The 134,964-nt window shown below is 35.3% G+C and overlaps 1 protein-coding gene across 6 annotated transcripts; it reads right to left on the bottom strand.

The window, feature by feature from the left end:
• Positions 1-14,135: 14,135 nt before the first annotated feature.
• On the bottom strand, positions 14,136-102,077 carry LOC144244695 (uncharacterized). 6 transcript variants are annotated; one of them, XR_013339024.1, is made up of 9 exons: positions 102,014-102,073; positions 95,145-95,287; positions 91,532-91,996; positions 87,711-87,770; positions 82,903-83,016; positions 82,670-82,741; positions 70,544-70,633; positions 45,941-46,004; positions 14,136-14,219 (listed from the first exon to the last, which is right to left on the bottom strand). XR_013339024.1 is itself a non-coding variant. In XM_077780054.1 (7 exons), exons 3-7 carry the CDS (start codon positions 91,695-91,697, stop codon positions 74,645-74,647), a joined length of 480 nt encoding a protein of 159 aa, XP_077636180.1. In that variant the 5' UTR covers positions 91,698-91,996; positions 95,145-95,287; positions 102,014-102,073; the 3' UTR covers positions 74,639-74,644. The 6 variants fall into 6 exon arrangements, 4 of the variants coding, with proteins under 4 accessions (XP_077636180.1, XP_077636181.1, XP_077636182.1 ...); XR_013339025.1 differs by lacking the exons at positions 14,136-14,219; positions 45,941-46,004 and adding an exon at positions 20,208-20,267; XM_077780054.1 differs by lacking the exons at positions 14,136-14,219; positions 45,941-46,004; positions 70,544-70,633 and adding an exon at positions 74,639-74,712.
• Positions 102,078-134,964: the final 32,887 nt, after the last annotated feature.

Here is a 134,964-nt window from a genome sequence, read left to right as displayed (position 1 = left end):
AAATCCAAGAGGCACAGAGAACTCCCCTCAGATGTAATTTGAATCCATCTTCTGCATGACGNAGGAAGCTGAGAAGAAGAGAGATAAACTGATCCAGGAACACAAAAGGAGAGTTCAAGAGCTCAGGGATACAATCACACAGAACAATATCTGTATCATAGGGATTCCAGAAGAGGAAGAGAGAGTGAAAGGTGCTGAAGGAGTCCTTGCAGAAATTATAGCAGAGAACTTCCCTAACCTCGGGAAGGAAACAGATGTTGAAATCCAAGAGGCACAGAGAACTCCCCTCAGATGTAATTTGAATCCATCTTCTGCATGACGTATCATAGTGAAACTGGCAAAATACAAGGACAAAGAGAGAATTTTGAAAGCAGCTAGGGAGAAAAGGGCCCTAACATACAAAGGGAAACCTATCAGAGTGGTAACAGACCTATGTACTGAAACTTGGCAGGCCAGAAAAGAATGGCAGGAAATCTTGTGTGTGATGAACCAAAAAAAATATGCAACCAAGAATCCTCTATCCAGCAAGCTTGTCATTCAGAATAGAAAGAGAGAGAAAAGTTTTTCCAAATAAACAGAAATTGAAAGAATTTGTCACCACTAAATCAGCCCTACAAGAAATCCTGAGGGGGCTCTCTGAGGGAAGTGTTGCAAGGAACGCAAGATACCAGAGACACCACCACCAGCATGAACCCCACAAAGGACACAATGACTCTAAACCCATATTTTTCAATAATAACACTGAATGTAAATGGGTTGAATGCTCCAATCAAAAGACATAGGGTAGCAGAATGGATAAAAAAACAAAATCCATCTATTTGCTGTCTACAAGAAACTCATTTTAGATTGGAAGACACCTTCAGATTGAAAGTAAGGGGATGGAGAAATGTCTATCATGCTACTGGAAGTCAAAAGAAAGCTGGAGTAGCTATACTTAGGTCAGACAAACTGAACTTTAAAGTAGACAGTAACAAGGGATGAAGAAGTGCATTATATAATCACAGGGTATCCATCAGGAAGAGCTAACAATTATAAATGTGTATGCACCAAATATGGAAGCACCTAAATATATAAAACAATCACAAACAGAAATAATCTTATGGCTAAGAATGTGCTAATAGCAGGGGACTTTAATATTCCACTTACAGCCATCGATAGATCAACTAGACAGAAAATCACTAAAGAAACAATGGACTTGAATGACACATTCAACCAGATGGATTTGACAGATATATTTAGAACTATACATCGTGAGGCCATGGAATTCACTTTCTTCTCAAGTGTGGATGGCACATTCTCCAAGATAGATCACATACTGGGACATAAAGCAGCCCTCAATAAATATAAAAAAATTGAGATCATACCTTGCACACTTTCAGATCACAATGCTATGAAGCATGGTTCTTTTTTCTGGAAGGTTTATGTTAGCATGGTTTTGCTGTATCTATTTGTTGTTTAAAACATGGCCGTTATGTTACTAGTTATTACTAATGGCCCACCGTCAATTGTCACAAGACAGGACATATTGCACTAGTGCATGTTTTGTATAAATAAGAACCTCACAAAAGTAGTTAACAAAGTACACTGAAAATAATAATCAATGTTAACAAGTTGTGTAGATATAATCATTTTCATAAACCAAAGCCCTAATTAGTCTGAATTCTTTCTTGAAGAAACATAAGAACTCTAGATTCTAACCTTTTAAATATCTTTAATTCACTGGAGCTCCTCTAGTGTTGATAATAGTCTCAGAAATCTGTCAGATGCAACTACTTTCCTTGGGAGATTAACATCTTTAATGCTTTCTCCGTACTGACAACAGTAAGCTTTCAATAGCCCTCTGTTGGATGGCTGCCATTTAATTCTGTACCGCATGTAAATTTTTGTCAGTGTATTTTTGATAGACAGCTCATTCATTCAAAAAATATAAATGCATACTATATGATATCTACTCACTAAGGATACAGCAGTTCCCCAAAATAGAATTCCTTATCTTCATGAAACTTACAAGACCAGATTAGATCAAATGTCAAAATGATTTTATCAAGTTGTTCAGTGACAATAATCTCCTTCATTTAATATTTGGAGTTCTGCAACTTGTCTTCATTATTAGTATATCAGTCATGGTAAGAAAAAAGAAAAACTTCTCTAAGTATTTAAGCAAAAATGAATTTAATACCTGTATATAAGTTCTTACAATATCATTGACATAAAAGAGGCTGCGAATGAGTGTTGGTTTCTAGATAATTACCAGCACAAGTTACAAAATGATATATATGTATATACCTCAATTACTACTTACTAAATATTATCATATTAAATAAGTTGATAATTGTTTACCTCCTCAGACTCCTTTCTGAAAGAATGTCTTTCTCATCAGAAACCTGGCAACATTGATAGCATCATATGACTTAGACATTCTGGACATTTGACCAGAGGTGAACCTACTTATGGGTTGGAATGAACTAATTTATATTTGATTCGTTCTTCCAGGGTTTGAATCATGACATATCATATCTTGAGTTATTTCAAGAGGGAATTCTTTATGAGCTACTGCTCTTGACAATTTCATTCACACACTTCATGACTTCTGTTTGTTCATTTTGTGTTTTTTTTATTCTTGACTTTTCCCCCCTTGTGTTCTAATATATATGTATAAATTTATGTATATATATATATTTGAACACAAGGGGGGATATATATATATTAGGAATATATATATAAATTTATATATNGACAAGGGGGCATATATATATTAGGTTAAATATATATATTAAGTTATATATATATATATAATCTTATAGGATCTCCCAACTCCCCCTTTCTCTGAACAAATTTAAATTTATTTCTCTTTCTTGAAACAAAATTGGTTCTGATTAATAAAAGAGGCCCTAAATTTGCATTTTTTCGGATTATGTGTTTTTAATTTTACAATCATTAAGTCTATTACTTAACATATTTCTCCATAGATGTGAATTCAGATATTTTAAGAAACTTTACTTGTTCAAATTTGTTCAAAATTTCAATAATTTTCATAATAAAATACATTTTTGTTTATACGAGACTAATACCTTCATTTGATATGCCTATCTAGATAGATATCTATCATTTACTGATCAAAATCCTCAAATAACTGGGTTAAAAAGATAGAAGCTGAGCGCCTGGGTGGCTCAGTTGGTTGGGCATCCCACTTTAGCTCTGGTCATGGTCTCACATTTCTTGAGTTCGAGCCCTGTGTCTGGCTCTGTGCTGACAGCTCAGCTTCTACAGCCTGCTTCAGATTCTGTGTCTCTCTGTCTTCCTCCCTTTCCCCGCTCATGTGTGTATGCATACCACTCTCTCAATAATCAATAAACATTAAACAACTAAAAAAAAGATATAAGCTAATTTATTACTCACTTAACAGAAGCAAGATGAAGGTGATCCTGAACTGGTGCACTGGCATGTGGCCAGACATGTAGGCATCTATCATCTTGCTGCTTCTCCATCATGGGCACGTGACTTCCGCTTGATTCTTTAAGATTGCTGCTTCAGCTCAGGTTTCACATCCACATCCCAGTAAGCAGGAAGAAGAGCCAAAAAGCACATAGGGGAGATTTCCTGTGGGTTCCCATACAATACAGTGATGTTTCTCTCATTGGCCAGAACTTTCATCACTGGACTATATCCCACAAGAGGGAACACGATAAAAAATGGTCTTAATTTTCAGCAGCTAAAAACACTCAAGTTCTGAAAAAAGGATAATTAATATTTGTGCAGGTTGCTGTCTCTGCTATACTTTACTTTTTTTTCTTAAAATTTTTTAATGTTTTATTTATTTCTGAGAGTGAGAGAGACACACGGCGTGAGCAGGGGAAGGTCAGAGAGAGAAGGAAACGCAGAATCAGAAGCAGGCTCCAGGCTTTGAGCTAGCCATCAGCACATAGCGGGGCTTGAACCCATCAACCATGTGATCATGACCTGAGCCAAAGTCAGATGCTTAACCGACTGAGCCACCCAGGCACCCCTCTGCTATACTCTACTTACACAACTCTTGAAAAAATATATATATAGATAGATATCCTATCCTAGGTGAGTGTTTTCTGGTGGCCATGTTAGGAAAATATAGAGTTAGAGAGTTAGAAGAACAGAATACAGAGTTATTTTAAAGAGATTCCCAAAATACAAAAATGAAAAAACAAGAAAACAAACAAACAAACACCTGGGCAAGAACACAGGAACAAGAAGGTGAGTCATTCTACCTCTGTAATTTATATATTTAAATATTCTATTCTTCTATTTAAATATTCTTCTTCTTATGATAAAATCATAGATTTTTAAATAAGAGAATATGTTAGATATAACCGATTTTTAACATCTTCAGAAAATTAAGGTCAAAAATAAATACACAGTTTTTTAGGAGCAAAAATAATAATGGCCAGTATTAATTGACTATTAGCACATATGAGGAAACCCTTTATATATGTCATTACATTTGATCCTCACAACACCCCTGGGATATTGATACTTATCTCTTTAAAGATGAGAAAACTGATGAGCATAGAGGTTAATTACATCACCCATGTTCACAAGACCATGAAGATGCTGCGATAGGTCTTCAATATTACAACAGGATTCAAAGCCCTCATTTCTGACCATTAAACATGCTTTCTCTCATTTGTTGGAACATAATGGCAGCCCTGGATTAAAGCTCAGAGTTGACCATTTTGTTTATTTGTTTGTTTATTTATGTATGTAATTATTTATTTATTATTTCTTAAATGTTTTATATATTTTTGAGAGAGCACAAGCTGGGGAGGGACAGAGAGAAAGGGAGACAGAGGATACCAGGTGGCTCTGTACTAACAGTAGTGAGCCCGATGTGGAGCTCAAACTCCCTAACTGTGAGATCATGACCTGAGCCAAAGTCCCACGCATAACAGAGTGTGGCATCCAGGTGCCCCCAGAGATGACCATTTTAAATTCTGTTTCTTCTCCTGTTGTCTAGTGTGACCTCATCAGGACATTTAGAGCTCTACCTGCTTGTCCCTCCAGCCTTTTCTCCTACTTTCAACATCACCCGCTGATAATTCCTAGAGCAGTTCACCTTTTCAGGCTGCTCTGTCACTCTTGACCCTGAAAGTACGTGTAAACAACATTTCTGAAAATGTTAGCTGTCATCTGCATTCCTCCCTTCTGCAAACTCCATTGCTTGTGTTTAAAACATCAGGCCACATGGGGCACCTGGGTGGCCAAGACAGTTGGGTGATTAAACATCAGTCCAACTCTTGGTTTCAGCTTAGGTCATGATTTCATGTTTCCTGAGTTCAAGCCCTGCATTGGGCTCTGTAAGGACAGTATGGGGCCTATATCAGATTGTCTCTCTCTGCCCCTCTTGTGCTCTCTTTCAAAATAAAGAAATAAGTTAAAAAAATAAAACAGGCTCCAAATGGAGTTACTTATGTTAAGTCCCATATTACCAAACCAGGACTTAATTATAGTTTCATCTCTCCCAGAAATGGAATCTTAAGCTCATCAGTCAGGAAGAGCTTGATCAGCACTAGTTGGGGAATCTGCTTGAGAAACTTCTGCCTTCTCCTAAAGGAAAGTAACCTTGCAAACACCAACCTACTTCCCTTTGACCAGCACACCTTTCTTGTTCCTGTTCCCTTCTGGCTATCGAAGTCTTTCATTTTATATGGCTCCTTGGAGCTCCTTTCTATCTGCTAGATTGGATGCTGCCCAATTTGAATCAATTCTGCTCAAATAAACTCTTAAAACTTCGAATATACTTCAATTTATCTTGTAACATCTGTCAGCTCAAAACTCCACTTTCCCAAACTTTTTCTAATTTCTTACCTTCAGGTTCTCACCACTGTGCTTCAGCATCCCCTCCTTATCCCCGTAGTGATTTGACCCCTGCCAACATCATCGGCATCAATCCTCCCTCTTTTTTCAACTTTAAGTTTGAGCCACCTTGGCCTTGCAGTTCTTAAAGCACAGTAGGATTCTGTCCCACCAGGGCCTTCACTCTTGCTATGGCCTCCGATGAAATATTCTTGGCTCCTTCTTATTTATCACTTAACTGCTGCGTCTCCTTCAGGTCTCAGTGCTTCATTCATCATTTCTCAGAGAAGTTATTCCTAATCTCCTGAGTTGGGTCACTTTGCCTCCCTTTTTGGTACCCAAAAGTCTTGTGCTACTCCAAGTGGGGTCTGCAGGCATCCTGCAGTGTTGGGATCACTTGGAAGTTTGTTAGGAATACAGAACCTCAGGCTTCTGCCCCAGGTTTATTTACTGAACCAGAATCTGAAGCTTTTAATAAGATTCCCAGGTCATTCAGATGCACATTAATGATAAGAAGCCCTGAACTTTCAGAGCACCTGTCACAATTGAATGGCATGACTGGAATCCATAGTTTAATACAGATCTACCCTTATAAAGATGAGCTCTGTGAGGGCCAGGGCCCAATCTGTCATTCTCACTGCTTTATTTGAAGTTCCTGGTACAGCGCCTTGCCGTCAATAAACACTCCAAATAATTATTGAATGATCAACAGATGTTTGTTTTGCATAGAGCAACACACTCATAAATTTAAATGATCAGAACAATCTAGCAAAGATGACCTATAGCAGTAAAACTTACATTTGCATTTCTACAAAGAATAAAATAGTGTAATTATTACAGCACCTTACATAGAGCATAATATTTTATACTATATTCAAGTCATGTAAAATATAAATCTAAACCCTGACATATATTAGTTTTAAGAATTCACAAAAATAGGGGCGCCTGGGTGGCTTAGTCGGTTGAGCGTCAGACTTTCGCTTAGGTCATGATCTCGCGGTTCGTGGGTTCGGGCCCCGCATCGGGCTCTGTGCTGACTGCCAGCTCAGAGCCTGGAGCCTGTTTCAGTCTGTGACTCCCTCTCTCTCTGACCCTCCCCTGTTCGCGCTGTCTCTCTCTCTCCAAGAAAAAAATAAAAAAATAAAAAAGAATTCACAAAAATATCCAAAAGATGTACCATCAAATGACTGTATTTAAAAAAAAAAAAAAAGACTGATACTGTTACGGAATCTGGTCTGGATCACCCGGCAGAAGAACCAAGCGGCACTCAGAGATCTTGAAAGGCAGGAGGTTTATTTTACACCAGTGGGCTCAGAGGAGATCATTCTCTAGAGGTTTGAGCCCAAAGGATAAGCAGAGGCAACAATTTACAGTCTGTTCTGTAACTGCAGAGTGGGAAAGAAAACAACAAGCAGAGTGGGAAAGAAAACCCAGAATGGGAGTCTTCAGGCAGGGACTGGAGTTCCTTTATCAGTCTTGTCAGCCATCTTATAACATATTTTTCCCTGTCAGTACTAGCTGGCATACAAAAAGTAATAGATCTTTCTTTATTAATTTTTTAATGTTTATTCATTTTTGAGAGAGAGAGAGAGAGAGAGAGCCAAAGGAAGACAAGAGTCTGAAGTAGGCTCCAGGCTCTAAGCTGTCAATACAGAGTCCTACACAGGGCTCTAACTCACAAACCTGTGAAATCATGACTTGAGCCTAAGTTGGACACTTAACAACTGAACCACCCAGACTCCTCAACTCCTCAATAGATCTTTCAGTATGCTTTGTTTTGTTAGCCATGATGATAATGTTGAAGTCAAAGTTTTGTTGTTAGGGTTTTTTTTGTTTTTCTTGCAATTAAAGGCAACACTATTTTCTTCTTTGTACCTCTGAAAATGCATTTATAGTGTAGGGGTAGAAAAGTTTCTGCTTGGGATAGTAAATTAGTGATGAAATAACAAGGTATTTTTTATAGTCTTCTCAGCCATAAATTTCTTACTTCCAGTGATATGAATGTCTCTTTTCCTCCTGGCACAGGGAATGTATCTTTCACATGGGAAATTCATTTCCTGCTTTCAGGGGGACAAAGAAGGGTCAGAGTGCCCTTTTGTTAATGGCTGTTTTGCAAGTAACTTTAACTCCAAATAGTCAATATGCCAAACTGGCATATTTTAGGTTGGCATATTTTGATGCCCTCCAATAAGATTGAGACTTTAATCTGTATTTGGGAGGCTGATGTTTTTTAAAAACACTATAAGGGAATAAAAGTTTATTTGTCTATCAATTATAAAGGAAACTACTTGTTCCTAATTGCTACCTCCACCATGAAGCATAAAATTAACTATATTGGATACTGTTAGAAGCCTATCTAGTGGACTAGAACAAGATGAATTTCCTCTCTGAGGTTATTGGCGCTATTAAATCAAAGCCTTTGAACAGTATGAAAGTTGGGGTTGGTATTTCATGCATGTTATCTCCAGCTGGGTGTGATATGGATTTTAAAATGTTCTGAGTCAGTGACACTTAACTATCCAATCAGCTTTTATGTAATAAGATACTGTCCTTGCATGAGTCCATAGTTTGTCTTTGATTTTATTTTTCTGAGCAAATCTCAGTGATTATATCTCTCGCCTTATACATATGTTTCAGATGACTGGGTGGTTCAGCCTCTGAGTCACTGGCCAGGAACTTGATTAGAAACCTGTCATTACCTGTTTGAATAAAAAGTCTTTCTCAATTTATAAAAGAAGCCCGGATATGAAAAGTTCTTAGTGAAACATGTTTAATAATTAGAATTTCTGACAGAGTTTGAAATTTGCTCCATCTTAAGCTTCTATAGGTTTCCTTCAGCTTATGGAGTTCCTGATTGAGCAGTGATGGAATTGTTTTAAATTTTTCCCCAGAAAAAATATGAGAGGCTGTGAGAGGCCCAGCTTATCATGGATACAGTGATTTCAATGGAAGTAAACACAAAGTTCTGGTCTCTCCTACTAGCTGGAAATTTTACTTTTCTTTTAAAAGTGGAATCTACTATTTCAGCATGTTTATGTCATCTTTATGCAAAAGCCTGAAGGGGATCATCACACAATATGCCTTTTCTGTCATTTTTATCTTATACTTCTCAGAATAATGTGAAACATACCTTACAAATACCAGAAGTCAGAGATTTCTGAGCCATTTCATATTTTGTCTTATTCTACTTTACATATTTTCCTCTCATGAACAGTCATTCTAATATACTAGTGAAATATTACCTCCATCTTTTTTTTAACTTGTCTGTTGCTTGAAACACTTAATTTGCCTTGATAATCTCTACAAAAACTTTGAAATATTGGGAAGAAATATGTTAGTAGATCTGAAGGATCAAGGAATAGATACAGAAGACAAATATACATAATTACATCAAAGGTATGACTCCCTCGTTTTAGCAAGCCCACTTGTTGGTGTCTTCCATGTGAACCTTGATCTGGTTAGTTGTTCGGTAATATATTTCATCTTTATGGCTTGGAAACTAGAAAAACATGGTTATGCCAACCATCAGACAGAGTAATTTCATTGACGTGAAATGATTATTATCTTGTTTGACATGTGCTGCTGTGTTGTATGGATGATTTCAATGATTTCCTGAAACTCAAGCTGCATGGCAGCGGAGCCCCACCTCACATTCCACCAACATGGTGGGTGGCTTCCATCAGTTGAGCTCTAGTATTGAAATACTCCTTTAAAAATGATCTAAGTAAGAACTGCATTTTAGTGGAAAAAGAAAGCATTTATTCTTACAAATAGGACACCTAAAGATGCATTGACTTTGGCGGCAATGCTGCGCTCAGGTGTAATAAAATTGATGAGCCCATATAATAAAATTTATGGAACCAGAGTGAATTCAATTTATTTGAATATGCTCAGTTATGTTTTTGTTTATTCCCATAGCAGATGTTTAATTTACAAACCAGGCAATTACGACAGCTCTTCCAAACAAATAAGAGCAGATTAGTCAAACGTTCACATCAATTTTTATGTTTATCATTAGTTTTATGAGGTGTCATGAATATTCAGTGGTAAGAAAAACTATCATTATGGTACCTGGAAAACCTCAAAATGATGTTTTGCATCTCTAAATGCTATTTCCCCCTTTTGATAAACCTATTAATGTGTGTTGTCTCTTATTACGAGTTGGGTTTACGGGCTGCAGAGGAAAAAGCACTCATTCTCTCTAGAGATCTTGCACAGTCTAATCAATGTGCTGATGGAATTTTTGTGGAAAGTGTGTGAAAATGTACAGGTGATCATATTTTGGTTGTTACTATGCAGATAAAGGCATCTTTTTATAGTCTAGAAAACTACCATGCAGATTTATAAAATTTATTTTTATTTAAAGATAGCTCACCATGCTTTTACTTCTAAGCTTAATTTGCTTCCTCTTTTTTGAAACATCTTTTGTTATACCTAGGGAAAGTTTTGCTTTTTCCAGACACAAGACCTGTTGTCACTCTTAATGTGAACCTGTAGAGAGGAAGACTTAATGTAAAGCCATTTATGAGGGAGGTTCTCACACAGCAGTTTTATTTTTCTTTTCGGTGCTTAAACTGTCAAAATAAAAAGGCTGTGTCTCCATTATGAATCAGTAAAACTACATGGCATCATCCATAAACAAGGAAGAGATATTTCCAGCCCGGCTGCTTTTGAATGGATGGTACTTTGACAAGCTCTGTTCTAAAAGCAGTGAAACGTCCTCAATAACCTAATCGGATTCCCACAATGCATTTTCCCCAATCCATTCTAATGGCAGGTTTCCTGTCATTAATCAGCATTCAGACTGAAAAGAAAATTAGGAGATCTATGTGTTGAAATAGCTCCAGAGGGAACAGCCTTAATAGAAATATTTTCAATGTAAGTCATACCAAATGTTGAAACAGAACTTGGTGGAAAACATGCTTTTGTTGTTAAAGATGCTTTGAACTGAACCTTAGTATATTTTTTTCATGTTCTTTTTGTTGTTGTTCTCAGTAATGTACTTTTTTTTGACAACAACCAAAATATCATCTGCTTCTTCATCTGCTTCTTTGTTATTAGTTACAATCAGTTACAGTAGAAATCTCCCTTGAGTGTAAACTTTTAAGAAAACTTCACTATATATATATATATATATAATATATATAATGTAGTATTATACTATATATAGTATACTAGTATATATACTATATAATATATATGTTATATTTTACTTAAAAAAATTATATATTTAATATATCATATTCCACATATGATCATTGTGTGTTTTGAAATTGAATGTAGGCCATGTCATAATATTATTAAGTGTACAGTCACCTCTTGGATTCTTACTGAAATTTCTTAAAGATTTAGTCATTTCATATTCAAAAATAAATCTCAATTTGGGTTTCATGTTCCTATGATGTCTATTTGCTAGGTGATTTTTAACACACACATATATTCTTGACTTGGCTTGTTTATTTAGATTATTCCATTTCCATCAATTGGGTGGAGGACCATAAACTAAAAGTTGACTTGTAAGGTATTTCTTTTTAATTTTGCTTTTTAGATCCACTAATAACAATGATACAAGTCGATGATGGGGTGAGAGTTTGTAGGGCACAAAAGAAACATGAGCCTTTCATAAGAAAGCACGCAGGAACAGACTGCTCATAGCTCTAGATGTCCTGTTCAGTAAAGGTAATGCCATTCTAAGGAAGTAATGAAATCCTCTTTAGGAAGAGGCTAAGTCACACAAGCACATAGAAAAGGCCACTGGAAAATAATTGCACACAAGTATATTGCTGGCCAGTAGTCTCTTGGGAATCCAGGAGATGCAGAAAATGGTTTGCTCCTGGTTCTCAGACTACAAAGTTCTTACAAGGTATGAAAAACTAGTGGGCTTTGCTTTATTCTTAACAGGAATCCATCCTTTTGAATTGAAGCCTGATAAGATTATCTAGTAATTTTGCATATCAGTCTGTTACAAAGAACATAATGGCCTCTGTAAATGATAGACTGAGATTCTTCACAAAAGTCAAACCAAGCAGTTCACATTTGCAGTTCCTATACTAATAATTCACTGCAGTTGTGTCTTGTCTTTCTTTAGCTTTCTGAATAGATTTCCTAGTTTGCCTCTAACTATGTTGGACCTTTATATTTTATTTCATCATTGTTCTACAATGGCAAATGTTATGTTTCTATTCTGAGACAAAATCTTGACTTCCATAAAAACATACAAAGAAAATTCCACATCTTTAAAGGTTTTCTGAAAAACTATAAGTCAAATTACTAACTGCACTTCAAAAGACGTCAATTTAGACTAATAAACACCAAAGGTCTTATAGATAGTGTGGGAAATTTGTTCTTCTAGTGCGTTGAACACAATTATTTCCAACTTACTTATATTTCCAATTGTTAGATTTATGATTGTTTCAAACCATTAAAATTATCTAGTTACAATTCACTTCCTTGTTTTAATACGGTAAGTATATATAAGTAAACTAAGATAAATATAAAAGAATATATATATAAAAACTTCAGCATACTGATACATGAATATCAATATTTTTGTGTTTTGCTAAATATTGAAGTGTTTTATGTGAAGCAGCTTTTGTTCTTTTTTAAATAAAATAATATTTTTAGTCTATCATCTTACATACATGTCATAAGAAAAAGATTTAGGGCGCATGGTTGGCTCAGTCGATTAAGCGTACGACTTCAACTCAGGTCACGATCTCATGGTTTATGAGTTGGAGACCCGTGTTGGGCTCTGTGCTGACAGTTCAGAGCCTGGAGCCTGCTTCAGATTCTGTGTTTTCCTCTCTCTCTGCCCCTTTCACTGCTCACCCTCTGTCTTTCTCTTTCAAAACTAAGCAAACATTAACAAAAAATTTTTTTAATAAAAAGATTGATATTATGTCTTTTTATTTTAATAACTTATAACATTTTATTCATTAATATATTTTAAGATTAAAACAGACCTGATTTTTATTTCTTATTGAAGTATAATTAACATACAGTGCTATATTAGTTTCAGGTGTACAATATAATGATTCACCAATTCTATTCATTACTCAGTACTCCTCATAATAAGTGTACTCTTAATGTCTTTGATCTATACTCCCCCCATCTCCCCTTTAGCAACCACTAGTTTGCTCTCTGTATTTATTTGTTTTTTTTTTCATTTTTAATGTTTTATTTATTTCTGAAAGAGAGAGAGACAGACAGACAGCATGAGCAGGGGAGTGTCAGAGAGAAAAGGAGATACAGAATCTGAAGCAAGCTCCAGGCTCTGAGCTAGCTGTCAGCACAGAGCCCGATGTGGGACTTGAACCCACGAACCGTGAGATCATGACCTGAGGCGAAGTCAGACGCTTAACCAACTTAGCCACCCAGATGCCCCTGTTTATTTGTTTTTAAATGTTTATTTTATTTTTGAGAGAGAGAAAGTGAGAGAGAGAACACAAGCACAAGTGGGAGAGGAGCAGAGAGAGAGGGAAACAGAAAATACCAACTAGGCTCTGTACCAGAACAGAACCTGACCCTGAGCTCAACCTCACCAACTGTGAGATCATGACATGAACGGAAATCAAGAGTCAGAAGTTTAGCCCACTAAGTCACCCAGACACTGCTGTTCTTTATATTTAGAAGTCTGTTTTTTTTTTGTCTCTTTTTCCTTTGTTCAATTGTTATGTTCTTAAATCCATATACAAATGTATCCTATGGTATTGTCTTAATTTGACTGATTTATACACTTATATATATATCACATATTCTTTATCCATTCATTTGTGGAAGGATATTTGGGTTGCTTCTATATGTTGACTATTGTAAATGATGTTGTTATAAACATAGGAGTGCATATATCTTTTTCATTGAGTGTTTTTGTTTTCTTTGGATTAATAACCAGTAGTAGAATTATTGGATCATATGGTAATTCTATTTTTAATTTTTTTGAGGAAACTCCAAACTGTCTTTTTCCACAGTGACTGTACCAGTTTGCAGTCATCAGTGCATGAGAGTTCCTTTTTTTCCACATCCTCATCAACATTTGTCATTTCTCGTCCTTTTTATTTCAGCCATTCTAGGTAGGTAAGGTGATACCACACTGTAGTTTTGATTTGTATTTCCCTGATGATGAGTGATATTGAGCATCTTTTCATGTATCTGTTGGCCATCTGAATGTATTCTTTGGAAAAAATGTCTATTCAGGTCCTTTTCCTATTTTTAATTAGGTTAGTTGGCTTTTTGATGTTGAGTTGTGTAAGTTCTTTATATATTTTGGATATTGCCTCTTATAGAATATATAATTTGTGAAATCTTCTCTCATTTAGTAGGTTGCCTTTTTGTTTTGTTGATGGTTTCCTTTGCTGGGCAAAAGATTTTTGAGCTTACTTTTCATTTTATTCATTCTGAAAACAGACAACAGAAACCACTTAGAAATACAAAATTGTATGTCAGAAGGAACACTGGACAGAAAATGTAAAATGTCAGTCAGGTTATGTAATTTCTCATTCTTTCATGCATTCATTTATTCAACATTAACTGAGTTGACACTTATTCAGTTAATTATCTACCACACACTATTTGCTCATTGAGAGGATGTAAATATAAATGCTCACCTTCCCTTTGCTAGATGATGTCAAAGTATAGTCTGAGAAAAGGATCCACCATGTGGAAATTGGGGCAACAGCTGCCTTGAGCCTTGTTTCATTAGATGTGGAGTAAGAGATGATACTGGCTGTCTCTAAAACATGTCTCAGATTTACATTCTTTAATTTTTCCACTTTGGTTATTTTTCAAAGTTAAAAAGATCAATAATCTAAGAATTAAACATCATGGTATTGCTATACGTTTAATCCATTTTGAATGTTATAAAATATATTTATAGCTCTCTCCTAATAATGTCTTCAGTGATCAAGCTTTATGGATTTGAGGGTTTCTTTTTATATTATGGAGATATAAGTAATATCTAAGATTAAATGAAACTAACACCTGAAACTAAGGTGTACAACATAATGATTCAATGTGTATATCGTGAAATAATAAACATAAGTCTAGTTAATATTTAAATATTAACTATTAACAAAAAGTTAATATTTTTCTTTTGATGAGAACTTCCAAGTTCTACTCTCATAGCAATGTTCAAATATCTAATACTGTATTATTAACTATAACTACCATTATGTACATTACATCCCCAGGAGTTATTTATTTTATAACTGGAAGTTAGTACCTTCTGACCACCTTCACCCATTTTGCTTTCCCCTGAACCCCCACCTCTAGCAACCACCAATCTCTTCTTTATTTATTTGAATGAATAAATAAATGAATAAATACGAGTTTATTTGATGTCACAAATTAACATTTTCATCTTCAATTTTTGAAATTTAAAATTGAAGAAGAAAACCACACAAGACCCAAAATGGAGTAATCAAAACAAGATGTTTCTACCTACATATATTTGTACTCAGTTAATGCATTCCTATAATGATATTTTGGACTACATGTGCTTCGTGGTAGAAAGCATTATGGTAAAAATAAAAGATGTATAACATGTTTGCTATCAACAATAGTTTTAACGTATGAAGTTGGTCTTTTTTATTTTTCATTTTCCTACTCTTTTAGTTTTATATCTACTTTTATTGACCTATTAACTATGAATTAGTTTCCTAAGCTGCCTTATTCAACCCTTGCTCCAGTTTCATGAAAATAAATAAGGTACATATTTTAAAAGAATTATTTAAACTAGTTTGTTAAAGTTGCTTTCCTCAGCTTGGCTCTTTAAAGGTCACTAGCCACATGACATTGAAGTTGTATGGGATTTCAGAGATCATCTGGAGTTACTGTCTTCTAAAATGTTACTGGCAGGAAGCAATTTCATTCCTTCTGAAATAATTTGGGTGAAAAAGAATTCAGCTTTTTCACTACTGGTCAGCTCTAATTGCTAGAAAATGTTTCTTTGGCTTTACGGAAGTCTGCTTGGGGAGAGAAAAAGACAATGAATTATATTCCCCTTCCTTGAAATGTTAAAATTAATGAGGGGCATATTTTTGCAAACACTTATCAACAGTAGCAGTCTGTGAGAAGAGCTACCTCAGACAGAATGTTGTAGGAGCCCTGAAGACAGAGGAATGGCCCCACAGGGCTTCTACCCGAGGGAAGGGAGGTCACCTGGGTAGGGTGTCACACCAAGACCTTGAAGAGAAGAGGCCGAATTTAGAAAAGATTCCAGTTATAGGGAATGAAGGAAATAAGGGTTAAATTACACAGTATTGTTGTTGTTGTTGTTTTAAAATAATGAGTGGATGGACTTTTGTGGGTGGGAGCAACAGAACACATGTGAAGGAAAATAACTTTAGAAAGGCAGATTTAAGCCTGGTCATAGATAATCATAAATGCTCATTAATAATTCTTGGTTCTTAGCTTTCCTCTTTCCCTCCCTACCCTATCACAACTTATGATCCCCAGATTCCAAGCTGGTATACTCTCAAAGACAGTGACCTTTAAGACCTTTAAGTTTGTAACTGCATAGTGTACTATAACCATCTTAATCATCTTAATCAACTAAAATATTATACCACAATGTATATTTATCTTTAGAAATTTTATACATGAGCTATGTAACAAAGATTCACCACTACTAACTTGAACTAGTTATTTAACCTTTTGGAGTACCAATATTTTCCTATTAAAATGGGTTATGATAAAAAGACTAACCCATAGGGTGCCTGGGGGGCTTAGTGGGTTAAGCATCTGACTTTGGCTCAAGTCATGATCTCATGGTTCGTGGTTTGGAACCCTGTGTTGGAATCTGTGCTGACAGCTCAAGGCCTGGAGCCTCTTCTCTTTCTGCCCATCTCCCACTCATGCTCTTTGTCTCTCTGTCTCTCAAAATTAAATAAATGTTAAAAAATGTTTAAAGAATAATATAAAATAAACCACTAACCCAATAGGGTTATTGGGGAGATTACACACACACNTGGTGTCTCCACACACACACACACACACACACACACACACACACAAACTGTGAGCTGTGACTGGCGATGATAAATACTATTTAAGCTTAGCCAGTAGTAATAGTATTACTTGAATTAGTTTTCCTTAAATTTATGATGCAAAATAAAATAGAAATTAAAAGACAATAAGTTAAAACGAAACAAATTCCTACTACTCTAGAAAACAGCAAAGTCATTGAAAATTTTGAGTAGAAGAATAATATTCCCTTCCCTGGTTTGTCTTTGGGATAAAAAAGAACATCTTATCTCTAAGATTTGCAATTTATAGCATAAGATTGACTGGCAATGTTACCTACCAACCCAATAGATTTTAGCAGTCTTTAAGCCCAAAGAAACAGTTTTGGCCATGTTCTATTTGATTTCCCAATAAACTGAGCCAGTTTTCCTCTATGTCAGCTCAAACAAAACGAGGTTACTTTATGAATGGCCTTGTGTAATGGACATACTGTTTTATTATCTGCTGTGAATTGAAAAGACCAACTCAAGGAAGTAGCTTACTTATAGGAATTAATTTTCTTTTTTGTAGAGAAATACCCTACTATCAAAGAAACACATGTAGGTTAATGTAAAATAAATCAAGTTGCAGTAATATAATGAGAATTATATTAGTTTCACACCTAAACTCCGTCTAATTCTAAATTGTAGCTGCACGCCTAGAAGTGTAATTCTTAGAGCAAGTTAGTCTCTGCATTTGTTCCTTCCTTGGTAACAGGGATGGAAACCTACCTATTTCATGGTGTTGTTTGAGGATCATTTCAGGTGATCCGTGCAAAGTGCTAATAACAGTAGCTAGCAAATACTGACAATTATTTTATTGTTAGTTAAAACTACATTGATATAAGCACTTCTAATTTCTAAAGTTACTTTAGTTGTTGTGTACATAATTTTTATACCTGGGATGTAGGCTGTATGCAGGGAAATATAATGAAACATTTAACAAACATAAGACATAATCACTCGGTTACAAATAGATTGATGACAGGTCCTCCAAAACCAACTCGGACCTGCAGCTTTTACAGGACACCTTCCTCTTGTGATTATGCTTTTACTGAACGAACATTTGTCATGTACCCGATGGGCTTAGACTGGGGATATGTGGTGAATAAGCCACAGAATCTAGTGGAATTGTGGTAATAGATGTCTTTATCCTTTCTGACCACACCTTAAGGACCTATTGTTATGGGGCACCTGATGGCTTAGTAGGTTAGGTTAGGCCTCTGACTCTTGATTTCAGCTCAGGTCATGATCTCAGGGTTCCTTGGACCCAGCCACATAACCCGCTGCTCTGGCAGTGTGGATCCAGCTTGGGCTTCACTCTCTCCCTCTTCATCTGTCCCTCCCCTACCAGTGCATGTGCTCACTCTCTCTCTCTCTCTCTCCCTCTCAAAATAAATAAATATTTTCAAAAAGGACCTATTGTAACAAAAGACAGAAAAATATTATACAAAACGGAGATTTTAAAAATTGCATACCTTTAATGGCTGTCAGAATAATCTACTTATAACAATGAAAGATTTTCTGCTATCCTCAGCCACTATACATGTCTGTCCTGTTCATAGATGTATACAAAGTATGTAGAACATAGCAGTGATTTGGTAAATGTTTGTTGGAAAAAATAATTTAAAAAACACTAAAATAGCCAGTGTTGTGCTGAAAATGCTTAACATCCAGTTCTCTGGGGAAGTGGCTGATTTATAGTATTTACTGGCTAATTCCTAATTTTTGTGGAATGAAATTCGCCATGGTCAATACCAACGTACCTATGTAACATCAATTGACTCACATTTCTGAAAATTTAAGAGTCTCATAAGCTGTTCTAGACCCGATCCAGCTAAAATATGTAAGAGAATACTCCTAGTGAAATATCAAAAACAAACAAGCAAACAAAAAAAAGTTATCTCATATAAATGTATATTTGTTTGTATATGAGTATATATATGTGTATATATATATATGCTGTGTGTGATTATATATCTATATATATAGTCTCAATTTCTAAATGTACAATATTTTTCCAGGTTTAAATACCATTTAAACAGTAAGTCTCAATGTAAAGTACCAAAATTATTCTAAAAATTTATACTCCATCCCCTTATCAAATCTCTGAGATACATTCAACAGTTTAACCTATTTCACAGATGAGGAAACTGAGACAGACAGTAGTAAGCAACTTGCTTTAGGTCATGGAGCTAGTAAATGGCAAAACTGGAATTCCATTCCTGGGAATTTGGCTCGAAAGCCTGAATTCATAATCATCATGTTACATTGCCTCTTGAACAAGAACAGAAAAATACATGTGTATGTTTCCTCTCAAATTTATATTCAATAGTAAGCATTTGATGATTGCTCAATTCCCTTGTTGCTTTAGCCCTTCTCTCTGGTTATTTATTTGTTTGTTTTGATGAGGTATCTTAATGGGCAGGAGATAAATAGAGCCAAGCAGAAACAAAAACAAGAACAAAAAACAAACAAACAAAAACAAAAAACAAAGATTATGAAATCTTTGAGATTCAGCTCTGAAATTGTTATTATAATAGTTATTTGTCTAGTGGAGAAGCTGGGTAAATATCTAACAGCCTGGTAAGATGGTATAAATTGCTTCTATATTCCAATGATTCAATTATATTACACAACAAATCATTCCTCTACTGTGTTTCACACTTCAGAAGGTTCACACTTATTAGGAAGGTCTTTACCTCTGTCCTTTAATATCTAAAGTAAAAAGAATTTATAATAAATACACTTCCTTTATTATTGAGAACTAAATTTTAAATTTCAAAATGTATTCTTTATAATGTACTTAATGTTTTCACCTTTTGCCTACAGTAGAAATTGTGGCTAATTTTTCCACACATTAAATCCATCTTGATTTGCTCTTCTGTACCAAATTTTTCTGATCTGCAAACAGTCCGAGAGAACTTATCATCCATGCATTTATAGACTGTTCTTCAAACAAGAGACCTTGGTACTTTGGGAAATACAGTAACTTGTGAAAAAACATGTACATTAGGCTGGTTTCCCCAAGGTCATTCACTGTCTAACAGTAAAGCAGAATTCTTACTGCTAAATATTATTTAACTACCTCAAATTAATCATTATAGAACCTGTTTTTCACATTGTAAGCAACTTTGTACCATGAAAGTTCTTTATATAGGATACCACAATTATTGAAACATCTTAATTAGAAGATCTGTAGTACTTTAGTTTTTATTATTATAGGAGCAACTAAAAACTTATAATAGAATCATGAAGTGAGAGGCATTCTCAAGATTTCAGTTGTAGCTAAAAACAAATCAAATTCCTTTCACGATAGTACATTGGAAAACATTTCTTACATCCTCACTATCTGATTCTTCTCCTTCAGAGAGGTGGGGTTCAGAAGGCAGCCATAGTCAGGCAATCTGTAGGTAATGATCCAAGGCACCTACAAATGCAATCCTGAAAGGGATGCCAGGGTTAGTTAAAAAAAAATTTTTTTTAATGTTTATTTATTTTTGAGAGAGAGAGAGAGAGAGACAGAGTTGTGAGTAGGGGAGGGGCTAAGAGGGAGGGAGATACAGAATCTAAAGCTGGCTCCAAGCTCTGAACTGTCAGCACAAAGCTCTGTAAGGGGCTCAGATTCACAGACCATGAGATCATGACCCAAGTCAAAGTCAGACACTTAACCAACTGAGCCACCTAGGTGCCCCAAGGGATGCCAAGATTAAATACAGTTTAGACACAAACTAAAACAAATATGCCAAAGGATGAGTTAGAGAAGGAGAGCCCAAAGAGAATGGAAATACCAGAAATGGAAAGAGAATAAGCACTCAAAAGCAGCCCAGCAGATGCCTGGGTATCTATGAGAACCTTCTCTGTGGGGTAGCACATACTCTTGAGGATGCATTAGATTCATGGAAAAAGGTCCTTACACAGCAGATACTATCCTCACCAGGAGTAAAGACTTGGAAGAGATGGAGGAGAATGGATATGGCTGAATATTTCATTCCTCCCTTTGGAAATTAAGAGGAGTATCTGAACTTGATTCTCATGCTGCTCAACCCACTATAGAAACTCAGGAATGATCCAGAAATCATACAGGTGGTAGCTGGGGTGAAATTGTCCATTTCCCTTAGGCTGTCTTTTTGACACAGTAGACCAAGTGACTGAACATTACAGGCACAAGGGTGTGCACCACAGACATGTTACCCATTTATTACTTTTTCTTGAATACCAGTGTATACCATAAAATTTGACACAGTTTTATTCTCTTTTGTATTTTTGTGTTATTTCATATATTAACAGTAAGTGAAAGTAATATTGTGTAGTCATTACATTAGACAGTGGTAAAGATTTTAAGTACAATCTCACATTTAATGAAAGAAACCTCCCTATTAAAAGAGGTAAAAACAAAACAAAACAGAATAAAACACCATCTGTAAGATTGTGCTCAAAATCGAGTCTACCCAGACAATGATACTTTGCCAGAACTCCTGTCACAATCATTCTGTCCCAAGAGTGAAATTTCCTTAAAAATAGTGATCATGCCTTTTAATGCATGATCTTATCAAGTTGAGGACATCAGGTGCTATTTACTCATAAATCTTTTAATTCCTAAAATGTTCACATGACCAAATTTCCCACCAGGTAAACACTTGAACCTGCAAAATGTCTTTTTACATGAGGACACAGAATTGCTTATATTAAGTTGCTCTCCTATAAGAATCCATTTCCATGTGTCTAGAATTGTTTAGATAAGGTCCTGGTAAAAGCCAAATGGAAGAGTTAAATGCTTCCGAAGGAATCATCCTATACAAAAACTTATGGAGAAAACACAATTTATGTGAAATCCACTGCCTTCTAAACATTACTGCCATTAAACCAGTGTTATCCAGTGTGTTCCTCAAACCTACGGGTCATTGCTATGCCTCCAGACTGAGTGTGTACCAGCAAAGGAACTTTCAATCCACAGGCAGTCTGGAGAGGCCCATCTAAAGACCATGCAGAGCCAGTACTTCCCCTTCCTCAGTACTGGATGCATCTGTTTTCTGTGAATCTTTCCTCTGGACACACAATCAGTGCCATAGTCCTGATTTGCTAATTCCTGCCTTCGTAGGTCCTGTCCCTGTGCCAAATGCTACTGATTCAGTGTCTTCTCTCCCAGGTCTCTCTTTGGTGTTTATTCTCCTTTGCTATAAGCACTGTTTAGCCAGCTGTCATTGAATTTATTTAAGTGTACCATGTGAGGCATAGAGGTTATATTACACCTGCATTAATCATTTAGTTCTAGTATCCTGAAACTTAATTGCATATAACTACTGTACTTGGCAGTTAGTATTTGGATATGATTCTTTCTGAGCATTGGCTAAAAAGGGGGGAGTTTGCGTTCCTATGAGATTTACATTTCTTTTTCAAGAGAAGAAATGCTGAAATTATTTATAGTATAGATTTTCTGCAATTTTGCATAAACCCTTTGAGAATTACATTTCTCACAAATCTGCTTTCTGCCTATGATTCCAAATATGATTGACACAGAATTTATATTTGTGCAGAAAGCACTGATTTCAAACTTCATTTTCCTGGGAACACTGAGATGAATACCAGCAAAATGCTATGTCCCTCACCAATTCAGATAATCATGAAGAGAGGTAATACTCATTAGACACTTAATATAAACCAAAACTTGTATTTAGTAATTTATATGCATTATCTTATTTAATATTAACAAACTTTGGTCGGGTAGCCTTACTCTCATTTTATGATGATAAAATAGACTTGATAAATTACTTTGCTTATCTAGGGAAACTCAGGTGGTAAGTATCAAAAGTTAGACTGGTATGCAGATCTTTCCACAAATGAATTATTTACTCATAGACATTACACTAGAGTTGTCTAATAATGCTTTCATGCTTTCTTTTCTAACAGTTTCCATAAGCATGTAATTTATTAGTCAGAGGGGTCACTGTTTAAAATCACTCCAGTTCAGGGAGCCTGGGTGGCTCAGTTGGCTAGGCTTCCGATGTCAGCTCAGGTCATGATCTCATGATTTGTGAGTCTTAGCCCCACATCAAGCTCTGTGCTGACAGCTCAGAGCCTGGACCCTGCTTCAAATTCTGTGTCTCCCTCTCTTTCTGTCTCTCCCTTGCTCGTGTTCTGTCTCTCTCTCTCTCTCTCGATAATAAATAAACATTAAAAAATTAAAAATAAATAAATAAAATCACTCCAGTTCAAGATCCAATATAGACATTGGTTTTACAATATGTCTAAAGAAAATTTATTAAAAAGCAGTAAAGTGAACATTTTTACACATGTGATATGGGTTTGCCAGTAAATTTGGGAAGCATAATGTTCTTAATCTTTTTTTCTCAGTTATCTAAAATCATTCATATAAATCTTGATTGGAGTTATTGTTTTAGCATTTCATTTAATTAGTGGAATATTTATTCATTTGTCTCTACTCTAGTTGAGAATAATAGCAACTGTGCCAAAAAGGGAAGAGAATAGAAGTGTTGATTTCCAAAATATAAGTTAAACTCTCATCCTAAAATAAATAAGATGGCATAAAATGAAATACTGGTTGTTGTATATAACACTATTTTAGTTTAAAAAAATAAAAAAGTTAGTCTAACTTTGCTAACGTGTATAACTGCTATAGATTTGTTTCCACAACATGTACATTTTAAATACCATAGTGGCATAAAAAATATTACGAAAGAAATTAATCTAAAAAAGAAGAAAAAGAAGGAAGAGGAGGAGAAAAATTGCTCAGGAGAAAAATAAGCATTGGCATTATATCCATAATGTCTTCAGACTCAAATTTCTAATAAAGGATGGATTAGGAAAGGTAACTTTGCATTAGATAATACCTAGAAAATACAGGTGCTAAGATCTAGATCAGTCAAGGGCTCCTGGATAGCTCAGTCAGGTTAAGCACCTGACTCTTTATTTCTGCTCAGGTTATGATCCCAGGTCTTGGGATAGAGCCCCGATCAGGCTCTGCACTGAGCATAGAGCCTGCTTATTCTCTCTCTTTCCCTCTGCCCCTCTCCCCTGCTCACACATTCTCTAAAATAAATAAAATAATGGGTGCCTGGGTGACTCAGTTGGTTAAGTGTCTGACTTTGGCTCCGATAATGATCTTGCAGTTCCTGAGTTCGAGCCCCATGTCGGGCTCTGTGCTGACAGCTCAGAGCCTAGAGCCTGCTTTGAGTTCTGTGTCACTCTCTCTACTCTTCCCCCACTCATCCTCTGTCTCTCAGTCTCTCTCTCACACAAAAATAAAAAGTAAACATTAAAAAATAACTTTTTAGAAAATAAATAAAATAAATAAATAAAAATGAAAAGAAAATTAAAAAAATATACCTTGATCACAGTCATTACACAATTACAATTTTGTTTTGTTTTTTTCGCCTAAATAGTACTGAGCAATGGAAATACCTTACCCTTGACACTTGTAATCCCTCTTTCCTATTTTGGTCTATTTGATCTTGTCCCTTATCATTTAATCACAGTAAGATGTACTATATATTTTATGTATGCATCTTATTATTGTTTGTCTCCCCACTAGAATGAGAATGGAGATCTATGATTGATTTCCTTATTATTAGACTACTAGTGCTTACAACAATGTCTGGCCCAAGGTAGGTGGCCAATTAGTACTAATTGAATGAATAAATTTGCTTAACTTATAGAGAACATATTCTGTCAGGAATAATAAAATCAGAAATATGTCTTTAATATTATATAAGAAGAAGTCAGAATAAAAGGGTATTGTCTGTGTGATTGGAGATCTAGTAAAATATGGACAATGAATTTGTAGAGATATACAAATAAAAACAAACACTCATTGATATAGCAGCACTTTGAGAGCAATTTGTATGTAAAAACTAAGCATTTAGCTGTCAGAATTCATGGGCAGTTCACATGGCTTTCCCCACGCATCACACTGTTCCCTCCCGAACCACAGGGGGCCCTAATATCAGCTGTTTTACTCAGCAAGTGTGAATCAACAGCTCTTTCCTGTAAGGCACGTTTAGCTGAGATGTTTTCTTTTTTAATTTAAGAAATCTAAATTTGATCTGCATGAGGTAAAATATAGCTGTGATGTTTACAAAATTCTAAATGCCAGGAGCCATCTCTCATTCTAATTATCATTATCATTGTTGTCATTGCAGCCTCTTCAAAGGAAAAAAAAAGTTTTAAACACGGTAAATGTCCTCACTTCTTAGAATGAGAAAGCAGAAGGAACATTTAGTTTTGGTTTTCCCTTCTAAGTTTTTTGCTAGACCTCTGTCTCAATTAAGGTCTAATCTAGTAGACCTTTAAATGCATATGAAGGTTAAGAGCATGGCTTTTGGAGGAAGAAAAAACTTTCCTTGAATTCCAGCTATGCCACTTACTTCCACACTGGGGAGCCATCCCTGGTGATTATTCCATTTGCCCCCTTCCCACCCTTCTCTGTGCTCCCGGAGCCTGAGCTCCAAGGTTTGCCACACCAGGCTGCCCTGCTCTCAGGTTGCTGGGTAGAGTTAGCCAATGAAAGGCATGAAATAGAGCCTGAGAATGAAAGAAGCAAAACTGTTGGGTATTTGTTTCCCCTCACAGCAATTCTGACAGTGGCTACTCCTCAATTGCGACACCTACTGGTATGGGTATGTCTTCTTAGGTTCTAGTACTCACTAGATTCAACCACATTCCCTCCCCTTCCCTTGTAGGTATAGGGTATGAGGACCTCCTGTTATTGCACCTGCCTGGTGTTGAATTCTCCCTAATTAGTTCCCCTCACCCTGCCCAATACTCTGTAAATAGTCCCTTCCATAAGGACTGACGGATATACCCATGGAAATATCAGTTTTTTATAATCTGTAATCTGGAGGCAAGGTCTACCTTTTGATTTGCTAGAAAGATAACATGATATTACATATTAAATGATCTATCACAATGCCTGGCATTTACTAGATTATCGTGGTGGTGACGAGGTTGGCAGGACTAGTGACTAGTGATGGCTGTTAGTTATTATCTAGCCAGAACAGTAATGATTTCCTTAGCCTTTGTGGCTATTGCATGCATTCCCAAGTACAGAACACAGATGAGCAAGATAAGTTTTCAAAAGGAAAGAAACCCAGCCTCTTTTATTACTGTTTTTATAATAACAGTTTCTGTGTCAGAGACAACAAGCACATCTTTACTCCTAAGAAGGATAATTCCACAGTTGTACATCCACGATGTCCCCAAAGTACACTTATAGTTTAATGATTGCACTGAGGTTTCTTGTGGTTAACCACAACCCCAACAAGAAGTTTTTTTCTTCTGAAACTCTATACCAATGTAACTTGTATCCCAAAACTGGAATGTCATTTTGGGCTTTGAGTGTCACTCTGGGTGTCATTATAGCAGAGGACTTCAGCCCAGAGGACACTGAAATGACTACTTTTCAACTCAAAATTCCTACACTGAAGCTAGGGTAGCCTATACAATAAGAAGCTGTATCATAGAGATACTTCCAAACTCTCCAGTTTTCATAATTTGAATAGGGACATTGACATATTTCCATCAGAATCACTATTAAAATGATACTTTATAATCTACAGCAGTTAGAAAACTCTTGGGTCCATGGACTCAAGCAAGAGTGAGAGAAATTGTTGAGTAAGACAATTATTAACTTAACGGTTTTATTTTCAAATTGGTATATGTTACCAAACCAATGAATTAAAATTTGAACATGTTTTATGGATAGAAAAAAAATTATTAACATCAAGTTTGTCATGTACTTGAATTTAGAATGGTGTACTCGTGAGAATTGGTGCATTTGACAAAAAACACAATTACATATACAACATTAATGCAATAGGTGAATGGATTCAAAGGAAAACAAATGAGCTCCAATGAAGGGCTCAGTCTCACAACTCTGAGATCATGACTTGAGCCAAAATCAAGAGTCAGACACTTAATCAGCTGTACCATTCGAGCACCCCTGAAATAATTTTAAATATCCCCACTTAAAAAAAATTAAATCATAGACCAAATTATGTAGAAAAAGATGAAATCGTGTTGGGTGCCGAGGATATAGTGTTACTTTTGCTGCTTTGGTATTCTACAGTAAAGTTATGCTGAAGGAAAAGTGTTTTTCCCCAATTCCTTCACACTTTTATTTTCAAATATACTTTTTTCTATAACCCAGTTTCTTTTATTCTTTTCTTTTTTCTTATTTTATAATTTATTTCAGTTTTCATTTACATCCAAGTTAGTTAGTATATGGTGCAACAATGATTTCAGGAGTACCTTTCTTAATGTCCTTTACCCATTTAGCCCATCCCTCTCCACAAGCCCTTCAGAAACCCTCTGTTTGTTCTTTATATTTAAGTCTCTTATGTTTTGTCACCCTCCCTGTTTTTATTTTATTTTTGCTACCCTTCCTTATGTTCATCTGTTTTGTATCTTAAATTTCTCATGAGTGAAGTCATATGATATTTGTCTTTCTCTGACTGACTAATTTTGCTTAGCATAATACTCTCCTGGTCCATCCAAGTAGATGCAAATGTGAAGGAAAAGTTCTTAATGAAGTCTGATTCCAAGCCCTTTTAGAACAGTTGCAATTACATTCACAGCTATCAGATCTAGTCTTGTTTGGTCATAGTTGTAGCTCAAATGTTTCCCTTGCTTTCATGTTCCATTTACTTGCTGCATTTAGAAGGGAAGAACAGCAGAAATGTCCTGTTTTCTTAAGTAAACAAATGAAGTACAACTAGCATTTTACTTATTGGTTGTTAAATGGTCATTCAACCTGAAAAAAAATCTATACATGTGGGCCCTTTATGTCTCATGGAAGTAAATCAAAGTTAAGAAGACTCTAAGTATGCTAATTTATTTTGTTGTGTGGTACAAAGTGATTTGTCCATGAAATTTTTTTTAAATGCTGTGAATGTTTTTCAGTGCATTACCTTCTATAGTAAATGGATTAAGCAGTATCAAATATCCATTCACGAGTAATAATGTGCTTCTTCAGGACACTAAATTTGAAGGACTTTTCTTGGTTCTATAGAATTTGCAATAGCATCTGACATGGAACTAAAACAAAGGTAACCTTTAAAGAACTATGTCACAAAATTACCAAAATTGATTTAGCTGCTTCCACAATTCTCTAAAATGAAATTTAAAAATTTTATAAGAATGCTTATTTTAAAAAATCGTAAGTCAGAGCAAGATTTTTCTAATCTTATTGACAAATGGGCATTTCAGTTGCTCCATTAATTTCAACTTGCAATTGCCAAATATGTTTCTTTTTACAAATATTATCAAGATGCAATATTTTTAAACAGCTACTAGGTTGGAGTATGATATTTTGCTTAATTTGGAAAAGCTATGCACCTGCATTTTTGAAAATCAGCAAAATCTCTCTTATACACATGGCATATGAAAAATATCAACAGGGGAAAATGTTGAAACTGTCATTTTTCTAATCCATTCCAATACTGTCTGCTTCTTGGAGGAAGTAGGTGGTTGGGGATAGGATTGGAGAGGGAGTTTTGACTGACTATGCTTATATGTCGTCTGAAATTTAAATTATGTGGAGACAGTATTGACTCAAACGTCAAATTAAAATTTTAGAAAAATGAGAGCATCATCACCCTTTAATCCAGTTGTTACTTGTTTTCATAGTTGTCTCTTTATTTTGTGAAGAAGCTATATCCTATCAATTTCCAATTAATAGGGATATAACTGAATGTTAACTGGAACATTCTGGGCACATTTCTATGTTTATATGTGGGCATAGAGAACTAGATAATGTTTAATGCTATGACAGTTGGATAAGAGTTCAGTGTTTTTCCTTCTTCCTGAGGAAGACAAATCTAATACAAATCACATACTCTTAGACCCAGGTAATACTTTTGGAAGGAATAATCTACCTTTAAGGTCAATTTGCTACCCTCCTGACTGTAGTTTTGGGCCCTCTACTATTTGAATTCAGAACAATATCATTTGCATGTTAGAAGACCCTTCCCTTAAGTGGTGACCTTGGTGTCAGAAGAAAGCTGAACTGACTAGTTGTCTGAATTTGAATTTCATACATCAGAGAGTGATGGAACTATAGTAAAATAATCCTTTTTCTAAGGAACACAAAATATCTTACATATTTTGTTATTTAGTTAGTCTTTGCAACATGTCTGTGCGGCAGGCTTAAGATTCTCCTCTTTACGGGAAAGAATAAGAAATAAATAAAGTTAATTGCAGGAGGAATTTACCATGGAAAGCCTATCCACTTCTCTGTTTCTGGATGATTTTATCAGACTGATGCAACATGCATGTAGAGTTACAACCAACAAAGCTCCTGGAATGACTGAGGCGGCAGAGGGAGTGGTGCTTGTTGGAGAAAGTGGCTGTAGCCCTTTCCCTTTATTGACAAGGGTAGCCTCATTTCTAGGCACTGAAACACTATTTTCCTCCATTGGCTACCCTCCCCATCTTAGTTCTCAGTTGGCAAAGTGTTTTTGAGATATTTTCTTTTGATTGGTAAATACTGACATTACTTTCTTCTCTGTATCTGCTGTTCTCAAAGTGTGTGGCTTGCAAGTGCCAGAGGGTCCTTGAGACCCTTTCAAGAAATCTAAGAGCTCAGGACTAATTTAATAATAATCCTAAAGCATCATTTACCGTTTTCACTGTGTTGGCATTTGGAATGATGGAGCAAAAGCAATGGTAGGTAAAAATACCAACACCATAGTGTCATGGTGCATGCACCTATACAAGTAATCAGGATATTCTTCCCAACTGGGCACTCACAAGAAAAACAAAATCCAGTTACACTAAAGCAAGTCCTTAGGGAAGTGGCAAAATTATTAATTTCATCAAATGTCTACCTTTAAATTTACTAATTGTCACAGCCTAGGGTCTGACGAAATGGGAGTACACAAGCTATGCCACTGCTGCTGCCAAAGCCCAGGGGTCGTCGCCAGGAAAAACGCTTGCATGATTGTCTCAGGTGGTGAACTGGTTGCTTTTCTCTTGGACCACTATTTTTATTTGAAAGAAAAATTCAAAAGCTATGGTTATTCAGATGTAGGTATTTGGCAGATGTTTTCTTAAAGGCGAACGAAGTCAACTGAAATTTCAAAGAAAATAACTGGCAATATTTATTGCCAAGATGAAATTTGAGATTTCAAGCGAAAATTAGACTTTTGGAAATTGTACCCCCTGGTATCATCTCAACAACTTGTCAATCTTGAAAGCCTTTTCTGATGAGATGGGTGTAGGTGCTGATGTTAACTCACAGATGATAATGTATAATGAGATGTGTTAAAACTTAGAAGATTGCATAAGTAAGTGAACCAATATTTTCCAAATGGCCAATGGATGATGTTATACAATCATGAATGGGTGAATGATCCTTTCAGAGTGCAAGAGGGATCAGTGGATTTCACTGTAATGGTATAAAATGCTCCACTAGGGGCGCCTGGGTGGCTTAGTCGGTTAAGCGTCCGACTTTTGCTTAGGTCATTATCTAGCGGTTCGTGGGTTTGAGCCCCACGTCGAGCTCTGTGCTGACTGCCAGCTCAGAGCCTGGAGCCTGTTTCAGTCTGTGACTCCCTCTCTCTCTCTGATCCTCCCCTGCTCACGCTGTCTCTCTCTCTCTCTCCTAGAAATAAATAAAACATTTTTTAAAAAAAGTTTAAAATGCTTCACTGGCATGGTTTCAGTTTTCACATCACTTGTCAAATTTTGGTATAGTGTCAATGAAAAAATATCCATAATTATCTGAAAACCTTATCAAAATCTCCTCCCTTTTCTACCTACATATCTTCATGAGACTGGATTGTTTTTGCATACAAGTAATGCAATGTTTCACGATGGGATGACTGCAAAAGCAGAAATGGGACTCAAGTTATTTTCTATAAAGTCAGACATTAAAGAGTATTTGAAAAATGTATATAAAGGCTCTTCTCACTATTGCTTTTGGGAAATATAACTTTTAATAAAATAATGTATTTATATTAATAGCAATAGCCTTACTTTAAATTTTAAATGAATTAATATTTTAATTATTTTAGTTGTAATGTCTACAGTGTGTTTATCAATTATAAATTAATATGGATATATATATCCAAAACTTTCTGAAGTTCTCATATATTTTAGGCACCTAAGGAATTCCAAAAAACAAAAAAAGTTGATAACTACTGTTCAGTTGAATACAGTGATGAGTAATCAAAACATTTATTTGAGACTATCATATTGAGGTTATCCTAATAATAATTCAATCATTGAACAGTGGCTGATAATGAGCAAGACATTTCTAAGTGTCAGTTTACTTAAACTAAATAGAATAATATATTGCTGATTTCTTTAAAAAGTTAAATAGACAACATAACACTAATATTAATTCAAGTTAGTTAAAAACAACTACCTTTCCAGATATCCCAAATGGTTTAACATTCCTTGGTGGTATTATTTACTATGTTACATTTCTAAGCTTTGTTGTTGTTTTGCTTGAGTGTTAGATGAAAACGAAATAGCCAATTTGCATGTTTGCATATATTTGCATATCATGCTTTAAAACTTTAATCTTCAGTATATAAACTACAAGAAAAAAGAATGAATTAGAACATTTACAGTGATTATATTCATGGCCAGTATTCTTGTAGAAAGTACTTAAACTCTTTTTAAATTAACTGGTGTGATAGAATTTGAAATTGAGAATAATAGACAAGTGTACAGATAGTGTAAAACATGTATAAAGAGCTCAATGTAAGATACAGATAATGTTGTGCAAGGTGATGATGACAGTATATGGTATATAAACACAAAGTAGAGAGATAACAAGACGTCCTTTATCTGCCCTAGCTCTACTGCTATACAACATATAAATATTGATGACTAAATATATTACTTATAGATACATGTGTGTGTATAATTTATATATTAATACTCTAAATATTCTATATTAATATATTATAGTTCAGTTAACAAACACTTAAGAGTTCTTATGGTGGTATTGACATCTTTGGTAGGTTGCCATGTCCGTTCATTCATAATGCAATATAAGTTACACAATTCATTTTATTATTTTATTTTATATTTTATTATTTTTAAAAAAATTTTAATGTTTATTTTAGAGAGATATCTAATGTCTGTCTCTAATGTCTAGAGAGAGAGAGACAGAGAATGAGCAGAAGAAGGGCAGAGAGAAAGGGAAACACAAAATCTGAAGCAGGCTCCAGGCTCAGAGTTGTCAGNACATTTTGCTCATATTATTTTATTAAAATTAATGGAAACCTTAAAAGTCTGTTAGCAGAAATATAACTGGGACAGAGGTACAAATCATTTTCCAAGTTAAAATCAATGGATAACCTTAAGTTTGCATTTGTCACCACTGTTGATCCAATGTTTAAACTACCTATAACTATTTGACATTCTTTCCTTTGAATCTAAATAATTTCCTCTAACTTATGCTTTCCTAACTACCTGTGATTTTCTTTCATAGTAAATGCCATGCTCTGCAAACGCTATACAGTGTTTATGTGTGAAAATACAGTATAATCTCTTTTTTCCACTTTGGAGAATGTTTAGATTTTATTCTCTGTTGTATTCTCAGAATCTTTCGCATAGATAACTCTCAATAATTTGTTGAATGAATTAAAAAAAATGAAAGTCAGTATTACAATCTATGCTTCATTTCTCGCTCAATAACTTCCGAGATGCCTAGCTCAGGGCCCTACGTAGTTACCATCATTCTTTTTTTCCCCACATGTCATGTTAGCTCTAATTACATACCTTGCAATATAATCTTCTGTCTTTTTTTTTTTTTTTAATATTTTTTTATTTATTTCCAGGAGAGAGAGAGAGAGAGAGACAGCGTGAGCAGGGGAGGGTCAGAGAGAGAGGGAGTCACAGACTGAAACAGGCTCCAGGCTCTGAGCTGGCAGTCAGCACAGAGCTCGACGTGGGGCTCAAACCCACGAACCGCTAGATAATGACCTAAGCTAAAGTCAGACGCTCAACCGACTAAGCCACGCAGGTGCCCCATAATCTTCTGTCTTTTGAGTTTAAAAATAAAAATGTTGCCTTGTATTTATGTGTCTGTGCTTTTTTTTTAAATAAAGGTTTATTTAGATACAATTATTGCATACAACTTATTTGAACTGTAGTTACAGATTTCTGCAACTATCACTATAACCTAATTTTGGAATATTTTCATCACTCTGAAAAGACACCTGGTACCATTAGCAGCTCCTACCCATGTTCCCTCCAGTAATAAGTAAACTATTGATCTACTTTCTGTCTCTATATATTTATTCTGGACATTTCGTATAACACAGTTCTTAACATACACACACACACACACACACACATAGAAATAGAGAGAGAGAGTGAGAGCGAGAGAGAGAGAGAGAGAGAGAGAGAGAGAGAGAAACAGAGAGAAAAAGAGATCTATGTATTGTTCACTGACTTACTGGTAAAACCGAATCTCTTACCCTTGGTTCCAGGGGAAAACACTCTCAGCATAAGGGTTTTCTCCTTAAGTATATGGACTATCATGAATATTAATGACTTTTCTTAGAGTCAACGGTTTTGACTTTAGTCTACTTTTTCTTTTTAGAAATGTTAGCAGAAAGGTGATTAAAATCTTAGTTTATCCAAATCTCAAGGATGTACACAGCCAAAGAAACTCCCTGTGACCTGTAAGAATCACGACTCATTTCCTACTGCTTCCCTAGATACCAGATGCAAAGCTTTCTGTTTTTGAATTTTTCACCACCAAAACAATAACAAAAACAGTAGGTTTCAGAGGCCGGCTCAGGCCGGGTCCAGGGGTCCCTGAAGGAAGGACGGTGTCGGCAAGGGAGGGGTGAGAGAGCCCCTAGAGTCTCTCTGGTCACCAGGCAGGCATCTCTGCTCTGACTGGGGCTCAACTTTATTTTATAATTAAGTGTTTGGGGGATGGCACAGAAGTGGCATTTGCCTTAGACAATGATTTCTGATGACAAACTTATTTGATATGTAAGAATTTCCCAGAACATAGATTTGTAGAGGACTCTACCTAACCTTTATCAATAGTGATTGAGGTAGGTAATTTAGATGCTTACCCAATGGGGAAGGAAGGTATCTTTAGCATACAGGACAATGTTTTTAGCATAAAAAGGGTAAAGTTACTTCTTTGTGAGCAGGGGTCAATAGCTTGTTTAAGGAATATTAAGAAAAACAGGTCTTTCAAAAACACCTTTGCTCCCATAATCACAAAAAAAGAAGTTCCTCAATAGGTCCCTTCACAGGGAGCAATCAGCATATTCAAAGCCAGAATAAGTCACTCACAAATGCCTTGGGGGGCCGGGGCTCCAAGCAGAAACAATTGGGTGGGGGTGGATATCTGTCCTTAAGTCTAAATTAGGCTCTTTGTCTCAGGGCCAGACTCCATTGTAACTCTTGTGTTCTTAGCCCCCTTTATTATGTAAGTTTGGGATCTGCAAGCCCCTTGGAAGACCCTTTTGACAATCATCCACAGTGCTTTCATCTGAAGAATCATTTGAAAAGGGAATATGCTTTTCCTTATGAGCAATCTGTGTGGGGAATATGGGTCTGATCTGGAATATTGTGAGGCTTGGTCAATACTAGCAGACTTATTTCCAACATTAGCCAGTAGTAGCAAAAAGAGATACCAGTTTTTTATTTCTCATGGCAGGAGCTGTGCAAACACTACCATTTCCTTACTGTGACTGCCATCCAGAGAGGCTGGTGTGGCTCCCAGCAAGTAGGCTTACTTTCTGTTGGCTTCCCAAATTCCTGGGGCCACATCATTATACATCACATCTAACAATTATTGATTCAACTGTTTTATTTTGATTGATGAGACAAATTTTAATGATTATAGGTATTACAACATTTCTTTTCTTTTTTTTATATATTTTTATTTATTTCTAGGAGAGAGAGAGACAGTGTGAGCAGGGGAGAGTCAGAGAGAGAGGGAGTCACAGACTGAAACAGGCTCCAGGTTCTGAGCTGGCAGGCAGCACAGAGCCCGACGCGGGGCTTGAACCCACGAACCGCGAGATCATGACCTAAGCGAAAGTCTGACGCTTAACTGACTAAACCACCCAGGCGCCCCTAGGTATTACAACATTTCTGTGACTACTGCAAGGTTATTGCTTTTGTTTCTTTTAAATCCCAAAATCTACTATGGCAAAACCACCTTGACATTTGCTGTGTTGATTTTCTCCACTGCACAAACAATGGAAACATAGATAGTACTTATGGATATTTCTTATACATTTCTCCTCAAACAAATGGATTATGAAATGAGTTCATTCAAAAAACTGTCTCAACTATAACTAGAATGCCTCTAGTGGATAACTGTATAACCAAATATTTTCAAGTAAAGTTACCTTATTTGAAGATTCCTGTCATACAAAGATTGTCATTGATGATTTTTGAAATTGAAATAAGTATGTGCATTGGGGTCTTAAAGGAAAAATATTACAAGAGTCTCATGACTTCTGACCCACCAAAATTATCCTTTGGATCATATTATTTCTATATCAGAAGTCAACCTTGTTAAACTGATGTTGACTATTTTTTAATGAAAAACAAAACAAAACAAAACTCAGCAAGACTATGTCTTAGTAAAATCCTTGTTTTTGCTCTTTAAAATTATACTCCAATGTCTCCATATATTATATATGAAACATTATCCTCACAGGGAACTTAAATGCTCTACTAATATTTTTATACCTATGCTTCATAAATATCAATCAATACCTATCAAAAGAAAAAAAATAAGAAAGTTTCAAGTTGACAAATGTGTTTAACTCACAAGAAGACATGGGACCACTGAATTTTTCCTATGAGAAGAGTGTCCTTTTTTAAACTTTAAAAGCATGGATCTCCTGGGCATATGACAAAATTGGTAAAAACTGCAACATTAGCTATTTTTATTGATAATTTGTTTTGATCATGCGAGTTAACTACTCTTTGTCTCAAACTAAATCTTACATAAATAGTTAATTTAACATAAATTGGTAAGGCATGAGGTTTTCTTTTCCTGGTTTTTAATTGTTACCAAATTATGCCCTTAATAAATAGCACCATTATTGTTTAGTTTACATTTTAATTGTTTTTCAGGATTTTGCAGTCCTTGGCAATACATGCTTCTAAAGTTTAGAAGAACATTATACTACTTGAAATGGTAGCTTCCCTGAAATCAAGATCAATCAATTAATTATATGTGCCATATCAGTTTTGGCACAAAACTAGCACACGTACAGTACATTTATCCATATATAGTCAAATTACTTGATCAATGGAAAAGTTGCATAAAATGACTGGAATGTATATCTGCTAAAGGAAAACCCATCTTAGTAAGCTGGAAAAGTGGAATATTTCTTAATCACTTTAGGAAAAATAGAACAAAAAGTCATATTCTATTGAATATTTCTTTCTATGGCCTTCCTTTGTCATTGTAGCTCTCGTATTGATAGTCTTTAATTATCTATCAGAAACTTTCCAAGAAAGATGTTTTGTCTTTAGTCCATTTGTAAATATACAGATAGTAGCCTCTCACCCCAAATATTCTAATTTACATTTATAAGCTTTGGAAGGAACAAAATATTCAGCCCATTACCTATCTATCATTTATCTAATTATTAACAGAAGATCATGTACATCTATGGAATCCATAATAAGGGAAAGATCCTTCTTTCTTTTGTCCAGTGTCCACTTGGTGTCTTCAGCTTCGTTGCTTTCTCCATTGGAGCTGGATTTTAAATGCCCAGTTTCTTCTAGGGGTATTAGAAGCAAGGACCACTGTTATGTTATAGGAAACTAAGGGCCATGGATGAGGTCAACAGGGCATGCATACTGTCACAGGCAGGGATTATATCAATATTGATAGACAGGGGGAAGACATAAAAGAAGATAAAATATGCTATATGCAGTACTGCCCTTGACATACAGAAAGAAAGTACTAATATTATTTGTTATTTTGATCTTCTATTGTGGAATTGTTAGAGTTAGATTAATTTAACTTCCCCTTCTTTACTCCTTTAGTTTCCTTAGCTACTTTGGTTCTGGTGTTGAGTGTCATACATATTTGGAGAAGATCAACACCATTACCTTTTTACTCAGAAGTATCTGCTGTGAGGTTAATACTATAACTTGACACTTTTTTTTACCAAAGAACAGCATGTTAGCTTTTTTGACAAATCAAGCAATACACATAAAAGAAAAAAAATCCACCAGTCTCAAACAAGAATCAAAGCAAAAGTCCATTTGCAGCAGAATGAATACATAAACATGCTATATTTATATAATATTACACTATTCAGCAAAAAGAATGAATGAAATATAGCTGCATACAATAACCATGATAAAATTCACAAACATAATGTTGAATGAAGGATGTCAACTACAGAATATTACACGATTTGTAATTGCACACTTCAAAATGTATGCAGTTATAAATTACCCAAATTGGCAATGCTAACCTATGTGAACATTGAGTAATGGTAGTGATTGGGAGAAGCCATGAAAGTGTATTCCTGAGTACTAGACTTGATCTATATCCTGACTTGTATAATGATTACAAAGGTATATTAATTGATTGAATATTCATTGCTTTTCTTTGTTCTTTTTAATGTATATTATGATGCAACACACACACGCACGTGCACACACACAAATTGACCATTAATATAAGACAAAACCTCTTCATCAAAACTCCCTTAGTCAAGATGTATATTAGGATCTAGAATGTTCATATTTTTTTATTATTATTATTTTGTGTTTATTTTTGAGAGAAAAAGAGAAAGCATGAGCAGGGGAGGGACAGAGAGAGAAGGAGACAGAAGATCTGAAGTGGCTCTGCATTGACAGCAGTGAGCCCGATCTGGGGCTCAAAGTCATCAGCCATGAGATAATAACCTGAGCCAAAGTCAAATGCTCAACCTATAAAGCCACTGAGGCACCCCAAGAATGTTCCTATTTTAGAAAATTAATATAGTATACATATATTATATTATATTAGTGGAGTTCAGGGTAGCATCCAGTAATTAACACATTAATATCTGTGCACCAAAAGTATGAATATTCAAACCAAGAGAGGTACATAAAGATTATGAATAGATTCACAGAAATTGGCCGTTTTCCGCTAAATAAGTAATTTCAGGTCTATTACTAGTTTTATCATGCACTATTAAATTTGATCAAATTATGTTTCAACAACTATTAAAATAATCTTAGAGATGTTCCTCTTTTTTATGATCAATATAGCTAAATCTGGCCTTAGATTTTTTTATGTTGAGGTACCTTTGTATCCCTAGAATGAACACTACTCAAGTGCAGCCATTAGTATTTGAAAATATTTATAAATTTCAATGGTTAATGTTTATTTGGGAGTTTTTAGTCTAATTTTTAAAATTGATATTTGGGGTTTGTGTTTATGTGTGTGTGCATAACTTGTAATATAACTTAATATCACTTCAAAGAATCAGTTATGTTTTTTAATATATGTAATTAATTTATTTTGTAACTTAATATTATTTTTCTAATTATAGTTTCCTGAGTTAAAGCCTTTGTCATTTTTAAATCCTTCTATTATTATTATAATTTTTAATAGTCCTTTAAGTTATGAATCTTTCACTGACTATACATTTGTTCTTATCCCCCAAATTTATTTACCTGTGCTTATTAAATAAGTTTATTTATTTTCAGTGAATTTTTTGTTTTAAATTGTTTTTGTCAAAGTCCTTGGAAAAAATATTGATTAAAATTGTCTCTATTAGTTTCTATCATTGATTCTCCATTCCTATACTACATCTTTCTCATTAAAGATATTCCCAAATTTAAGTCAAATTTGGGCAAGTACAATGCCAATGTTAGCATATCAAACTTGTTTTAATACCAATGTTTGCTTTTCAAAAATTATAGCAATTGTTACTTTACTACAAAAATTAGTTTGAGGAGTAATTAAAATGACCTTCTTTTCTAATTACAAAATACAACTTTAAAAGTGTACATTTTTCTTTCTTTTAATTTATTGAGAGAGAGAGAGAGAGAGAAGGAGTGGGGAGAGATAGAGCAAGGGGGAGAGGAATAATTTCAAGCAGCCTCCATGCTCAGTGCATAGCCCCACACAGATCTCAACCTCACTACTGTGAGATCATGACCTGAGCCAATATGAACAGTACCATGCTTAACCGACTAAGCAATCCAGGTGCCCAGAGAAAAATTAAATTTCTATTTACAAAATGCAACTTTACAAAAATCAACTCAGAATGGATTAGAAACTTGCATGTAATCGTCAACTACCTTTCAGTTAAAACTTGAAAATTCTTGACTATAACCCCTGAAACCATAAAACTTTTAGAAGAAACATAGACTTTTAAACATCAATCTTGACAGTGATTTTTTTTTATTTAATACCCCTCCCAAAAAAGGAACAAAAGCAAAAATAAACAAGTGGGACTACATCAAACTAAAACTTCTCTGCACAGTAAAGGAAATCAGCAACAAAATAAAAAGGCAAATTGCAGAATGGGAGAAAGTATTTGTAAACCGTATACTCAATAAAAGATTATTATTCATAAAATAAATAATTCATCCAATTGACAGAAAAACACAATTTGATTTAAAAAATGGATGGATGAACTAAAGAGACATTTTTCCAAAGATTGTATGCAGATGGCCAATAGATACATGAAAAGATCATTGACATCACTGACCATCAGAGACATGCAGAGCAAAACCACAATGATGTGGCTCCTCACACTTGTCAGAATAGTTTCATCAAAAGACTAGAGATAAGTGTTGGTGAGAATGTTGAGAAAAGGGAACCCCAGTGCACTGTTGGTGGGAATGTAAATTGGTGCAGCCAACATGGAAAATAGTATGGAGGTCCCTTAAAAGATTAAAAATAAAACTACCATATGGTCTAGCAATTACACTTCTTTGTATTTATTTAAAGGAAATGAAAATAGGATCTCAAAGAGATGTGTGAACTCCTATGTTCATTGCAATATTATTCACAATAGCCAAGATATGCAGACAATCTAAGTGTTTATCAGCAGATGACTAGATAAAGGTGTAGTATACATACACATTGGAATATTATTCATCCATGAAGAAAGAAGAAAGTTCTGACATTTAAGCTGAAATGGATGAACCTAAGGGGATAATGCTAAGTGAAATAAGACAGACCAAAAAAAAAAAAAAAAAAAAAAAAAAAAAGAAGAAGAAGAAGAAGAAGAAGACAAATGCTATAGTATCACTATATGTATAACATAAAGAATAAAAATAAATAAAAATTTAAAAAGTCACACTCATAGAAACCGAGTAGAAAAGTGATTGTGAGGGGAGGGATATGTGGTGGAAGAAATAGCGAGAAATTAGTGAAAAGGTATAAACTTTCAACTTAAAAAAAGAGACCTTGTTTTCTTTTAACAATTGAGGGGCAGGGAGAGAGACAGGGGATCCGAAGCAAAGTCCACATTGACAGCAGAGATCCCAGTGCAGGGCTTGAAGTCACCAACCGTGAGACATGATTTGAGCCGAAGTCAGACACTCAACCATCTCAGCCACCCAGTCACCCCTATCTTTTAACAATTCTATATTACATCCATTCACATCTGGTACCAGTTTTTCATATTAGTATTTCTAAAATAATGGACAGAATTCATTAGCTCCATATGGGTTCACGTTTGTACCATAATTTATTACATCTTTATAGCTTCTGTTTCCCTCACCCCTCAGTCTCTTCAGGCTTCAGTTGAAATATTTTTTCAATGAGGCCATCCCTGACTACACTTTCCAAAACTGCAAATATCCTACTTCCCACTACACTTACTGCTTAAAGTTTTTTCTTTATAACATTTGCATTACATTACAGCATCTGGTAGTTATATAACAATTATCCATGAATCTGTCCATTGTGTTTCTGCACATCTTGAAAGCAGAAAAAAATTATCATTTTTGTTCTGTACTACCTTTTCAATGATGCTTACATAGCAATCTTGGAAGACAGAGGTAGTCTGTCTTTGCACTCTGCAGCAAAGTCAGGCGTGCTTACTGCTCATTATAAAAGATTCTGATTTCCAAAGCTAAAGGTTCCTTTCTGGTAATCCAACACTTTGTGTATGTCAGTGCCCCGTCTTCATTTCTGTATGAAGAAAGCCCCATGTAAATGGGGCTCAGAGAACCAGCAAAAGAAAATGATGAGACCCTGGATGTTATTAGTGCTTTGGGTAATAAAGTCCTTTGGCCTCTGACCCAGGAGTCTCATGTTTTCCAGCAACATCCATAAAACCGCAGCAGGCTAATTTATTAGCTTACAAGTTGAATAAAATCTCATACACTTCACAATTCTTGACAGTGATAGAGTTTACATTTTACTAACTGATTTCTTATTTTCTGTCTCTCCACACCACATGGATTGTAAGTTCCCAGAAGACAGTAACTTTGGATATTGTGTTCTCGGCTTTATCTCATGTTGCTAACACATGCCTGGTACATAGTAGGTATGATAGATTATTACTGAGTTAACTAAGAACAGGCTTTTAAAGTTGTTTAATAGGAGGAGATGTCTGAAAAAGAGACTCTGTCTGAAATACCCTGCACTGTTAGCCGTGAACTATTTTGTGCAATTAATTCATATGTTAAATGGGGGTTTCTATCAGAAGTGATGAATACTTTTTAAAGAAGTAATTGCAATGTTTTATTTTTAGAAAATACTATTTCAAACATAAAGAAGTAAAAAAGGTGATATTACTGCTATGATAGGTCAATTTTCATGGCTAATATAATTAAAACTAACAGACGATGTGAGAACACACCTGGTTTGCAGATGTGGCCACAGCAGTTCCAGAATTCTCAGGCCTGGAGTGGAAGGTGTGTAGCTGCTGGCTCTGCCTCATTCTTACCTGGCCCTGAGGGGGGTCTCCCTTAGGTCTGCCTGGTGTGAATCCGCCAAATAGATCATGGGAAAATAGCAGAACTCTCAGAGAGCAGAAGAGTAGGAGGAACAGGACATCACAGAGATAGGCTTACCCAAATATCACTGCTGCAGTCACAGAAAATCTACTGTTGGCAAGAGAACTTAATGGCAATTCACAGACAATGCACAATTGAAGTTAACTCCTTCCATCAGAAGAAATTTACCTGTTATACATATTAAGATTCACTGTAATGACCTCTGTGAAGGAAAGAATCTGCAACGTGGGCTGTATTGCAGTATTGCATGGAACATTATGAGCAATTAACAGAAAATAATGGAGATGCTATTCAACTGTAATCTCAGTTGAATTTTGTAGATTCTACAAAATTCTACTACCTCTAAGAGGTAGTTACATGGGCAAAGCTCTGGAAAGGGGGCAGAGAAAGCCAAACATGACAACTTCCATGTACAAAAGAGTGACAGCTGAAGAGCAAACCTGGAGTTTGTCCTTTCCATCTTCACTGGTGTTAACAAAGAACAGAGCAACAACGACAAATTCAAATACCCCATGTCGTGATTCACTGTTGCAACTGAAAAATGCTGTTGAAGGAGATGCATGGTTTAATTATTTGACAGATTTTGAGGAGCATTACCGAGAGGATCCTATGGTGGAAATACTGGATTCAGAACTACAAATCAAGGAGACTCAAACAACTTGTATCAAGGCTTCTGAATAGAATGCTGGGTTAGAAGACTAAGAGAATTAGCTGAATAGCAGAGAGAGCTAAACAAGAAGTTGAGCAAGAATCAATGATGCTAAAATTGATCTTAAAAGTCTAAAATTGATCTAAAAGTCTAAATTTCTTTTTCGCTGAAAAGAAAACCAGAGGCAAAAATATCAAGTCAAAAATAGAAATAAAAACATCTTGTCCTTTGCTCATGCCAGGATTGTCCTGCATGACGATAATCCCAACCAGCCTGTTTCAAATCACTTAAAAACAAATATTATAATATATGAATTTTAAACCAAGTGCAATGATTCAAAGCCAGGAAAGCATTCAAGGCAGCCTGAAAAATGTGGCAAAGGACTTCTGGAGGATGGTACTGTAAGAGAGAAAGTAGGTGATTGTCATGACAATGAAAGTGAAGAGAGGAAAAGAGTAGATGTGCCAAGTACTGTCCTGAGAGGTATGCTCAAAAAATAGGTTGTCACACATTAGGAATGTCAAAGACAGTGCTGCTCATGATTATGTATCAAGAGAACTTTAACTTCCAGTTGAAACAAGCTCTACTCTAGAGAAATAAAGTTTCCGGCAATGCCACTTTTGGACGTAGCTGGTAAAGAGGGCCCAGTGAACCAATGGTGTGCTGGACTTTTTGGAAGTCATCCACCATAACCAAGATAGTATGATGGTCATGGAGACATGATGGTTCACTGATGGCTGGGATTAGCCAGACAAGAGTATGCATTGTGATTAACATCCTTAGTGACACCATCAGAAACAATGTTAACTGTGTGAAGAGCTTTCAGATAGCATGGTCTTGTTTTTCAGATAAGAAATAATCTCTAAACCAAATGTTATGTTATGTTGCTTGGAATTTTGTTTAAAATTGAAGAAGCAGCCTCAGTGTTGTCTATATTCTATAGATGATACAAAGAAATATTACCTACCAACAAGTTGTTTACCAGAAATTGCTTATCAAATGTACAGAACATTTAGGCTGTGCCTTCTTGAATAGCTTGTCAGTGTCACATTTTTATCACAGCAGATAGTTGCCCATTAGATAAGCTTATAAGCAGCCTAGTGTTGAATACATTGCTAAAGTAACGTTACTTCCTTAGCTAACTTGGTTTTTATCATTTTTCTTATGATTTTTTATATGTATATAATTTTGCTTGAGGTCCCTTTTGGCTTTCCTTAGTCCATCCTCTTTTTCATTTATCATAATCTCACAGAGATAGTACACATACTTGCTGACATCTAGCTCCAGATTAAAATATCTTGGGGGAGGGTTGGAAGTGGTAGAAAAGACAGGTGCTGCAGTTTAACTCTGCATTCAGATTCGTATTTAGGCATATATCTTAATCTTTGTGCAAGAGGCTACTGCAAGGGGTCTATTCCAGTCCCGTTAGAGGAAAAGTTCCTTTCTGACTTTCCCTTGTTGCAGAACTCTTGTTAATTGCAAGTACAATGATTGCATTTCTGTGGACTTCATTCTCATCACGAGGTCTACTGGGTAATGGCCATTTGAGGCCATCAGGATGTTTTTAAACACCTTTTTAAATTTTTTTAATGTTTTATTTATTTCTTAGAGAGAGTGAGAGACGGTGTGAGTAGGGGAGGGTCAGAGAGAGAGGGAGACACAGAATCTGAAGCAGGCTCCAGGCTCTGAGCTGGCAGTCAGCACAGAGCCTGACACAGGGCTCAAACCCACAAACCGATAGATCATGACCTGAGCCGAAATCGGATGCTTAACCAACTGAGCCACCCAGGCGCCCCTTTAAACACTTTTTACAAGTACATTCTTGTATGTTTTTATAGAAGAGGGAGTTGTCTCTCTTCCCACATCTCTGTCAAATACTAGTTTCTAAGCATCTGCAATATCTATGTTTAGTGCAGAAAATAACTTGGTTTGTAAATATTTTATTAGAACAATTCCTCCAGCTTAAAAATATCTAAAGATATTTTGCCATCCTTAAATAAAATTTGTGTTAGCTTTTTCACTAAAAAGAGCCATATTTATAATTACAGTGTACAAAATTGAAAAAACGATCAATGTTAAGATATTTATTTTTTAGAATATATCAATTGTGTAAAATAATCTTCCACACTGTGAAGAATTAATAAGTTCTTCCTCACGGTGAGTTAAGAGCTTTTGACATTTCAAGTAGTGCCCATTCGCCTATAAAGCGGTGATCTTTTCAACAACTATAGTACACACAAAACAAAATCTTTTTTCTTCTACATCAGTAACTCTATTTTATAAAAAATTTGCTAAACCTTAATATGTAATTGTTTCTAAATTTCTAAGATAGTTTTCTCTAGTGTTTTTCTTTTCTTGGAGAAAAATGCTACCAGCCATGGTATATCTTTAAAAAAAAATCTGTTCTTCCTGAAGTCACATTGAGATACATTAGCAGCTCTGTGCCCCGATTTTATTAGTTTATAAGATTATAATTGCAACTTTGCTTTAAAAAACATTGCACCAGCAAAAGCCCCTCTGGTTTGCATCAATTTATGCATTTAATTGCACCACCTGGTTTTACAGTAGCAAAACATTTCCACACAATTCACAAGCCCCATCAAGGGCGAACAGATTTGTGGAACCAGGCATAGAAGTCCCACTGTTTCTACCAACTTTATTTAAATGTATGATTTAAACGGAAGGATTGAAAGGAAAGGACTGTGGCAGCATTACAACAGGTAAACCGGGCCCCGATATTTGTTTTGTAAAGACTGAATGACTAATAAAATGTCATATTGATGAAAATATTTAGCCTCTTTGACAACTTTATTCAGCATCTTCACTTCTCGTCATATCACCCATCTGCTTGAAATATGGCATGTCTCCAAGCAAAAGATTATTTCAATAATTCTGTTGGCTGTTTGCATATTTTCTAAGTATGCTAACAGATTTTTAAGTTGGAATTTTAGATCAGGGTAGTTAGGTTATCAGTTATTATCATAAAACTACTTTGATTGCTCCTATTTTTATTTTATTTACCCTAGAATGATTGAAATGAAACGGACTGAAACATGTCACTGCCTGTACCAAAAAACAATCCCAATATCAGCTAACAAAGTCATCTCCCAAAATGTAGTAATAGGAGATATGCCAAACGGAAATATTGATCCTTTATATGTCTTTTGCTAGATATTGATTTGATAAGTATGCAAATATGAGAAATAAAATGTTTATATTTTACTTTCCCCCAACAATGATGAAAATTTACAAGTTTTTTGTAACCATTTTATCAATATTGTTCTTTTAAATGCAATTTTAAAAAAAAAACACATATTTTTAAAAAAATTTCTCCACTGTCTCCTTTTCTCATAGATGTGAGTCATTTTTTTTAGGGAAAAAGAAATGTTATATTCAAATGTAAAACAAGTCTTGGTACTGAAGATAAGAATCTAATGACACCTTACACTTACTCATCTTCCTTTCTAGAATGGAAAAGATAGTACAATTTCTACCAAAAAACTATAAAATAACAAACCTGAGATATATTCTCTTGAGGAAACAAAACAGGTGTTCCAAGGTTCTCCTGCTCAACACGATCTCTTTTTCAAAGAAGGAAAAGGAGAAATGAAGAAGGAGAAAGGGAAGGGGAAAGAGAAGAAAAAGAGGAAGAAGAAGAAAGATTACAATCTGGTTTACCTCAATAAGTAAAGGTTTCATTAAAACAATATCTTCACAATATTCACGGCAGGTTTCCCGCATCTTATAATAATTCCAAATCTGTGAGCTCTTTCTTGCTTTGAACGATGTAAGCCTGGATTCCTTCCTTGAGGCCACACATTGTCCAATTCTCAGTGGTATGTGTCAATGCAATTGCTATTCAATTTAGTAAATTCCTTTCCAATCAGGATGTTGTTGCACAGCATTCACTAGAGGCCTACCTTACAAGATACAAAAATATCTATCCAAATCACTCCAAAGTTTGATAAAATTTTGATTGTAGCAATGGGTAGGAAAAACTTTCAGGAGGCTAACTGACTTTTTTAAAATTTTTTTTGTATTTTATTTATTTTTGAGACCGAGAGACACAGTGTGAGCAGGGGAGGGTCAGAGAGAAGGAACACAGAATCTGAAGACAGGCTCTAGGCTCTGAGCTGTCAGCACAGAGCCCGATGCAGGCCTCGAACCCTGCGTGATCATGACCTGGGCCGAAGCCAGACGCTCAACCGACTTAGCCACCTACGCGCTCTGGCTAACTAACTTTTTTAGACTGTACCAGTTAGATTTGTTTTGCCCTTATGGTGATAATAAGTAATCAGGAGGTCCTGTGTAACAGGTGTGGCTGCATAGCCTAGGCTCTAAGAGAGGATAGTCCTTCCATGGAAAGAGCCATCATGACCACCATCAGGTCTCAAACCATTTACTCTAATGGGAGCCTGTTGCCTTATTACCTGTATCTATTGCCACCCCAATGGTCTTCATAGCCCAAACTAGAAGAAGCAAAAATAAAAATCATAGCTTCTCAAGAACTTAAGAACTTGAGGGTAACTACCACTGTATTGATGTAATTCACATAAAAATCTTACATCCATATTTAAAACAACCATCAGTGCTTCTATAGAACAGGAATCTGGAAGAAATGAAATATGTGCTTTTGGCTGGCTTGAAATAGTAAAATATCGCATTTTCTTTCATGCACTGCATTTTACTGCACTACATTTAGACTTTTAACAACAACTAAGAGTATTTAGAAGATCTCACTATTTCATTACATCATCAGAACAAAACTGAATTGACTGTTAAAAATCAGATAACCTATGCTCTTAGGTTGTATCTAATTTATACCATTTTTCATTGCCACTTTTCTAATGCTCTAGTATCAAAATATATAATTTTTCTTTGAACGGTTGAAGGAAATGTTTCACTTGTGTTCCCATAACATATATTGATGTAGTTTTTAAAATAGCTCTTCCTCATCCTTCTCATTTTGTTTCAATGGGAATATTTCTTACACATGAGTAAATGGAAATTGAATTAACCTGTGACCCACCAAGTTCAGTTTTAAACATCTTTATTCACTGAGTTGCACACATCAGAAAATGATTAAGTGTTTCATCAAAAAAGCAATGTCATAAAATGGGCTAAGTAACAAAGTTGGAATTTATTAATTTTCCCCTCTAGCCTTAAATTTAACCACATTCTGGACAAACACTGGCTTGAGTATAAAGTTCAGAAGCATTTGCATCCAACAAAACAAAGAATAAGCCTTTCCCATCTAGCCAAACCAGAAACGTTAGTAATCTCCTAATTTTATTTATTTTTTTTTTTGAGAAATAAAGAACATAGGTAATTAGAGGTGGGGGAGGGAATCTGAGTTATTTTATGGTTGTCGTCTACTCTCTCCTTTCAAGAAAGCATAATTTCCTCCTGGAAGGAAGCAGATTTCATGCCTCAGGCTGGGTATAAATCAAACAGAAATGCTATAGCATAGACTGTAATTTTATAAACTATCATGTTGTGGAAAATAGAGTTAAGCTGTAATCTATGATGCAGTTACCATCCCTCTAAGGAATAATTGAGTAATGGGCAAGCAGCTCTGAGAGGTTTGGGTGTTATGATCTTTTGGCACCTCTAGAAAATGGCTGGGCTCCTTCAGGTAAATGATTTGGGGAAGTTTTCAGAGTGTGTTTTATAACTACAAAGGTTGCTTAGGCACATTTCTGTGAAGCCATGGGCATCTCTTTGACAAAATGAGCAGATTTGTTTTAATATGAATAAATTGTTAAGCTATTTACAAACAGCATTTTTCTCCCAAATGCTATTTACTATTTACTTTAAGAGCTCTGAAAAACCATAAAGCATTTCTTATGTTTACACTGAGAAAGGGAGAAGAAAACTTTCATTTCAAGCTTCTAGAACAAAATTAATTTTAATGACATAGAGTATGTATGTAAAATTTGGTAGAGTTCCTGAATATCATAGTTTAAAATGATACAAATACAATAGGCTACTGTGAATCAGCTCTAGCAAAACTAATCAGCTGGGACAAACAGTGAGATATTAAATAGTGATTTTTAGCATTTATCTTGCATTTCCCGTATTCAAAGAATCATCAAGTCTCCACTGTCCAGTGTGCTAATGGCTTATAGCTTTTACTTTTTCGTCCATTCTCTCCAGCCTGCCTTCTGGGTATTTCACCAGTCATTAGGCATCTCCATCACAGACTAGCCAGAGAAAAAAGGAATGAGGAGACATTCAAATCAGTTTCATTGTTCATTCCCGGTACTTTTATTTTTTTTTTTAACAGACCAGTGGAGGATAGTTTGAAATCATTGTCTAAACCCAAATATTACATTAACTTCATCTGCTTCTTACCCATATTGTGTCACTTGAAATTACAAATATTATTCACTTTTGACAACTTGAGTACAGAAAGTAGATCCCTAAAGACATATTTTTTATGTTTTGTGCTGAGTATGCTATAGGAAAGGCTTGGCAAATTCTTGCCTGTTTGCTCTGTCTTAATCTCTGTCTGATNAATAAGGGATATTAACTTTTTCCCTATTCTTATTCTCCCAAATCACCAAATTTTATTCCCTAGAAGAAATTATAGTGAATGTACATTGACATATATCCTTCCAGATACTTTTTTCCCTTTTTCTTTTTTTAAATACTTAAATTTTTTTTAATATTTATTTTTGAGACAGAGAGAGGCAGAGTGTGAGTGGGGGAGGGGTAGGCAGAGAGGGATACATAGAATATGAAGCAGGCTCTAGGCTCTGAGCTGTCAGCACAGAGTCCGGCATGGAGCTCCAGCTCACAAACTGTGAAATCATGACCTGAGCTGAAGTCAGAGGCTCAACCGACTGAGCCACCCAGGCGCCTCTCCTTTTCTTTTTGTAAAGAGGTGCTATTCTGTATTCTGTTTTCAACTTGAGTAATTTTTAATTAAATAATAAGAATAGATATTTTCCATAGTGAGTTATATAGATCAATTAGGCATTATTATATTATTTACATATACAAAAATTCATTCAACCAATCTAAAATAGGAGAACACTTAGATCATATTTTTTCATGCTTATAAACCATGCCACATTAATGTCTGTATCTACATTATTCTATCTATCTATCTATCTATCTATCTATCTATCTATCATCTTTCTATTTCGCTCTGTATCTATCCATCCATTCATCTGTCAACAATGTGTGAGTATATCTGTTGGATAAATTCCCAAAAGTTAAAATACTGAATCAAATGTTAGAAATATTTAAAATTTGCATAGATATTGTCAAGCTATTCTTCAAATTGTTTATTTTTACATGTTACAAAATGTTCCCTATAGTTGTTTTAACAAAACATAATGAAGATAAGTGCTTTCTGGAAGGAGTAACTATGTAGTCAATGAATGCAAAAGTGAATGTTCAAGTAAATTAATTGCTATTTGTATCAATTCAACTCACCGGAATAAAAGCATTTTGGCACTATTAAGTTTTTCATACATACACTCAAGTGCTTCTCTCTGTTCTGTCTCTATATCTGTTTATATCTAATATCTAAATGCTCAAAGTTTCAAGACTTAATTTACCCACCTAGTATGTAGAAATGAATTATAATTTAAAAACATCTACCAAACAGTTTTGAGTCTATGGAAATGGACAACAACACTGTATACTCCTTAAATGGTTGAGAAAAGTTATAAGACGGTCCAAGTTTAATACATTGGCTGAGAAAAAATGAATAATCACAAATTCTCAATATTATACTAAAAGTTTAATATCACTACCAGTCACAATGCCTTTATTTCCCTATTTGTTCAAGCATTTAGTATCAGCCCGATATATGTTAGATTTTGTAAAATAATTCAAACCATACTTATCCTAAAAAGCACATATTTAAAAGAATTTATATGAATAAACTGCAGCAAATTTTATAATATCGAACATTAAAGCATGGCCATAGAGATTTGGGAGCCTGGAAGGGAAGAAAGCCAACAATTACCTTGGTTTGTTAAATATAGTAGCATTATTGATTTTTCAACATCCCAGACAGACCAAAACTAATGTATCCATCTTGTGGCTTGCTCTCCACCACAAGCTTCAGTATCACCTCTAAAGAATTTATGCCTTTCTTTTTACCTCTAACTACTTCTCAGCTTATTTTTCATTATACTACTGCAATCCTCTCCACTTTGTGGAGCTTAACCACTGTACGTTTAATCAACACCAGGCTGCTTCTTTAATGTACACACGTTTCATGAAGTTTCAATTATTCCTGCACCTTGAAAGTGCATCCCTATATCAACCTTCTGTGATTCTACTGTGCAGCAAGGACCGAATAAGGGCCACTTCCCTTATAAACTAAATGTAGTTGTTTCCATGCCCCTTGGCATTTTATCCATGCTTCTCTATATGGTTTTCATCAGAATCTGATATTTTATTTTATTAAAAAAATTTTTAACATTTATTTATTATTGAAAGACAGACAGAGACAGAGCACAAGCTGGAGAGGGGCAGAGAGAGGGGGAGACACAGAATCCGAAGCAGACTCCAGGCTCTGAGCTGTCAGCACAGACCCCAACGTGGGGCTCTGTCTCACAAACCGCAAGGTCATGACGTGAGCTGAAGTCAGATGCTTAACTGACTGAGCCACCCAGGTGCCCCTGATACTTTATTTTTAATAACAAACAAGTGTGCCCTAGGCTCAAGTTTTTGACTTGCAATTATGTATTCTTTACTTGTAATCTCTGTAAATGTTTTGTATATAACTACAGAGTAGATTTAAAATAGCAATGTAATATAAACTGTACTCTACAAGCCTTTCTTATGACATTGAATTTATAAAATTGACTCAACATAGCATTTGGTCTGTAGGAACTTACACTGATGGCTCTTCAGTTTTTCAAAATCTGTGAGGAGGCTAGAGCACAGTAAGCACTGAAGAAATAAAGTAATATTTCCATTGATCATCATCATCTAGTATATCCTCTGATGCAATTCTTCTCAACCTTATAACTCAAAGGAATACTCTTTTTTATATCATGAAATAAAGTGTATAGATATTACAACCAACCACATAAATATTGTACCCTTCCCCTAATAATCAATGTAATATTGATTATAATATAAAGTAGATGCATATCAATACATAAATATTCAGATATTTACTGCAGTAGAAAATAATTAAGTAGTTGGGTGTTTGCATTTATATGTATGAATACAATGACTATGATTACACACTGCTACAAGTTGTTTGGGCAGCTGAAATACCATCAGCAATATTGCTATTAGACCATTAGAAGTGGAAAATTCTTGATAATATGCTGAATTACACCAAGTACAATCTTTGATTCACACAGTAGTTATACTTCTCCCTTAAAAATATGTTTATAAATATGTTGTGTTTAAATACAAACTAGAGTTTAGCTGTAAACTAAAAAAGTTACATATTTTTTACACATATAAGAGCTGTCAGATGGAACACTTAGAAGATACACAGAATAAGGAACATATATAAATGTTCTTCCATGGATAGTATTTTTAGCTCTCTAGCTTACTAAATAGGCTCTCCCAATATTCTCCTTCACAAATTTCTAAAACACCCCAGCAGAGCAGTATTAACCCTTTTAAAAAATAATTTTTAAGAGCGTTTGGCTGGCTCAGTTAGTTAGGCATCTGATTTTGGCTCAGGTCATGATCTCACGGCTCAGCTCATGGGTTCGAGCCCCACATCAGGCTTTGTGCTGACAACGCAAAGCCTGGAGCCTGCTTCAGATCCTGTGTCTCCTTCTCTTTCTGCCCCTCCTCTGCTCAGGATCTCTCTCTCTCAAAAATAAATAAACATTAATAATAATAATAATAAATATGTTCTAAATGGATAAGATTTATATTTATTCTAGTTATCATAATCATGTTATTCAATTTAAATTTTTCTAGGTATACCTACTAGAACATTCATTCTCGTGAATGTTGAAATTGTGGAAACTTAGGAAATAGCATCAACATTAAAAATTATCTGTGGTTATCCTATTTTGCATGTGTTTTTTCCCTCAAGGTGACAGCATTGAAAATAATAATTACATACTGTGAATTAATATTAGAGAAATCTGTCTCTGACAGCACTATCTAAATACAACATTTTAACAGAAAATGTTAACTGATGTAAATGCTGGAACATTAGGTGATATTTTGTAAGTTGTCCGCAAGTAAAAAGTATTCATGGCTCAAATTGAAAGAATACATTTCTGGTCATTCAGGAGACATAAAATGTGTCCATCTGAAAATTAATTATCTTTACATCACTTCAGTAAATCTCTTGATGATCTCTACCTTCAAATATTATTGACATTAATTGGGTAAAGTGTCAAAAGCAATAAAATTACTGTACATGTGGGTTAAATTATGGCTTAATGAAATGAACCTACATTTAATGGTTTGTGCACTCCAATATTTTTTTAGTGTTATTTATTACTTTCTGTTTTTTCACAATGGTTGAATAAGTAAATAATATTGGAGTGTATTTTGCAAAAACTACTAAAATTTAAAAATAAAATTTTCAATTCATTTGATTCTACCTTTTTTCTTAAAAAGAAAAAATATTTAAATGAGTTCATTAACTTAATATAAATGAAATGTAGGACTTATTTAAAAAACATAAATTACTATTATGTTTTCATATCCCTGATTGTCACAGAACAATGTAGATGCATTCCAAAGCATTTTCTAATCATATGAATATTAATCACTGATAACAAATGTTCGTGATTTAGCAAAAACCAACATAAACACATGAAATTGTATAAACTAATTTATACATCCTGACTATATATACATAATTCCATGTAAACATCAGTACACTTCATTTGTAGATGCATTATTTTAAGAAAACTGTAAATAATTAAATTTCAACATTCTTTCAACATTTAACAATAACTTAGATCAGTTCTAAAAGCTTTTCATATACTACAAATATTGTTAAAATTTATTCACATTAAGGAATATATACATCAAATGCAACTATGAGACATAATAAAGTGAGTATGCATGTTTGGATATCTACCATTACTGATCAGGTATCTATTTACATGTTCCCTCCCATCTCATCACATCCCTTCCCTACTCTAGAAAGCAGCATCATGAATTGTGTGTACCTTTCATTGCTTTCCCCAAAAAGTTTCTCTTCCCACATATATGTATATTACTATATAAAACTATATGTTATATAATAGTCATCTGTTTATATGATTTTGAACTGTAGCATAACAAGATCAGTCGATATGTAGACTTTTGCAACTTGCTTTGTTCACTCCATGTTATTTTCAAAGATAACATTCATGTTTGTGTAGTTATAGTACATAACCATCATTTATTTAGATTGTTGAATAACATTCATTTTTTATTTATATTTTAATCAATTCACAATTATATTATTTTTTATAAATTAATGAACAGTTGAACATTAATGAACATTTGAATTCTTTTCCAGTTTGTTTGTTTGTAATGCTATCACAAACAATGTCAGTAGTGTTTTTATACATGTACCTGATGCACTTATTCAGGACACACACACCCTTTCACATACACACATAAGCACACACATGCACAGGGACTCTCTGGGTCTTAGGACCAAGGGAATATGAGAGTCAACTTTACTAGATAATACCAAATTATTTCCCTAAATGTAGCTATTTTCACTCCTAAGCAGATTGCATGCATCCTATTTATTTACTCATTCTCCCAATGATTACTGATTGAATTTTACTATGTTCTAGGAACTGTTCAAGGAACTTGATTTATTCTGACATCAATATTTGTGCATCTGGCTGTGTAAATGGTATCTTATTCTGGTCTCATGCTGCATTTCCCTAATTACCAATAAGAGGTTGAGCACCTACTCATATGTTTATTAGTCATTCTTCATTTCTCTTTCTGAGAAAAGTTTGCTCATATTTTTGTTTGATGCTTTGTATGTGCTTCTCTTCCTGATTTTTAGGAATTATTTATATATCCCAGATATTAATTTTTTAATCAATAAGATGTCTTATTAATGACATATCCAGTCTGAGCTTATCTTTTGGTTCTCCTTTTAACAGAAGTTTTTAATTTTCATGCAGACAAATATATCTGTAATTTCTTTTAATTATAGATATTATGATTTTAAAGATATATTTTTATAGTTTAGTCTAATGTTTTAAAACATCTTTTATCAATCTGAGTTGATTATTGTATATGGCATTACATAAGAAGCAAATCTTTTTTTTTTATAGTATAACTGGTCCAAAATATCTCTTTTTATTAGTTCTGCTATACCACATCCATTACTTACTAACCCCATGCACTTGAATCTGCTCGGAGCTCTAAATCAATCTGCTCTATTCCTATACCTGGGACTATTACATGCTTCATAATTACTTTAGTCATGATACCTGGTAGGACAAGTCCTACAGGTATTTTATTTTCAACTCATGAAAAGCACCACTTAAATGGTGATGCTCTAACATATAATTAACAAGAGTATCTAAAATTTTGGAAAGAATTCTGAAGATGGGTGACAGTAAGAAAAAATGGAAAAGATAAAAAATATATAGTATACTTTCTGACATTGAAGGAGAAGGTAAATTATTGAGACAAACACAGTTTTTGAGACATGGAAAACACTTCTATTTAATTACCTGATGAGATTGCTGTATTATAACTCATGATCACCACCATTTATGCTCTGTTTCCTTGAATGAACGCCTTTTAATTAATTGTTTTATTTACACAAAGAAACTACAGAGGCAAACTCAAGCCATGATTTGAATGAAAATAAGCCAGCCCTAGGAAAAACCTTCTATGCCCTGGTCCTTGAGCCACGATGTTGTGAACAAAATAGGAACCACATTGTTCAGAGTCTTGTAGCTCATTAGGTTTTGCCATGAACAAAATTGTCTGTTTTTAAAAAATAAATAAATACTCCCTTTTACAAATATAATAATATGAAGGAAATTTTATGGTATTGCTTCATTTTCTATATGGGTATACAAATATGTTTGGGAATTCAGATTCATTTCCATCTCTTTTCTACATTTGGGACATAGCCAGTCACAAAAGTCCATAAGACCTCTGAACAAAGTCAGGGACTAATATCATTCACAAAGAATGCTTCTTTCCTTCCCAAATATAACTGAGGTTTTACAATCTCATTGGGAAAACTAATTATTACTTTTGTTAGCATTTCATAGCAGTATGCACATCCTTGGGTGAGTCACTTTGCCTTGGAAGACACGTTAGGAAGTGTCCTTTCTAGATGCTTCAAGAATCTAAAGGCAAAAAGGAGCCAAGCAGGATGGAAAATTTGGCTAAGACTAGCATCTCTAAATTGCATAATCCTTGACTTTCCATTTGATGCTAATCTTGCTATTGAAACATTTCTTGGTCTTACTTCAGCTCCTCAGATGATGCTCAAAATCTTCCATAGGTCTAGACAATTTTAGCTCCTCAGTAAGAAAGCTTGGATAAACTCAGTATAAAGAGGTGTAGATAGGAAATCCTACTCAGTTTGGGAGAGTTTAAAGAGATGACTAAAGAAGAATCTGCAAGAAATATTTTGGCAGCTAAATGGAGATAACTGAGCATGGAAGGAAGGTAGTACAGAATAGGGGAAAAGAACAAGGTAAAAGCAAATCAAAAAGGATTAAGTGTGGGGATAGTTTAATTCAAGGGAGGAAGAAGATAGAGTTTTAATAAGAGAACATTTAAAAAGCTACTTTAGAACCATAAAACGGAGTGAATATGTTTGAGTATTGACAAACTACTTGAATATGAGGTCTATTCCTGCCAGTTGGTTCAGTAATATAAGAAATCCACATAAAACAGTAATCTTAATTGGTATAACTCCAAAGTAAATAAATTCCTTGACCCATTTATGTGAAAATCACAAGAGTATCTTCTTCATTTATAGCAAATCCTAACAATAAAAATAGTTAAAACATCTTAAGATCCCTAGTTGATGTAAAACCTACATGTGTCACATGTTAAAATGAGGTGAAATAGAATATAGTTTAATCATGTTGACTTACAAAACTATAACCCTCATCTGTGATTTTGAATCTAAATAAATAAATAAGTGAAAGATATTGGCTTTTTTTCTTTTTTTTTCTAAATGATAGACTGAAAGTCTGACCTTCATTTATTTGGTCGAAAAGTTGAACCCAAATTATCATAAAGCTACTTTTTAGACTCTATTGCATTTGGATGCAGAAATATTAATGGGTTTGATTATATTGCATTAACTGTGACATTTCTTCCTGCATATATATTTTTTGCCTTTACTTATTTTAATTCAATCATTACTAAACCAAAAATTTTTATTACATGTTATTTTAATGTATTTTTATTTTTAGTGAAACACATGTTTGTAATTAGTAAGATCAAACAGTACTATAGGACTTATAAAAAGGTAGCATTTCCCTGCATTCACTAGTTGTGACATCTGATCTTTAGAAATAACCATTTTTATTATATTTTTCTCTTTTTTAAAGCATTTTTGAGATATAATTCACATACCATACAATAATTCCATTTTGAACACACAACTCAGTAGATTTTATTATATTCACAGCTATGTGCAACCATCAACGCAATCAATTCTAGAATGTTTTCATGACATCAGACAAGAAACCCATCATCCTCTAGTCATAACCAAAGCCAATCTACTGTTTTCCATAGCAGCTGTGCTATTTTGCATTCCGACCAAACAGTGCTCAAGGGGTTCAATTTCCTCACATTCCACCAACACTTGTTTTTTGTTTGTTGGTTGGTTTTATCGATAGGAGCTATGTTAATGAGTATGAAGCTTAATTAATAGCTTAATGTAGTTGTGATCTTCATTTCCTTAATGATTGGTAATTTAGGCATCTTTTAATGTACTTATTGGCCGTTTGTATATCTTTCTTAGAAAATTGTCTATTCAGATCTTTGGCTCATATTACATAATTACATAATTACCTTTCCTGTGCTCTTTTTTTTATGTGTATTCAAATTACCATATGTGGTCATTTGCGCTCAGCCTAAACAACTTTCTTTATTATTATTATGGGTCTGCTAGCAACAATTTCCTTCAATTTTTACTTAACTGGAAAAGTCTTTATTTCATTTTCATTTTTGAAGGTAGTTTTGCTGGATTTAGGGTTAATGGCTGACAGTTTTTTATTTGAATACTTTGAATATATTATTCTACTGCTTCTGGCCTCCATTGTTTCCAGTAAGTCAGCTTCTGTTCCTATAGAGCTTCCCTTGTAAGTGACTAGATATTTTTCTCTTGATACTTTCAAGACTTTCTCTTTGCCTCCAATTTTCAGCCTCTTTGCTATGATAATTCTGGCTATTAGTGTCTTTTCACTTATCCTACTTCAAGTTTGTTGAGTTTCCTGGATGTGTAAGTTAATATTTTTAAATAAATTTTCAAGTTTTCATCTTTATTTCTTCTAAATTTCATTTGCTTTTTCCTTGTTTTCCCTTTCCTTCCGGTTCTATTATAGGTATGTTGGTGCATTTCGTGGGACCCCACATTTAATAAGGATTTCTGTTCATTTTTCTTCATTCATTTTTCCTCCTATTCCATGGATTGCATATCTGGTCATCTGTCTTCAACTTTATTAGTTTTTTGTTCTGTCAGTCTCAAATGTACTTTTGAGTTCCTCTAGTGAATTTTACATTCAATTATTGTTCTATTCAACTTCAGGGTTTCCATCTGGCATTTTAAAAAATTATTTCTCTTTATTATATTTTCTATTTAACTCAGCATTGTCATTACGCCTTCTTTTGCTTTGTTGATCACAGCTGAATTTAGTTCTTTGAATATATTTACAATGGATACTTTGAAGTTTCCTGCTATAGCAGACTTCTGACCACCCTCAGAGGCAATTTCTCCTGCCTGCTCTGTGTCTCAAGTATCGGTCATACTCTCCTGGGTTTGTTTTTGCTTTTCGTTTGGTTTGGTTCGGTTTGTGTTCATGTTTCATAATTTTTCTGTCGGCAACTGGACACTTTAGATAATATATTGAAGCAAATCTAATTACTATCCTTCTTAGGTCTTGTTATTTTTATTTGATTGCACGTTGCAGACTTCTTAGCCTCTTTATCTACTGACACCACACCATTCAGTTTCTGATGTTGCTCCTCAGTGGGACACAGCCTTGAGTAAGCTCACAGTCACTGTGGGGAAACAATGATTTTGCCAGGGCTCCATTTGACTGTTTCCTTGACCAAGAGCTGTTAAGCTCCACTAGTTACTGCCTGATGGATCTATTGTTTTCAACAATACATCTGGTGCACAGGCTTCTGTGCAGAATAATCATTCAAATTCAAGTTCTAAAGCAGTAGTCCCTAGGTCAGTGTTTTGAGATTTGTTCTGACTCCAGGAGGACCTCTCCCAGCTTTTCCTTCCCCAGCTGTCACAGGTAAACCAACTGGCCGATAGTTTAGCTTATGTGCCCAATGATTCCACCAGTTTTCTCCCTATTGCCTTTCACCAAAATCTCCATTGTGTTTGAGAGCACCTGTAGACTTAAACTTTTCCACACTCTGTTACAATAAGTCAGTTACCCTAAAAAGAAATTAGGAATTTTATGCTTCGTGTCCTCCTTCTCTCTCAGGGAAAAACTCCAAGCCAGTGCTCTGGAAATGAGTGTATTTCTCTCTGAAGAGTATTCCCACCTTAGGAAGTGAGCCCTCAGTGCAGGAGAAAGGAACAGGGTTTATAATACTTTCATAGCTTCTAAGCTTGCCTTTCAAGTTTAAAACCATTACCTTAAAAGCTGGGGCAATGGTGATATGATTCCAATATTCTCAACAGTGGTATGCCAAAGTTCAAAAGTCTACTCTGCTGAAGGTGGCTGGAAAAAAGAAGAAAGCCTCATCTCTTGACCACACTCACCAGAACTTAGTTTCAGCAGCAAATAACTTGGGACAGGATAAAAAAGGCTGATATCCTGTCTTTCCTAAGAAGATAGCCTTCCAACTATGAGTGGGGGGATCCAAATCCTGGGTTCTTTTTTGCAAGAGTCTGGAGCGGGGTTTCCATTGAGCTGGGAGAGGAGGAGGAGGGACAGGGGCCTGATAAGACACAGACTTTCCCTGCTCTTACTGAGCTCACTTTGTTGAGTAATGTGTGAGTTTGTATGACCCCAAACAACTTCCAAAAGAATGTAAGTAGTTGTCCTTTTATACTTTGTACCAGTTTTAGAGGAGTGGGTCCATGGCATTCCTCCTGCTGTAATGCCAAAAGTAGAATCTTGCACTTTCATTGTTTTCTTTTAATGTTTCTGACATATAACCCCAAATTTCTAAATAATTAACTTATTAGGATGTCCCTTGTAGTACTAGTCTCAAATCTTATTTATTTAGCTACTGTTATGAATGACAAGGATTTGGCAAGATTAAACAAATATTGCTTTTCCCTTATTTACCTTCTTCAATTCTCTCAGTAGTGGTTACATCAAAATATTTGGTCAGAGGCTTCTGACTCTGGTTTTAATAAAGTCACTTGATTTAAATTAACTGTCTTGTGGAAAATAACTATAAAAACAAAGTGGCATGAAGTAGGCAAATGAATGGAGACCTCAAATAAATCACATATCTATGTTTAACTTATGTATGACTGTATTAATCAGGGATCTCCAATGAAAGGTTTATTATAAGGAATTGGCTCTTGCAAGTATGAACCTGAAAAGCTCAAATCTGCACTGTGAGCCAGTAAACTCAGGACCCTGGAGAGCCAATGATACAGATGAAATCTAAAGGCAGTGTACTAGAGAACTCTCTTTTGTCTGGAGGCTGGTCTTTCTGTTTTAGTCAGGCTTTGAGCTGATTAAATGAAGCCCACCCACATTATGGAGGATTATCTGCCAACTCTGAAATCAGAGTTTACTGATTTCAATGTTAATGTCATCCAAAAGTACCGTCCAATTTGACACATAAAATTAGTATCACAATAGTAAAGGAGACACCAGAGTGTAGTGCGGAAAGAATGGTCTTTTCAAAATATGATGCTGTGTTGATTGCATTTTCAAATGGAAAATGTTCCCTGATTCTGGGGCTCCTGGGTTGCTCAGTAGGTTTAGTGTCCTACTCTTGATTTCAGCTTAGGTTATGATCTCATGGTGGTTCATGGGATAGAGTCCCATGTTGCACTCTTGCTGATAGCATAGAGCCTGCTTGGGATTTTCTCTCTCCCTCTTTCTCTCTGCCCCTCTTCCACTTGTGCATACTTCCTCTCTTTCTCTCTCTAGATAAACTTTAAAAAAAAAAAGAAGATATTTCTTGATTCTTAACTCACATAATATACACACATATTCCAGATAGATTGCAGATCAAAAAGTTAAGAAAAAAATTAATAAGGATTTCAGAAGGACATATTAGTGTCCTTGGAATAGGCAAAGATTTGTTAAACACACAAAATATTTAACCATGAGAAAATGGGCTACATTAAAATCAAGGCCTTCTATTTATTAGAAAAACCAACACAACAAAAAATACTAAAAGATTAAAAAGCAAATGTACAACACAGGGCATGATAGTCAAATAAAAATGTCCAGTGAAAGACTCTTATGAATACAAAATGATTTATACAAATTGAAAGGGGAAAAGTCAAAAAATTGTAAGGCCATTTCACAAAACAGAATAATCAAATGCTCATAAGCATATGAAATGATGCTTACTATCATTGTACATAAGGGAAATTTAAATTAAAAGCATGGTATAATGCCATCTTATACCTACTGGAATGGTTAAGATTTTAGAAGCCTGACAAAATCCAATGGTAAAAATGTGTAGAAAATATAACTTTCATATGTTGCTGATTAGGGTATAAATGGGGGAAAAACATTTGGGAATATTTGATAAAGCTAAATATGTGCTTTCTTATTAGATCCAGAAGTACTATTCATAGACACATACCCAAGAGAAAGGAGATCTTATAATTAACAAAGATATTGTGGAACAATGTTTAGCTTTATTCATAGTAGAAAAACATGAAAATTCCAAATGCCTGTCAGCAGTATAACGAAATATTGTGGATGACAAATGATGATAAATTATACACCAATGTAATGTGTACAAATCTCACACACATAGTGACATCCAAAAGAAGCTAGACACAGAAAAGTACAATAGCACCTGAGTTCATTTCCATGAAGTTCAATAACAAGCAAACTTATCTGTATTGTTAGAATTAAGAACGCTGCAATAATGACTGAAAGAGGCATGAGGAAATCTCAAAAAACACACTATATCTTGACCTGAATTGTATTTACATGAATATATGTATATTATATATACATTTACAGTTGTATATACATGCACATACAAGTAATCATCAATTTGTACACCTAAGATTTGTGTGTTATACCTTAGAAAAATTATGATACTAGTAATATATTGGCTATTTTAATAGACTCAGGAGGAAGGAAAAATATCTAAAGAAGAGAAAAAGTTCTTGTTGGAAGCAAAGCACTTATTGAAATACTCACAAAGAAATAACACAAGCATACTTCATAATTGTCAATATAATTGACAAGTCTTGAAGTCCACAGGTTTTGACTGATTAAAATGGCACTATGTTTATGAAACTCCATCAGCATAGCAATCACTCTTTAGCCAGCTGCTTCCTAGGCAGCCACTTTGTCCTGACATGTCTTTTCCCTTAAATGTCAGGATCTTTTGTCATGTTCTTCAGTTTGCATTGTGATTTTTGTACAGAGAATTATAGGTGGCCTAAGTTTCTTTCATTTTTCTGGAGGCAGAAGCCGAAACTAAATTACCCTTGTGCGGGTGTGGAAAGGAAAAAAGATGTTGTTAATTGGTGATGCTGAGCTGTGGCAGGCCGGAGCAAGGGACTGAAATGTCTCCCCTAGGCCACATTACTGGCTGCATGGGGCACCGAGAGCACTTTGGTTGGACCTCCCTGGTTTAATCATTAGCTCCATCTAATACAATGTTAAGCGTGTGAAAGATTCATTTTTGAACACTAGCTTCACATATAATGTGACAGAAAGATAAAATATCTTCTTTCCTAATTTCAACTTGATTGTCTGGAATTCCTCTAGTTTACAGCAGGTGTGATTGATAATGTGTAGGCTTCTCAAGATTTTAGACAAATTGAGATATTTCACACTGCACTACCCCAGCCAATTTTCAGATCTTTAGTTTAATCTTGTCCTGGGGAATAGACACACACATTTTTATCACCATCATATCATTTTCTGGTCTTTTACTTTGGTTGGCTTTCCCCTGTAAACTTTAAACTGCTTCAGTTTAATCCCTTTAGGCTTTCATAAAGAATCTGTCCTTTTTGAAATGCTAACTTCAGATTCTGACAGCTATCTCCCATGGTTATTTTTTTTTCTACCCAGGGAATGTTATTGGGATGGAGGTAGAGCCTTGTTCTTACACTAATTTTACTTCTTATGATGTTATAAGCAACTGAAAGAGTAATGCAAAATATATTGATTTCCATAAACATATCCTTGTATAAGACTATGGGAAAGTGGGTTCTCACAGGACAAATGTCATTGTGAATGATGCCCTGGAAATGCGATAAAGAAGAATGACTGCTGTTTGTCCCTTTACGAATATGTTTTGTGGACTTGTATGAAATCTGAACCAAGAAGAAGGTTGCACTTCTAACTACAACAGGTAGTCTTAATGAGCTCTATTCAACTGTCAGACATTAAATCAGGGGCACCTGGTTAGCTCAGTTGGTTAAGCGTCAGACTCTTGATTTCAGGTCACTGTTGTGAGATCCATTCCCAGCATGGAACCTGCTTAAGATTCTCCCTGTCCCTTCTCTCTCTTTCAAAAAAAAAAAAAAATAAAAAAGAAAAGAAAAGAAGCTAAATCCATAATCTAGTAAAGTGATGACAAAAACAATAACAACAACCCCACTGTTCTTAAGCTTTTTCTCATTCTTTCTCTATATTCTATTGGTCTTCTTTGTGAGTTGCTGCTACTCTAAAGCTATCTAAATTTCTTACTCCTGTGACCGTCCACTGCTGGCTGCTCTTACACTTGTGCCTTTTGTCTCTCTGTAATCTCATCTATCCTCAAGGTTTTTTCTAGTGCCTATATTCTAACAACTCAATATATATACATATATATATATTCATTTTTCCTACATTTTCCATAGGAAGACCATGATTTCCTCTAGGCACTTAGTATTTTTCATAGAAAAGACAAAAAAGTACAGAGTGATCATTTGTTTGTTTCTGTGATAGATGCATGTTTTATTTAATTATATACTTACAATAATTCTGTGAGATATCTGTTATTGTCCATTTTTTATAAGAGAAAACAGAAGCAAAAAAGGGAACTAAATTGTCTCAGTCATGAAGGTAGTAAGTGGCGTATCTAATCTGTATTAGTTCATAAATAATGCAGACTGCACCATATTATCATATCAGTTTCCAAAAAAATGTCCAAAAAGAACACATCGTTGCCCACTCAAGGTATGTTTCTGATTTTGTACACATTATCTCATTAACAGAGTTGCTATATTCCCAGATACCAAATTAAAAAAAAAAAAACCTGATAGTCATTTTATTTATTTGTTTGTTTGTTTGTTTACTTTGAGAGAGAGCACGAGCTAGGGGGGTGGGGCAGAGAGAATGGGAGCGAGAGTATCCCAAGCACGCCCTACCCCGCAAACCATGAGATGATCTGAGCTGAGATCAAGAGTCAGATGCTTAACTGGGCCCCCAGATAGTCCTTTTAGACTGTGTTCCCTTCCTCATTCCTTATATTCAATCAAACAATGTGTCTTACTATAATGATTAGTGGTGTATAGTGTTTTAAATCTGCCTCAACTTATCTTTCCCATTTCCTTAAGTCAGGCTCTCCTTGTGTTTAAAATAGGTATTGCAGTAACCTTGAAAACATTCTTGACTCCTCAGATCTTCCTCCAAGAAGACACCAAAATGATTTATATAAAGTGAAAATCAGATCATGCAATTCCCTTTTAAAGAATATTTTAGCAGACCTTCCATTACTGTAAGGTAAAAACCACACTCTATACCATGCTATCTTGTTTACACCATGACATAGCTTTTTCTTATTTTTCTTTATCTCCATTTCTGTTCCCATAATATTTGTTTACACAATATTTAGTTCCTTTTACTACTAACTACACACACAATGGCATACATCTTTTTATATTTTACTCCTTCTTTTATTCAATAAATATTTACTGTGCATCTACTAAATGCTAGGCATATCTCATGCTTGAAATAGATCAGCAATTATAACTAACTAAGATGACTACCTTCATGGACCTTATAGTGCAGCCATGAGACATAGACAATAAACCCCTAAGTGGTATCTTAATGTTTTACAATCCTAAGACAAAGCATGTCCTGAGTGATTAATAATGTTCCTTGGGAACTATGCCTGGAAGTCTTAGATCTTTCTGATATTCGCCTGTGTTGTCGTGTGTGTGTGTGTGTGTGTGTGTGTGTGTGTGTGTGACTCTTTTGAATTATATGGCCCTGAGGAGCGCTGCATGGAGTATAAAAGAGATTGGAGTCAAGGATCGCTCTCAGCGATTAGAAGACAGGGGAAACTGTTCTGAACTGAAAACTATGCCTGATAGCAGTTCTGTAGATCAGGCCTCATTGCTTCCTTGTGGATTTCAGTATTATCAAGACTGTGAGCAGGGAGATAATATTTTAGAAAAGTTAATATTTTAGAAAAGTAGAGGTGGTTAAGACTGTCATCATAGAAGCATAGCTGAAGTTTGTGAACCCATTTATTCAAAGCCTACCCAGAAGAGAAGCAACCATGTACACTTAGGCTCTGGGAATGGAGATCTTGAGAGTTAGTCACTAGCTCAAATCAAGTCAACATCTGGTTTCTCTAGTTCGGAAGCCACATGAGGTTAGTGTATCCTCTAACCTTACCTTTGCTAGATCCTTCTGGTACTCGTGGAATGTCCTTAAAATCTAGCCAGCCTCCTGAGACATGGAAAAAGGAAGTTCTCATTCAAATAAAGGAGGTTCTTGACTAAAAACTGATATACCCAGGCCCTTCTCCCAGGGAATCAGAGACTTGAAGCTGTCTCAAAGTAGACCCAGGTACCTAGAATCCTAGACCTTATAATGGGCAAAAGTCTTTTGAAAATTCCTATCTATGTCTTCCTAAAGGCCATATCCATGTTTGTCATATTTACTCCACAGAGAAATACATGTAGGAAAATTACCATTTATGCTGGTTCCAGGCTTGGTTACCACCTTTGAAAATCAAAGGCTATGAAAAATGGTCTTAACTTGTGAAAAGCTTTTAATATATTTGATGCATTAAAAAAAACAATAGAGGCAGAAGTAAGAAATGTTAAATATTACAATATTGGGGGGGAAAGTATAATAAACTCCTGTGTGCCTACCACCCAGCTTTAGCAATTGGCAGACTTGTTACATACATGATTCAGTGCATTTCCTCTCCCTCCATTCTACTATTTTGAAGACAATCGTTGATTCTATATTATTTTGTCCTTAAATATCTCAGTATGTACTATCAATAGCAGGATTATTTTTTCAGATCTAAACACAAAAGTTGACTTTAAACATTAAGACATAAAATGACTTATAATAAAGTTGTAATCAGTCAATTATTAAGATGAGATCCAAATTCCCTCAGTTACCTCATAATTGTATTTTCAAAGATGGTTTCTTCGAACAATATTGTTTGGAGAATATCCAAACCAAGTCCATTTTATTTAGAGTTTTACTGATATGTTTTTCATCTCTTCCTCTGTCATGTATGCATTTTTTCCTCTTTTCTTGCAACTTAATTAAAAAACCTGGTTGTCCCAAACTCTGGATTTTCCTGTTTGCATTTGTAGGGCCTTGTTTAAAAGTATTTTCCTCTCATCTTGTATTTTATTTAAAATGGAAGTTAGCTCTAGAGGCTTGATTTGATTCAAGCTTGACTTTTTTGGCTAAAAAATAAATCATAGTTTGTGATGTGTACTGTTATTAAACAAAATACAATATGTCTTCTTTTAGTCTGTGTGTGTGATATGAACCTCTATTCTACGATGTTAGCTACTACTTAGATCCATTCCATTAGGGAAATACAGAATGTCACTATTTTCAGTCTATTCTATTTTCATCTTTCTCCATTTATTAGCTAAAATAATTCTATGAAAAGAAACACAAAAATTTGTTTATCCTAAGGTATTGTTAGTATAGGAAAAGCAATAATTTTTTTTGAAGGTGTTCCATTTTCCCCTTGCAGTTTATTGGGGATACATGGATGTTAATATCTTTGTGTTTTGATTCATTGTAATTATTATTCACATTAATGCGTACATTGTCCCATTTTGTTAGTGTCAGCCTTCTCAAGTTGGTCCCTGATTCCTTCTGACATTACCTCATCTACTTTTAATTGTTTGTTGGTTTATTTATTTGTTTGGTTTTGCTTTCTGGCTTGATAGTATAGTCTAGGCTCATTTCTATTACCTTATGCAGATCAGGAACAGTCACATTTCCAAGTGTTCTTAATTCTTTCTATGGAAAATGATGTTTAAAAGCTATCCTCTGGGCTGCATGATTATATGTTGCTACTGAGTCAGTCATCGTTTTCAGGTATTTACATTTACTGAGCCGGGGAACATACTTATTTTTAAGAGATAAGGCCAATATATTAGAAGTATAGAGAGGTGCTGAGGTGGTTCAGTCAACTGAGCGCCTGACTTTGGCTCAGGTCATGACGTCATGAGTGAGTGAGTTTGAGCCCTGTATCAGGCTCTGTGCTGTCAACTCAGAGCCTGTTTTGGACTCTGTGTGTCTCTGTCAGCCTCATTCCTGGCTCATGCTCTCTCTCTCTCTCTCTCTTTCTCTCTCTCTCTCTCAAAAATAAACTTTAAAAAAGTATAGAGCTTTGCTTCATTTTAAAAATTTTATATTTGTATCTTTTTTCTCTGATCCTGAAAATCTTGGATCTTAATTCCATTACAGTTTGCTGTAAACATACACTACCATATATGTATGCCTATGTAAGTGTATGTAAAACATATTCATAAAATATGATTACCATGATGAGATAACTGGGATGTGTTCTATCTACTACCTAAAACCATTTTTAAAACCAAGGTTATATGTGAAACAATTTTTTTTAAAATCAGATACAATATGTTACTTTCAGGTGGTGCAGGAGGGTGATCCTTGGGAGCAGGAAAACACAAAGACCGAGAGCAATGATCTCCCTAGTCTACCGTGTGGACAGCAGAGCAGAGAGAGTGAACCCAAAGAGGCTGGCAGTGTCGCTGAAGAGAGGAAGCAGCATGCAAGATTTGACGAGCCCAGATGGCTAGCATTCATAGGGCAGGATGCCAGAGCGAGGAGAGATGCCAAAGATCTGAAGAGGGTTCTTCTAAAGCCTAACTAAACATTGTCCAGCATTTGTGCTTAAGGACTCTTTCAGAGTCAGAGGAAAAGAATCACTGGTAAAGGGCACATGGAACAATTTCCTGAACTTACAAGAGTCTCATTAGCCAGAGTGCAAAGAACTCCTGACACATTAGTAAAGCCTCCAGAGGATGCTGTCTTAGTAGAGGGGACTTTATTTTACAATAACGACTGATTTTGATCTGGTAAAATAGCTTAAAAGGAAGACTAGGAAGATTATACTTCTTTTATCCCAAGTAACTTTATCACCCTCAGGAGTAATCCAGAAACAATAGAAGAGAAGAGAAGAGAAGAGAAGAGAAGAGAAGAGAAGAGAGGGGAGGGGAGGGGAGGGGAAGAGAAGAGAAATAATCATATTAATAGACAAGGATATTAATACAGTTATTATAAATATACTCGTGCTTCAAAAACTAGAGAAAAGTAGGATCATGATAAACAGAGTTTAAATACGTAAAAAACACTCAAATGGAACTTCTAGAGATTAAGCCCTAGGTCATCTGAGTGGCTCAGTCAGTTGGGCATCTGACTCCTGATTTCAGCTCAGGTCATCATCCTAGGGTCATGAGATAAAGCCCCGCATTAGGCTCCATGCTGAGTATGGAGCCTGCTTAAGATTCTCTCTCTTTCCTCTTTGCCCGTCTTCCCTACTCATGCTCGCTCTCTTTCTCTCTCTCTAAATTTTTTTTTTTGAAAATAACAATGACAGCAACAACAAAAAACTTAAAATATCTTAGAGTAAAAATATTCTAGCTAAGATTGACAGCATACGCAACACATAGAAAAGATTAGTGGGGCTCCTGGGTGGCTCAGTCAGTTAAGCACTTGACTTTGGGCTCAGGTCGTGATCTCATGGTTCCTGGGTTTGAGCCTGTGTCTGGCTCTGTGCTGACAGCTTGGAGCCCAGAACCTGCTTCAGATTATGTCGCACTCTTTCTGCTCCTCCCCTACTTATTCTCTCTCTTTCTCAAAAATAAACATTAAAAATTTTAAGAAAAAAACAAAAGATTAGTGAACTAAATATACACAAAGGAAATGATCCAAAATAAAATAAGAGAAAAAAGACTAAAAAAAAAAAGAAAGAAAGAAAAAGAAAAACAGAACAGAGCATCAATGAATTTTGAATCTATATCAAGTGGACTAACATATATGTAATTGAAAATTTAGGAAGCAATAGAGTTTGTGGGTGGCAATTTTTGTTTTTTTGTTTTTGTTTTCTTAAATGATTTTTAAAATTTATTTCTGAGAGAGAGAGAGCACATGAGCAGGGGAGGGTCAGAGAGAGAGGGAGATACAGAATCTGAAGCAGGCTCCAGGCTCTGAGCTGGCTGTCAGCACAGAGCCTGATGCAGGGCTCGAACCCACGAACCATGAGATCATGATTTGAGCTGAAGTGAAACGCCCAAATGACTGAGCCACCCAGGTGCCCCTTTTATTTATTTTTAATGGTTTTTTATTGGGGGGGCAATATTTGAATGTTGTGTCTACGACATCCCTATTCCAATTTGATTACACTGGAAATAATTTTCTTATGTGCTATTTTGCTGCCAACTCTATACCAGGTTTGGTTTGCTTTTGATTTTAAAAACTTTATTTTAAACTTGATATAAATCTGTTTTAAAATTTTATATAAAATTTTCATAATTCCAATGTTAAATCTTTGAAACAAGGTATTTTCTGAGAAATCTATCTTCTATCCCTGTTCCTTCCAACTGGCTTCCTCCTTTCCTAACAACAATCTTTTAAAAATGTTATAATTTGGGGCGCCCGGGTGGCTTNCTAGAAATAAATAAATAAAACATTTAAAAAAAATAAAAATAAAAATGTTATAATTTATTATTTCAATTATTATAATATAAGCAAATATGTGTGGAGGGTGTGTGTGTGTCTGTGTGTTTCTGTATACATGTGTGTATCCTCGGAGAAGCATATAGATATACAATTCTTTTGTATCTGTTTTTTATAAGCAATACTATGGACTTTTTTCTTACCTTGGTTTTTCTTTCTTTTTTTGAAAAATGTTCATTTATTTATTTTGAGAGAGAAGAATGCAAGCAGAGGAAAGGCAGAGGGAAGGGCAGAGAGAGAGAGAGAGAGAGAGAGAGAGAGAGATTCACAAGCAGGCTCTGTGTTGCCAGTGCAGAGCCCAATGCTGGCCTCAATTCCAAAACTGAGAGCCAGGTGCTCAACTGACAGAGGCCAACCAGAAACTGACCACCACCACCCACCCCCCCGCACCTTGCTTTTACACTTAATAATTTATCCTGGGGAACATTCTATTTTATTTTATGGACAGAGCCTTCATTCCTTTTTATGGCTGCTTAGCTATATAGTATTCTGTTGTTTATCCTTAAACTAGTCTTCTGTGGCCAGGAATGTGGGTGATTTCTGTTTTTAGTTATTCTAACAGTGCTGCTATAATGAATAGCTGGAACATCTTTTTATATTTTTCTGATTATTTTTATTACTTGTTTCCTTCATTTCACTCTCTCTTTACTTAAAACAGCAAGAGTGTCAGTTAAATCAAGTAGCTCATAGGGAACCTACTATATACATCCATATCTGTGTGATATGCTTATAATTGATGAAATTAAATGAAGATTTTACGAGCTTTTATCCCCATAGAACTCTCATAACTTTAGCTATTACTGATCTTGGATACTTGCTGATTCATTTGATATTGTTTCAGGTAACAGATGATTTACCTTTTGGGAAAAACTCATGGACTCCGTTATCACATTGATTCTGTATTTTCACTTTGGTAGGTAGTAGTGTTCCTCATGTGAGAAAGATAACTAAGAGGGAGAGAGGAGGAAAGTATAGGGAGAAAGAGGGAGAAAAGAGAAATATATTTCTTAATTTAGATATACAACTTTAAAAGAATATGGGACTTTAAAAGTATTTCTCTATACTATAAATAAGCTAATATATGTAAAATGCTTTAAAATATTCAAAATGCTTTTACATATATTATGAATTTATTTGATTTATATAAAAATCTTTTTATCTTTTGGGACGTTTGCGTGGCTCAGTCAGTTAAGTGTCCGACTCTTGGTTTTGGCTCAGGTCATGATCTCATGATTTGTGGGTTGAACCCCATGTCAGGGGATTAATTAAACATTTCATTATATCCCAGTTTGGGGAATTAACATTGGGAAAAAACTCAACAGAAATAAAAATCAAAATTTATTGTAATATTTCTTAGTTCTGTGCCTTTGATAATAAGGGCAACACAAATGGGAAAAAAGTCTAAGTGTCATTCAAGATAGTTTATTAATTACATGCCAACATGATATGATATACATGGATAATGGTGACTATCTAGTTTTCTGTGAATCCCCCTGTCCCCCATCACTGACCCTAGCAGAGAGCCTTCTAAGAACAGTGCCATGCTTGATGTGAACATTCCACACTTTTCCTTGTCCTTTTAGGAGTGACGCTGATGGGCAGACAGAGGGGGAAAACTGAGAAGTATAATGATATTTATTACTGCCTACTCTGATTTTTCCGGAATGAGAAAAAAATACAAGTTAGAAGGGCCCAGAGACTCCTGGAGATGGCCAGCTCAAGTGAATGCTTTCATAGAGTCCTACAATTTTGCCCTCTTAAGCATTATAGCATGTGTGAGGCAACCACTTTTCTCTAAAGATTACTTCCCAGTCCTTTTCTAGTAGATTTCCCCTCTAATTATTACTCACTCCACTTGGATGTGATTTTTCCTCCTCATCATAAAAAGAATGCCATCGTGACAAGATGGCATCCTTTTTACTAAGACAATTCAGGAATGAGTGGGCCCAGTTTTGCCTGGATTCTGATTTTCTAATTTGTTGGGTCTGAGATGTTCTTGGCTCTCTTCACTTTTGAAGTTGAAAACATGACAGCCATTTCACACTTCTGTGTATATTCTGGTCTTGTTCTCTTTCGCTGCCTCTAAGCTTTGACTCATCTGGAATAGTTTGTTCTGAATTCCCTGTGTTAATTCCATTTATATGTACCCTCTAAACTTAATCCATGTTCTTCCCCCTGAGCAATGGAGTCCTCTCTTTAAATTCTTCTTCTAATTAATAAAATCTACTCAAAAATTAAAAATAACAAATATTATACATTTTGAAAACAATATATTCATTAAAGTAGAAGTTAATCAAGTGAATGGAACCTGTCATTTCAACTCCATAATCTACACTTATAAAGAAAGTCTAGAAGATGTCTGTTAAGTTAAAATTGTTTTCATATGTGGAATATGGGATTTTGTGTGAGTTTTAAAATATATACATTTATATTGTTTATAATTATTGTTTCAATTTTTAGAAACCCTTAAATGTACAACTAAAATAATAATACTGTGTGTGACATATATTTCTTTTTAAAAATATAAATACATCATGGACAAAATACTATAGAATTTTTAAAATTAGTAAATAGCATTTGAATGGAGTATATGCCTTTTAAAAGGCAATAGGGGCGCCTGGGTGGCTAAGTTGGTTAAGCATCCGACTTCGGCTCAGGTCATGATCTCATGGTTCTGGGTTTGAGCCCTGTGTCAGGCTCTGTGCTGACAGCTAGCTCAGAGCCTGGAGCCTCCTTCAGATTCTGTATCTCCCTCTCTCTCTCTGACCCTCCCCTGCTCACACTGTCTCTCTCTCTCTCAGAAATAAATAAAACATTAAAAAAATGTTTAAAAAGGCAATAAAAGATGACGATCTTATCATTCTAGGATCAGGCAATCATAAACCTGATTTTTAAAACAGAGTAGCATTCAAACAGATACGAAGAATCTGTAAGTTGAAGATAACCACAGGGAAGAAGATTGATTCCATATTCTCTTTACCTTTTCTTATTTCTTCCTTAGACAACCTCCCCCCTCCCCCCAACACACACACACACATAGAATCTCCCTACACCGTGTCTGCAAATTTCTCATTTCTCATTCCTGGAAAAGGAACTTATGCCCATGTTCTCAGTCCTTCTTCCTTTCTCTTGTCTGGAGAGAAATGACTTCTGTAAGTGGAGAGTGGGTGCCAGTCTGCCATCTATTAAAATGTTCTTTCCTTTTAAAGAAACGTATGAAAATTTCCTTTCTGCTTTATGTTATATGTTAAGCCTTTCCTTCATACTGAGTTTCTTCTTGTGGTTTAGGAAGCTTTGTAATATTGGTTGAAAGTGAAAAGGAATAGGACTGAGGAAAATAGGCCTTTAGTATGAAAATTTATGTTGTTGAACCGGGCTGTGTTTAAATGTTTATTGTAGCTATAGAAAGACACTTAAAATTCTTCTAGTGTTCTTGTTTTTTTTTTCCCGTGTCTTGCAGTTAGGTTTTCTTTCCCCTGGCACTGCTGCACACAGAGGGCCTGCACCTTGCGGCTCTCGCCTTCTCACAACTGGAGTCCACAGCTATTGTCCCCTCGCTTCCCCAAGTGGAGGAGGCGTCCTGTGATCTTGCGATGAAGTCTGGAGGTTGGCCTGTGTTTTGGAACTGGGGTCTTCCCAAGTCTTTCAGACTCTGTCTTCGGGATAACATTTTTCTCCCTGCTTATGACACTGGTTTCAGCCTTCCCTATCAATTTCCTTAAAGCCCTGTCCCCTGTTGACGATTTGTCTTCTCTTAGGTGAGGAAGGAAGGCTGAAGGACCTGAAGCGACAGAATCCTATTCCCCCTGCTAGGTAAGGTTTCTGAGTAAAGAGGTCCTTTGTTAAGGAGAAAACTGGAGGACTGATTCACAAAGGGTCCAAGAAACTCATTATTTTTCAATTTGTCCAGGTGCTTCTTATTGTAAGGATGTGAGTGATGATTTCTAAGATCTTTACAAGCAAGAAATTTGAGGCAGCTACATACTAGCTTTACCCAGAATCATTAATATTAATTTGCTTGGCTTTAATAGTATAAAAATAGAAGTTGAATTAAGGAATCCATTAACCTTAGGGGTACCTTGGTGGCTCCGATGGTTAAGCATCTGACTCTTGATTTTGGCTCAGGTCATGGTCTCCTGGATTCATGAGTGTGAGGCCCATATGGGGCTCTGTTCTGAGAGCATGGAGCCTGGTTGAGATTCTCCCTCCTCCTCTGCTCCTTCCCTGCTCATACTCTCTCTGTTTTCTTCCAAATAAATGAATAAATAAAAGAAATCCATTAACTTTACTAAGAAAAATATTGTCAAATACACTTAAATATAAAGGTGATTATTTTATATCACAGAGACCCTCTTCATATCATATTATTGACTATCTATTTGAGAAACTTGGGAAATTAATACATCCGTATTTCATCTCACTTTGTCAAATGCCTTCATAGTTTTTGTTTCTTCTGATGTGCCTTTCACTTTGACAGTAGTCTTAACTATTTTTTCTCTATCTCTTTCCTCATTTCTGCTACTGTGCTATTAATCTCCCTCTATAACTTATAATTTCTTCTTTGGACCTATTCCTGGAATTATTATGTGTTGTCAACTTCTTTGATTCTATGACAAAATAAGTATCTATATTCTTCCACAGTACTCTTAGGTAATTCTTCTTGTAATGTATGTACTTCACATGCCTGTGTTATCTGTCTCATTTTCTTTGGAGGAAAAATGCCAGTCTCTAAGCATAACTTCTCCCTTGATTTCTTTCAGATTATCTTTCATTGTTGAATGGTGCAAAGTATATATTTAAGGAAAACAGGGGCAGGAAGAGAGGGAGCGAGAGATCTAGCAATCTACACTGTTAACTTCAACTTGATGCATCTTACCTAATCTACCATGTCTTTCCCTGGGGAGAGTCTCTTCCAAAGCTTATGGCATTCAGGATATCAACATGGCTCATGGCAAAGTTCAGTTTCTCTTCATCATGTTCACTACCTGCCTTCTTCTATGACATTTATTCCTGCAACTTCCTTTGGCTGAAAGGTTAAATTATAGAAAAATAAATGGTTTGACAGAACAATGTAATTTTTCAACTTCAATTCTACTGCTGTTCTGAATTGTCACACAGGATCACTAGAGGGAAAATGCCTACTTTTGCCCCAGGCTACCCTTAGTGCTCTTCATTTTAATCAAAGAATCGATAGAGATATTCTTTCCTAACTACCAATCTTTTCCAAATAGTTTTTAAAAATGTTTTACTTATTTCTGAGAGAGAGAGAGAGAGAGAGAGAGAGAGAGAGAGAGAGAAAGAGAGACAGCATGAGTAGGGGAGGGTCAGAGAGAGAGGAAGACACAGAATCCGAAGCAGGCTCTGAGCTAGCTGTCAGCACATAGCCCGACGCGGGGGAAGCCACAGAACCATGAATTCGTAACCTGAGCCGAAGTCGGATGTTTAACCGACCGAGCCATTCAGGCGCCCCCTATCTACCAATCTTAATGTTAGAGAAAACTGCTTCCAGCTGGGATGACAGAGGGCTGTTGACCACCTTGCACATTCCTCTCAGCAACATTCCCAGGATCTGGTAAAATATCATTCATAGATGCTCATTGGAGTTATGCCCTTATTTTTTTTCTTGATGCTATTTTGATAAGTTAGAGGACTGAGAATACACTAGCAGGATAAACATGTCATTTTCTCATCTCAGAAATAATTTTAATTTACCAGTTAAATAATACTGCTAGGGAAAAAACAAAAACATAATGAATGCCATTCCTTTCATTTCTTCATTATATTAATGAATTTTCTGAATACCTATCAGTAGATTTTTGGTTCTGAATTGGGCTATGAAATATTTTAAGCAAATTTTGAGATTAATTTAATGTAGTTGTATCAGATTGGAAATGAGCAGTAAGAAGTTTTGGTGGTAGACTTTCATCTCTAGAACTTATTCTGTGTAGCCCTTTATGAAATTCTAGGATACTAGATCTCAACACAGGAGCAGATTTGCTACATGAGCAACTTCAAGGGCCTGCAAACTTGAATATAAATAAGCTCTCAGAGTAGTGGGGCTTTTCTACAATATTATCTCGAGAGCTATTGGAATTCCTTTTGCATTACTATTTCTATTTTTGTATATCCTCCCAGAAGAGTACATTTTAGCATGAGTTCTAGAATAGAATAAAAAAAGTTTCTTTCCGAGATAAATATTTGTATAGACTACATGTATAGGTCCTGGCTAATAGATAAGAAGGATCATATATTTTATTACTAATTTCCTTTATTATTATAAATTTTAAGCAGTTGATGAAAGAAGCAAACAGCTTTTTTTTTGTTCCAGAATATAAATGTAAAAATAGCATTACTGTTACAAGTGCAAATAACATATTTCCTTATAAGTGCTTCCTTTATAGACACAAGTTTGTTCCAATTCTTTTGAGATCCAGTGTGTATATTGCATTTTGGTTGTCTAAACACTCCCTGAATACACGTGTGCAAATGTAATGAATATTAATAATTTTTCCGTATCTACACCGAAGAAAAGCCAGCCAGTTTTTTATGTAATTAGAATCTCACAATATGTTTACTGCTTTTTGTTATTACTTTGCTTATCTGAAAAAAGTGCCTAAGGCCATTTTTTACTGTTAACTGAATATTGTGTAATATCACAGCAATTTCCTATAAAATTTCAAGTGACAGAGTCAGATGGCTAACACAGTGAATCAGAACACAGAAAATAAATTTAAATTCCATTAACTCTTGAAAACTCTGGAGCTCCAGCTTTCTACAATAAGAAAAATAATTGAGAAATTTTTATGTGTAAGTAAAACATTGTAAATTATCATGTGAAGTGCTTTTAATACAGTAAATATCACATGTACTATAGATAGATATATGTATAAAAACTTTAATACATTGCTTCTATTGTGTTAGGATGCACATAAGGCTCTAGTGTAAAACTATGGAAAAAGTAGCTGGCCTTGCAACTACTACTTAGACTAAAATACTGGAGGTACAGCATAATAGACAATTTCCTTAAAGCACCAGATCACAAATGTATGAGTTTCCAGTTGTACGTACATTTAGTTAAACTTTGGCACTAGGAGTCAGGGTACCTTGTCACATAGCACTTAATCACATTATGAAACTGTGATGTGTTGGGGCACTTGGGTGACTCAGTCAATTAAACATCTGGCTCTTGATTTCGGCTCAGATCATGATCACCCAGTGTGTGAGTTCAATCCCTATATCAGACTCTGCACTGACAGTACAAAACTTGCTGAGAATTCTCTCTCTCTCTCTCTCTCTCTCTCTCTCTGCCCCTCCCCTGCTTGTGCGCTCTCTCTCATTCTCGAAATAAATAAATTTAAAAAAAAGAAAGTGTGATGTGTCAAAACTCTCAAATACCAGCATGTAACAACTTTGTCAACTAGTCAATTAAATACCGTACAGCCTGCTTCAGCTTTGAAATTAAAAAGAAGAAGAAGAAGAAGAAGAAGAAGAAGAAGCAGCAGCAGCAGCAGAAGTAGCAGCTAGCCTTCCTTATTTCTGGTTCAAACCCAAACGGATAACAAACTTAAAAAAGATCACACCTGGCATACAGTAACACTTTTAAAGAATGTCAGTTGAACACGGGAAGGGCCAAAAAATGTGGTTATAGAGATCCAGATATAATGATACCCATGTGAAATCAACTTGTAATTAATGGTAGCAAACAAAGCCAAAGAATTAGTTGTCTTATTCTTCAAGAAATGATACAAATACCCTAAGGGTAATATAAGATTCTTTCATCCACAGTGGATGAACATTCTTCCAATGTGTCTGAACGATCTCAGGTGTGTGTCTCCTTAAACTAGGATACAGTGTCACAGGCAACTGTGAGGACTCCAGCACACCACCCTCATAAAATCAGGTGCAATTTTACTTTCATTCTTGCCATAAATTTATGGATCTCGAACCCTTTATACAAACATTTGCTTGGGAATACTTACAACTTCCACACTCTTGAAGAATAGGATGCACATTCTTTTCCTATTTCTTTTCCAGGAAGATAATATGGTAGGCTTTTCAAGGTAACAAATTACCGTCCTCAGAAAATCATGGTTTTACATGTCAAAAATCATCATTTTACCTACAACCCTATTCTAAAGCTTATTCGTTTTCGCCAGCAGGGTCTTCTGAGATAGCTGAGGTGTCTTGCTGTTTCTTCCAGAAACACTCATCAGAATTGTGAGCTCAATGAATGGTTGGTTTTTTAAGTCACTAAGTTTTCTGTTATTTTGTTACTCTGCGATAGATAACAAGCCATTTGAAGCTCTCTGTTAATTATGCCCTTCACATGTATTATTTAATTGATCATCACAGTAATCCCGTTGTATTACATAGGACTACATTGCTTACCTAAGATCCCATAGTTGGTAATTGATAGTGTGGAAACCTCATCTCAGTTACAATCCTACTAAGTTACCACAGTTACAGGTACAAAGTTCATATTCATGTCAGAGTATAAAGAAGGATTTAAAAAAGGGGCCATCTAGGTGGTTCAGTCTGTTAAGCATCCAACTCTTGATTTCAGCTCAGATCATGACCTCACAGTCACGAGGTCAGGCCCTTAAGATCACTGTCCCTCTCCCTCTTCCCCTTTCCTGCTCTTGTGCTTGCTCTTTCTCTCAAAAAATTAAAAAAAAAAGAAGGATAAAAGGCGTTAGCATGGCGAAGCCATGGGTATATGTGGGTAAAAGAGCTGTAAAAAATAATTGTTAACTTTTTTAAACACAGCTTTCTTGAGATATAAGTCACATACTGTATAAATCACATATTTAAAGTATATAATTCTATGTTTTTATATATTCAATGATATATGCAACCATCACAATAGCCAATTTTAGATCATATTCATGACCAAAAAAGAAACCTCAAATCCTTAAACTACCATTCCCCTAACCCCTTAGGCTCTTTAGTCCTACAACAGCGCTCATCTGCTTTCAATCTCTACAGATGTAACTACTCCAGACATTTCATATAAATGGAATTATATGATATACGGTCTTTTGTCTCTGGATCATTTCAATAACATAATTTTTTTAATGTTTATTTATTTTTGAGAGAGAGAAAGAGACAGAGTGCAAGTGGGGGAGGGGCAGAGAGAGAGGGAGACACCGATTCAGAAGCAGGCTCCAGGCTCTGAGCCGTCAGCGCAGAGCCCGACGCGGGGCTCTAACTCACAAACTGTGAGATCATGACCTGAGCTGAAGTCAGATATTTAACAAACTTAGCCAACCAGGTGGCCCCAGTAGCATAATGTTTTTAAGGTTCATCATTATTATAATATGTATCAACACTTCATTGCTTCTGCATGGCTAAATAATATTCCATTATATGTATATAGCATATTCTGATTATCCATTCATCTGTTGATGGACGTTTTGACTACTGTTATTATTACTGCTATGAAGATTCCGGCACAAATTTTTGTTTGCACATCTGTTTCCAATTATTTTGGTTATACATCTAAGAATGGAATTCTGGATAATTGCTAATTCTGTGCTCAACTTTTCAAGGAACCACCAAATTGTTTTCTATACCTGCTACACCATTTTACATTCTCACCAGCAACCTACAAGGGTTTTAATTTCTTCACATCCTTGAAAATTAAAAGTGTGTGTGTACCCATTCTTTTTTTTTTAATGTTTTTTTTATTTATTTATTTCTAGGAGAGAGAGAGAGAGAGAGAGAGAGCGAGAGCGTGAGCAGGGGAGGGTCAGAGAGAGAGGGAGTCACAGACTGAAACAGGCTCCAGGCTCTGAGCTGGCAGTCAGCACAGAGCCAGACGCGGGGCTCGAACCCACGAACCGCGAGATCATGACCTAAGCGAAAGTCGGACGCTTAACCGACTAAGCCACCCAGGCGCCCCTGTGTGTACCGATTCTAATAGATGTAAAGAGGTGTCTCGTTGTGGCTTTGATTTACAACTCTCTAATGACTAATGATGTTAAATATCTTTTCATGTGGTTGTTGGCTACTTATATATCTTTTTTGGAAAGATATTTATTAAAATATAATACTCATTTTTATGTCAGTTGTGTCTCCTTTGTTTCTTTTTAAAAAATTTTTAGTGTTTATTTTGAGAGAAACAGACAGGGTGCGAGTGGTAGAGGGCATAGAGAAAGACACAGAATTCAAACCCAGCTCCAGGCTCTGATCCATCAGCACAGAGCCTGACATGGGGGTCTAACTCACCAACTGTGAGATCATGGCCTGAGCCTAAGTCAGACATTCAATAGACTGAGCCACCCAGGTGCCCCATGTCTCCTTTATTTCTGAGTTTTAAGAATATTTTACATATTCTGGATGCTAGACTCATCAGATGTATATTATTTGTAGATATTTTCCCTCATTCTCTGGCTTGTCTTCACTTTCTTGATAGTGGCCTTTGAGAGACAAAAGTTTTTAATTTTTATATTTTTTAAGTTTTGGCTCTTACATTTAAATCTTTGATTCATTTTGAGTTAATTTTTATAAGTGGTGTAACAGTCTGACTTCATTCTTTTGTATGTTGCTACTCAACTGGCTAATGATTAACTTTCATACTGAGTTTTTTTTTCCCCACAAAGTTTTGCACGTTACTTTTCACAAGCAAGTTGTAGGGATTACAGAAGATTCTATATTATTTTATATATGCATTCTTTTTTTCTTTAAAATTATTTTTTAATATTTATTTATTTTTGAGAGGGAGAGAGACAGAGTGTGAGCAGGGGAGGGGCAGAGGGAGAGGGAGACACAGAATCCAAAGCAGGATCTAGGCTCTGAGCTGTCAGCAGAGAGCCCGAATTCACAAACCACAAATTCAAGACCTGTTCTGAAATCACATGCTTAAGTGCCTAATTGACTGAGCCACCCAGGTGCCCCTATAAATGTATTCTTAATGTTTATCATGTTGCCTAGCAGATGAGAAAAATGTTTCATTCAAATAAGTGAAGTTAATAAATAAAACAATCAACATGAAGGAAGAATAATTTTTGTATATGTCATAATACCTTATGTCATGTGGAAAAATTAATTATATAGATATGTAAAAAACATAATAGTGGTATCTTTTCTTGTCAGTTTTTATGAATTATTTTAATAAAAGAGAAAATAATAGTGCTAAAATACAGATTCTCAGCCTTAAAAAAACATAGATTTATATTTTCTTTTTTTTAAGTTATTTATTTATTTTGAGAGAGACAGAGAGAGAGACAGACAGACAGCAGAGAGAAAGAGAAAAAGAATCCCAAGCAGGTCTCATGCTGTCAGTACAGGCCCCATGCAGGGCTCAAACTCACGAACACTGAGATCACGACCTGGGCTGAAACCAAGATCTGGACACTTAACCGCCTGAACCACCCCGGTGCCCCTAGATTTACATTTTCTTATAATTCTCAGAGAAGATTTACAGGTAATTAAGAATAGATATTCTATCTCTTTTATATATTAATAAAGTAATGGAAAAATTTGCCCAAAGTCTATAACAACAATAAAATATGTTAAAAAAATCAATCATCTCTCTTGACTCAAATCGTGTTCCTTTTGTGCCATCACAACTGCTTCTCCCTTGAATTAGATCTTTAAGCAATTTGTAGGCCCAGTTAAATAAATATGTTTGAAATTGATCTTTCCTACAAAGTTGGTGAAGTTTTCAGGTCAAATCAAATCAAAAGCCTTATTGTAGTACAGCAGTGTCAAATCTGAGTTGTTTTTCCCCCTTCTTTCTAGCTCTTCTTCTTAGTAGTCCAGTACCATTTGCTCATCACAAAATCATATTAACTGCTCTTTAGTATCCGACAAGTTAAGGTATTTCGGAAGGCAGTCATGAGTACTTGTTACAGGTGATTGATTGCTAGGAGCAGCAGATGGAGATGTTTTAAATCTTCAAAAGTAAGAGACAAGTATTTCAAAGAATTTAATAAAACTTAATGCTTAATTTTCCTTTCTCAATGATTATCTTCAAACAGAAGGGAAGAGAGTGCAGAATGGGGAATAACACACTATAAAAAGAGAAATTTTATTATTAAGATAACTATTTTCCATGTGCTTAAGGCATTAGATATTCACAAGCATTCAAGGGCTCAGAATGTATACCATCTACATAAACTTTCTGTTCCCTCAGCCCCCTCCCCTAAATTATTTGAGAATGTCATTTTTCAATTTGAGAATCTCACCAACTGTGAGATCCATGAACATTAGCAGAAGGAAGAAGCTTAACCTACTGAGATACCCAGGTGCCCCATAAGGTCCCTTTTGACCAATATATTTCTTCTTCTATCTACAGATATAGTTAAAAAGTCTTTTTCTGAAGTTTTGTGTAGAGTTCTTATAGCATATTTGGTCAAACCTGCCCCAATTGCTTGTCCTGTTGCTTAGATGTCTGTGGTCTATTATTCCAGTCCTAGCCTGTGGCTGACCAGAGTGAAGTGTCTGTGGTGTAATTAATTAGCTTTTAGTCTGATCCATGTCACAAACTCAAACTCTAAAAGTCCTTAGAAATGCTGGCTACTCAATGTGAGTGACCAGATGAGAGTCAGTGGACAAACTTTTGAGAATCTATCTTTACTCTGGAAATGACAACTTTCTGCACAGGCCCAATTATTGATCAATTATTATCACTGATACATACACAGAATTAGTTTGCAAAGCAAATCCTTTATTTTCTTTCAAAATACAGCTAGAAAGTTTATAGAATGAATAATTAAGTCATAGTAAGTGCTTTTTATAACTTTTAAGGATTAAATAATCAAAGTAGGAATAATAGTATATACAGAGAGTGTATTTCTAACTTTAATGAATAATGAAATGTTAAATGCATATTTATCCCTTATTTAATAGGATTAGCACTTTAAAATATATAACACTTGAATTTTACTTTTATCCAGGGAGCAATTTTCTCAGTTCCATCTGCCTGCTAAGATTACCTAATAAAACTACATTATCTACCTAAGAAAGGAGATTTTAGTTACCATTGTCATATGTAGGAAGCAAGTGACATTCTTCCATGGAGCAACAACCCTTCCTCATGTTTCCTAGCCTTTCTGAAAAAAATAAAGTGACAATTTTATGTTATGGTGAAACAGTCACACAAATGGGCCGTGATTTTCATTTTCAAATAAGATCGTTCCTTCCAAAACTGCAGGAATCAAATTCCATTTCAAATTACATGACTGGCTATATTAGAGCACGGTTGGTTACTCACCTATGCAAACCTGCAGGTTTGTGGCAGATGAAACAATCCTGGTTGCAGGATTTTCAAGATTTACAGAGGTAACCCAATTGTTTGCGAGGTGTTTTCCTTTGCGATTATTCAAAGCTTTAGAGGAGGAAGAAATATGATCACAGAATTTAGAATTTAAAATCCAAGATGAAAATAACTCAGACTAAATCATGATGCTTTGTTGAGTCGTTTGGTATCTTGACACTTCTGAGAAAGGGAGAGAAGTATAGATATTGTGAAATAGAGATGAGGCAGAAATTAAAAGACAAAAAACTTTGGGTGCGTATAAATCAGTATCTAAGCATTCATATGCCCACAGATGCTTTATCTTTGTGTGTTTTTCTCTATCTTTTCTATTCTAAAATCTATATTTGGATTCAAATTTTTAAATACTCTATTACTGAGAATGTTTCCAGAATTACATAACTGTGCAGCAGAAATCATCTTACTTTCTTTTTAGTAGTCTTAGGTGGGGCTGGGGAGAGATATGCTTACAAATGAGTGAGCAGTCAATTTGTCGTGTGTTTTATATGATAAAAATAAGCTTATCAAATTTTATATATTAGTTACACCAAATATTTTTTAGGCTCACGGGCATGTTGGTAATACCATTTTCTTGTTATGAAGTGGATACCCTGAATTGGAATACAAAGAAAACTAGTTTCAAAGACCATCACGTACCAGGCCATTTTGTGTTATGACTGATAGACTGATATTTTTGAAGCCCTTGTTTTCCAAGATGCCTTTCTGCAAGAAAAAAGCTTTGAAAACAAAATAATATTTCTCCCAATGAGATTCCCAATTCTTTCCCTATATACATTATTGTAGAATACATATGTCACACATCGTTTGCATATTTTAGAGTGAATAATCCAATGCCTGGCACAGAACAATTAGTTGGTATTTGCCAATGGCTATTAGGATTCCATGGTTAAATGTTCATTTTTTTTAGAATGGTTGCTATAATAAAGCAAACATGGCAGAGTATATCAGAGATACAAATATCCCAAACTAAATGCAGTTTTTGGCTAAAATATTCACAGTTGATCAACAATCCATTAATAGGTTATTTGGGAACAAGCCAGGGACTTCTCCAGAGGATATATTCTGTGGAAAGTGGCTTCAGAGATAGGGCTTTTAGGACAAATTGGGGTTTTTTTTTTGTTTGTTTGTTTTTGGGGGGGGGTTATTTTTTTTAAAAGACACTGTCATTCTTGGACCTACCACATGATAGTAATGACCTAGTCACCTTTAGCACTTAACTGTTAGAGATCTTCATTCTGAAATGTAATATCCTCATGATTACCTTTATTTATTTGTTTGTTTAAAATGTGCAGAATTAAGCTAAATTCATCCCGGAAATGTGTTTACTTAATACCACACAGAATAATTTCTAAGTATACTAAGAAGCTAAGATAAAAGGCACTTTATACATTCAAACTATTTTCATAGTGGTACGAAAGAAAATGAGAACTATTTAGTGAATAGAGACTCTTCAGTCATTTTCTCACATAGTTACAGGACCCTGTTTACACCTACACAACTTTTCAATGGACAGTTTCATTTCTCTGTTCAGTATAAAGTAATTATGTTGCAATTTCATCCCTATGAGATATTTCCAGATGCCATCAAGATGCGAGAGCTGAAGTCACATCGCTGTAGGCAGCAGACAAAGGCAAACAGTTAATCAAACTGTGACCGTGATTAGCTGGATAAAAAGTGACAGTTTCTAGCCATTTTGCAGCACCTGCATTTCTTAAGAATGTAGCTCGGAAGCAAGGATGGTGGGCTCAGCAAATTCCAATATCACAATTAAGAAATAATGGAGAGCATTTTAGAGAAGATTAACAGAGGCACGAAACGCAGAATGCAGGAAAAGCAGTGTTTAAAAAATTGTGTAAACTTGTAATTTTGTATATAAAATGGAGAGATGTCTGTAACTCAGGAACTCATCCTCAAACTGTGAGGAAGACAGGAATTTGAAAATCATGGTAATGGTGATGATCTTGCAACATGAACTACCTGATAGGGAAAGGAAGAGGGTAGAAAAATGTGTATTGCAGCCAAAGAATATTAAATGTAGATTAAAGTTGTATTAACATGAGGAAATAACCACTCAGCCTTGAAAAATGAATAGTGCTCTTTCACTGTTTCTAATAATTATGTCATCTAGCAGCAGGCTATTTCTTGTTTGCATTTTCTATATCCAACAGGACCATGCTTGTTATCTTTATGTCTGAGATATAAACACTAGAATGTAAGGTCATTCACTGCAAGTTTTGAACAGAGGACTTTGAAAACCTTTACAGAATTCTTTAAGAAATTCAAATGATAAAGGCTTTCATATAGAATTGAAGTAATACATTATCTACATATTTGAACAAAGCAACAAGGGGGGCCAAAATTTCATAAAAATGTAATTCCACATCTGTGGTATAAATTTCTTGACTACAAGTCCACCTATGTTTTAACTTTTCTCACTCATCTGTAAATGAACATTGTGAATTTTAACATATGTTTCAATAGCAAGCACTGAGTAGGCCTAACTGAAGGATTTAGTCATAGTCCACCACCCTGATCCACAGGGACTCTGTCAATCATAGGAGTTTAGCAAAGCTTCAGGCCCTTGAGGAGTCTCACAACAGAGCCAGTATTTTGCACAAAATGCACCTATATGGTCATTAATGCACCAAGGGTCCACAAAGCTGCCAGTCTTAAGCCTAAAGTTGGACAATTCTAGAAAATAATATTTCTTACAGATAGGAGACAGGTCAGTTCAGATAACCTCTGAGAATGGTGATTAGACAGGTTGGGAGCCAGACTCCTGTAGACAGGAGTCCTTACCAGTAAACCCAAGCTTATTCAACCCACCCACCTGAGCCTCTGGGCTTTTAAGCCCGAACTTGCTTACAATAAATGCAACATAATTTTGTAATAATGTTGATTTGCAACAAGAAACTCACCACACAACACTCTACCTACTTTCTGGAAGTTAAAAAAAAAAAAAAACACTCAAAAACCAGTTAAGAAGAAACAATAACAACGTGAAAAACAAGACTAGAGAAAATTAAGCACACCCAAACCACTATTACAGCAACGAAGTTTTACTCAATCACTTCCATGCAGAAAATGGAGTAGATGTGAGCCTTATTCTTATTCCAAGAATAACTTGGAAAAATGAAATGAGCTGGGGCCACTGAAGTTGGAGGTAAGATAAAGGCAAGAATCCATTACTCTGGTCTATCAAAAAAGAAACCATAAAATGTATACATTAGAGTGATCTATCATAATTACCAGGCAAGAAGATTACACAGCCTATCCAAAGTAATGCAGAGCAGATGGTTATTAAAAAAAAAAAAAAAAAAAAAATGGCCTCTCCATTGAACAGGAATTTCCCAAGCTTAAAAGTAACAACCATCTCAATGATTTGCATCAGAAGTACTATATTTTATCAGTTTTTCTGGAAGATGACAGTTTTCATTCACCTGAATACATGTATTTCTTTTAAGACTCAAATAAGCTTAAGAAGTCTTAAAAATTGGGGGCACCCGGGTGGCTTGGTCGGTTGGGCGTCCGACTTTCGCTTGGGTCGTGATCTCGCGGTTCGTGGGTTGGAGCCCCGCGTCGGGCTCTGTGCTGGCTGCCAGCTCAGAGCCTGGAGCCTGTTTCAGAGTCTGTCACTCCCTCTCTCTCTGACCCTCCCCTGCTCACGCTGTCTCTCTCTCTCTCCTAGAGATAAATTAAAAAAAAAGAAGAAGCCTTAAAAATTGTGTGTGTGTGTGTGTGTTGAGATGGGAATACCATGGGCAACAATCAACAGTAAAATTGACTATATTATGTGAGATATGGATTTTTTATTTGTATTGATTCAGAACACTAACAAAGGTTGCAGAATAATGTTTTGGTCTTTTACTTTTTTGCTGCCAAAAAATAGCTCCTTTACCTCTCAGTGTTAAAAAGTCATTTAAGTTTCAAAAATACTACTAGTGAGTTTCCTAACTTTTATAGTTTGACACATATTATTTCCAGGATGAAATTCTATTTCTATTCTATTCATTCTCAGAAATGAAATTTTGAATTCTATTTTTATTTTCTTTTTTAAAAAAAATTCTCAGTTTTATGAAAACATGCCCAAGTGCTAAGCTTGACATCTTGAGAGGAAGTAAAGGAAGGCATGATGCAGTTTTCCTAACAACAAACATGTAATAAAACATTTGCTGTTTTTGTGAGTGAAAACAATCACTTTCAAAGAAGCCACTCAATATAAATGGGAGAAGCCAAGTAAGTCTTCCTGGAAGAACTATACCTCTTAAAACAAAAGGGATTAATACTGGGTAGGCTTACACATGAGTTAATATTACTTTGATTAGTCAAGAAATTAAATATTAAATCCCAAATCAAGAAAATCAAGCTTATAGCAATTTTTGGAGAATTTTATCATTTCCAAATGAAAACAAAACATAAAATGAAACATCTTTTTTTATAAACAATATCCTAAGACAGATTATTGGTACTGTTTTTCCTTCAACTTTCACCTGTCAGTTCTAGCAAGCCAACATTATTTCCAGATATACTTAGTTTTTGTCAATGGATCCAGGCAACTTTTAGAAACACTAAAAAGTCTTGGGAGGAATATGGCTGTAGTTTCAGAAACTTTATATACATACCTATACCTATACCTATACCTATACCTATACCTATACCTATACCTATACCTATACCTATACCTATAGCTATATATGACTGAGGGCTTACATTTTTTTGATTCATTAATGCATTTTTTTACTTACCTAAATAATGTTGGACATACAAAGAGAAATAAATGCAGTCCCTTCCCAAAGGATTCAAGTCTGTATAGGAGAAACAAATGTACATAAAGAATCCTAGTAACATGTTGAATGAATAATAGAAATATATATGGAATAGAATGGTAGGACCAATAAAGATATGATGAGCCTTGATTAAGGGTTAACTTTAGAATTTCGGCAGGTGACACAAGGTAAGAAACAATTTAGGGGCGTCTGGATGGCTCAGTTGGTTAAACATCTGACTTTAGCTCGGGTCATGATCTCACGGTTCCTGGGTTTGAGCCCTGTGTTGGGCTCTGTGCTGACAACTCAGAGCCTGGAGCCTGCTTCAGATTCTGTGTCTCCCTCTCTCTCTGACCTTCCCCTGCTCATGGTGTCTCTATCTCTCTCTCAAAAATAAATAAAACATTAAAAAATAAAAATGAAGCAGTTTAAGCACTATTAACAGCACATGAAAATATAGCAAACTGACAGCATATCTTACAGTAATTAATAAAATAGCAAGCTAATTTATATTGCTCCTGCTTAACATACAGGCAATGGAAAGAAGTACTGATAAATGCGGTGATATAGTTGCCAGAGTCATATTTTGAAGGCTTTTTCACTAAAGAGTTTGGACATTGTACTATGAGTTATGGGGAGTCATTGAAAGTTTTTAATTAAGAGAGTGTCATGGACCAATTTACATTTCTGAAGTGTTGCCTGTATGGAGTAGAGAAAGCAATAGAGCTGTAGGCAAATATAATAATCCGAGAGAGGACAGCAACAGTGGCTTTGGCTGGAGCAGTGACATTATAGCCTGTTTTTAAAAGGATGAGTCAAAATTATTTGGTGACAAATTAAACCATGTGGAGAAGAAGTAATGACTATAAGTTGACTTTCAGGTTTCTACCTTGAGAGATGCTAGGAAGCTAGTAAATAACAAAGTGAGGTACAAAGGTGGAACTGAAGAGTTCAGGTTTAAATACTCCATTATTGAATTGATAATTTTTATTGATTTAAGGGATTTCTCTTGTGAGGAGGGAATTTCCAGTAGGCAATTAGAAATATAAATCTGTTATTTAGAAGGTATAATGATTGCATATATATTTCAGAAATCAACAGATTTCAAAATATTTTTAAAGATATGGCAGTACATGAAATTTCTGAAGGAAGTTATTTAGAATAAGATGACCTAAGAGGTTGAAGTAACATTGGATTAAAATTATTAAGAACCAATATCTAATGAGAATTTGGAGCTTGAAAGAAAATTTTTAAAAAGGAAAAAGGAATATTCCTTAATCCTAGACTATAGCCTCATTGCCTAAAATAGAAAAAGGCCATGTCTCAGAAGCAGCAGCACTGAGGAATGAAGTCTCAAACCAGAAAATCCAAAACCATAAGAACCAGAAGAATTACTAGTTTATCCAATGAATAATGAACAGTTGGCTTCTTAGTTTGAAGTGAATTTGATTCTATTTCATAGAGGCTATTAGTATCTGACCTTTTGCTTGATAATATTTTAATAAAAAACATTATTATTTTTTATTCATAGTGGTCCCAGAAGTTAGCATATTTGGCTAGCTCACAATAAATGTTCATTAAATGTTTATTGATGTAGAATTTAACACACTGAATAACTGGTATGACTACTATCTTATCTAGTACTTACTAAATTCAAAAAATATCTTTATTACATTTACAGTTGAAGAAATTGAGATTCAGAAAGGCTATTTTAACTATAGTATGTGAACTAGCCAGGGCCCCAGTTCAGAAGTGTATGACTTCAGGTCTATGTAATTTCCAGCATAAAGTGCTACATTCCATGAGAAGAAAATATAAAGTCTACCATTCTTTTTCACATTTTTATGTTCACCCAATTTTATTAATTTCCTCCATATTTCAGGCACTATGTTCGAATATTTGCGTTATCTAATTTTTTCAACATTTCTACAAAGAAGGAATTAACTGTCTTCAAAGTGGATAGGTATGCTTATTTCTATTAATAGTTGTTCTAGCCTTCTAGTTACTCATACTCAAAACTCAAACATCTCTTTTGATTATTATATCCACTCAGTCTCCATGACCCATTAAGTCTGTTCTCTGAGGTCATCCACATTTGTGTCATTTCATCTAAGACTATGGCTTTATAGTCTAGTGCTTTGTTCAATCCTGTAAACCTCTGAGATGTTCACAGTAGTGGCAGACACAAAGCTGTTGATCAGGGTTGAGCACTGACTTTATTCATAGGATTAATAGCATTTTCTCCTCACCTTCACACAAAACTCCATTTCTCTCTTTGTCCAATTATCCTCACTTCTCTTGTTAGTCAAGTTCTCTCCCACAACTACCCTGTCTCCTATTCCTTGAATAACCTCATATCTTTGTGGCTTGTAAAGGACTCTGCCTTTGCCTAATCAAAATACCTTTACCTGTATTCTGTTTATCCTTTCACACTTGGCTTATATGACACATCTTTTCTAACTCCACTCCCTACCATTTCTAGGTCAACACTATACCATGCATTTTAATCATAGTGTATCACACTCTACTGATTTTTTTCTATTAATGTCCATACCTGTGTTCTCCAATACAGTGCCCCAAGCCACTCTATGCTTATATAATTTTAAATATAAAATAAAACAATACAATATGAATTAGTATTTTAATTAATATAAAACTAAACACAATAAAAAATTCAGTTTCTTTGTTGGCATTAGCCACATTTCAAGTGTTCAATAACCACATGTGGCTGGCTAGTGGCTAAGATATTAGGCAGTGCAAACATGGGACATATCTATTATATCAGAAAGTTCCTTTTGACTACACTGCTCTCGACTAAAAGCTGAGACCAAAAACTATGTCTGTTTTTATGTACCTTCAGGCTTACTACCATGCCCAAAAGATTAAATGCCTAATAAATCTGTCTAATTGATATGAGATTGAAAGAATGAATAAACAAGTAAACAACTTGGGATGATAATCATTTCTACAGTAACCCACTGATGACTCATTTCTTACCTTTTTCATCACAAAAGTAAAATTTAAAGAACTTCTAATGCTAATTTTGGTGGTTTGTGTAGATACAAAAATGTTTAAATATTTCTGTTTTCTACCTCCAAAGAGGTTACTGCCTAACAGAAACAATAAATCCACAGAGAAATAATTATTAGACTCAATGCAGACTTGAGGTCTAGGGGAACAAGTCTTGCTGTTTCTCTCCCATGTTCAAATATTACCCAGCATACAAAGCAGAACAGACTTTGAATGACCAGGTCATCAGGGAGTGAGAGTTAAAGCTACCAGACCAATGAGTAGAGCACCATCAACTACCCATAGACTCTAAACTGTGTGTCAAACAGTATATAATAGACATCAGAAAACTTAGCTTGCCTGGTGTGATATTATGATTTATAATAAGAAAAATATTTTTGATCTTTGTCACATTTTCTCGCCCAGAGCTCCTAAAATTTGCTCCTATGGAATTTGCATATTGATGATGGCCATAAGGGAGTCTTTTGTTATGTTTATGAGGTGACTTTGGGAACCAGATGGGGTTGATCCTCAGTGGAGCCAATCATGTTATTAGAGGAGTAGATGGGACAATCTCCCATCCATTTCTGGGGAATGTATGAGGAGCAAGAGGTTGATTCTGGCCAACCAGCCAATGGCCAACACTTTATTCAATCATGCCTATGTAATGAGACCTCCATAAAAACCCCACTGGCCAGGGTTTGGAGAGTTTCCAGGAGGTTGAACACATGGAGGTGCTGGGAGATCGATGTACCTGGGGGGCTTGGTAGGTCCATACCCTTTCCCCATACCTGTCCTTTTTATCTCTTTTATCAACCTGGCTGTTGATTTGTAGTCTTTACCATCCTGTGTAATAAACTGGTAGGAAGGAAACAGGTTTCCTAAGTTCTGTGAGCTGTCGTGGCAAATTAATTGAACCAGAGGAGGAGCTCGTGGGAACCTCTGATTTATAGCCATTTGGTCAGAAGCACAGATAACAATGTAGGCTTGAGATTGGCATCTGAAGTGGAATGCAGTCTTGCAGAACTAAACCCATAACCTGTGGAATCTGAATGCTATCTCCAGGTTGTTAATGTCAGAATGGAGTTGAATTGTAGGACACCCATCTGGTGTCTGAGAATTGCTTGTTGGTGTCAGGAAGCCTTATACACACATTAGAATTGGGTCCAGAAACTCAAAAGATCCGGTTTTACTTTGACTTCAAAGAATTCTCTCCAAATGAGATTTGAACTTCAGGAATATACTTTGAAGTCACACTAGAGAAAAGGAGACAAATAAAAATTTTCCAATGAGACTAACGTAGAATAAAACACTATTTCCTTCTGACAAACCAATGTCAAAAATCAGAGGAGGCTGTAGAGGTGGCTACAATGTGCAGCAATGCATTTGTTTTCAAAAAGTTTGGGCCCTATTCTTGTGTTAATGAGAGATTTCAAAAGTTATTTTCAAAATCAAGCAAGTACAGTATAAATCAATGTATAATTTGGCCCTGGTCTCCACTGGAAATTTTATTGAGTTCTGTGGTCATTTGAGACCAAAACTGTGGCCATCACCACCACTGCTTTTTTATCCAGTGAAGTAATATGTTTACTATTTAGGGGGATTTTTTTTTTTTACTGTTCAAGTTATGCATTTGCTCCACATAGCTTTGCAACCCCCCTCTTGTGTACCAGTCGGACTTAGTCTTTTCTAGTTACTGATAAAATTCTTAATTTCTAACAACAGGTGAATGACTACAGAATCCTTAGGTGCCAGGGAGGTAGATATTCCTTACATGAATTGAAACTTGGCAAGGAAATCGAACTGCAGTGCCCTTTCTCAGAAATAGAACTGCAGTGCTCTTTCTCAGAAATGATGGAGAAATAACCAAAATGCTTCTAGATTTCAGAAAAGTATCCTCTTAGCAATGTAGTAGGAGAGTCTGGACCTAAAGAATCTGATTAGAGTCTAGGCTCCACCATTATGAGGTTGTGCAGATTATTGTCCCTCTGGGTCTCAGTTTTTCAATTTTTAAATGAAGAGTTACTGGATTTCAGGACCTTTAGGGATTTGGCAACTCCAGCATTCAGAGATTCTTTTAAGTATCATAGTCTTGTGATAATAATTCTCTGCTGTTGACATCTAAGACAGTGGCCAAAACCATTTTGTTTTTAAAAAATTACACTATCATGTGATTTGAATAATAATAGAAATGTACACAGCAAAAAGAAGGGATAGTTTGTTATTTTTTTAGAATGGGTGTAGGATTAGGGTCAGAGAGATATTCACAGCGAATGTAGTACTCTGAATTTAATAATGTGATATACAACGGGGTAGTTTCAGATTACTAATTTATAAAGGATGGCCATTTAATTTAACTTGTACATAATTTGGTACAATATTCTATAGAATTAAGTGTTTAATTAAATCTTTTAATAATAAGTGGAAAGAAGGTTAATCTGAATGTAAAATATATGTTAAGATGATTGATTGCTCACTACTGCAATGATGAACAAGAAATAATGTTTCCTTTTTTTCAGTCTATTTAATAACTAAAAATAATAATTCTAAGAAGCATTAGAAAGTGATCATGTCAACATGTGAAATCCTTGGAATCCTTCACAGTGACAAACACTATGCTTTGTACATAGCATTATTTTCAGAAAATATTTGGAGATTTTGATAAATTTCTGTCATAAAAAAGATTTTCTAAAAACTATAAGAATAAAAACATGAATATTTTTGTTCATCAGTGATGAGTATTTTGAGTTATTCCATAATTATAAATCAGTATTTACCAGTGTTATATTTGAATGGAAAATATTCTTCCTATTAAATAAAATTCTTAATATATCAGGCAAACAAGTGTTATGGATATACAGACACATCATAATGTCATGTGATATCAGAGATGGGTTGATCAGAACTTCATGCACTTGGGGTGCCTGGATGGCTCAGTCAGCTGAGCATCCAACTGCAGCTCGGGTCATGATCTCACAGTCCATATTTTCAAACCCCACCTTGGGTTCTGTGCTGACAGCTCAGAGCCTGGAGCCTGTTTCAGATTCTGTGTCTCTCTTTCTCTCTGTGCCCCTCCTCTACTCACACTTTGTCTGTCACTCTCTCAAAAATAAATAAACATTTAAAAAAAATTTTAAAGTATTTCCTGCCCTTATGGATGCATTTCTTTGCTTTGGAGTTTTGTATTTCAACTCAATATATTTAACTATTGTCTGTGAAATGTGGCTATAACATAGTTTAAAATGTGAATATAAAATAGCTAAAGGAAGCATTATTTATACTGAAGTTTCTTTCTTGGGATTAGTTCTAGTCATGAATGTATGCCTCATCTAAAAAAATTTGCAGTTGCTATAGTAATATCCCTTTGAATTTAATAATTTATTTCAAGACAGAGAGAATTAATTTTTAATGGTTTAAATTATTTTAACCAGAAATTAAATACATTAAAATAGAGATTCCCTGAGATGTAAAAAAAAATAAATGGATTGTTTCCACTTAAGTCAGTCATCTTTACATTGACAATGATTGTATGTTGGAAAATTCACCTCAGAGAGACAGAAAAATACAGAGCACTAGTTTCTGGGGGGCAATTTTGTTCCCAGGAAACACTTTGGGCTGTTGCTACTCAAGGAGGGGACATTAGTGGCATCCAGTGGGTGGAGACTAAACAAAGAATTATCTGGCCCAAAATGCTAGCAGTGCAGCTGTTGAGAAATCCTGATCAAAATAAAATGTGTGCATCATATCATTTTCTTTTTTCACAGCTGGCTATTTTTGGCTCTCACTAGATTCTCAGGATTTCAATCTTCTCCCTCCCTCTGTCTCTTTCTCTCTCTCTTTCTCTTTCATTTTTCTTTTTCTTTCTCTAATAAACCTCCCCAATGAAGATTCATTAATATTTTAATGGAAAAAGACATTTTTCTCATAACTAGAAGCAGGGACCAAAATTCTCAGAAATAAAAGCCTAAATCACAAAAGAGTATAGTAGAGGTAACATCAGCAAGGTTAAAAATATCTGTTTCAGTAAAACTACTTTTAAAGATACTTCCAATTGTCCTAAAGATGAGTTGAAGGATTCTAAGATGGAATATTTCAAAAATTTTATGAAAGTTAGCCTCAGAGCCTGTAAACAAGGATATCAACCAGTGTCTCTGAGAAAAAATGACTTTCCATTTATAAACCTTGCACTGTAAAATTGTTTTCCTTCCATGTTCTCAATTAATTTTGTGGGGAAACCCTTGGATTTAAATCACTCACAGTTTTTTGTCTTTGTTTCTATTATTTTAATCAAAAAAATAAAAAGACTATGGTTTCCTTATTTGTGATGCCATAAACTCCTTGGGTTGGATTCTTTTTTATTTCATTTTTCTTGTGGTAAAACACACATAAGATTTGCTACCTTACCCATTTTTAAATGTACACTCCAGCAGTACTGAGTGCATTCACATAGTAGTGCAACTGTCATGCCCATCCATCCCCAGAACTCTTCTCATCTTGCAAAGCCAAAACTCTGTGCCCATTCAGCAGAGGTAGGTAGTAATATTCATCTAAATTTGCAAAAGAAATTACAAAATACAATACGATAATCTTGGTTATCAACTTTTATGAATTCAATTTACTTATTTGAAATCTGGCCACAATCTTTTCCTTTGGACCTAATTGTTCTCTATAATAAATTGCTGTTAAATTTGACTTCTCATTCATTTATTGCATTAATTAATTGAAGACAAGGGAATAAGAAAATGAGAAAGAGTCTCATAGCTGAATTAATTGAACAGGGAAGTTGAGATGTGAAATAATGAAAGGAAAGTGAAATGTATTTCTACAATCAATTGATCATTTTATACAACTCTTCTTCTTACATAATTTTATATGACCTCATTCTTCATAGAAACTATTTTATTTACTTCTGCCATGTGTCCACCATTGTTTCTTGTTTAATACAAGCACACAAGGTTGTTATTTTTCTATTCTCTGCTTCATTGGCATTCTCAGGCAAAGGCAAAGCTACACATAATCCCTTATTTCCTGGGCTTTAGGATTTTTCATACTTCTAATTTACATTTTGGTAAAATGTGGTTTCACATGTGGATAAAGCCATAAATTTTACCAGTTGGTAAAAGATGAGATTTACAGGAATTGCTTGGTATTCAGAACCTACCTTCTGAGCAGAGCATCTCAGAATCAAATGCTTACACGTGCCAACCAAGTAAATACAGTGACAAGCTTAAGTATACACACAGGTAAGAGGAAGGGACTGTGGAGAATAGAGTGCAAGCCTCAGGGAAAATGGGACCATTGCCACTCACTTCATAGAGTTACCAGACATTATGATTTTTCAAACGAAGGCCCAGAAAATTTGCTTCCCTTGAAAATTTTCCAATTTTAAATGTTTACACAATTTAAAATCTCTTTAGGCCCAACAAAAGTAATCTGCCTGCCAAATGTGTTTTATAAACCTGCAGGTTCTAACTACTGGTCTACAGTACAGTTTTTCAGAGTAGAGGTTGTCAAACTCCTACTGATTGTAGTTGTGGGCCATTGAGAGATAGTTTACATGCCCCCACTTCTTCTACTTTTAAAGCACTTTAACTTTTTAACATTAACTGAAAAATTGTGTAAGAATACCTGTATTTAAATCGGAATAAGGGAAGCTCTTCTGTCTCTCTAGCCATCACATCCTTCTTTTTCCTCTCACAATTTTTCTTTTCTCACACTCACCAACTTTTATTCTTTCTCTTTATTATTCATAATAAAGTTTATTTTTTAAAAATTTTTTAATGTTTTATTTATTTCTAGGAGAGAGAGAGAGACAGCGTGAGCAGGGGAGAGTCAGAGAGAGAGGGAGTGACAGACTCTGAAACAGGCTCTGGGCTCTGGCTGGGAGGCAGCACAGAGCCCGACACGGGGCTTGAACCCACGAACCGCGAGATCGTGACCTAAGTGAAAGTCGGACGCTTAACCGACTAAGCCACCCAGGCGCCCCATAAACAAATTATAATAAATTTTAGATATACTGATTTTAAAACAGTTTTTCATATTTCTGCACATAAATTAAGTATGATGAATCTACTATGTTTTAAGGGAATATATATTTTTATCATGCCATATTTTTCATTCAGAATTCTTCATAATTCTCATCAATTATGTTCCTCTTACTAATTTCCATATTGAGAATCCATATGTTGGTTCTAGATTTCCAAGCCTCTATATTCTTGTATTCAGTGCATGGAATTTCTCCTTCTTTAGTATTTCTGCTTCTTTAGTTATTAAGTTCTTATTTATGTCTCTGAAAGCCTATTCTATTCCATGAATTGACTTTTCTTAAGTTTATTTTAGCATGTATCGATATCTTGATTTACAAAATAATTGAGCTCTACAAAAATTATCCAGTTATGAAACCTCAATGAAGAAACTTGTCTTTTAAGGGAATACTATATTAAATATTTTGGAAAACAAGTAATAAACCTGCTTAATTTAATCTTTGCATAAGGGATTTTGTAGATGTTAGATTTGTTCACAGTAAATGTGCATTTTCCTGATATCTCTCTTTAGACTATATTTTGAAACACACATAGAAGTTGTCTTATATTACTGTCAGTTATTCAGATTTCTCTGCTTGCAGTATATACCCTAATATCCAAAACCAATCCAAAAATTGGAAATCGTACCAGAAGCCTACTAGAACTGATCCAAGAATTCAGCCAAGTTGCAGGGTACAAAATCAATGTGCAGAAATCGGTTGCATTCTTATACATCAAAAATGAAGCAACAGAAAGAGAAATCAAGAAACTGATCCCATTCACAATTGCACAAAAAACCATAAAATACCTCGGAATAAACCTAACCAAGGATACAAGAGATCTGTATGATGAAAACTATAGAAAACTTATGAAGGAAATTGAAGAAGACACAAAGAAATGGAAAAACATTCCATGCTCATGGATGGGAAGAATAAATATAGTTAAAATGTCATTACTACCCAAAGCACTCTACACATTCAATGCAATCCCAATCAAAATTGCACCAGCATACTTCTCAAAACTAGAACAAACTATTCTAAAATTTGTATGGAACCAAAAAAGACCCCGAATAGCCAAAGTAATATTGAAGAATAAAACCAAAACGGGAGGTATCACCATCCCGGACTTTAGCCTCTACTACAAAACTGTCATCATCAAGACAGTACGGTATTTGCACAAAAACAGACACATAGAGCAAAGGAATAGAATTGAGAACTCAGAATTGGACCCAAAAATATACAGTCAACTAATCTTTGGCAAAGCAGGAAAGAGTCTCCAGTGGAAAAAAGACAGCCTCTTTAACAGATGGTGCTGGGAGAGCTGGACAGAAGGAGGCAGAAGAATGAAACTAGATCATTTCTCACACCATACACAAAAATAAACTCAAAATGGATAAAGGACCTGAACGTGAGATAGGAAACCATCAAAACCCTAGAGGAGAGAGCAGGAAGCAACCTCCTTGACCTCCACCTCAGCAATTTCTTACTTGACACATCCGCAAAAGCAAAAGAATCGGGAGCAAAAATAAACTATTAGGAACTCATCAAGATTAAAAGCTTCTGCAAGGCAAAGGAGACAATCCATAAAACTAATAGACAACCAACAGAATGGGAAAAGATAGTTGCAAATGACATATCAGATAAAGGGTTAATATCCAGAATCTATAAGGAACTCACCAAATTCCACACCCAAAAAACAAACAACCCAGTGAAGAAATGGGGAGAAGATATGAACAGACACTTCTCCAAAGAGGACATCCAGATGGCCAACAGACACATGAAACAATGCTCAGCATCCCTCCTCATCAGGGAACTACAAATCAAAACCACACTAAGATATCACCTCTTGCCAGTCAGAGTGGCTAAAATGAGCAAATAAGAGAACTCTAGATGCTGGTGAGGATGTGGAGAAACGGGCACCCTCCTGCACTGTTGATGGGAATGTAAACTGGTACAGCCCTTCTGGAAAACAATGTGGAGTTTCCTCAAAATTTAACAATAGAACTCCCTTATGACCCAGCAATAACACTGCTAGGAATTTACCCAAGGGATAAAGGAGTGCTGATGCATAGGAGCACACTTACCCCAACGTTCATAGCAGCACTCTCAACAATAGCCAAAACACGGAAAGAGCCTCAGTGTCCATCAACAGACGAATGGATCAAGAAGATGTGGTTTATCTATACGATGGAATCCTACATGGCAATGAGAAAGAATGAAATCTGGCCTTGTGTAGCAACAGGGATGGAAGTTGAGGGTGTTATGCTGAGCGAAATAAGTCAGGCAGAGAAGGACACATATCCTATGTTTGCACGTATAGGAGGATTAGGAGGAACTTGACGGAGGACCATGGGGGAGAAAAAGGGGGGAAATAGTGGGGGAGAGATGTGCATGGAGGAGGGCACTTGTGGTGATGAGCACTGGGTGTTATATGGAAACCAACTTGACAATAAAATATTTGTGTAAAAAAATGAAAAAAAAAACCAATTTCAGGAGACAGACTAAACAAAAAAAAAACAAAAAATGGAAATCGTGTTATTAATGTGTGTAAGCACATGTACACACAACACACACACAATTTTCCTACTCAATTTCAGGACAATTTTAACAAGTTCCATGAGAAGAATTTATCTCTACTTGCTTATTTCAAGTAATTACTGTTTCTGAGAATTATTTTCTGGGGTACATGGGGTTAGGCTCCGTTGGCAGAGGGCAAAGTTGGTAGTTATCCTTGAATCCATTCCACTGTCAACACTCCATTTCTTGTCTCAGCAGTGACATGTAATATATGATTGACCTTTATCTCAAATTCTAAAATTGTCAATTTTCTTTATGATAGCCTCCAGTAAAGAAATTAATCAAAAGTTTGGGAAAATAAATTGGTTATTTAACTTTTGTCACTCGGCACTAAAAATAAGATGCGAAATTTCTTGGTGCTGCTCATAAGAAATATGCAGCTTATAATTTTTTTTTTGTCTCTAACTATTTGATATTCTTTTCACACTGGCTTAAATGCCTTCAGCTTTTCAGGAACACTGAGTAGTAGGTTGTAGTCACGTACACAAGCAGTCACAGTATATATTTCACTATCATTTGAATTTTTTCTTAGGATGACCAACTCCAAAATCCCACTGTCTCATATGCCTCCTGATGCTATAGATCCTACACTTCTAAATTTCTACTGAACTAGATTTTTATCTCTACCAAGATGGAGACCTCTAGTCATCCTAGTTGTACCATATTCTTCCCCACATCGTAATTCTGATATCACTTGCTTCTCTTCTGAGTGAAAACCTTATAGCCAGCTGTTAAAATTACTTTTTTCCAACTGTTCTTTTGCCATTTTGATCTAACTTGATACTACCTGTAGTTTCTCATAGCTCTGATTATGTACGTTTATTCGATCGTGCTCTTTTGGATTTTCTGGAGAAAGTCACAAACAGTCATGAATGAGTAGATATACCATCAGGCTATTCTTATATTCAAAAACTCAGTTGAAATTTTACTTTTGCCTAACAATCCTGTTATTTATATTTTGCCATTGATTCCTGTCTTAGTCACTATAATGCTTTTGCAATATTAATTGGAAATTGTCCGTTCAAATATCCCTTTAGTCAAAAATGATCTACTTCATCTGAAGCCTCACAACTTCCTTTCTGACAATATATTGTCTCTTGCTTTTTTTCTCTTTGACCAAACAAAATACTATACTAATCCATTATAAGTGATCTCTGTTAACCACCTCTGACAGAAACACCGATCTAGATAAACTCTATAATCTACAGATGCTGTGACTAAAGCAGAAATATTGACTATTGTGAAGGAAGAATTATATAAATGGGTTTATTTGTTTCACTTGTATTCATGATGAACAGGAACCAAACAAAGAAATTAAAAGGACAATTCTTTCCTAGGTTACGTCTGTTACTCAGTTCTCTCAATTTCTCAGTCTTTTCTCAATGGTCACTCCCAGGAGATGACCTCACCTAATAGTCTCTCTGCCTTAGTATTTTCCTCAACAAATCTATAATCCTACCTACATTCACTACATCTCTTTCTTTACTGTTTTTTACAGTTAAGGGAGTGTCAAGGTGCCTGGATGGTTCAGTCAGTTAAGTGTCCAACTCTCGGCTCAGATCACGATCTCATTGTTTGTGAGGTCAAGCCAAGTGTCAGGATCTGCACTAACAGTGCGGAGCCTCCTTGGAATTCTCTCTCTCTCTCTTTGTTTCTCCCCTCTCACCCTCTCAAAATAAATAAATAAATTTAAAAAATTATAAAGGTAGTGTCTTTTCTTCTACCAAAGGCCAGTCTTCCATGTGTGCTCTAAAGCCTATCCTCTTAACGTTTCACTAAACTCTGCTTTTTAATTTCTTTTCTCCTTTCTTTCTATGGCAATCATGTCAATATAACAGCATCTTTTAGTATCTTCAACCATTATGCAAAAAAAAAAAAAATCCAATTCTACACTATCTCCAACTATTTGGCCATATTCTTGATGTATCCCAGAGCCAACCTGTCCGGGTTGGTCTACACAGGCTACCTCCAAGTGCATGCCTTCTGGCCACACTTTGATCCAACTCACCCTTTTCATTTCCCTACTACTCCATTAAAAATGGATCGGTCAAGGTCACCGATATTATTAACCATATTTCTGCATTAAGCTTACTCAATATCTTACCAAATCCACATTACTGAAACCTCTCTCTCATGGCTTCCAGAACTCTAACATGTCTCCCACTTTCCCCCTAACCCCCCACTTTTACCTTCTTTGGTCTTCTTTGCTGTTTTCTTTTCCTTCACCAATTTCTACTTATTGGAGTCATTTGCAGCTCAAACCTGGACTCTTCTCTCCATACACACTCTTTTCCATAATGTGCCTTAGCCCACTCAGAAGCAGTAGTCAACTTATACATATTGTTTTGAAATAAACACATTCCATAGAATAAATTATGTTCCATAAGTCCTACAACAGATATGCCTCTTAAGATTTTTTTGGTCATTACAAGGCTTGAAGTTAAAAGTTAGATTCCAGTAAGAAAAATTGACATTTTTAGGTACCAGATGAATAAACTGGATAGTTTCTTGATACTTTCACTGTGATTCAGGATGGTAATGCAAGTCCTGACTATGATAGGAAATAGAATATATGAACATTTTAACTTAAACAGAAACTTTGTCCATGGTGTCTTCATTATACTGTTGTTAAGGTAACTGCATTAAGAAATATATACACAGTAGTATCCTTTACCTGTAGTTTTATTTCTTTGATTTCAATTATCCACAGTCAAACATGGTCCTGAAGTAGATGATACTGATACTCCTCTGAAAAATTGTCAAAAGGTCAATAGTAGCTTAATGCTATGTCACAATACCTATGTCACTTCACTTCATCTCATCACATAGGTGTTATATCATCTCACATCATCAATAGAAGATCAGCAAGCACAGTATTTTAAGAGGGAGACTGCATTCACGTTTATTACACTACTTGTTACAAGTGTTCTATTTTATTATTAATCTGTTACTGTTGCTGATTTATAAGGTTTTATTGTAGGTATGTATGCATAGAAAAAATTGTACATACAGAGTCCACTACTATCTGTGGTTTCAGACATCCAGTGAAGGTCTTAAAATGCATCCCCTTTGGGTAAGGGGGAACTACTGTACCAACAGCTATTAATCTCAAAAACAATGTAGAGTATAAAAGATCTCGAAATATAATTTATATAGGTTTTTTGAATATGCAAACGAAGATTGTTTACAAGTACATGAAATGTGATAACAATATCAAATGCCTCTTAAAAAGTTTTAAGGGATTGATCATCATTAGAAATGAAAGAAAAAAAGGCAGGAGAGATTTCTCAACTGGATTTCTAAAGATTAATTTTAAAGGAAATGATCATAAGATAAAATACTAAGATTTGATGTAACTTGATCAATTGGTAATTATATCAATCATATTATTTCTCTTTCACTCTTCTTTTTGCGTTACTGAAATATTTTCAAATATTTTAAGTGGGTAGAAACAAAATCAGTGTCCATGAGTCTCTTTATTCTTTTTAAAAAGTATAAGCTTTTCAATGGAGTGGAGCATCTTTCTGGAGGCCACCTGCTGCTGAGCATGTTCTATTTACTCATATGTTTAATTCTATGGGCTGCCTGGGTGGTTTAGTTGGTCAAGTGTCCAACTTCAGCTAGCTCATGTTCTCATGGCTCATGGGTTCAAGCCCTGCGTTAGGCTCTGTGCTCACAGCTCAGAGCCTGAAGCCTGCTTCAGATTCTGTCTCTCTCTCTCTCTCTCTCTCTCTCTCTCTCTGCCCTTGCCCCACTCATTCACTGTTCTGTCTCTTTCTCAAAAATAAACATTAAAAAATGTTTAATTCTATTTTTCTTACATACTCTGATATTATATCCAATGTGTTTACAAAGTATATAAAATATAGTTTGTGTTTCTTTCTCCAAATGATGAAATAATATGCAATGAGCATTTTTATGCTATTAATTGTAGAAATGACAGTGCTAGCTGGATTAAGGTTATTAATAAACCAGAAAAGCCAAGATGATAGGAAAAGATTGGTATCTCTGAGTCTCTTCCCTTCAGGACACATTGTAAACCCTTCCATGCTTGTGTTGGGTCTTCGTGGTGATTCTTCCAGTGACTTAGTCATCCCACAGCAATGGTAATATTTGTGCCCCTATGGCTTTGATATTTACTTGAATGTGTGAGTGTGTTTCTGTTTAAAGTTATATTCTATATTACCTTCACCACATCAAATCTCTTCTGCAAACAAGCGGGGCATAGATTCTAAATTAACAGCAACTACTCCTATGATAGGCTTGGTGACGCACATCGATGTAGGGATCAAGGCCATGGGCCTTACTAGAAATCATACACACCCACAGGGCCGTGTAATTCGGAAAATCATTTGTAACTGCATGAGGTTAACTCATTTACAACAGGGAAAAATAGACTGAAGTTCAGCCTATGTAAGTTTTATATTTCTCGAATGACTTAAGCTTTCAACTTTTTTCCCCATTTAATAATTAGTACTGTAAGGGCTGCTGGATTCTTTTCAGTGCCTGCTTGGCTGCTCAAATGCAGGAATTTTAATAGTATGGCAGCCGTGACTGAGTAGATAACTAACAGCAGTATTGCGAAACCCCTCGAAGAAGACCTTAATGGTGTTTCTAAGCTTTGAACTTGATTTACAAGATAGATATAAGTATATATGCTGGTAGAAGCCTTATAAAGTAAACCTCTGTTTGAGACTAATTTCCCAGGACAAATGTATAACATATTTTCATATTTTACTTGATTTTTTAAAACTTTTTAAAAATGTTTTATTTATTTCTGAGAGACAGCATGAACAGAGGAGGGTCAGAGAGAGAGGGAGACACAGAATCTGAAACAGGCTCCAGGCTCTGAGCTAGCTATCAGCAGAGAGCCCGATGAGGGGCTTGAACCCACAAACTGTAAGATCATGACCTGAGCCAAAGCCGGACACTTAACTGACTGAGTCACCCAGGCGCCCCTTACTCGTTTTTTTTTTTAATCAAAAGAAATATTTTATTGTATTCATTTATCTCTGTGCTTGTTTCCACCAGTTACCAACCTAAATTCCACATTTCCTCTGCTTCCCCTGAAATATAATTATGGTTTAATAACAGCATAGTTAAAAAAAATAACATCTCCGTTTATTACTTTAAGCTTGTTTCTGTATCTTCAAAGGGACAGTTCCCACTGCTACAATAATTCTCTGAGTATGAGCATGAACATTCCCAAAAGCTGTGCCAATGTACACACTAGCTCAGGAATTCTCCTTGAATATCCTACTTCAAGTAACTCAAGCTGGGAACTCCAGCAGTGTCCCTCATTCCTCCCTGTCTCTTACAACCAGGTAATCAAATTTCAACTCCTATGGATACTGATTCTTTTATCTCTGCATCTTTCTACATCTCTCCTTTTCTTTCTGTTCCCACAGCTTCTTTCTTTCTTTTTTTTCTTTTTCTTTTTTTTTTTTTTAATTTCTAGGAGAGAGAGAGAGACAGCGTGAGCAGGGGAGGGTCAGAGAGAGAGGAAGTCACAGACTGAAACAGGCTCCAGGCTCTGAGCCGCCAGTCAGCACAGAGCCCAACACGAAGCTCGAACCCAGGAACCACGAGATCATGACCTAAGTGAAAGTCGGATGCTTAACCGACTAGGCCACCCAGGCGCCCCCTGTTCCCACAGCTTCTATCCCAGGACAGGTCTTCAGAACTGTTTCTTCCCACTACTGCAATGACTTGCTGATAGTGTCTCACCTTTAATTTGAACACACTCCCTGCCCCCCACTGCTGCTAATAAGATTGACTTCTCCAACACGATCCTTCCTTTTCCCTTAAAAATATCAAGCTCGAGCACCTTAGTGCATAATTGAGATTTTCACTAACTCATGAATTATCTCTTTAAAAATTCTTCTTATATTATGTTAAATATTAAAGAGCAAATTTAATAGAAATATGCGAATACATTCTATTTCTTCAATTTTCTTTTTTTCTTTTTTTAATGTTTATTTATTTTTGAGACAGAGAGAGACAGAGCTAGAGAGGGGGAGGGGCAGAGAGAGAGGGAGACAGAATCTGAAACAGGCTCCCAGCTCCAAGCTGTCAGCACATAGCCCGACGCGGGGCCTAAACTCACGATAGCGAGATCATAACCTGAACTGAAGTTGGCCACCTAACCGGCTGAGCCACTCAGACGCCCCTATTTCTTTAATTTTCAACTTCAGTCCTCAAATTCGATTCACAAACTCAAATATTTACTGAAGCCATCTGTCGATTTGGTCTAGGAAAACTGAATATCTACAACATCTATTAATAGAACTTAAATGCAGTTTATGTTAGAGGAAAACAAGAATTTAAGTGTACTCAGTTTGTATAAGTAACTTTAAATATCAAAACTATAATTCATCAAATTGTACTTTAATCAGGAAAACCAGAATATACCGCCAGGACAAATTTTGTATTGTACTATGACGTACCTTTTCTGTATAACATATTATGCAGATAATATTGGAAATGAGAAAATTCTTCTTAAGGTAATGAATGGTAAACTTTTATTTCCCAATCCTTTTACTAATAGGGGTCACATGCAGAATTCCAGTATACTTTCAACATTGTGAGCTTATTCTGTTCCTAACAAGAAAAGAATATTCTAATATATATTGAAGAATTCCTTTCTTTCATAAAGATGCAAAGGAAATACTACTTTAGATCTCTTTTGCAATCTCTTTTGGACAAATAATTATGTTTGTTCTCAAAAGTATAGACACATTTTCATGCCACTGACTAATATAATTGGGATAGAAGCAACTAATTTTCTTTCAGAATTCTACACAATTATTATTCTTTTAAATAGTTTTTGGGGGGTCAATTTGGTGATTGGAAAATCGTCAACTTAAAGATAGGAACTCTTGATGGCATCAGCTTACTTTAGAGAAACATCTCTCGTTTTAGTATGGGAGCTGTATGGATCACGTGGGCTCCTCCTCTGAACTCTTAGCCAGAATTATAGTCTTCTCATGCCTCATTCATAAACACCCCTAACTCTCCATTCCAATTGGATATCTACACAAGGACCCTCCTATGATAAAAGGATTGGAGTAACATGTGATTTTACTTTTCTTCTGCAACAAAGAAAGGATTACTGTAAAGTGCTTCATTCCATGTGGGAGAAAACAATTCCTTCTTGTTTATGAGTGTGTGAGAAATGGCTTAATTGTCCTTATCTGTGATTTACTAGGATGAATAGAAAATGTGTCACAAACAATAAATGTAGTAAAATATATAATGCAATTTGTCATAGTCTGTTTCTTGCTTCAGTTCTTTAGTTCATCCTTTCCTTGAAATGATCTCTAATGTTCTTCCAAAACAGATTTGATTGTCTAATGCCTACCTATGTTTTAAATTTGAGATTGGTTTTAGTTAATGTCGGAGGCCTTCTTTGACACCATGGTACTACAATATTGCTCCCTGTATATCTTTATCCTTGTACTCACTTTAGTGTGTTATAAATATAAATGTCTAAGTGATAAGGTTGAATTTGTTGGGATGACTAGCATAAAATTATTTTAATATTTCCAATACTTGCTACAAACTGTCCTCTATTGAATCATTCTTTCCTTTTCTGAGTTGTATACTATTTATAAAATCATGTCTCCATTCAGATTTCATAAAACATGCACTCAAAGATTCAAGCCCCCTGATCCCAAACACATAGTGATTGAACATACTTCTAATCAGAAAATTAGAAATTGTCCCTTTTTTTTCCTTAAAACTCCTGCCCACTCCCACCTACACTTTGTAGGTGATTCTTTGATGTCCTCTTCCCTTTCTTTAGTAAGGGAAGTCAGGTGAGCATCTGAACCTTATGAATAGGGAGCTGAAGAAAAGCAAGAGAAGAAAAGCAAGAGAATAATGCTTCTTCTAGGATGACCTATTTACACAAAAGAGAGCCCTGGCTCCTTTCCCATTCACATGCTTCTCCAGGAACAGACCTCCAAACTAGCACATCACTCTTCATCCTGTGCAACTAAGACTGCCATGCCTGGAAGGAAGCCCTCTTTGAATTTACTCCTATGTAATTCAAGGGAAAACCATCTCTACTCAAATTCTCTGCACTACTAAAAAAAATAAAATAAAAGCAAAACAAAAGCTTCTGGAGCAGTAGATCTCAGTCAGTATCTCATACCACTGTTCACCTGCCAGAGACCGAAACTGCACAGGTCATCCCTGATGGCAAGGCCCAGGGAAAAACCTGTGGGAAAAGACTGCAAGGCAGTCAGAAGAACCCCCTGAAGAATTCTTCTTCTCTACTTAGTCTGTGCCTTTTACTGTCACTTCTGCTGCTAGTCTATTCTAGGGATAATATGAAACCAGAATTGTCCAAAGTTCCCCCTCTTCCTCCAGAATGGAATGTACCTAAAATCATGCCCATCCCCTCAATCAGATGTTGTCTAATGAATATTGTAGCAATTAGCAAAATTGGAGACAGTCCGGTATGCATGGGGTCTATAAGAGACCTAGAATTCATTTTCTTTGTATGGGTCTAATTGCCAGTAAGAATACATATTATGCCATAAGCAGAGACAAAAACAAGACTTACTAGTTTTGGAAGACTTTCTCAGAAAAGTGTTAGAGAAATATTTGCCTGCTGACCTCAAGCCTATAAGGCAACTTATGGATTGTTCTGGCCAAAGAATGAGATCAGTAAACACAGAGATGAAATTCTAGTTGATCCACGTAAAACATTTCCATACATCATCTATGATAAATGTTGACATTGTTCTTTCTTAGTAAGGGGTTGTGAGAGTCTATTACCTATAACCGCGGGTGCAAGTATATCCTGTTTTTGCATGCCCACTGAATTTAAACAATTAAAGGGCATTGTGATCTCATGTATTCTGGCAGTATGCTTCACTTATCCTTAGATACCCTATGTATATTACCTATATGTAAAAGAATATGTAAAACTTTGTTATGACAACCTGGTTAAATTTTATTGGTTGAAGTGGAAATCATGTACCGTGAAATCACTGTTGCCAAGAAAACTTAGAAACGTTAAGTCCCATGACTGTATTCAAAAAATGTAAATTGTTTAAGCAAGATTGTTTGGATTTGCTATATAAAAACCCTAAGCTGAAAAATAAATTTAAGCAGTCCACCTGAAGAGGCTGGCTCCGTGTCTTCCTTGCCAACTCCAAACATCACTCTCCGGGTCAACTCTGGCTTGCAGAGGCTGGACCCCTGCATTTACCTATAGAGTCGTGCCCTTCATTGTCATGGTATACCCCTCCCCAGAGTGTAAGCTTGTGGAGCTAAAACCTGTGGCTTTTTCATATTTCTATCTCCAAATAAGTTACAATATTGTGGATTATATTAAATTCTTCTGAACTAACTCACTAAGTGAAGTTGATTCTCTCAAATTAACAACTTCTTAAGATATGTTACAGTAATACCCTAGAGATGCCAGTGTCTACTCAACACGATAGTGTGCTGAGTGATATACAGTTACTATTTTAAGACCTGCATAAATGTTATGATTATTATTAATTTATCATCAAATTGCGGCTCAGAAAAAAATAAATCTTTTAAGGACTCACTCTTACAGGTCGAGGAAGTATTCACATTTGAGCACTTTTAGTTCCCCAGTTTACACCATGTCTATTATAACATAAAGGCCTTCAGTGAAGTGCCCAGAGAGCATTTGTTCTTAGTAAGCTGTCCATTGACATGTTATGTACATATGCACATATAAACACACATAATTATATTATACATGTATTATGCTCATGATATACATATGCATATATAGAATATACATATGTTATATACATAGGATAAGCATAGCTATATCATGTCTATATAATTATGATATGTTTTACTTAAACATATCTAAATTATATATGTCTTCTGTTTTATTAAAAAGAATATTGAAGCAATGAATACAGTTTTCTGAAAATAACCCTAGGGGCACTCCGGGTGCCAAGATGTTCACTCACATGGGACACTCTCCTTTCAATGAGAGATGATGTACTCAGGCTCAGCTTCTCAAAAAACTGAAATTTTGTCCTTCTGGCTGGGTTCACAACGTATTCTTCAGACTTAAATTTCTATAAGAGCTGGGCAACTGATGTTGCCAATAGTCTTCTGTAAATAACTGACAGCAAACATCTAGGATTCCTGCCAGCTTGTTTATTCCTTCAATGACAAAGCTAATTTCTTTTACTTTTTCATGTAAGATGGTGAACTCATGAAAAGCATGGTCTCTTCACAGAAGTGCCTCATTTAACAGATTCCCGGGTAGGATGAGAAGTTGGGGGCATGCATGTTTCTATCTTGTTTACCTTGGCTTTGAGAGAATCCCTTTTCCAAAATAACCTATAGCTGAACCAATGTTATGAACCCTGGTGTGTGATCTGGTGAAAAGAGAGAAGTGAGTTCAATGGGGAAACCATTTCAAACAATAAACAATTTAAAAGTCAAATTTAACCAAGATTTTAATATGATAGACCCCAAACAGTGTCTTATCTTCCTTTCCTTTTTTTAAAACTGATCTTGCCTTTCAAAGAAAAGCTGAAAACCAGCTTACCTGCCTATAAGTTTTCCATCGTCCTTAAAAGACTGAAAGCATAAGAAGGAAGAGAAAAAGGGGAGGGAAACAAAAGAGAAGAGAAAAATGACTGAAACTACTGGAGTTCCAATAAACATGGTTCACTACAGTTGTCAATGAGAGCTCAGTGGCCATTAATGTCACCATTCCAGAAGAAAAATTACTCCGACTTTATCTATCAAATCAATATCTACACAGAAGAGGGAAAGCATCGTAGATTGTAATCAGCAAGCAGCTCAATAAATTGTCTGAGATTCCTAAGTCTCATTAATCAGATCCTTGTTTTAACTGATATTAATGCAATATACACACAAATCGTATCGCATATGTTTGTTATTTCAGGGATATTTTGGAAGCTTTCTCTGTCATTAAATTATGGTAATTATATGGAGGTGAGGGACAAGGGTAGGAGACAATATTTACATACTTTCTAAGTCATATTTAAAGTTTATATAAAGTTTCATAATACATTGATTGGATAATTACATTAATGCTGAGGGAAAAAGGGATTTATATTACCTTCATGAAAATGATGCAGTACTGTTGTGTCATATTGTATAAATCATTTTTTCCCCTTGCTGACTCTAGTTCTGCTACTACCAGTATATGTGTCCAGTATCTCAGTCACCAAATGCCTTTAAAATATTTACAAGAAAGTATTCTTTTATTAGCCTTTTAAAAAATTTATAATTGCTGTTTTTCCAAAATACATTGGTGGAAACATCACTGGTTATGAAACTATTATTAACTGAACCATCTTGGCAACCTGCTTGGTGATGTGAAGTAATTTGAAGCCACTCCCTTCCATATATCTTCAAGTGCAAAGTCTGAATCTCCCTGAAGTGAAATGTCTGTACTCACATAATGCTTTTCCTGAGTGTATTTTGTTCTCGGCCAGACACTTCTTTGCCAGAAGCAGTTATATTCCTGCTGAATATGGTATAGATATAGAAAGAACAAATAAGGAAGCCTTTGCCTTCTGGTACTTTATTCGTGCTGAACAAGGAGATAAAGTACAAATTAAAATGCTTTATGGAATGTCACAAGACACTGGGGGTTTGCATAGAGAAGGTGGCTTTGCACACAAGGTTATAATAGGACTATTTTAGAACTAGGTGGATCATCATTTTAAAAAAATTGAACATCTTTGATGTTCAAGGATGAAAAAAAATCTCTCCAAAGATTCTGTTGAGCTGGATTTTTCTTGGTTCTTCTAAGTTAGTCCAGAATGCTAGTGGCCCAGATCACCAACAAAGAAGCATCAGATGGTAATGATGGTGGGCATAAGGCACTAGGCCAGGTGAAAGGGTAAGTAAGATAGATGTCTTCTTCCTCATTATAGCAAAAAACAGACAATTAAACTAATATGAAGGTAAAATAATAAATTTGAGTAATTACGGTCGCATTTATCCCAGTTTCTAATGAAAAGAAGAAATTTTGCTGGCTGGGCCTAGTGATTGGGAAAGTGGTAACCGGTATCAGATTTCGGCTGTTATATTTTTGTTATTGTTTCTGACATTACCCGACACTGAGATGACCTCTAGACTGGAACATGAGGGTCCAAAAAAACTCACTAACATTTAATTACACAAAACATTGTGAGGAAGTATGGAAGGGGCAAAAATGTAATAAAAATCCAATGTAATGGCACATCTCTCATTCCATGGTGATCAGAGAAGATGTATTAAGAAAGTGAAGTTTAAACTGATATCTCTTATGTAAATAAGAACTAGCCAAGCAAAGTAAGGTAGTCAGGCATGGATGTTTCACTCAGAATAAGTATGGAGATTCAGAAATGAGGGTTTTAGATCAATGAAAGCTTTAGATGCATATAGTTTAATATCCAATAGTTGGTATCTCTCAGATACATTTCTCTTATTAATTTCTACTTCGATTCCTTATGGTCTGAAATCACAGTTTATATAATTTTATTCCTTTGAAATTTGTTAAGGCTTGCCTTATAGTTTATGATATCCACGTTGGTGAATTATCCGTCTACACTCAAAATGAATGTGTATTCTAGTATTGTTGGGTATAAATGCTATGGGTCCATGGGATACGTTAAGTTGATGATGTTATTCATCTCTTCTAAAATCTTCTTATTTTTTGTATTGAACTACTGATCACAAAGAGGGGAAGGTTGAAGTCTTCATGTGTAACTGTGGATATATTTACTTTTTATTTCAGCCTTCTCAGTTTGTATTTTATGTCTTTTGAACTTCTACGTAAGGCATTCAGAATTACTATGTTTTCTTGGTGCATTTATCACTTTGTCACTATAAAATCTCACTATTTACGGGGCACCTGGGTGGCTCAGTAGTTTGAGCATCGAACTTCGGCTCAAGTCATGATTTTACAGTTTGTGGACTTGAGCCCCACGTGGGGCTCTGTGCTGACAGCTCAGAATCATGGTTCAGATTCTGTCTCTCTGTCTCCCTCTCTCAAATGTAAATAAACATAAAAAAATTAAAAAAAATAAAATCTCACTATTTTTCCCTGATGAGTTTTGTTGTTGTTGTTGTTTTTAATATTTTTATTTATTTCTAGGAGAGAGAGAGAGAGAGACAGCGTGAGCAGGGGAGGGTCAGAGAGAGAGGGAGATACAGACTCTGAAACAGGCTCCAGGCTCTGAGCTGGCAGTCAGCACAGAGCCCGACGTGGGGCTCGAACCCACAAACCGCGAGATCATGACCTAAGCGAAAGTCGGACGCTCAACCGACTAAGCCACCCAGGCGCCCCGAGTTTTGTTGTTTTGAAACTTACTTTATCTGCAGCTAACATAGTTACCAATTTTCTTTTGATTAATGTTTACATGTTTTCCCCATGCTGTTGCCTTTAATTTATCTGCAGTACTTAATTTTTAAAGGCTCTGTATCATTGGATCTTGTTATTTTGCATGTACTGACAATCTTTGTCTTTTAATTAATGTGTTTAATCTATTTGCTTTTACTGCTGCTATTGATATGGCTGGATTTCTGTTGACCATTTTACTTTTTGTTTTCTGTTGTCCTCTTTCTTGTTTTCCGTTGCTGTTGCTGTTGTTCTCCTTTTCCCAACCTCCTATCTTTTGTTGGATTATTTGAATGTTTTTTAGCCTTTAGTTTTATCTATTTCCATCTTTTTTCTGAAAATGTTTTATTTATTTCTAGGAGAGAGAGAGAGAGACAGCGTGAGCAGGGGAGGGTCAGAGAGAGAGGGAGTCACAGACTGAAACAGGCTCCAGGCTCCGAGCTGGCAGTCAGCACAGAGCCCGACACGGGGCTCGAACCCATGAACCGCGAGATCATGACCTAAGCGAAAGTCGGACGCTTAACCGACTAAGCCACCCAGGTGCCCCCATCTATTTCCATCTTGTCATTCTCTCTTTCTATCGTTTTTAATATCTTCTATGAGAAATACAACGTACATACTAACATTTTATAGTCTCTTTGAAGTTAATATTTTACCACTTCAACTAAATAATAGAAATCTTGCAACTAGATAGTCCTTTTACCTCATATGTATTAGATCTAGATACACGGAAACATCACTAAAAAGCATGAGATATTTTTTTTGCTTTGAAATGTCATTTATATTTTTAAAAACTTAAGAGGAGAAAAATAATTTATTCTAACAAAGCTATATACCACCTCTATAGCTCTTCTTTCTTCATTCCAAGTTGCCCTCTGTTAAGGTTTCCTTTAGTTTGGAAAACTTTCTTGAATGTGTTTTTTAGATTTCTTTTAGACTAGTTTGTTGGTAACAAACTCTCTTAGTTTTCCTTCAGCTGTAAATGTCTACATTGATTTTTCCTAGAAGATATTTTCCATGAATCCAGAACCCTGCATTGACATTTTTTTGTTTCAGTCTATCAAGAATGGTGTTCTTTTGTCTTCCGCCATCTTTTTGTTCTAGCAGAAATCTAAATACATTCAAATTACACTACTCTTATATGTAAACAGATCATTTTTCTGCCTCGTTTCAAGATCTGTTCTTTTAATTTTTTTACTGTTTATTTATTTTTAAGAGAGAAAGGGAGCAACCGGGGTTGGGGGAGAGGCAGAGAGAGACACACATATAGAATCCAAAGCAGGCTCCAGACTTTGAGCTATCAACAAAGAGCCCGACATGGGGCTCAAAATCTTAAACTATGAGATCGCGACCTGAGCCAAAGTTGGACGCTAAACCGACTGAGCCACCCAGGTGCCCCTCAAGATTTATTCTGTATTTTTTGGGGCAGCTTTATTTTGATGATTCTGAGCATGATTTCCCTGAAGTTTATCCTTTTGAGGACTAGTTAAGCTTTTGAGTCTGTACATGTATGTCTTCTGCCAAATTAAATTTTCAGTAATTATTTTTCCAAATATTATTTTCTGTACCTGTCCCTTTCTACCTTCCTCAATGACTCAAATATTAAAATGTTTGATTTTGTTCCATAGTTCTCTGAGTCTTTGTTCTTTTTTTTCAATTCTTTATTATGTATTTCTGCTTTTGAGAGTAGCCAATTTCTTTTTTTAATTTTTTAAAAAAGTTTATTATTTACTTTAAGAAGTGGAGAGTATGCACAAAAAGGGGGATGGGCAGAAAGAGAGGATAGACTATCCCAAGCAGGCTTCCTGCTGTCAGTGCAGAGCCTGAAGGGGGGTCATTTCAGGAAATGAACTGTGAGATCATGACCTGAGCTAAAATCAAGGGTCTGATGCTTAACCAACTGAGCCACCCAAATGCTCGCAGAATAGTGAATTTTTATCAGTCTAATTTGGTATTTGTTGGTTATTTACTCTGCTTCCTCTGCTCCACTACTGAACCCTTTCAGTGAATTTTTATTTTAGATGCTATATTTGTCAGTTACTCAATTCTCATTGGGTTTCCATTATACACTGTTTCTCTTTGTGTCTCTTATAGAAAAAACACATTTCCATACATTTCCAGAAACTGCATTTTTACCTCAAAGCATGGTTATAATAACTGCATTTATGGTCTTTGATATTTTCTACTTTTGACAACTGTTTACATTGTTCTCTTCAAATTGATAACATTTCTTTCTTTGGAATTATTTCCTAGATATTTTTATACCATGTTTTGGGTCCTGAATCCTCTTAAAATCATCAGGAGATGGGGCGCATGGGTGGCTCAGTCAGTTAAGTGTCCAACTCTTGATTTCTTCTCAGGTCATGATCTCATGGTTCATGAGTTCTGGTCTTACATCTGATTCTGTGCAGACTGTGCAGAGCCTGCTTAGGATTCTCTCTCTCCCTTTCTCTCTGTCCCTCCCCTATTCGTACTCTTTTAAAAGAAATAAATAAACTTTAAAAAAATCATCTGGAGAATGTTGATTTGTGTGTGTGTGTGTGTGTGTGTGTGTGTGTGTGTGTCTATGCTGTTAATAAACCCTGTTAGATTTAGAATACAAGCTCATTGTCACTGTCTGTGTGTAGTGGTTCCAATGTCATACATGTACAGTTGAGGATTTGGTGCACTTCTGAGCCCAAGATTTGGATCATTATGCACACAACATTAGTGGGTGAACTTATTTAGCTCTCTCTTCTTTCTTATTTCATCTATACTCTTCGTCTCCCACAGCCCTATTTTCTGAGGTCATCTAGCCAGACATTGGTTTATCTCAGGGTTTTAGCCCCTGTACTCTTGTATAGCTGTGTGCTACTAAGGCTGCCCTTAACAGAGTAAGAAAAAAAAAGTGAAATATGAGTTTCCTGAAACACACTATTTAGTCCTCAGGGAACTCTTTTCTTGATTCCTCTGGCCAGAGGAGTTGATTTTCTCTCCAGATTGTGGTGCCCACCCTTTTGTTTTCCTCAGGATAGCACTTTTTAGCAAGGGATCTAATCTTATCTCAAGACTGAAAATTAAAGGAGAAAAAACCAAGAAACTCACCACTGATTTGTTGCTTTTCAAGTTTTGACTTTCCTCCCCAAACTTCCTATTATTGCTGCTTGTTTTTTATGTCCTCAGTTAGTTCCTTTCCCTATTCTTTCCAGAGTTTGTAGTTTTATTTTTTTTCCTTAAATAGTTTATTGGCAGGTTGGTTTCCATATAACACCCAGTGCTCATCCCCACAAGGCCCTCCTCCACACCTATCACCCCCCTTCCCTCCTCCCATGAGTATGCAGTTTGAATTAAGGGTAGAGATAGGCTGTTGTGGGCTTACCCCATTTTGGCTGGCATTGGAAGTGAACAAAATGATTTTGAAGAACCTGTTAGGCCTATGAATCTGGATCCCAAGGACTCTTATTGAGTTCAGTTTGGGATTCTAATACAAGTAGATGATAATTTAATCTATAGAAGTGACTGAGGGTTCCCACTGGTGAGTGCAGAATGAAGAAAGAAGAGAGCAGAATCTTGGCACTAGAAACATTTAAGTGACATTTTAAGAAAAGGAAGAATGGAATACAGACTGTAGGAGATGAGAGAGATATGTGTGTTATAAGGAAATTAGAGTATGGAGTCTAAGTACCTCTAATGTTGAATGCCACTGAAGCTAAGAATAATGAAGTTTCAGAAAGAAAAAAAATGTTAAGAATTTTAAATTCTACAGAGATCAAGAAAGGTAACATCTGAAAAGCATCCATTTGCCTTAAGGACAGAGGTATCATTGGCGACCTTGGCAAGAGCAGGGAGTCTTTAAGGTCAAATGATAGTGATTTGACTGGTGAAGCAGAGATGAAGTAGATACATCAAGTTTGAGCAATGCTAAAATAAATTTGGTTGTGAAAGGAAGGAGATAGGCCAGTGGCTAGAGGAGGAAATTTTTGATGGACTGAGGGATTTATTCTTGAAGTTTTATTTCAGTAGATGTTTTTGTTCTTACACTAAAAGTGGCCTTAGTACTTGAAAATGTTAACAGGAAGGAACCAGTAAATTTGAAAAAAAAAAAAAAAGGCTAAAAGTGGAGAAAGGAATAAAATCCTTGAAATGGTGGTAGGAAAAGGGATTGTTTGTATATACAGGTGAAAGCATTAGTAAAGAATGAACAAAAGGGGGTGTCTGGGTGACTCAATAGGTTAAGCTTCTGACTTCAGCTCAAGTCATGATCTCACAGTTCATGAGTTTGAGCCCCGCATCAGATCTGTGCTGACACACCTCAGAGCCTGGTGTCTGCTTTGGATTCTGTGCCTCATATCTCTTTCTCTCCACTCCTTCCCCACTCACACTCTGTCTCTCTCTTTCTCTGTCTCTCTCAAAAATAAATAAACATTAAAAAAAGAGTGAACAAAAGGAAATTCTTCAGGATAATGGTGAAAATGTTTTTCTGGAGCTCCCAATGGAATTCTTGTCCTTATTTCCTTTCCCACCTACTTACTGGCTTCCCCCAAAAGCAAATATCTAGTGAATTATCGGAATGATATTTTTTATGATAGAGTCTGCCTCTGGGGAACCCAGCCTGGGACAATTATAAATGTATTTGTCTATCCCTAATTTTAAATTATTCACAGAAATCCAAACTCATCCTATTGCCTATTTTGTATCTTGACTTGTTTTGTATAAAAAATATCTCAAGCTTAATATGTTCAAAGCAAAGCTCTTGATTTTTTTCCTAATGTTGTTCTCTTTCAGTGTTCTTTTTACTAATTAAGAATATCCCCCTACTCAAGAGAGATAATCATCTTTCATTTTTCCTTTCTCCTTACCCACATCCAAACCATTGGCTGCAGGGTTAACTTTGAGAGTTCTAGAATTTTTTAAAACTCTGTCCATCTAATATTATCTGTATTGCTACCACACTTGCTAAGCCCCTAATAATCTTCTACTTGTACCACCACAACCACCTGACTTCTGTAATTCAAGCATCTAAGTAATTGAATGAATCTAATATTAGCCATAGAGAGATCTTTGCCAATGTGTTTCAAATCATATATATGCTTTTTTACAAAAACTTCAGAGGTTTATTTTGAACTTAGAGAGAAATTCCTGCTTATTATCATGTCTATGTGCAGGGTATATGAAATAAATATCTAACAACTGGTGTGGAATGAGCATTTGCCAGTCAGAAGATATATTGGTCACAGTGTGTAATACTGAAGCAGTCCTTAATGGTAGAATACCAGTCTTACCTATGAGATGCTACAAATCCATTCTCTCTCTCATTTGTTCTTTCCAATCTTTGCAATGTTGTCTGTCCTTCTTCCAAAGATTCCCTTTGTCTAGAATATTCCCATGGTAGGCTATTACTTGTCTTTCATGTACTGTCTTAGATATTGTATTCTTTGTGAGGCATTCTTTTACCAAATTATATCACGCCCTTACTTTGCTCTATTCAGTCACTATTAGACCTGTTTATTTCATCACCTTCATGGAACTGAAAAGTATATGAAATCATTTTTACATTTACTTCTTCTGTTTCCCTGAACTAGAATTTAAGTTTTTCAAGAACAAGGTTCTTCTCTTATCTTTTTATCACTGTATCCTCAGAACCAAGGTCTGGGGCATATAGTCTCTGGCATGTGGTAGACATTTAATACTCACTCATTAAATGAATAAATGAATGAATGGATGGATGAATGAATTAAATGTAAAGATAGATTCATAGAAAAAGCCATTATAAAACCTTTGAGTTAAAATGAATTTTCAAGTTTGTTATCTATCTCTTCTATTTTTAGCCTACCCATGAGTTTCCAACCATAAGTCCAAATTCCTATTGGAATGCTCACCAGCAGCTAAATCTCAATATGAATTCATTTATTTACCTCAAAATATTCTTTTATTCCCTGTTAATGATATATAAGACATATTCATTCTATCATAATTTGTAAAACAGCTTTGAAATTGAATGGAATGGATCCCAAACCCATTTTGGCTACTTATTACCTATTGGAATGTTACTTAACCTCTTTGTGGCTCAATATTCTCCTCTATAGAATGATTTTAATGAAAATACCTGTTTTATAAATGTGTTAGGAGGATTATGTGAATTAATTAATTCATGTAATACCTTGAGAGTGGCAGAGAGTAAACACTCTTTATATCATCAGTATTAGTACTTACCAAGCAAGAAACATGGAATTAATCTTAGTTTCCCCCAGCTCTCTCACCTTGCATATTTATTTGGAACACAGACACTGCAAATTTTGTCATCCAACATCTCTGCAATCTCCATCTCTAATAAACTCTAATTGCCATTTACATCTGTACATATCTTGACTACTGCAAGAACAGCTCAACTACTCCCCGTTGCTCCGTCTCTGCCTTCTTGTCTATTCTCTTTATTGCACTGATTTTCCTAGAATAAAAAACTGATATATGACTTCCCTGCTTATAATCTCTCAATAACTTTGTCTTGCCTTCAGGATAAAATCTAAACCTAGCAAGACAAAGTTCCAATTCAACTTCTATTTTTAACAGTTTAGGCACATCAACCCCCAAGCCACAGGCATCACAAGACTAGTGGAATAAGAACTCCCCGGTGATAAAAGAATGCAGTGCATTCTTAGCAACTGCTCATCAATAAACCATAATGAGACCTGTTAAGGACCACAGCGTGATGCACAGCCTGTAAAGTGGCAAATGCTGCTGGGCTGCTAAAGAGGAGGAAACCCAGAGCTATAGACTAGTAATGTTTATTTCTGGTGAAGAGTCTTCCCAAGGTTAATTACATAGACCTTGAAAGAAGAATTCAGTTTCCAATTCATCATGGAGATAGATGAGATCTTGAAGATATGGCAGCAAAAGTTCTGTTATCTTAATGCTATTGTCCATATTACCAAGGAACCTCCATACAATCCTTAAACATTGGCCAATATTTGATAACAACATCTTCATATTTCAAAAATAATGTTTTCCTTGACAGGGTTCTTTCCAGCAAGGCCATGAAATAGATGTTATAAGAATTCACAAATTGCACATCATCCAAAATGGAGGATTCTAGATTATTTCCTTGGAGCCTGAGGGATTTTGCTATAGCAGCTCTCGGGCTGGTCAGGTCAGAGAAGTGCAGGGCGAAGCTGAGTAAACGGGACCCAGCCTGAGCTAACTCTACCAACCAGGGAACATTCTTCCAACCAGGGATGCTCTTCTCTTACCTGATTATTTAAGGGATGTCCCCATAAGCTTTAAAAAATGGAATACTGAAGGTAGAATTAGGGCTGAGGTATTTCAAAAACCTTTGACTTCGGCTCCTTACAATTTGTGCATTTGTAACTTTTATGCATTTATTTTTAAACATAGAAATGGATTCTAAGGCTATTGTATGTTTTTCATCCACTACTCTCAAGTAAACCCATTTACCCTTAAGTATTATAGAAGTCCCTTAAAATGTCTATCAATTTAAAGGTGTTTATTGATTACAGGCTTTGTATTGCATTATAAATAGTGCATTTATGGGGTGCCTGAGTGGCTTAGTTGGTTAAGCGTCCGACTTCGGCTCAGGTCATAATCTCACGGTTTGTGGGTTCGAGCCCCGTATGGGGTTCTGTGCTGGCAGCTCAGAGCCGGGAGCCTGTTTCAGATTCTGTGTCTCCCTCTCTCTCTGCCCTTCCCCCACTCATGTTCTGTCTCTCTCTGTCTCAAAAATAAATAAACTATAAAAAATTTTAAGTTGTGCATTTATTTTCAGTGAACATATTGCAATCAAAATATACAACCTAAAATAATGTAAATGTGTTTAGGGTGATTTGAGGGCAGCTGTAACTATTTCATAAGCCATCCATAAAATAAAAAGCTGCACATAGATACCACTGCTCTATAATTACTTAGAAAACACTTCATGGTATAATGCATAATCCTTAAAGTAATGTGAGTGGTTTCTGGTGTGTTATAATTGTTTTTTTGTTTTGTTTTGTTTTGTTTTGTTTTTGCTGTAAAAACAACAAATGATTAGAAAGATCTTTATGCAATGCTACATTCTCTCTCCTATGTATCTGGTAGCTATTTTAAAATACCTAAGTCTTTTTGCTAACTTGCAATCACTACCAAATACTACCATAGAATTTCAGAGAATGATGGTCTTGAGCCCTTGGAAATTATGAATTGGTAAAAGAGATTTAAACATACACCTCTATATCGGAACAAACATAAGATCCAGACTAAAGAGCATCATATTTGACATTTATGCAAACGTGTCATTATCAATGAAGTATTTGTGTATATATGATGTGCATCTACAAATTATTAAGTGTCATGGAAATTTGAAAGTAATAAAAAATAGGATATGGCTTCTGCAGTCAAGAAACTTAAACTTTATTTAAGGCAATAGTTATTAAGCATGGCATAATGAGATGGCAATGATGTATTCAACTAATTGCTCCATTTCTAATCTGTCCCTGCTATGAGTTGATGGACAATCATTGATGGAATCTACCACAAATTCATATTGCCTGGAACTAATAAGCTCTCAGTTATCTTTACCAAATATTGTATGCATCACTTTCCTATCACATTCCTTGTAAGATTATTCTCAATAGCCCCTGGTTGTTAATGGCTGTGAGTCTTATCACTAAACACTTCACCATTTGGAGATCAAGTCACCTGTGGTGCATGACTGAAATAAATATCAAGACCATTTGACAAATTTCCCAATTTACTTATTAAAGCTCGAATAAAATACTCCTCTTCTTCACGTCTGTTTGTTCTTTTCCTGCTGGAAGGATGGGCCAAGGTTTTGTTTAGGTGAATATTTTCACATACAACTGATATAGACTATTCCTCTTCTCCTAAGACTTAGATTTATCTCCCCCTCCCCCTCGTAACATCCTTTAGACCCTTCTTATCAGCTTTATTCTTCCTTATTATCAGAAAATATTCTCAGGTTATAGTTATACTAAATATGCACAAACAGTGGTAACCCCAAAGTCATAAATAAACACTAATAATTTTTTCTTCTAAAACAATGGCTGTTTTCCTCTTATAACCACATTTCTTGTAAAATAATCCACCTGTCAACCCCACTTTATCACCATTCACTCTTCACTTCAGTTTCTTCCTTAACCATTATACTGAAAATCTTCTCTTGAAGGTTACCAAAGTCTTACTAATAATTCTACTGGAATTGTGTTAAAGATCATAGATGAAACCAGAAGCCATGATGATATTTATTTTGTGAGTATCTTCTTTTAACCTATGTAATCTTGTAATAAAAATGAACAGAGTTTAGCACATTCGCTCTTAATAAGTATGTGCTGAATTGAATGAAATAAAATTCTTTAATCAATGAAATCCAAGAAAACCTCAAAAATCAGATCAATGGTCCTAGCTGAATTTTCCATCAGTTCAACTATAGTGTAGCATTTGGTGCTGTGGAACCATAACCTTCTCCTTAGAATTTTTTTTTTCTATTGACTTTAATGAAATTACTCACATTTATCGGTTAAAACAGGATTTGGCAGAATGTGCTTCCTTAAGAATTGACAGGCCAAACTGAGAGTTTTGAAAGGGAGCTTAAAGATGATCAGTGAGGCACATTCAGGCTTTTGGATGGATCTGGAAATCAGGAAGACTTGTGCACAGTAAAGACAAGGTTAAGCAGTGGGTGAGAGTTGTCACGTGGGCATTACAGAGGTGGTCAATCAACAGAGGACTATTCCAGTGTGTACACTTGGCATGGCAAATGATGCTCAAGAAACAGGCAAAAGGCTGAGACTCAGATATGAAGCCCACACTCAGTATCAAGAGTAAAGCATCAGGGAGTCTCATCTCCAGGCACACACTTCATTCTAGAAAAAGTGACCTAACAATCTTGGGATCTTGGATTATCATCAAGAGATGGACTTGGGTTCAGATCTCAGTTTTTCAATTGGGAACACAACCAAAGAGCACAATTAACAGACCTGATTTCTTAAAGACATGAGCTTTAGGGTGAGGCAAACAAGGTACTTTTCTTGGGGATAGGGAGGAGAATTTAAGAGTATGTCAAAATACTAATTAAACAACAGTTTAATGCAATATTTTTTAAAAGTCAAATTAATGCAAGAATTTATGATGAACAAATTGTTAAAGTTTTAAATTACTAATGTCACTCAATTTAGGTAACAACATAAGAGATGCTATGAAGCTTAGGCACTTAACTGCCAAATCACTAACATAAACAATAAATACTCCAACTGCATAAGAACAAAAGGCACTTCTGGATTTGTGAGGACTGGAAAGAGTTTTGAAGTAGGAACTGACCTGGATTTTGAAGGAAAGGCAGAACTGGCCAGTAGTAGTAAAAGCAATAAATATAGTCATGTGTCTTAATTATGACAAACAATCTGCAAAAAGATGGAGTTTGTTTTATGCACCAGCTTTTCTCTTTGAGACAGTATTGTATGAGTTTGGAAGGATTATTTTCATTAGTATCATTGGGTGAGGGTTAGATTCTAAAGAATATTTGGAATAACAAGGTATGATTCATCAGTGGGCTTACATAAGATATTTAACAAATAGCCTTTTTTTTAATAAAGGCAAAAAAAATGCCACGTGTAAAATTCATCCTCCCAACAATTTCCAAGTGCACAGTACAACAGTGTCAGGCACATGCACATTGTTGTGTAAGTTGTGTAACTGATGCCCAGAATGTTCCCATCCTATATGACTGAAACTTTATACTCACTGAACACACAAGTCCCCACATCCCTCACTTCTCTAGTCCTTAACTGAAAGTCTTTGTTTCAAAGATTAAAGATTGTCTGAGGTAATATTATAACATTTGGAGATAGAAACTGGGTAGATCTATATCTTTTCTTGTAATAGAAGAAAAGGCAATCAGAGAGCAAGATAAGTAAAAGCAGTAAACCTGGGGACAGTGTTGCCCAAGGGCAGAAAGGAGAATCCTGATTTGGGAACCATAAAGTAAGGGGCGTTGAATGAAGGAAGCCCAGTTTTTTGATGTGAACTGCAAACTGCCTCTCATGTGTCCCTTAATTTATCATAAGTATTGTTCACTAATAATTTTGTGGAAGTTAGTAATGCGGGGAAATTTTAAAGAAAATGTTGAGGAAAGAGGAAGTATCTAAATTGTGCATGAAAAGAAATAAAGTATCTGCCATTGATCATTTTGTTGGATGATTTTTGAAATTTGTAAAATGGATGTAGGAAGTCTTTTTGAGCTAATGTGGCTGTAGACTAAAGGATTCTGATACACCTCCTTCCATTTTCCCCATAAAATTGCTGAAAAACTGACATTTGCACTGAGAACTAAAGAGAAGGACATTGGCTAGTATTTGGGATGCTTATGCTATTTCCATTGTGGATGGTGTAGATAGTGAAACAACCCCCTAGATTATGCCCTTGGGTTCCATTTTTTGAGGCAGAATAAGACAGGTGTCTTTGATGGAAATGGGCAAAGACATAAACTCTGCCTCACTCTTCGGCATTACCTCGGGACGCATTAACACACTGAATGGAAAATTATACACTTGTCTTATACTATGGACCAGAAAAAAAAATCTGTTACCTCTTCTCCTGGGACTTGATCTTCCAGGATATAACACAGATGAAAGAGAAGAGAAATAGGGAAAAAGACTGAAAACAACATATTTAGTTTAGGAGGAAATTGAAAACTGGGAAGGAGGCATGAAAAGTTCTGGTAGCAATGCAGTTGAAGACGTAATCTTTCATGCGCTAAAGTTGACTCCAAAAAAAAAGCATCCTTATCTTAGCCTATCCGACCACACAATTCAAAAAAGATTTTTCCTTTATCCAGCAGCCTTAAAGTAGATCATTTACGCAAAAATATTGCAACTGGACTGTCCTCATTAACCTGAACTATTTTATACTGCAACTTGTGAAATATTGAGAAATAGATATTAAGAAGGGATGAGATCATTCCATTTCTCCACTCTGTAGCAAAATGATGAGATCTGGAGAACCTGTTTCCAATTTAAGGCTAAAAACAAAACCAAACACATAATAACATCGGAGCCTTGAAATATATTAAATCACTAAAACAGAGGAAAGAAAGAAAGAAAGAAAGAAAGAAAGAAAGAAAGAAAGAAAGAAAGAAAGAAAGAAAGAAAGAAAGGAGGAAGGGAGGAAGGAAGGGAAAAAAGGAAGGAAGGAAGGAGGGAAGAAGTTTAATGAAAATAAGAACACATTCCTGAAAATAATTTAAGAATATAAGAAGAATACGTCAAAACATGTTTTTGTCCAAAAACGGTTCACAGCTTTTTAACAGTAAATATCTCATACAATGTTAAGTGCTAGGAGACAATGGATATCTATTGAGAGAAAAATATGATCCAAGAATTTTATATTGAACCAAATTGCCAGAAGCATATAAAAGGAAAGAAACACCTGACTCAGAACATATAAAACTTCTGTGTATATTTTTTGAAACTGTACCCAAAGATCAAACATAATTTTAAACTAAACAAGGCAGGAACCCAAGAATGAAAGCCCATTATTCCATTGTATAGGTATAGAATAGGTAATTAAATCCCATGTTTTGCTGAGACTAGCAAAATTATATTAAATTTGTCCTTTCTGAGAAGTATCTACTCTACCATGGTTAGTGTTTGGATTCTGACACTAGGCTGCTTGGGTTCAAATTGGGTATAAACCATTACTAGATTTATGACTCAGTTTTCAAATCTGGCATACAGATATATCAATATGACCTGCCTCCACAAGTTGCTGTGAAAGTAACACATGTAAAATTATATATCTGACACATAGGAAGTCCTTGATCAATGGTAGACATTATAATTGTCACCCCTTTAGATATTCTAATTTTTTTCATTATTATAAATAATGTTTGATTCATTTGGTATGTTCTTTACATGGATGCCATTACTTCCATTGGACAATTTCCTACAAGTAGAATTTCTGGGTCAGAGTAAGTGAACATTTCAAAGACTTCCAATACTAATTCTTAGCAGTAGAGTGTATGAAAATATTACATAAGAATACATGTTTCCTTCTTCCATTTGAAGATGATTCCTCTAATTTAAGTACAAATTTGTAACTAATAGGAAACAACGATATGCCATTATTATATTTTTAATTGTGAAGCTCACATTTTTGCATGATTAGTAGAAACTTATTTTCTTTTGTGAATTGCCTGTTTCTTTAGGATCTGCCTTGGTGTTTTGTTTATAATGAATAACGTAAATGTTATTTTTAAAAAAAGAGAATCATATCCTTAAAGTAATAATTATATTTTAATAGACTTAGTATCTAACAGTAGACTACGTTTACAAAGCCTGAAAAGTATTAAAATAAACTTTTTATCCTTCATGACAGAAAATCATAAATATCATATTGTCTTGTCTGTAATAAGAATCAAAATATAGTCTAGCAAGTCAGAAAACGTAACAAAATAAAAAGAACAAGGAAGTTAAATGAAGGAGAGCTAAAGAATTTGCCTATAACATGATGGCAGAAATTCAAATGTATCAGAGATGACAATGAATTTAAATAAATTAATCTCTTATTCAATGGCTAAATATTTTAGAAATGGATTTTAAAAATAAAATGATTCAAGTACACAGTGGTGAAAAGAGGCCAAATTAACATCAAATGTTATAGAAAAATTAAAAGTATACTTGAATTTTAAAGAAAAGCTGAGAAAATTTTATTTAAAAATGGAAAAATAATTTTCATGTAAGCTATTTCTAAAATGTTTAAGCCTAGGTCATTCATTTTCTTTTCTTTTTAATTTGATACTGGAATAAAAGTAAAAAATTAGATCAAATAATTTTTCTACATAAATATACCTGTATAAATGTATAGAATTAAATAAATCTAAAACTTGAGGGATTGATTATTCAATAACCTGAGTATTTTGGGGAAGGAACTAGTTATCCGGCTGGCAACTCATACAATACCCAAAAGAAAGTCCAGGTCATTTAAATATTTTTAAAAGCAAAAAATGTAATCATACAAGCTAGGAAAAATAGAGTGAATTTTCTTTGATCTTCACTGTGCAAAAAAGTTTTTCTAAGCTTACAAAGAATGATAGAAATTATACATGTGTACATCACTAAACTCGGCACTACAAAAATAACATCATTTCAATGCAGAAGAATACCATAAATAAGTTATAAGGCAATTTAAAAACTAGGAACATATGGGCCACAAATATGATAAACACTGGGTTAGTGCCATATATAAAGGAATCTTAAAATAGATGGGAAAGCACTAATAAACCACTAAAAAGGCCATGAACTGACAATTCCCAGAATGTTCATCCTCATTAGTAATGAAAGAGATTAAAATTAAAACAGCAGTGGCATTGTTTCGATGTGAATTGGTGAAAATGTTAAAAACTTATAATTATCAATATGGCTGAAGAGATGAAATAGTCACTCTGATGTCCCCCTAATGAGATTATTTGTTGTAGGAACTTTGAGTAGTTGGAAAATATGTGTTAAGAGCTTTAATAATGTCCTCAATTGACCTGGCTATTTTTTCCTGTAGTTTTTTTACTTTAATTTTTAAAAATGTTTATTTATTTTTGAGAAGGGGGGTATGACTACTGGAAGGGCAGAGAAAGAGGGGGACAGAAGATTCCAAGTGGGCTATATGTTGACAGCAGCAAACCTGACAAAGGGCTCCAACTCAGGAACCAAGAGATCATAACCAGAGCCTAAATCAGACACCCAACAGACTGAGCCACCCCAAGCACCCCATTTCCTGTAGTTTTAACTAATAAAAAAGAGTCAGGCATAGATGTATATATTTGACCCTAATATATAACAACAGTTATCAGATTATTATTTATTAAAGCAAATATTAGGAACAATCTGAACAGATTCTTGGTAAATAAATTACAGAACATAGTTATTAAAAAAAAACCTAATTGTCATTAAAATTATATCGGAAGAGTATTCCATTTAATGGTAAAAAGGTAATTATGTAATATTTAGTGAAAAAAAAATTGGAGTTTTTCACCCAAAACCATTCATGTAAATATGTCTCTGGAGAGCAAAATGGAAGAGACTATTTCAATATATGAAAAATGAAATGTGAGATGACAAGTAATTTATGTTTTCATTTTTAAACTTTCAGTAATTATTCACTATTACCATGTAATACTTCTGTTACCAGAACAAAAAGTAACACAAAATACAAATATCAGGATATAAAGGTAGTATGGGATGGAAAGGAGGGACACCCTCTAAAGACAGCCTTCAGGAGACAGGTACCAGGATGGGCCTCAGCTGCCCCTCAGAACATCTACAAGGCTATCGTTGGCGGCTTCCATTGTGTTTGTATGGATATCAGAATAACAGTGCTCTATACAGCAGAATTCATAATCATTTTGTTATATTTCCCATCCTTAATATAGAACTTCTAACTCTATCATATATTCTCTATATATGCATGTGTGTGTGTATACAAGATATATATATAGTGTTTTGATATGTGTAGATGTGTGCTGGTGGGGGAAACGTGTACATATTTTAAATTACTGAATCCACAAGCCAGAAGGTGTTCTATATACTAGTCATCAGAATTATCTAGGACATTTTTTAAGAATAATATACCCTCATCTCATGCCTCAATATTCTAATCAGTCTGGGCATGGAAACTGGACAGCTTCATATTTAAACCTCTTTATCACTGTTTACTCTGCTTAAAACTAGGAATCTTGAGCACAGACTCAAAGAAAAATTTTCATATACATATGCTTCCAAATCTTGTTCAATAAGCCCTGTAGAGCATTTGGATTTTTATTATATATATGCTATTCAATTGAGCCCTAAAGATTCTGTCTTGTTCTTTGTATTAGTCAAGATTCTCCAAAGAAACAGAAGCAATAGAATGCATATAGAGGAGCAAGGAGAGACTTATTTGAGGAACTGGCTCACACCATTGTGAGGGCTGGCAAGCCTAAAATCTGCAGCACAGGCCTGTGGACTGAAGATCCAGAGAAGAGCTGCTGTTGAGTCTGAAGGCATCTGGAGACAAAATTCTTTCTTCCTCAGGGACTCATCTTTTCCCGTAAGGCCTTCAAAAGACTGGATGAGGGTCACCCTCATGATGGAGTGTGATCTACTTTCCTACTTTATCCAAAGTCTACTGATTTAAATGTTAATTGTGTCTAAAAAAAAAAAAATACACTGACAGCAGCACCTAGTGTTTATCAAACTCTGGATGCCCTTCCAAGCCAAGTTGACAGTAGTAAAATTCACCATACAATTTTCTAGTCAAAATGACAGAATATTATCAGGTTATTAAAACCAAATATGTTCATTTCCTTGAATGGTGTGTTCTCTAATGATGTCCAATTAAAATATTTTGTAAATAAACAACTTATACATATCTACTCAGGTTTCAGATCAAGGAGTTAGGAGATACTTTTGATATAACGAGCTGTCTCAGATTAACTAGTATTCTGCAACTTTGTGTATCTCAATTTCTTAAAATTTTCTTTTTTAAAAAAATATTTTATTTATTCTTAAAAGAGAGAGAGAGACAGAGCATGTGCAGGGGAGAGGGACACTGAATCGGAAGTAGGCTCCAGGCTTTGAGTTGTCAGCACAGAGCCTGATGTGGGGCTGGAACTCACAAGCCATGAGATCATGATCTGAGCCAAAATCAGATGCTTTACTCAATGAGCCACCCAGGTGACCCTCAAAATCTTCTAAAGTGTGGTTAGCCTTTACCTCAGATGGGTAGGAGGAAAATAATTCATGAAAGAGGAGCCCAAATATGGGTAACTTTAAGTTGGTTTGAGCTCACTGCAGTCTCAATGATTTTGTATTTATTTTTAATTTCAGGAGTGGTTACAGGAATGTAAAAGTGAGATTTCCTGTGGATCTCCAGGTAGATGAGGCACAGTCAAGGATTCTTCCCACCCCTGTGCTTTGCATCTCATTGGCCTGGTACATGCTCCAATACATGTAACACTCTTATTATTCTTCATTATGTCCTGTGGGATGCTTACTGAGGGTCTCAAGTGAGATCCACCACCATACTGCATGCTCTGTTTATTGCAAAACTAAATGAAGCATGCCGGGCAGCATCTGAAAACAATTAAAAATAATTGAAATGAGCTGTGGACTCTACTAGTCTCATTAAGCTTTATATTTCATCCACCACACATTGGGAATTTAGATCTGAACCTCCAATCCCTCAGGCCTCCTGCTGGCAAAAGGGATTCCATTCCCAGGGCAGATAAAGGGCCATTGGTTTAGGATGTAGGGGCTGCAATCTATGACCGGGCAGGGAAAAGGCCTGATGGCTGCCAAGAGGCTTCTGTGAGAGGAGATGATGTCTCTCTCCACTAGCTGCCTTTGAGCAGCTGCTTTATGAATTAATAAACATCACTATGAATATGCACACATCCCTTATTAAGAATTCACAAGCACATTAATCAAGCTGCTCACATGCAACTGAGGATATTGAAGTTAGCTTTTCTATTGCCTTTCTTTGAGAGAGATAGGAAGAGCGAGACAGAGACAGGGACAGACAGGAAACTAAAATATAAAAAAATAATATTTTAAATATTTTTTTATGTAAGATTAGAGGTACTACTGATTTTGAAATGGTTCCTGAAATGATGTCCTATTTTCAGAGCCTGCAGTATGGTAACTTGGACACAAATAACTGAAATATCTCAAATGTTATGTCGGAACCCATTAGATAGTTGAGTTATGTTAAAATAATACATATACTCTTCTGCAGAATATAAAAACGGCTATCCTGGAAAACACTATTTCTGAATGGATAAATCCATTTCCTTTTTTTCCCTTTTTGTACCCAGGAAGGCCAGGGAAGTTTAGCTGTGAGGTCATTATTCTTGGTGAGATATTTAACGATTCAGTGACAGGTATGAGGAAATGAGATTAGTTCTTACCATGAAGAATGACTTAGATGTGAGCTTGGAATAATGTGTGTATAAGAAAGATAAAGGTAGGTATTTCATTAAATTGATAGTACTTGTGAAGATTATTCTATAGGCAACACGGTAGATTTGCATGTTTGACCAAAAAAAGAGCACTGGGAAGCCTCGAAGTACAATTGACCTTTTAATTTTTTCTATTTCAGAAAGATCTGATTACCCTTAGGCTTATCTGAGAATTTTCTTCCCCTGTCAACTGTAGAACACTAATATTACAATTTATTCTACATAATCATGTTGATGAGACTTGAAGAGTTAGAATCCTTTTAGTTTCTTCTTTAAATTTGTATGAGTAAATTACCCACAACAGAAACTCCAACATTTCAGATAGAGGGTCTTTTTCACATAATGTAAATTCGTGTTTATTCTCATCAGAGCTGTTAGGCAGCTTTCTCTGCCTCATCTAAAGAAAAACAAGAACTTTCCAATTTTTTCCTCTTTACAAAACATGTTCTCTATGATAATAGCAGGTAGTATTTATTGAACGCTTGCTATATGCCATTCACTGCCCTCCATGCTTTGTTTGTACTCTTACAATACAGTAGACTTGTGAGGTAGAATACTATTATTATCTCCATTTTTGCACATTAAAAGACGTAGTTTAGTGGAGAGAACAAACTTGCTTATGTACATTTAAAGGCAGGTCTAGGACTCAGACCCTAACATTCTGGCTGTTGTATCCATATTCTTAGCTATCACACCTACCGCCTTTGTGGATCTTATCTATTTTCCAGTCGTCTGATTTAGATGCAAGACCAAAAGAGAAGAGAAAATGAGACACCTTTGAAGATCTGGAAGGAATTCAATAAATCTGGAATGGGAGAAGCACAGACTATGAGGGAGTTAGTGAATAGTGTATTGAAATGAAGAACAAAACCAGGGTCTGGCACATCAATGTTAACACGTTGTATTAAGGAGCATGGAACTACCTTATCCCACAGTAATGGGAGCCTGTGCAGAGTTTTAATTATGAAAGTTGAATGATGAGTTTTTGCTTTTCAACAGTTTATGAGTAAAACCAGGGATTGGATTGGTTAAGCTATTGCCATGGTCCACTCAAAGATGTAGCTCAATTTTTTACCCTGAGCATACTAGGAGAGTATCTTATATGGACCTTGACAGTGTGTAGATAGGTGAAGTCACCAGAAATAGTCACCAACAACATATGTATGAATTATACTGGGCCCTAACTACATCTTTCTTTCATAGAACTAAATGGATAAATTTCCTTAAATCTTTCTCATACAGTTCATACTCAGTGTGTTATGTAGACACTCAAGTAAGCAAGTACAGAATACCAGGAAAAAATTATCTGCTCTAGGGGATTGGATTTGATTTTTTTTTTTTTATCTCACTTAATAGTTCTCCGTTTAAGTTTTTCTAGTTGTGCCATTCTTTTCCCTTCTAGGCCTGTGGCCAACACTAATTTCCACGACTACATAAAATTGCAGCCCTCTATTGAGGGGAATGTGAAAATGATTTTGAGATGATTATGGCTCTATCATTACTTTTCTTGCATCACAAATCTCAGATTTAAACCATTAAGACAGTTTAAAGAAACGACAGCAATCAAGACAAGACCAAAATAATATAAAACACAAAGTTCTTTATATCCTTAGAGTCCTTTTGTCCTTTATTGCTCTTCTTTACTTGTTCAGGAATGAAGAAATCTCACTTACACATTACAGTCCCTTTTTGAAATTCTAGCATGTGGAAGTGATTCCTGTTGTCATCAGCAAGAAAGTGAGCACTAAAATTTGAGAATAAAACATGCGGTAAAGAAATAGGACTAGAGGTTATTTTTATGAAATGCTTTTGGTGGGGGTAAAAAGTTTTTAAAGCCTGGAAGCAGAGAGTGAAAATTAACTATGAAGGAAATAGCTGGAAGCTTATACTTTGGAAGGAAGTGATCATGGGCAAAATTAAGCTATAACTGCAAATATATATAAGAAATGCCAATATATATAGAAAGACTGATAAAGGTATACAAAATTTATATTTAAATATATATGTATACATATCTTGCATTTATATCTTATCTCCTTATGTATATTTTTGTTTCTATACAGATCTTTATATCTATCTATATATAAAGCATGATTAAGTAAAATTCATCTAAACTTAAATACTTAAGTTTTCTACATCTTCAGATCTGTCCAGCTAGTCTAGGGAACCAATACTCAATGATACTCAATGATAACATCAAGAATATTTGGATAAAAGAGTAGACACAGAGGGAATGTCATTTGAAATTCATTTTATCTATAATTTAATTTGTTTTGATTAAATCCTTCTGGAACTAACAAGGAGTGGAAGTATGTATGATGGAAGTTATATTGCCAAGTCTCTCACAAGGAGAAAAAATGAGTTGAAAACAGTTGCACATTTTTATTAACTTAACCATAATGAAAAATTGAGATTCTGTTTATTTAAAATGCTATCTTTTAAATTGATTTCAAAAGTACTTGGAAGGACTTATTTATGACCTCATTCACACAAACTGGTTTTTTTTTTCCTATTAAGGTTTGGTCACTTAGTGGGAGACTTCTTTCCTGTGACAATAAATGAGCTTGTGAATGCTTTCTCTTTAAATAGTCTGTGAAGAGGCTCAACAATTCAGCAGCCACTTCAGAGTCTTAGTGTGAGGCTATCTTTGTGAAATTATGAGTTTGAAAGCACATCTAATTTGTTTTATATGTCATGTAGTACATATTTACTCTGTAGAAATTTAAGTACTTTCTGATAATTGATTGCATTTGAGCTGTACTAGTTTTGACTGACTGTATCTTCTCTCTTTTTTTTCCTCCTGTTGTTATTCAGGTCTACATTCACCCCAAACACTCATATGCTTCCAATTTAATAGATGAATTATAACAAAAAATCATAAATGAACTAAATTTTACAACATAGATTGTCACTGACAAAGATGGCCATAATGTTTTCCTCAGCTTGACTAAGGTTTATTCCTGACCAAAGGTCCCTGACCTCCCTTTTCTTAGAGCATTCAATCTAGAAACCTTGGAATTGTAACTTTTTTATGCCTCTTTTTGATATAAATCTTTGCAGCCTGAAAATGTTTTTCTCAAGGACCTGAAAGCCAACCTTTTAAATTGCAATCAAGAAAAATAGACCCTCTATCTCCTAGTCTCTGTGTGAAGATAGAAGTCTAATTTTGATAAGGTAAACACCAAGATAAAGCACAGAGGGATTAATCACATTGCCTAAACCCCTTCCAACATCCTTTAGTACTTTACCACTAGCTAACCCAATTTAAAAATTATTTACAATAGCCAAAATACGGAAGCAACCCAAGTGTCCATCAATAGATAAATAGATAAAGAAGATGTCACACACACACACACACACACACACACGAATATTACTGAACCATAAAAAAATATAATACAATCTTGTAATTTGCAATAACATGGATAGACATAGAGGGTATTATGCTAAATGAAATAAGTCAGACAAAAAAAAAAGACAAATACTTATATGACTTCATTTACATGTGGAATCTAAAAAAAAAAGAACCAAAAGAATGAAAAGACAAGCAAAATGACACAGTCTATGAGAGAGTCGATGACACAGACTCTTAAATACAGAGAACAAACTAGTGGTTGCCAAAGCGGAGGTGGGTAGGGAGATGGGTGAAATAAGTGAAGAGGATTAGATGTACAAACCTCTAGCTACAAAATAAGTAAGTCACAGAGTTAAAAAGTACAGGATAGGGGCGCCTGGGTGGCTCAGTCGGTTAAGCATCCAACTTCAGCTCAGGTCATGATCTCCCGGTTCGTGGGTTTGAGCCCTGTGTCAGGCTCTGGGCTGACAGCTAGCTCAGAGCCTGGAGCCTGCTTTGGATTCTGTGTCTTCCTCTCTCTCTGACCCTCCCCTGCTCACGCTGTCTCTCTCTCTCTCAGAAATAAATAAAACATTAAAAAAAAGTACAGGACAGACAATATAGTCAATAATATTATAATAATGTGGTATGGTGACCGTCATAATTACGCTTACTCTAATGAGCATTAAGTAATGTATAAGACAATCCGATCTCTGTGTTGTACACCCAAAACGATTATAACAGTGTATGTCAACTATACTTCAATAATAAATTTAAAACAATTTACCCTGCCTTTTGTTTCATTGGAGTTGAGTTGAATACCTCTTCTCTACCATAACAGTCTTCAACCTTATTGCAACAGTATTGGATAAAGCCACCCTTGCCTGTTTAACTTGTCTGGTGTAGTTTTCTTTGACAGTCTCAAATTTTATGCTTTATTTTGAAATGGTT

This window comes from Crocuta crocuta, unplaced genomic scaffold, assembly GCF_008692635.1.
Source record: "Crocuta crocuta isolate KB4526 unplaced genomic scaffold, BGI_CrCroc_1.0 scaffold147, whole genome shotgun sequence".
NCBI lineage: Eukaryota > Metazoa > Chordata > Mammalia > Carnivora > Hyaenidae > Crocuta > Crocuta crocuta.
This window is presented reverse-complemented; position numbering and strand designations above follow the sequence as displayed.

Bases quoted from the DNA above. Each gene is read 5' to 3' on its own strand.
- LOC144244695 (XM_077780056.1), bottom strand. From the start codon at position 91,697: ATGGCTATAAATCAGAGGTTCCCACGAGCTCCTCCTCTGGTTCAATTA. The intron at 82,742-82,902 runs GTGAGTAACCAA...TATTTTTTTCAG, and splicing joins AAACCTGCAGGTTTGCATAG to AAAGGCTAGGAAACATGAGG. The intron at 74,713-82,669 runs GTAACTAAAATC...TTAACCTTTCAG, and splicing joins GCTTCCTACATATGACAATG to CCAAAGGAAGTTGCAGGAAT.